General features: G+C 36.1%; 1 protein-coding gene across 1 annotated transcript; it reads left to right on the forward strand.

The window, feature by feature from the left end:
- Positions 1–1,420: 1,420 nt before the first annotated feature.
- LOC123310167 (tetraspanin-2A) lies at positions 1,421–108,190 on the forward strand. The gene is made up of 5 exons (XM_044893577.1): positions 1,421–1,600; positions 37,094–37,291; positions 79,446–79,622; positions 87,768–87,953; positions 108,039–108,190. Exons 1-5 carry the CDS (start codon positions 1,496–1,498, stop codon positions 108,105–108,107), a joined length of 735 nt encoding a protein of 244 aa, XP_044749512.1. The 5' UTR covers positions 1,421–1,495; the 3' UTR covers positions 108,108–108,190.
- Positions 108,191–136,254: the final 28,064 nt, after the last annotated feature.

Here is a 136,254-nt window from a genome sequence, read left to right on the forward strand (position 1 = left end):
CTGGGATCAACTAGTGTTAGGCAGATCACAGTGTCTTTGGACAACAGTTATAATGGAGACTCGATAAGAATACAGTAGCGGCCAGATATGGTTAGTGACTATCCATACCCGGAGAGTGGATTGTGGAAGGATCTGTAATTCACGGTCGGGTTGCTCTCTCTCTTTATCTCTCTCTCTCTCTCTTTCAGGCAACCCATTATGATGCTCGCCTCAAAAATAACATCAGCAACTTAAGAAGGTGTCGGCCATACTTTTCGTTGACTGAAAAATCCGTGGAACTACGTACGTCAAACTAATACGGAAACCTTGAGCACATATCTTTTGATGGTAGCTTCTGCAGCTTTCTTTCATTTGCGAGAATAAAACAGTATGAAATATTCTGAAAATGTTATTATTTCCACTACTTCCAATTGGCAATCAACAAATGTAACCCATATTCACACTATGAAGAGCATCAATAGTCAGAAAATAAAGTGGTGGAGCATGGTTCAAGGAAATCATAATGGCATTTATCCAATTTTTACGGATCACATTGAAATTAATTAACTCTCTCTCACTTGATGCATTCTCGATGAGCAAATCGATGTTGAACCTATTATTTTTGCACAAAAATTCAGGCTACTAGTCAGAAACATAATCCCAGATATATTTTGTAATTACTCTTTATTGAAAAAAGGATCTTTCTAATCTAGGCACGCAGTAGTTCATGAAATGGCTTATATTAAAATAATGGAAATTCTTTTCAATGAAACATCGCTAAAATCCGCACCTTCGTGCAAAATCTGGAACTTTAATGCTATTCAATTTTAATACTTATCTGATTGTTGGTTTTACGAAGCCTTCATCACGCGAGCTAATATGCATTTATAAATTCTCAGTAATTTCCATGTCAGGCAGTTATGCACATAGGCTGTATTATCTCAGAATAATTGCTCGATCAACTATCGATATAAATCTGACCAATTAGGACATTGCTTTATTTGCATCAAACTGAAATAATCCAACAATTAAATGTTGAATGGCTTTTTCATGGCGATGTAAACAGTAATTCGTTATGGTTATGCTTTTATGTGATTATGGTGGCTTATATTCCTGAATATACGTGGTCATTTACGGCACATAGATTCTGAAAACCTTATGAAAACTACGCAATTTTCGCAAAAAACACTCAACAGATCGTACAGAGGTTGTACACGGGGTACTCAAATGTTCCATACAATGATTCAAAGAAGCTCGTTCTACTAGGAATCTACATTTATCAATTCGTAATTTCAGGCATAGGTATAGGTATCTATACCCATTATGTATGTGCAATCAATGTTTGCTCAATATAAAAGTTCGCTCACATATTATACGTATTTCATCACGTAAGATAACTTTGTTATTATCAGGTAGATAAGATTTTGAGCGTGATAGCGTTTAAATAAGCCAGTCTCAGTTTGATCGTGTTTTGAGTCGAGTTACCGAATAAAAACGGAAAAATTCAAAATTAAAAATGACGGGTATCGGTGAAGGAAGTGGTGCTGCGGCTGTTCAAAAGTTCGAAAATCACATGAATATCATCAAGTACACCATGCTGTTCACTAATGCGTTTGAAGTGGTGAGTTGGACAGATTTATTGATCAGATAGCAGTTTTGGGAAATTCGAGGTAGTTACTAGAAACTAGTGAAGAATTATACTAAGCTACCCATATAGTATAACCTTCACGCACCTGAAGATGTTATTGTTATTCTGAAATACGTATGGTGGTAAAAACTTCCCCAGTGAAAAGGTTTTGGCATCATCCGGGAAATTCTGAACCATATATTTATTGGCGACGCATTTTTCTGGCAATAATAGGTTTTTATCAGTGCAGTGCATAGTGAAAGATTGTCTTGAAATATTTTTCCTTTTTTGAATTTCGCAATTCAGAAAAGAGAAACCAAGAGTGTGAATAGCTAATTGGACAATTTGGTCAAGTGAACGTGGTTGATACATACATGATACATATTATGAATACTCGAATAGACTGCGATTTCCACCATTTGAAATTTTTATGGTTTTCAGAATTATAATCTTTGAAAAGTACTTCGTTTTGATTATCTCCAACGATGACTATGTTTATTTGAATGTAGTAGTACTCCCAAGTAACGAGAGCGTTATCATTATACGTTCAACTGTCTGTGATTTTTGAGAGGTTTGAGCCTACAATAATCCCAATTGTCTAGATTTTCATTTGATCGAAGTCAATTCTGGCCGTTCCTGTACATAGGAGGATTTGAAATCTCCAACCATTTGGAGTATCTGCCTCAGAACTTCTCGATTGGTATCGATATTGGAGCAATATTAGCATCAGTGTACAGCTCATTTCATGTTGAATTTTGTAGCTGTATTCCATTTTTGTCCCACAAGAAGTGGCGCTACTTGAACAGTAGTATGAGTTGAGACACACATATAGTAAAAGAAACTAGCACCAGAGGTGTTTGTCTGAGTTAGCGTTTCTCGAAGCTTCAATTTTCAAAAGCGGTAGTTTTTGAGTAAATCGAAGCTGACAAAAAAACTCATTTTAAAAGTTGCATAGAATATCAGGGTCGACTTTGACCATTTTAAGGTTGAAGTATAACCTAATTAAATTTGGTTTTGACTGTTTCAATAAGATTATCATTTTCGCCAAATTTCGTTCCAATGCATGTCCAATGCATTCCAATCCAGTCCATGAGACAAACATCAAAATTGTCGCATTGTTCTATTCTTTGAAAGGGCCAATCTTGATTCTTGACAGGGAATGAGAATTCAAGAAAAAATTACATGGTGAACTATTTTTGTGTGGAGAATGCGTCCACAAAGTAAATATTCATGAACCATCGTTACATGTCGATATCATACCTGTATCTTTCACATTGCAACAAATTGATTTCACAAAATTATGAATGAACGACTGAGGGTGTATCATGAAGTTTTCAAAAGCTTTGAAATTATAAATATCTCCGGAACCTCATCAAATCCGAAATGAAACACAACCGAGGTGGGAAGTGAATGATGTGGCTTAATTTCGAAAAATATCTCCTTCCAAGAACTCATTAATCTTTTGTTAATCCCCTTTATAAATTCGGCGAGCCTCAGCTTGATTCACCTCTGCTTATGAATCATTCTCAGTTCGCCAGGGTCAATCTGGTTGTTTCGAGGACAGGTTAGCCCGCAGAATGCGCCACACTTTTAATTTTCAGCTCAGAAGATAACATGAAGATAGGCAAATAAAGCCTAAGCTACCCACATTTGCGTTGGTTGTATTGAATTATTTTCGGGAACAAAATTGCCTTTTCTACCATCATAACGTATTGCTCGGGATCTCTTTATTTATGGCATTTAATTAAACCGTCTGTACGCAATTCAGGACAGGGCGTTATCTTGCGCATTCCATAGATGTTGTGGCAACAGAACGAAATGGGATCAATGAGTAATATTTGAACAATGATAAGGAATTGACTAACAGGTACATCGTGCCCGTTATCATTTCCAGAAACGTATTTATCATCTTTACGATGAGCAGAATGATGTGGACTACCCTGCGATTTCGCCCACCTGAAAATAAACATGTTTTTGTGCTACAGATTCATTGAGAAATGAAGTCTGAAAAGATAGGTCCAACCATCTGACAGTGGTATTGAGAAATTAAAACACTTGCAGTGTAAATAATCTCAACTTACTGAAAATTATTATGATTTACCTGTAGTTTTTCATAGAATACGAATGTTCCTGGAGTACAGTTTTTCGCAGAAGATCCCACTCAGAGCCATTTCAGAACTGGCAGAAGAAAAGAAATTTTTTACTTCACATTCCTCTCATAATTGGAATCATGTTGAAATACTCAGTTCTGTTATCCAAAACTTCAAAAATTTCGGATTCAAAAATATTTGGCGCTAAATTCCACTTTACAGTCGTACTTTAGTTAAATTCCGATTTCAACTTCAGTGAGCAGTTGAATATCTTGCGAATGCCAGATTATACAGGGAGAGTCTTTGACTCGTACAAATATTAAACAGTAGATTCTTGGGGTCAAAAGAAACACTTTTTTCTTCTACCATTTTTTACGATTTGGCCCTGATAAAAAGATATAGTTATTTTTAGTTTTCTTGATGAGCTTTGCCACCCCTGGAAAAACAAAATTACCTTAAGACTAACTAGCTAAATCCGTGACACTACGCATCTGTGGATCTTTCAAACAGAGTTGTAATCAGCCAGTACCCAATTCTTCAAATTTCACCGATACTTGAACATCAAATGACTCGAAAATGGCGCATTATACGAGAATTATGAAGAATAATTATATTTTGAAAAAAAATTCAAATATTCATTAGATATCGTCCAACTTAGTTTCAAGAGTTGGAACCTTTGAATTTTGGTTTTTTTGTGGTACGTAATGGTCATAATCAGAAAACTGAAAGACGTGGGTGATATCATGTGTTCGAAAAAGATTCATTAAATAAATGAAAAACTATATTCCGGAATTCATTTAATTCGATGAAACAGTTTGTGAGATACAACTAAAAATAACAGTTTCCTATGGTTTTCAACAGACTAAATTTTTTTACCTAGCCGCTTCGGAAAAATTGGGGTGAAGAAAAAAGTATTTCTGTTGACCTCCAGAAAATACTTTTAAAATTTTTGTACGAGTCAGAGACTCACCCTGTATAGCAACCTATTCATCATTTCTCATGAACCTATTGTTTATTCTTTGAATAGAAATGATGGAAATGAGGAAAAAAAACTGAATTCGAAATAAAAAGAGTTCCTCCACAACGAAAAATCAATCATGATCTGAATTACTTGATCTAGATGGACTTTGATTCTTCATAACATCAAAAATGTAATCAAATTTGATTATATTTTTGTTACGATAATAGAATAACTGTCAATTATAGTGTCAAATTACTGAAATTAGTTACGAAAATGCGAATCAGCGGGAAAAGGTGAATCTATGAGCTTACTAGACAGTAACTGAAGAGGCTTTTGAATATTAGGTTGCTAGCAACATTTAAAAGAGAAAATATCACCAAGTGTAGAACCTCCAGCTGCTGAATTCCCTCCAGTCTAGCCAAAGAAGCAGATTACAATATCGTTTGAAAAAAAACAAAATGAGAACTGAATTTCCATAAACAGACAGGAGGAGCTGTCCCTCTTTAGGTTCAGAGATATCATGACCGGAATTTCTATCATGAGGTGAATGAACCAAACTTTCCGGTCCATTCACACCCACGAGGATTTCACCCTACTTCGATAACCATATATCCAAGGCGCGAGCTCCATCCTCGTCCTCACGATAATATTCCACCAAAAAATTGAAATATGATAATCATTCATCAAACATTATTAAATTCCTCAGAAACGTTTTGCGAGGACATTCTAAACATAGTGTTCCACCGTCTAAGGCTCTATCCTAGTCGATAAAATAGGAGTATACGCAAATCTGACCAGAGATATGAGTGATTTATGATAGCATTTTTTACCTGCTTCGGTGGGGGTCAACTAACACTCTCCAAATCCCTTCATATATCATGCCCCCTTTTTCATATCGTCTTTTACCCTCCCATGCCTCGGTATCCAACGCTATAAACGTCGTCTTCGAAGAAGGCAATATACCTTGTGCAATTTTAATACTCATTCCAGTGCGAGCCAGAAGCATCTTTCCTGCGTAAAAGAGCAGCTGTCATGTCTACAAGAGGATTTTGCCGAACCTAAATCATTTTTATTTCAGTCAGAAGGAGGCAGGTTGTTATGACCGAAAACTTCATAGTTATACAGTGGGTTTTTATGGGGGGGTGGAGTGGTGGAGATAGATGTGTTGTTGAATGTAGTGGTTTTGTCGGGAGAATATGAAACCAGTGATTTATCCCTACTTTTGGAATTGTTCGTGGAACGAGAGTCAGATTAAATGAATCGGATAAAATTCTTCTTCTTAATAGTCCCCCTTATCTTTAGTCGTCCGACTGCCTCAATTTATTTTTGTGCTCACTTTTAAAACCACGAAACTTGCAGAAATCATAAGCTCCCAGTAACTTTCTTCAGGATACCTATGTAGAGTTCAGAAAACGAATTGAAAATATTCTTTTTCTCGTCCATTCTTCAGGCTTCTTTTTTCCCCTTAAAACTGATTCAGGTAAAGGGATACACAAATCGTATATACAATTTAAAAATCTTCACATGCTTCTTATTCGTACGAGGCATAAATCTGAATAATTTTACCGAGAATTTTTTGTTTGTTCAACACATCGTCAGAAATTAACTCATAATATAACACTAATAAATACTCGAAAGTAGGCACAATTCTACAGCTAATGTTCAAAATTACCACCATCACACGTTTAAAATATTCGTCAATTTTTGAGATTTTTTTGTGCTGCTTTGTGCTAGGTTTGTGCTGTTGAAATTTTTCCTTCCATAGGTATGCTTATCAGGGAATTTCACAAAATCTCAAAGGTTGATATACAGGGTGAGTCTTTTACTACCTATATTTACACAGTAGATTCTTGAGGTCAAAAGAAACACATATTCGTTTACCATTTTTTCCGAATCGGTACGGTTTTAAAGACACAAACTGTTGAAAAATCATTCAAAAAATATTATTTTTAGTTCAATCTGACAACGGTTCTCTCGAATGGAATGAAATTCGAAATATAGTTTTTCATTTATTTGATAAATCTTTTTCGAATACAAGATATCACCCATGTCTTCCAGTTTTTTCATTATGACCATTACGTACCATAAAAATACCAAAAATTCAAAGAACCCAACTCTTTAAACTAAGTTTGATACTATCTGATGAATATTTGTACATTTTGTATAATAAGAGTATTCTTCATAGTTTCTTGTATAATTGTGCCTTTTTCCAGTCATATTTGATGTTCAAAAATTGAAAAGTATCTGCTAAATTTGTAAAATTGGGTATTTGGCTGAATACAACTTTGTTTGAAAGATCCACAGATGCGTAGTGTCACAGAGTTAGCTAGTTATTCTTAAGTAAATTTTGTTTTTCCAGAGGTGGCAAAGCTCATCAAGAAAGCTTAAAATGGCTATATCTTTTTATGAGAGTTTATGTATGAAATGTATGTGTGAAATTTGAAAAATTGGGTACTTTGGCTGAATGACACTCTGTTCAAAAGATGCACAGATGTGTAGTGTCACAGATTAACTGGTTATTCTGAAGGTGAGGTCTGATTTTCTAGGCGTGGCACAGCCCATTATGAAAACCTGAAATGGTCAAATCTTTTTATCAGGGCCGATTCGGAAAAAATGGTAGAAGAAGAAAGTGTTTCTTTTGATCTCAAGAATCTACTGTTTCGGGAAAATTGAATTTTTTTCCTCCCTAAACTGACTTAAATTTATAGGATTCCTTGAGAAATCTCGAAATTCAATGAAAAAACAGCTATTTCAGAAGGTATCTATTTTTTTGTGTGGAAAAAATATCCAAAGAATTGCACTATTCGAAAGCTCACTTGTAAAGTGAATATTATTATGACTCAAGGGATAGGTCATCAATAAAAATCAAAAATAGTTTGAGCGGCCATTGTTAACTGAACTTATAAAAAAAGAGTATTTTAATAACTCACAGATAATTCGTTTCCTATATCAACAATTAGGCTCGATTGAATCAGATACGACGATAAGAATGGATTGAAAATCGAGCTTCTTCTAACCCAACCTGAGACCATTAATCCCCGTTTCAATTCTTCTGAAGAATTTCCAGGATTACGATCCAAGGTATGGAATTTTCAATTCCACATTTCCGCCCAGAGTATTTATGCAACTTTTAATACCTTCGGAATAAAGTAATCCCTTTCATCCTTCCTTGAAAACCCGAAGATGCAACTCCGCCTTTTATCTACCCAACAGAAACTTTCCAGCGCCATATTTCAACCCGTGAATCTCCCTTCCACCGGCTAGAAAATAATCTAGCTGCATTTTACTACAATATAGCTGCCGCTTTATCAGAGTCGGTAGTTAACCGCCTTGAAACCGGTTTTTGCGCGATTTGCGCTGGGGAAACAGATTATTTTGCGCTCGTAATTAGAATTTTTAAATAACGACCCCCGGTATGGAAAATACACAATATAGTCCGCAGCCTCTGGGCGCGGGTAACGATCCGCACGTTGTGAAGGAAAATAATTATATCATCGCAGAATGCTGTGAAATTGCAGTTTCCAGGTGAAAAAATAACGAGGCTTGTATTTTTGGATCGTATCGCTATACGCGTTTGAATGCAATATACGCGCTTTTTTTCCATGAGCGAAATTCTATTGTGCTAATGTGGATGTTCGAGTTGCCATCCACTTTGTCCGTGATATTTTCATGTAGTTTTTTTTTGTTGCAGATAACGTTCGAATTTTTCAAAGGATCCAATTGGTCTGGAAATATGGCGAAACAAATATAAAAGTGACAGAATTCGAAACACTAATCGTTTCATAAAAGCTGACAACTAACTATTTTTTTCCTGGTGCATGCAATCACGCTGAACTCGAAACTTTATATAAAAAAATAATGAGGAAGAAGAAATTATTGGGAATATTGGACACTGTTTGTGACAATGCCGACGTTTCGAAACAAATTGGTTTCTTTTTCAAGACAAAAATACAAAAATATATTATAAAACATACAAAATGACATAACATGAAAATAAATTACTTAGTTAGGATAAACAATATTGTACGCTTCTTAAAAACATCTAGACATTTTAAGGAATCAATAATTTATAGAGCAGGTACACAATGCAAACATCTATCTTATCAGATATTATTTCCACATTTATGACAATGACACCAACAATTAACATAAGCTGACAAAATATTGATCACGAATGGCCCATAGTCTTTTGATGTAAAGTAAACGCCATTTTATTTCAATTTGCAATATTTTCACTGTCATATTTATGTTGTTTTATTCTATCACGTAAATAATGTATTCTTTGGCCAATATAACACTTGTTACAATTAGCACAGAGTATCTTGTATATCTCTCCTGACTATAACCGAGTTATTATAAGAAAATAATCAACGTTCGGTCTAAAAGGAATGTGAATTGAAATAAAAAGATAAATAATAAAAGAGAAAAAGGACATTGCTGTGATGAAACAATAGAAAGGAAAGAGCCAGAGGCAGCCATTCTTCTTCTAATGATTTTGGCACCGAATTTGAATGTAGTTTCGTCGAAAAATGGACAATGAAAGAAATTTCAATATTTTATTTTAGTTCGATTAATACCAGCAAAAACTAGAATAATGAAACCAACCACAGTTTCCTTTCTTCTCTAATGTCCATACAAATGGATGAATTCGTCAGCAGATAAGGATGTTATAACGAACAAAATCCAAGAATTTCCATTCGCACTGTTTACTCCGCTGAAGTTTATGACTCCATACAAAATATTCCCATTCACAATTGCTCCTATTCTTGAATTCCTTTCATACAATTGTACACGGTCCGCCTCAGAACTTTCTGAAATGTCAGCAATAAATTTTATTCGGGATAATAATGTCTCCTTACAAAAGCAAAACTCGGGTTATAAACATTAGGAAGTGATATATATTCCGCGCTTTCAGGATAGTTTAATATAAAACAACATTTGTCATAATCGTAAAATAAAATTAAAATGGGAGGAAAGTTCTTTCTCCGCACAATTCCAAGAAATGTGTTTTTGCAGTTTTCAGTGTGTCCCCTCGGCTTGAGTTTGTTGTTCCATTAGTTTTGCTGTCGGGGAAGTATTGATGAGTACATCAACCTTAAATCCGGTCACCCTGTAGATAATGATAGTATTTTTTGGATTTGTCAAGTTGCCAGCGTTCTTCTAATTGTATTAGGTACTGTTTTTTCGGAGTAAATGGTTTGAGTCAGATATTCCAAAAATTTAGTTAAGTTTCTTTCACTAGTATTTATAGTGGTGAAACTTGTTGAAATAGAAAATATTTTCAATTACAGAATTAATGCTGTAAACTTCAAGTTAAAACGACATTATTGGAATGTCTGTTTGAAGCAAAATTTTCAAGAAGCGAAATTCACACTGAATACGCGAATACATAAATTTTGGGATTTTTTTCATAATCAAATATTTTATGGAAAACAAAATGGAAATACAACTTCAAACGATCATACAACACTGAAGTGGACCCAAGAAATGAAAATATGTAATGAACTAAAAAACTCAAAACACTAAATGATAACGGCAATCATTATTCGTTTTCTCAAGTCCAGTCCTTTCTTTTGAATCTTGCAGGCCAGAGGCCAGTGTTACGCTACTCTGGTGGGCGCTCTCCCTCATTCAACGCCCCAACGGTACATAAAATACTGATACGATGCCAATATTTTATTGGCAATTCATTTCAAAGAGTGTTTGGTGTAAATTTCGAACACTGATTCAGACTACTTGAAATGTTCTGCATCCGTAAAGCCTGTACAATTATGTGTGTGATTGTATATTTTCACTACTGCATGAAAAATTCATATAAGAGTATTGCAATAATTCCAAATTGTGCAGATACGCTTGTCAGCGAGCGAGCGATTTAGTTCAGCGATATTTCAGGAAAGTCATTGTTTTGAAATCGATCCATCTTAGTGTTCATTTCAGAAGTGGAAGCAATTCATTTCGGCAAGTATTTTGGTACAGTTAAGATTCTATACGTCTCCAACGCCGTATCCCCTTCATCCATTTCATCGATATCGGACGAAATGTTAGGCTGAATTGGGATATAAATTGTTCGCCTGCCTTCTCTCCTGTCTCTTCTTCCAAAATACTCAAATTTATTGAATGCGCGGAATTATCCGAAAGGTCAGACAGAATCCCTACATCATTCCGGTGTTTGACCAAAAAGACCCTTTTCTGGGAAATATGGTGCTTTAAATGGAGGGAGGGAGTATTGAATAAGATAAAGGTCTAGGAAAATATTTCTCTTCCAGATCAGCGTAAGCGATTTCTCAAGTTATAAATATACAGATCAGCTTATAACATTCTGAGGATCTAAGGCGTCTTCGGATTCCTAATCTGCACTCGTTTCTATCCCCAGGTGATGAATCGGATACTGGATTAGTCGAAACTGCCTTGTCTTGCTGGTTGAGTCTTCGATATTTACATATTTTGGATGGTGGATTCTTTTAAGTGACGAAACCTTTATTTCTGAGTTAAATTTGCCCTTAGAAAGTACTCGAGAGCACAATGCTCAGACACTCACGGTCTTGTAGTACGAGTCAAGCCCAAACACAATGCCTTATCACAACTCTGGCCTCTGTGGCCAGAGCCCAAAAACCTCCTGAATGACCAATGATTCCTAATTTCCTCAACCGCATTTAGTAGCAAAACTGCGTCCCTCAAGTGAACCTACAAAAGTTATATATCACTCTTCATCTTAGTAGGTATATACTTCCCGCCTCGCTCTGCCAACCTACATCAATCACTTTGAAACCAGAATAACTGAAAAAATGAGACAAACCTAGACAACTAAAGCCTACGCATTCTCTGAGATTGCGAAACGTTAATTCGTAAATGATACACCTTCATTTCATCTGGCAGGCGACTCACTAAATGGATACAAGACGTCTATTTAATCAGCGCTTGTTTCACGACATTAATGGAGGATACGTTGGAATTGTGTCGTCTTTCTCTCTAGCTTTAGTTTCATATCTATCCCAGCCATCAACCCTCGCGCGAACCCATTATTTCGGACAGAAACTGTCTGATCTGAATTATATCAAAGGACAGTGGTAGTAATTCATCCTTATTTCATAAAAGAAGGTATTGTGCTGTGTGGACTCATTCGCCTAGGATGATGAACAGTTGTTATTGTTTGGCGGACTTCTCGCTGTTATATTGTTACCTGCAGGTTAAATTCGCTCATTTGTTATTGTCCGTGTTAACCTCAACATTATCAGAACAATGAGTCATAAATAGTTTTGACTCGAGTTAGCTCGATACTACTATTGATATGAATTACTTTGATAATGGAGAATTGGTAGTAGTATTTATTGAGCTATTTTCATCACTCTTTTATAGCTTTCCCAGCCTTCTTCAGGGAATCTCGTCGGAAGCAGGTTTTTTCAAATACAACTTCATGTACATAGAACATATACAGGAAATATAATTTAAGGACGTGCTGTATTCAAGACATGAAATACAATCAGAGCTCACCTTATTGAAGTTAAAGCTGAGAATCAAAATCAAAGAAACGAGTGTATAAAAAAAACTGGCAGCAGCTGGCATAATTGCTGTAGCTGTTGAATTGTGTTGAGCAGTGAACCAGTCGTACTCCCTCGTATGACAGGAATCCAAGAATGTATAGTACGGAGCAACAAACACTAAAGTTGTATTATCTAACCTGGTCTTGGTCTGAACTAGACCTTGTGAAGTAGAAGAAACTGATATGACGAGAGACATTTTATAGCTTTGAACAGATCCTAGCTTATTTGATGCTTTGGTAGCTACATTTTCCGAATACACCGAAGAATAGATAACATCGACAAGGAGATGATTAGAGTCTCTCAGTTAAAGCATTGGATCCTCCTCCTCATGAAATAGGTTTCTGATGAAGAAAGAAGTTCTTGTCTGAATCTTTGAAGATTTCAAGAGCACCGGATTCCAATGGTCCTATTCATGTGGAGACCTTGGTTCTAGGTATCGATTTGCTAGTGTATATGGTGGTGAAATTCAACGAAGCTCAAAGGCATCAACTTGCTGTCATTGGCTATGTGGTACTTGATTCTCGATACAGAATGCCATTCAATTTAGCACTTTATATAATGATTTGGCAACCCCATCTTAAATGCTGCTATTCTGACGTGGAGACAGAAGAATTTGCTCTCTTGAATTGTCTGGTTTAATTACCAGATCGGTAGATTTTTAAGGTGTTCAACTATCCGCACGTTGCTTGGTTTCTTTCACCGACCTACGTTTCAAACTCTATAGTGAACTCCCTACCGAACTATATCTACTATATCTGAATTCATCTGCAAAATGCTTAACAAGATGGAAATCTTTTTGTGTGGGGGTCTGGCGGATGGAACTCGTATCACAGGGTCAATAGATTAATCTATACACGAGGTATCTCTTCAATTGGAATCTCGATGGATCTCTACAGGTACATTTTATGAATAATTTTAATCTTGCGAACGTGTGGTGCATATTAGGCCTTCATTTCTAGCCTTTTATCAATTTTCTCCATTGCAATAGATGAGCTTCTGAATTGTGCTACTACAAGAAAGAAGCCTTCTTCTTCCTTCTCGATATAAGGCAAAATCACACGATCATTCTGCGTCCCTTTACCTAGCTTGCGCTCAGGTTATTGCTTCATGTTTTTCGAGGCCGAACCCAATTTCTGTGACCCAGAGTTGATTTGTCACATGGTATTCTAACACTTATTTTATCACTCATTCTGTGGGTGTGTAAGATCCATTGGTTCTTGCCCTTGTCTCTAGCAACCGTTTATTCTCTGCAGTATCAGGTCCTGTTTTCGAACAATATATTATATCATATTGGGTCTGATTGTCGTTTTGTGGGTTCTGGTTTTGGTGTTCTTATGTTTTGTTGAACCATATTGTTCAGTTGAAACACTCTGCTACCTCTGCTACTTTTGTGGTTTGTTCTGTTACTCCCTCCTCAACATCGCCATATCCCGAAAGTTCTATGTGAAGGTATCTTAATCACATTTTCTGTTGGATAATTTTTCCCTCAAGTTCGAATTTGCATCTTATAGGCGTTTTTCATAATGACATACATATGGTTTTGCCTTCAGGTATTTTCATGTCAAATGTTTTCACCATTCTAATAAACCGATTCAGGAGTCTATGTTGATAATCTTCCCTCTCAGCAATTGATACTGCTGAAATGAGTCTTAAATGAAATAATTGTCTAACTTTGCTCTTGATTTATGTCCAGGGATTCACAGGAATCAATCCTAGCTGATCTCAACTAAACGAAAACACAAGAAATTCAAATTTTCTTAAAAGAAAGAAACATAAAAGAGAAGGGTGTTGTATTAGACCGGACAGCAAAAATCTGCTCTTTTGGTATGGTTGATACGGGGAGCATATCTATATCACAACGGATAGCCAGGCCATTCTGAAGTCCCTAGAATCACGCTGCCAGGGATCTCTGGTGACATTGGAGTGTCGTAATACCATGAAGCAACTGGCCAGAGCCAATAGAGTATGGGTACCAGGGCATTGTGGTGTTGAAGGAATTGAAAAAGCCGATGCAACAAGAGCAGCAACATGAGCCTTTCTGGGGGCTTGAAAATATGAGGCTGCCGTCCAGCAATGGAAGTTGAGCAACAGAAATCCTCTGCAGAAACACTCCTGGACTTACTCAGTCGAAGAAATTCGTAATGATTTCACCGACCTACACCAGAAAACTGCTAAAGCTGTCAAGAGCTGAGCTTTTGGTGATGGAGGGACTGCTCACAGGGCATTGTCGGTACAAATGATATTTGTACCGAAATATCATTTGTATAGAGTCCGCAGATAAGATTTGTAGAAGCATAAATAGGTAATCATGGTAATCAAGTGTCCAGAGCTGGCTGGCCTAAGAACCATTCGTATGGGGAAACCGGTCCTGGATACTCACGAGGTAAAGGCCAAGGCCCCTAAGGATGTTGTAGGTTTCATCAACACCATTGACGACATCCTTGGGTTCCTATTAATGAGTAGGGTAGAGAACAAAAGATCTACATAGTCGCAGTTCCCGAAAGGCTAATCAAATAATAACAATAGTTATATGAGACTAGGCTTTTATATCGTTCCTATATTATATGTTGTGAAAGGGTATATCAGTCACCAGGAACCTCAGTTTTTATACAATTTATTCAATTAGCTACGTTTCGAGACTTTCAGTCTCTTCTTCAGGCTGAAAAATATGACAATTGATTTTAAACAATGTTTCAAAGGAAAAAGTCTATTTATCTAATATTCATAGGTGAGCTGGTTTAACTTATTTTTGAAATGTCTGAATATTTGTTTGTGATGAATTATTAGTATTAATTGTGGTGTTTAAGTATCAAGTAAATAAAAGTTAAATATACAAATATTTGTAAATGTTATACAGGTATTCATGTTGATTACTTTCTATCTAGAGGATTTTCATCGTGTTTATGTAACTGTCATATATTTCAGCCTGAAGAAGAGACTAAAAGTCTCGAAATGTAGCTAATTGAATAAATTGTATAAAAACTGAGGTTACGATATACCCTTTCACAATAATTATATGGTTGACATGACCAGCCAATGATCTGAGATGACAATGTTTGCCGAGTATCCGGAATATTTGTTGGAAGTTTAAGGGTTTATAGCAAACGAAATGTTCTGACCAAATGAATAAATTATCCATTATCTCAGAAACGTAGAGCCTTGTCCTATAATTGTTGTAGTCTGGCTCCCCTAGTACTATATAGTCATCATAAAACTATGTTAAGTTTTTCGTGAGACACTCTGTATATAAAGAATTGGTGAATTCCCATAAGGGCAGTTTATTTCGAGGCCCAGATATCTGGATCTTCCCAGCTCTACGAACATCCTTGAAAGTTGAGTTTTTCCGTCGATATTCCATCCAATTTCGGGAGTCATATCCAGCAAAAGTCCAACTGGAGCTTTATATACCTGCCTATCTAGTATAATTAACCTACATATCGAGTTTCCCTTTGAATCCGCCTCGAAAAATAACGAAACTCAATGTCAAGAAATACAATTTCACGTCGTGAACACAGCGATATGACTTTCTCTGTATCGTTGAAATTGCGAACTGGGAATTTTCCCTCTAATCGGGATTTGTCGTACACCCGGTCTGTTCGTAACTTGTTTTCGGTTCAGCTCACTCAATCATATAACCCCGCGGACAGTTGTGGACGAAAGCAGAATGAGTTGACGTTTTTCCGCATTAGCTCTAATGGCCGGGAAAGGAAGAATGGGGCTTTCACGAAAATATCATTCATGTCTGACGGAATATACACTGAAACTATCGGACTGTCCCTTGATTTGACCGATTGATTGAATCCACGTTTTGGGAACGGGCTCGTGGGCGAAATACCCTGTTCCGTGCGTGGGTGGATTCGAATAGAAAAATGGTATCGAGTATGATACAGATATGATACAGAAATGTATACTCCGTACAATGCTAATTGGGACTTTATGACGACATGTTAGAAGCCATTCATGCCTGCCTGATTTTTCAAAGGAGTGATCAATATGCATAGTTGCACGAGTTCATTTTTGCTTTGAAAAGGCCACTCGGAGTGTATGGGAAGGTGAAATGGTGCAAATTACACGCTTCAATCGCCCAAACGAAATGCAGCAGGAGGAGTTCAAACGGAAAGTGGATTGCGTTCCGAGCTAGTTCATTTTTTTCGGATCATTTTGCTACGAACTTGTACTTAAAATATGCGATGAACATCGAAAAGTGAAGCATTTTCCATTAGTCAGGATGGAGGAACGCATGAGCCAATAATTATCAGAAGGGTAATGAAAGAAGGGATCAAACTACATTTTATTCCTCGTAACACGAAAAATGAATGCAGATACAGAAATTAAGCAACATCATAGTGGATTTTGAAGATACAGAAAGTATTCTGCTTTTCATTCGTAAGTTACAAATATGTAGCGTACGATCCTGTAAGTTTCAGATTAACAGATTCGTAAATAATGCAATTCTGGAAATGTTTCTGTCACTATCTCATTGACAGTGTCACTTTTGAACTACTTATCGTAAATAGTTACGTATTCCTGTAAGCTACAGACCACTAAAAATCGTCCAGAATTGCAATTTTCCTGTAAGCTTATGAAAAGTTACGGAATGGCTTACAGATGAAAGCAGAATACCACCATAGATATTAGAAAGAAAAAAAGGTCCTATGATGTATACACTTTCAGCGGTGGAGAAAGCATCTTCAGGTCCTCAAAGATGTAAAAAAGAATCGTGAGGTGTACATTCTCGAGCGTATCAGATTAACAAACTGTATATGCGCTTCGTGTTTCTGATAATGAATTCTCGTTAATCTGACAGTTCGCGTGGTGGGGCTAGCCGTATGGAAGAGGTAAAAAAAATTTCGAGCGTGTCAGATTTTTGGAGGATATGTTAATTGGACGCGAAGGAAGCTATTTTTCAAAGAACTGACAGTTTGGACGTGACACAATATGATAAAAAGGAATTTGTTCAAAATATCTCCCTTCATGTACCTCTAATCGTTTCTCTATTCATAATGAAAGTTATAGATAATAAAATTTTATACAATTTTTGTCTGAAACAATTTTACATACTCTAAATCGTTTTCGAGTTAGAGGGCGATAAGGGAGAGGAGCTTAGCCACACATGCGTAAGCTCAAGGTCAATGTAGAAACCCAGTCTAATGCAACATTCATCGCCATATATCTCAAGAACGTTCAAACGTATAAAAAAATTCTTCGGCACAAATTTGTAGAAAATGGTATGCTCTACAACTTTTATAATGAATGCAAAAACAATTTGAAGCCCAGGAGAGGAGATAATTGAAGAAAACTGGTTTTGTGACCTTTATGGCCAATTTTTATTGTTTCGGTCTGCTGAAACTGTCAGATTTTATTTTTTCCGTTATTCTTGAATTATTAGCTTCAAATTAAGAAAAAGAACCACAGCGCTCTAGAATGTACACGTGAAGTTTTTTTGCAATGTGGGCCGTCCCATATATTTTCGTCACGCTTGAATTGCCAGATTAAGAGAATATATACTTTTCAACCTATAATTAACCACATATATCTTAATCTGACATGCTGGAGTATGTACAATGATCGTTTTTTTTACTATTCTGACAGGCTGTCCTAGACGATTCCCCCTATATACAGGTGTATAGAGAGGTACTCAACAGGGTTTAAAGTATCCCCCATTATATTAATTTGACACGCTTGAGTAACTCCCGAATTTCCCTTTTGGGTTCCCCAACTATATTATAGATTAGACATCAACAACGAATGACTTGAGGGGCTTGGAGGTGTTGTTTTCAATATTCAGGATAAGTATGAAATGAAGTCACTAAGGGTGGATCAGTCAACTTTGGAATTCACACAAAACCGAACAATTTCTTGAAGTTTGTGGTGTCAACACATTGTTTGGTTTTGGTCAAAAAGTTTTGTTCACTCCATAATTCTATAATCTTTGTGTTTGGTTGTTTTTTATTAATGTTTGTCTGTAATATTTAGATTTCATCAGTTTTTTACAAACAGTTTCAAAACTACCAAATTTTCATATAAAAACTTGCACCAGTTTCATCAACACAGGCTCCAAATTTATAAGAGACTAGAGACTCTTTCAATTGACAAACAAAGATAATTAATCAGTTAATCACCCTAGAATGTAATCAATGTCTTTGTCTTGTGATTGCAATTGTTGGAACTTTTTTTGAGTTGCTCATGACATGATTGAAGTTATTTTTTCTTGTCAAAGGTAATTTGTTTTTTATACTGACCACGCTATTAATGCTAATGGGCTCATTAAAGGACCAAAACTTGTATTTTGTTCCATTCGATGATCATCATCTTGAATTCTGAAGCAAGACTATAAGCAATACTATAATGTGATTATTTGCACCGCTGAGAATAGCAACGAGAATAAACAGAAGTGTTCAGAATATATCAAGGAAATCCTCATTGCTCAAATATATTCAAATAAATTTTTCATTTATTCCAAGAAATTTCATTTATTTTCTTGAATTATTAATTATTGAAAGTCTTCTTGAATTCATCAGTATTACTTTTCCGAAAACATTTTTCAAATTGTACTATCAAAAATCGAATTTTCGGAACGAATACACATAAAAGCACAATATCAGGAAATTAACGCTTGATATACACGGAAAACGTCAACCTATTTAATCGAATTAGGATTCGCATACGTCCTTTCTTCTCAATTTCTACTTTTTTAATATATTTGATTGTGCAATCAAAGGTTTGTGAAACCAATTTTGATTTCAGAATATTCTGATGGAAGAAAATGAAATACATGAATTGGAATTCATTATCAGTGATCGCAATTTTTCTTGATTCAGAAGATATTAGTTCGTAGTTTTCTATAAAGGACGCCGCTGTTTTTCGACTATGTCTTCAGTTGAAAGCTGCGACCAACCCTTCCTCTATTTTGTGGGGAAGCAAAAGTATTATCAGTTATCTGAAAGAGGGGGTGGAACCGAATCCTGCAGTTGATGTTATTTCCCTCAATTTATTGTCGAAAAAGGGGAGGAAAACAGGAAATGAAATATATTTGAAAATACGTCCTTAGCTGAGCCTTTCAGGTGAATAAGTCGGCACTAATGGCGGCGATGTCTTCCGATGTAATCCCGGTAGACAGGACCGAATCTAGACCTTCCGTTATTATTTTCCGGCCTTTAACGTAATTAATTCGTGAAAAAAGTAATCGAAATGGAAATGAGAAACTCTCATTAATGCTATTAAAAAGCGTGGGGTGAAATGGAGATTATTTTGGAAATGCTATATCTGAATGTTTTTTCATGATTTTCGAACGAGTCATCGGAAATTGAGTCTTTTATAGTCTCGATACATCTGGAATACAATATATACAGGATGTTTCTCATATTATCCGAGGGATTTTGAGGGAGTGCTTTCTAACAAAATTTTGTTATATCTGACTCTCGTAGAGGGCGCTAATTACAGGGTTTGTACCAAGTACCTAGTATAGAATATAACTTTTTCTGAAACTTCTCCTTAGTTAAAACTACATGTCAAATAAAAGCTACAATTCAGAAGATTTCCGGAAATTGATTTTCGTCCGATGGAGGAGTCTGATATAGACTCCTTTTCTTCTTCTTTCTCCTTTTTTTCAGTTCATTGCAACAATTTTTTTCTACTTGATGATTTTCTCCTGACAAATTAGAGCAAGAATTTACAAAGGAGCAAATCGTTTATTTCAATTTTTTAATTGATTTTTTTTCAGATATTGGTAGTGAAAACCCTAAAAAGTTTCAGAAAATGCAGAATCCTGCCAGATTGAATTTCAATCGATATTTGAATATAACGGCCGGTTGCATAATAATCAAACCTAAAGTCCCTTCAATTTTTAAGCTTCCTTTAACCCTACTAAAAATGACAGTAAAGGAAGCTAAGCTTAAAGTGACTTTAAATTTGATTATGAAACTGGACGTAACTGTTTTGAGGTTAGATTTATTAATCAAAATTTCAAGTGAACCAAAAAAAGACTCTTGATCAAACTGATCAATACTGTGTACTGTTTTCCGCATACTTTGATTTGAAAATTATGAAGTAATAACTGGTGGTTGTGTAAAGTAATTACCAAGTTATTTATGTATCATTGATTAGTATTCATTATGTGAATTAAAATTTATTTGTCGCGGGATTGAGGGCTGATTTCCGTGTATTTGACAAGGAATTTAGAGAAAATAATTCAAAAATATGAATAAAATCAAGATAATTGTGATATTAACAGGTGCAATGAGCTGAGAAATAAAAGCTTCATACACAATCATAAGCTATGAACATCCAAGGTCCCATTTTCGATATTGATACAATTAAAATCTGGGCTCCTGATTTCTCCTTGCCGAAGTAGTTGTGTGAAAAGCTACATCGAAAATGGATATTGAAGCCTCGATTTTCATATCGAAAATCAGTTAAAAAATCATTTACAACTCTGCCTGTGTTCGATATCTCTCTGGCGAATTTCCATTCGACTGACATCATAAGAGTATTATTTTATAATCTGCATAGGTTCAATTAATATCCAATATTTTCATTCTATTTCAAGCGTGATATTCCAACGAATGATTTATCGGAAAATCAATCAATATATACCGTGTTTTCCTATCCCATGTTTCGTTTCAGTTTATGTTACAATCAAATTCAATTTGGGTTAATGTTGCGTGATTGAATTTGTTCTGGATGAAAATGAAGAACATGTTCCAAATGGGTGATTTTTACATATTCGAGTTCAAAAACTAGGAATTTCAATACATTTTCTATTTCAATTATGGATTTTCGGATCCGGGCTTTTTTACAGAGAAGTGAATGAAAAAGATCTACGAAGTTAAGTGAATTTCTTGTGTTTTCAATTCAAACATTGACCTAAGACTTGATCCCGAAGACAGATACCAATAATCCACCTCCTTTGGTTACTTCGGAATTGTGTATGTTTCTATGACTTGTAAGCCAATCCTGTAAGAGTCAGATTACCATTGATACATTCTGCAAGTCAAATTTTTTTAATATCAAGCTTCTGTGCAAGAACAGCATCCTTGAAGTCACATTTTCTGAGTATGTCCTGTCCTCTCAATATACCTCAGCATATTTTGCATCATCCACATAATGGCCTAGAGCAAAAGGGTTGGCGGAATATTTTCAACTAGTAGTAAAGTGCATATCTTTGCCTACAGGCTTTAAAGACTGGTAGTGTCTTATCATCTACGCACTGTTCTTTATCTTCGTAAAAATGGCAAGAGATGTTCAATACTCCATATGATTGATATCAAGATGATACCAGCAATATAAAAGGCAAGGCCTCAGTTCAGGTGGAGAAAAAAAGAATCATAAATTATCGTTGGACAAAACTATCTATATCTGAAAAAACGGAAATTTTACTAGGATATTTTATGACGAATTATTGCTGTTTGACTTGAGAAAAGCAAACATATTTTTGGCTAGAGTTCCTGACCTGATATCTACGGATCCAGCCCTTGTGTCACAGGGTTCTTCCACTATATCTTAATTCCTTCCTTCATTCCTTCTCATTAAATGTTTTCCAGTGTCGAGCCCTTCAGTTCTACGAATTGCATCAAGACCTAAATACACAAACTCTAAACGCTCAACTGAATGACTCAGAAAAGAAGATCTGATAGAGGTTTACCCGTTGGCAAAGGAAACGCTTATTCAATTAACGGAATACCACAAAGTAATCAGTTTTATGTCAGCGCCTTCAAAAACAGTGCTTTCACTAAGAAGGAAAATTGGAATGTTTTTATGAAATACCACAATTATATTGGCTGGAAAAAATTGTTATTGCTATTGTGCTTTTCCGATTATTTGAAAAATTTTTTCCGTTTCGGCAAGCATTGGCCTACAGGGATTATATTGTACTTGTCCAATGAAATGATCTATTCAGATTCACTTCATTCGGAAAAATTAGTCAGTTTTAAGACTTTTACTCATTATAAGTGAACTTCGGATTTTTTTCAGCTCTGAAATGCTTTAGATTTCAATTCTTAATCTGACTCTTTCAATCTTGCTTTCAGTTCATCTATTTTCCATATACTTTTGCCAGTGTCCCATCAGAAATAACGTGGATTTCAGATAAAATTCGTTAGTAAGCTAAAAGAGAGTTTGAAATTATGGTATTTTTGCCTGAAATCTTGAAAATGCTTCTTATATAGAATGTATATACTCCATTCACTTCTATTTTAGTACTCCGTTGGACATGGAAATTTGACACATTTCACTCTGTATAGTACGAAAATGTGGGGTTATGAAGCTTGTCAAAACATTTTTGGGTTTCAAGTCAACGCTATGTTGCACGTTCTACGTAAAAGTTTCTGTTATAGCGTATTTTATCACAATGTCGAATCTCTTCGGGAAATATGTGACGAACATAATTGAAGTTTATACAAACTGATTGAAAGCATACCAAATCCTGTAATTTGAATGGAAAATAGAAGAGATCGGTATAATATCATAATCTTGAGGAGAGTTAATGTTCGTCATCTTCTTTGGCTAAAGTTTGAATACGTTACATCAGTTGTAGATTTCAAAAATATTAACCCGAAGATGAAATGCATATGATGCAGTGGTTGGGAATGGGTATCTCCCGAAGGAATTAATAGATAATTACAAAAATGTTAAATTTTTCAACAAAAATCATCTTGCATCAATATAAGCAAAAGGAATTGAAGGAAGTTTCGAATCAAGATGAACTTTACCTTTGAACAAAAATTTCACATGAATAAACAATTAACAGGACAACTGGCGCGTATTTGTGGCTGTTCATCTTAATACATTGATATAATAATAATAATAATTAGGTATTTATTGGTACCCCAAGACATTTACAATGTATAGGACAAGTCAAATGAAAAATAGAAAAATCAATTTTCGGGAACTTATTCTACGATGACATTCATCGAAAATCCTTTAGTACATAACTTTTCGCATTAATTCACTCGAACATAAAATTCTCGAATGCCATTACTTTTTCGGGTCTTCCAATAGAAGGAAATTCTTTGTAATCCTCTTGATTAACAATCTTTTTGATTGTGGAAATATTCAGCTGAAATATAAGTCGTTTAGATTCAGATGAAACATTATATGAATTCTCTTACATTGAATATATTCGCTACCGTCTGACGTATTGTGGATTTTAGAAAATTTCAAGTTATTACTTTCCATGAGTCATCATCAATAAGGGTGCGTATAGAATATATAAGCAATATTTTTTAATTCAATTCATTCAGTGTGAGGATGCTTCATCAGCACAAATTTTTGAATTATAATAATGATAATAAATTTTTTTTATTTGACCCTTCTACAATTTTTTCGCCACTTGCACAATAATTTCATACCAGATAATTAAAACAGGAGTTCCTTCATCCAATCATTCCTCGATGTCGAAAAAAAATTAGGAAAATCTCATCCCTTATTCAACCATTCTAAGTATAAAAGAATCTGTAGGTAGATTGAAACGTAATTATTGCAAATTACTCAAGTTTCATAAACGACTTAAAAGTATCCGTTACGAAGTTTTTGTTTGGTAGATTTCTTATCCATCACTTTTTCCAGGACAGTGGAACCACTAAAACTTCATCTATCTGGAGATATTCACTTCCATTCGGATCTCAAGTGTTTCACATTCTTATTCATGTCAGTTATACGTTAAATAAAGTGAATATGAATTATTGATCTTATTCGAGTTCGCATGAATATCCCATGAAGGTGCCATTCCCGAATCGAAAGGAAAAAAATTGCGAGTGAACGCAGTTGTTGGTTTAATGCGTTGTCAATCTTTTGTCACATTATTCTAGGAAATTGCATCATTTTTCACATTTCGCATATTCTATTCCCCCGCATTCATATCTGAACGAGGAAACTCACAACTAGAGATCAGAATGGTTTTGTCGATTTTGTCGCGTTTCCCTCTTTGAATAGACTATTATGTATACCTAACGCAGCACGAACATTCAGGCAAATATCATTGATGGGGAAATTCTTGGTTCGAGAATCAAATCGAGAGATATTTCCTCGTTCTGAACGTTTCTCAGAAATATTTCCACTTAAAGCTTTCCAAATAACTGCGGTTTCTTGGGAAATCAAGACAGCGAGGCTTATCAGGGAAAATTCGTTATTACACTTCTCTGAAAACTCACTGTTCTTCAAGAATACTATTTGTTCTGCGTTATGACCTCTTGAATTATTGTTTCTTCAGAAAAAAACTTTCATCAAATTAACACCTCATTACTTATTACTTAGTTAAAGGGTATGGTTGATTTTAGTTCTCTCACCTGGGGATGATGCTGTCATAGCGAAATAAGTGGTTGAATACCTTATCTCAGTTATAATCAGGAAATTCAGATTTATTTTGCAATTTATCGGATAACGTCAAGCTTCTCAACGAGAGCAAATTTTATTTTCTGCTTTAATTTCTCTCCAATTTTCAATGCGCATTTCATACTGGAGTTTTGTTACATATGAGCCACAGTTCTGTTTTTGATTTCTATTATTTCCATCGGTATGTTCTTTCAGTTGAGTTTTGAATTGTCAGGATGTTTGTGAAGTGTTTTGTTTCGGACAATGTATTTCATTCACTACATTCAATCTTTTCTGAAGCTAGAGAATATTATATTTAGGTACGAGTTCGTTGGAACACTTGTTGCATATTTAGTATCAACGTTAGTGACATGATTCTTGACGGTCCTAGTGATCTAGCACCTCAAATTGTTATAGCTCATCAAGTGTTTCTTGCTGTAATGGTCAAGGTTGTATGATTATGCACAGAAGTTTATTGAAATATGCATTATCTTGAAGTTATTGAATTAATCTACTCAAAAAATCTACTGGTTGTATTATGTGCCAAATTTTTTTTGAACATAAAGTTAACTACGTTTGTTCGTAAACTGATGAGTTGGACTTGTGGTATAATTTTGCGTTCATGATGCTATCTGGGTGGGATTCTATTTTGGTACTACATCATATTATGAGGAAACTACGAGGTTGCATTGATATCTAATTAGCCTAGACCAGTTCCATGCATAAAAAAAATATTGTGTAACCATAGCAACGAACAATTACTCATTAGAAGTGTCCGTATGAAGTTTGAGGTAAAAAAAGTGAACCAGAGTTACGCAATAAATTAAAAGAAGGAAGATGCCCACCGAAATTGTGAAATTTAAAAAATTGGAGTATCGAGCCATCATCAAGTAACTGTATTTAAAAGGGTTAAGAGGTAAGCAGATTTACGAAAATATGCTTAATACCCTTAGTGATATATGCCCTTCGTATGCGACCGTGAAAAATTGGACTGCAAGCTTCAAAAGAGGTAAATTTTCCATTGAAGATGATGATCGATCGGGAAGGCCAGTTTCTGTGTCAGTCCCCGAAAATATCGATGCAATTCATGACATGATTTTATCAGACCGTCGAATTGGGCTAAAACGGATATCTGAAGCACTGAATATTTCATATGAACGCGTTCATCATATAGTTCACGTCAATTTGGACATGGGAAAAATTGCTGCAAAATTGGTCCCCAAATGTTTGAATGTTGACCGAAAGCGTGCAAGGGTGGAAGCATCGCTTTCGATATGTGCTCGATTTGAAAACGATGTAGACTTCTCAAACCGAATTGTTACTATGGACAAGACTTGGGTACATTTCTACGATCAAGAAATGATGCAATAATCGATGGAATGGCGATACTCTGGTCTTCCAAGACCTAAGAAGTTTCGTGTCCAAAAATCTACTGGAATAGTTCTTGCCTCAGTTTTTTGGGATTGCCATGGAGTAATCATGATTGATTTTTTTGATAAGGGTAGAACAATAACCGGAGATTATTATTCGACATTACTGACCACTCTACGGGAAAAAATTAAAGAGAAAAGACGCGGAAAGCTATCCAAAGGTGTGATGTTTTTGCAGGACAACGCCCCTACACACATCTCCCATGTTGCCATGCAGAATATTCGTGATTAAGGATTTTAATTACTAGAACCAGACTTGGTTCCATCCGACTATCATCTCTTTCATCAACTGAGAAAAAGTTTAAAAGGTCGTAAATTTTCTCCCAACGAGGAGGTAATAAAAGCTGTGGAGGTCTGATTCGCAGAGCAAGAAGAAACATTTTTTTTTGAAAGGTCTAGAGCTGTAATGAATGTATCCAATAAGGAGGAGAATATGTTGAGTAATAAAATATTTGGACATTGAAATTTTGTTAGGTTCTGAGAATTTTTCAATATATCCTCGTATATGAATATGACGAAAGGATTCTATTGAGATGAAAAGCTTTAGCTATATCTACTATCAGAGACTCACCATAAGAGTGTATTACACTACTCCAAATATGTGTGAGACATATAAATAGGTTCATCGATGGTGACGAAATCATATAACCTTTCACTTATTTGTTTGTAGAGCTCGAGATAGAAATCAATTTTTAATTTCTTTCATTGAATAAGTCACAAAATCCAGGGACCCGATTATGTGACACCTAGGTATTCGAAATCATGAAAGCTCTCATCTTCATCTTTTGTCCTCGCTCAATACCGTCATACTCATTTCTCGGCCCATATTCCTCATCATCTCCATTCATATTTTAAAGAAACGGTCCATTGAGTTTCGGCATTTTCCCCATCGACCTCCACCGATAAATGAGTGACCATTATGGTGGGGCGAATAAAGCGCTGATTCCCCAATTTCGTTCTTGGCCTAGAAGGCCGAGGAACATTAATCGGTACAAGGAGTGTTTAATTTGAAAGCACAATCGATGAAAGTATCCATTCATCTTGAATTCCACGGGAACGGACCACTGATAAATCTAGTGGGCGTCGAGCGTTAGGGGCGCTATCAAGGTTCATTTACCCTCCTATTTACTCCGGCCCTATCTTTCCATGGTCACGGTCCTATAAAGTGTTCGGTAATTACATAAATAAACGTTTTCTTTCGAATAAAATAGAGGCAATTTAAGCCCAACCGAATCTAAATCAGCGTGGTGGAGAGACAGTCGTTTCACGTTTCGATGGTGACATTCTCTGCGGCTATTTCGATCTTCCGATACCTCGACTCTGCAGTATTTGGTTGGAAATGAGAGATGATAGAGATATTGCCCTCACATACAGAGTGTCGATTTCTCTTCTGATAACATAACAAAAAAGAGTTTTAAAGGAATCTTTCCTTTTTTTGAGTAGAGCATCTGCCAAAATTATACACTATACAAAGTGTTTCGTTTCTTCTGCACAGCTATCAACTTCGTTATTTTAAATGGAACACCCTATATATTTTCACATCTTTGAATTCCTTGTTGAATTTGAATATGAGTTTGATAACACAACAATTCCTGAATTCTCAACGGTTTTCGAGAAATTTGACTTTTTATTAATATTTCGACAGTTTGAGGTACTTTCATAAAGGACCATAGCTCCTTCCCTATTTTATGTAATTGATTCAAATTTGGACTGTGTCTAGTCAATAAATGAAACACAATTTTTTTTTTTAATTACCATATTATGTACAGAATCCACGAAAACGTTGATGCATTGTCGAAACAGAAATTCATCGAAATATTAATTTTTTTAAATGGCAACCCGTATTTTGAGACTTTCTGTTTTGATAATGGATCTACGTTTTCGTGGATCCTGTATATAATATGGTTATTTACAAAAAAAAATTTCAGTGTAGCATTTATTGACTAGACACAGTCCAAATTTGAATCAAATACATAGCATAGAGATAGAGCTATAGTCCTTTATGTAAGTACCTCAAACTATCAAAATAGTCAGTGGCGGATTTAACATAGAGGCTGAGTAGGCTACAGCCTAGGGCGGCAGATTTCAGGGGGCAGCAAATTTGGGGACAATTTTGTTTGCACTAATTATAGAAACTGAAATACTTGTATTTCGTAGATATTTTAATATCTATCTACATTTTATTTTCCCTAAATATAAAAAAACTGAACAGATATGGCATCATCACTATTTTACTGTATCCCTCTTATTTCTGCCGCATTGGACTCTATTCTGAAACTTCGCGTGGGTAAAAAATTCTGATAAAACCAGATAATGAATCGTTGAGATCTGTTTCTTCGGTTCCTACGAAAACACATTTCAAGAAATGTTTGTCCAGAAGTTCGTATCTATGGCTCTATGTACAGGGTTGTCAAAATTCGTTGTCTACTAAGGGGATCTCGAGAACTATAGCAACTAGAAGAAAACGGATGACATACTCTCGAGCTCTTTTATTTTATTAATAATCCAAATCTAAAAACAGAACTGACCTATCATTTCTAGATTTCGTGTTATAAACAAAAAATTGGGATTTTGACGATTTCGAAAAGTTCTCATAATTTTTTTGTGTTTGAAGTTACAGATCTGAGTTTTAACTTAACCTTCTCAGTCACTTTTATACGCAGATTCTACTGACAGAATCTTTTTTTCCAATTCAAAAATAACAAATTCAATGATTGCATTTAAAAAAAACGAAAGTCCGCCTAATGTTTCGAAATGAAAAAATATTTGGTGCTCATCAGTGGATTCTACGTGAAAAAGTGACTAAAAAGAGACCTTTTTTGTTAGAAATTGATCAATCTTTCATTATGAAATATGGATATGGAAAAAAGGTTCTTGCGGAACACTGTTTAGGGGTGGCTTTTTTCTAGTAAGTCCATGACAAAATTTTGTTTCATTCAGAAATAAACGTTCTATTTCTTGTGAAATCTCAACTTAATCGTTGCGTTGTAAAAATCATCTGGAAACTCGGGAACTGACACATCGGTTCCCTAGGTCACAATAATTATGAATAGTTATTAGGACCACAGTGTACAAATCTCAAAGCTACATTTTCACTGACACAAAAATAGTTCTTAATATTATGAACTGAATAGTTATGGTAAAGGCGGCAAAATTGGAATAGCCTACTGGCGGCAAATATGTAAATCCGCCACTGAAAATAGTAATGAAAAGTCACATTTCTCGACAACCGTTGAGAATTCATCAGACAAATTGACTTTCAAGACTCGCTGTCTGTGATAGTATCAAACTGATAACCACTCAATATGAGTTTATTAATAAGCTGTCATCTTCATCTTGAGATGCTATTACTATCTTGAGAAAGTATCAACTGAGACTCGTTCAGAGATCTGACTTGCGGGCCTAAATACTCGTAGCTTTGGGCAGTTACAAACTTGGTATCTCAGGAAGAAAATAGTATATAAGTTTTCGCAAATAAGAAGAAGATTAGATCATAATGCATAGCATCTAATCTTATTTATTTATAATAACAATAATAAAACTGGTTACTGGTTAATACATAGAGATCTCTATCTGCAGAAAACTTGCTGGTTTACAGAATATTCCAAATACAACAAATTTTGTATCGAATACTAGAGGACTCGATTCACATTTACAAGAACACTTAAAAGACACTTAAAAGAAGTCTTGAATGAGACCAAATGAGGACTATGCCTGGAGGAAGACGATTCTACTTAGCGTATACTCTGTGACTGCCAAGTGGCAGCTAAATACCAACCCTCATTTTATAAAAGCATGGGACTGGATGATAATGTTGAGCTAGTTTGTAGGCCACGAAAAACTGCATTGGTTGGAGAGGCAAGTCTAGCTGTTATACTCCGACAATATTCTTTTGGAAAACCTTCAAATATGAAGAAGAGGCTATGTTACATATTCTATTATGATTTAGATGGAATTCCTCTAGTATATCTTTGATTCTTCTTTATCCCAAATGGAGGCGAGTTATTAGGAAAAATGTTGTGATTCTGAGCAGACAAGACCATTGAATATGGTCTATTTGAAATCTCATCGGGTTCTGAGAGTAAGTTGTGCCGTACTTTCCATGATTCTACGACTCAAAACCATGTTCGTTTCGAGAATCATTCGAAGACACAACTCGAAGAAGAGATATAAAAGTTCATGAAGAATTCACTGAATTCCACTCAGGAACAAACTCACCTAATATTGAAATGAACATAATACTCTTATTATGAAAATAGATATTCCCGAACTGTGCATGCTGGTGTTTAGTTGAGTACACCTATCAATTCTCGAATTTGTTTCATGTAAACACATTAGTTGTTCAATTTCTCCATTAGTGTGAACGCTATAGAGGTTTAACGTTACTAATTGATAGGTACATGCTACCTGGGAATATTAATTTCAGTGAGCATCATTACAAATTTCACGTAGGATTTCATTTTATGACAAAAATTGTTGAAAGAATCAGTATAACCTCCAAAAAACGAGATGTAGCGTGTGTGAGTTAAAAGCTTCTATTTTTACCAACAGCGAGACCAACAGTCAATGAATTTGTAGGGATACCTAATACCATGTAAGGGACATATCCAGTGGATACAATTTTGTTTCTACCAATATTTAGGGTATACCTTAGCTTATAAGAGCCTGAAGAGAGGAAAAGATGAGTATTTCTCGTGAAAATGCATAATGAGAATAAATTTGTGTGTCATTTTTACATTCCACCATCAAGAAAATGCACTTCTATTATGTCTTTACAATGAGGGAGATGAGGAAGCTGTTCATTCGCAATGGGTGGAACTCTCATAACCACAGAAGATTAGTTTTCAACCCTTCCCCAAATATAATCTTAAGATTACCCGGAGAAATACTAGGTACAGTCCTTTTGACGTTCAAGCTCTTCCTTGAAGCCTTTCCTCTGAAATATCCTGAATTATCGGTAAATCCATGTTTGCATAGCCGAATATATGATCGACTATGTTTCATAACGGATGTTCGGGATGACGTACGAGCTGCCTAAGAAATTCCCGCCATCGCTCGAGGCCCGATATTATTTCCAGAATGTCAACAGGAGGAATCAGATCAGAATTCATTTCGGCCTTCCGTGCCATTGGAAATTGACCGGTTCCAGCTTAATATCCAGAAACTGGGAATGCAAATACCTGTCCTATATCTGGAGCATCGGAAATAAATCATACACAAGGGATTATGAGGGACGATGTGGCCGGCAAGTTTGCCGGTGTTAGGACACAATTCAAGTTGATCTTCGATATGTTCGGATTTTGCATAATGTTGGGGATTGCGTTCATGTCAAACGGTGCGAATTTATGTCCCTCGAACTCATCCCCATCAAGATTGGTTCGATTTAGGGTTATACAAAAATGGAATTGAATTGTTCTTGTTCTGTGCGGTGTTTGTTTTGTCTCAGTCATGTGATTTATGCATGGAACTGATGTTTTGTGTTGCTGGAGATTTCCTTGTAGAAAATATGCCAGGGATAGAACCTCGATTAGAATCTGAGAATCTGTTTCTACGCATGGATATACATAGAACATGGTTAACGTTGAAAATGACCAGAGTTGATAAGAAAGTTACCACACAAAATTCCGCAGCCTATATGACACATTATATTGTCCATTCAAAAAGGCATGGGTCGATAATATTTAATTTTCCCTTCATTAGGTTTTAGTTCCTGGTCAAGTCTGTTGGTCCCTTCATTTGCTTTTATTCCCAAGTGTTCCACCCAAACTGAACAGACTCTGCTACTCTAGCCTCTTTCGTTGAATTTTTTGGAACTCCTATACCATCTTAGAATCGATAATGTAAGAGCTCAGTGCTATGATCGCAGCCTGACTCCCAGAATGTATCTCACATATCTGATAAACGCTTCCTCGCCATATATAAATTTGGAGACATTTTAACCTCGAAGAGATTCAATCTGGTTGTAGATGCTGATATAGGAGGCAACATTAATGTCAGTGTTACCCCACTTTGTAAAATGAATGTTGTGGTTGTAGGGAAGCTTCAAATTTTGTATCCCATCTTTTCAATTTCGTCATACCTTTTTTTTTGAATTTCCAATCCATCCAATTTGAATCTTTGTAGACCCTCAAACGATGGGTTTGTCATTACCTGGTTATCTTTGACAACTATAAAACAGACTGATCAATTGGTTCTCTAAGGCAAGTTTGACGCTCTGAAAAACAATCATGTTCTATATTTATGGGGAATCTGTATATAATGAGAAAGAGTTCAATGAAGTTACCCAATACTACCCAGACAGTTTGGGGAAGTACACTCTATCTGTGGTAGACCTAGAAATATGAAAGAGGGTATAACGTTCTCGATTACCATATTGACACAACATTCTCAGGAATGTGAAACAAACATTACCATCATAATAACATATTTTTGAGGACAATCATGCTTCCCTTCTTATTGTGGACAGATTATAGTTATCCAGCAAAAGCATAGATATGAGCTTGTTAGAATCACCATAGGTCTCCACTCATTTGAAGCCCTTCAGAAAAGGATGTATGAGATGTAAAACAATTTTTACAGATTCCCGATAGGGGATGGTGAGATCACATAGAATATGCTTATCGAGTGCAAAGAATTGTTACAGAAGGAAAGCAAAGGAAAGAAAATTCCTGCCTTGGAAAGCCAAAGGAAGTATGGAACTGAACCTCTTATTTCTCACATCAAGTGGCTAGACATGAACGTTGAAGTAAAAAACTGATCAAATTTATGGAATGGCACACAAGACCTCGGCATCATGATATGAAGGAAGCTCTGTGATTTTTATCCAAATAAGTGAAAGCTCGTGGTGGACTCTGACTGTTCGATTGTAGATTTCTTTACTAATTTAACAGCAGATTTTTGGACACGAAACTTTTTAGGTCTTGGAGAACCAGAGTGTCGCCATTCCATCGATTATTGCTTTGTTTCTGGATCGTAGAAATATACCCAAGTCTCATCCACAGTAACAAGTCGATTTAAGAAGTCTACCTCGTTTTCAAATCGAGCACAGATCGCTATGCTTCTACCCTTGCACGCTTTTGGTCAACATTCAAACATTTGGGTATCCATTTTGCAGCAATTTTTCTCATGTCCAAATTGACGTGAACTATATGGTGAACGCATTCGTATGAAATATTCAGTGCCTCAAATATCCGTTTTAGCCCAATTGGATGGACTTATAAAATCATGTCATGAACTGCATCGATATTTTCGGGGTCTGACTCAAGAACTGGCCTTCCCGATCGGTCATCATCTTCAATGGAAAATTTACCTCTTTTGAGGCTTGCAGTCCAATTTTCACGGTCGCATACGAAAGACATTGATCATCAAGGGTATTGAGCATATCTGCGTAAATCTACTTACCTCTCAATTCTTTTAAATACAAGTACTTGATGTTGGCTCGATACTCGAATTTTTCGATTTTCACGATTTCGCTGGACATCTTCTTTGTTTTAATTTATTGCGTAACTCTGGTTTACTTTTTTGACCTCAAACTTAACACGGACACTTCTAATGAGTTATTGTTCATTGCTAGGGTAACGCAATATTTTTTTTATGAATGGAACTGGTCTAGGCTAACTAGATATCAATACGTCCTCGTATTATTCTGAAAGTGGTAATACATTTAAGGAAACTAATTACATTTCGTAAAATCAACCAGAGTATAATAGTTGACCACGTCTGTCGTGTTTCGTCTATCCTAGCTGTATGGGAAAACGTTGCTCGACTTTGGATCCAGACGCATATTCGAGGAATAAATTTCGCTGCAGCATTCTCAACAGATCAGGCTGATAACTTTCAGTAAGGATATTTGCATCAGTTAGCGGAATATTCCAATTATTCAACAGAGACAAACAAGTCATCTATCCCAGGCCGCAAAGCCCAGCCTCCCCACAATGTTGTAGTTGGCATTTAGTTTTGCAGGGAATTGCAAGAATTTAATTACATCGTTTTGCGGTTTGCGGCCCTTCCGGGAATCTGTGCAAACAGGAAATTTTCAATTTCCGGCACGTTTTGTTTGTCAATTCAGCATGGCAAGTTAATTTCGTGTATTCTAGAAGTACAGGAATATTTTAAATCCGCGCAATTATATTCCGATTCGATTCCTTGCTGCTGCGGCGCCTTCTACTTTCATTCTGGTCACGGAAAAAATGGCGGATCGCGAATTGAATCTAGGTGTCCTCATCAATTCGCTTGAATTTGAATGGGGAGGACTAATCTTGTTTTTCTGCGCTCATTTCCATCCGGTGCAGGTTTCAAATGAGCATATGTACTGTGCGGGATCAGGAGTGTACAGTATAGGTTCCTTTGTTTTCTGTTTATGATAGCAAGATCAGATCTCTGAATGAAGAAGATTATTTGTCGCCCTATCCACCTGCTTTTGAGTCGGTGGATTTCATCCACCAAATTCGCTATTCTATTTGTAACAACTTCCGCAAACGTTTTCACAAATAGGTATATTATTATGTTCTATAATGGAGAGTGATATCGCCTTTACGGCACTGAATAAATCAATGAGGATAAATTCAGATGCATACCACCCGACGATATGAATATCGAAAAGTGTTACGATCTGAATTGAGCTAGCCAATTTGCCATCGTCATTGATTTATTCAGTGCCGTAAAGGCGATATCACTCTCCATTATTGTACCGCTGGCATCGTACTCTGCCGCGACCTGAGCGCGTCTCAGACTTCCCAATTCATCATGCGTCCGACGTTCGCAAAGGCGAATCGGCGTACTGAATTAGGGAAAATATGGGACATATGCTATTGTCTTCGTCTTGGTTTCTATCTGGAGGGGATTCAATCGGATACCGTTTGGATGGCGCTCTGGGTAAATAATACCCGGTAGAACATGACAACATTGAATAAAGTTCCATCAATTCCAAACCTTCTCCACCGTGGAAAAATGCTATGTTGCTCTGATGAGGCCAAATGAGGCCGAATCCATGGTCAGCATCTGCTTTTCTTCGGTGGAACGTACTTCATTTGGGGCCTTGACGATGGCAAATTGGCTAGCTCAATTCAGATCGTAACACTTGTCGATATTCATATCGTCGGGTGGTATGCATCTGAATTTATCCTCATTGATTATGTTCTATGTTCAAGAATAATTTTACAGTATGTCGCTGCAGTTATTTGTTCTACATTTTCCACAGGGTTCATTTAAATTCTTTACTATGGTTGTACGTTATTCATTAATTATCAATAATTTTGTTTCAAAAGGTGAAAAATATTCAATAGATTACTAAATATTGAATAGATGTGGCTAATAATAATAAGTAAAAGTACATAGTTTTGAAAGAACTGAATTACTGTACCTTTTTCGATTTCAAATTTTTAGGTTTGTCTTACACGGTTGTTCTTTTTTATTCAACCATAAAAATACTCTATAGGACAATTCACCAAGAGTTGTAATTTATTTTACTGGTACAGAATAATTTTCTTCGATGTTTTTTCATTATTATTTCATTTTATCCCCTAAGTTGATTATTTCTGACGTACAAGATTTTTCTTCGTTAACCACTTTATCTAATGTTTCATTTTGATCTTGAATATTTATTTTAATTTTATTCATATAGACATTCAACTGTTCTAATACTTTTCTTCGAATATTATTTTCCGTAAAATCTAATTCTTCTTGTGTTCGTCTCCCTGATGTTTTCCACTCGATCTTGTATCTTTCTCCTATTTTTATTTTCATTTTCTCTGCACATTCTTCAATTTCTCTTTTAGTTCCATAGGATTTTGATCAAATTACTTGAATTTTTCAGCTAATTTCTCAGATAGTTCGTCTAATTTCTTGTTTATATCTTCTTTCATCATCAAAACAATATCCAATATATTCGTCTGGTTATTTTATTGTGCACTTGTTTCTTTTCTAGCTAGAGCCTTGCCTCAGGATTCCAAATTTGATTGTTACTATAGCTCAAAATACTCCACGTTGGGCGCCAATTTGTTATATTCCCTTGCAACTTAATTTCATTTTATACATAAACTTGTATTTCAATAAAGAAAATCGCAACTTTTAACTCCGAAGCAATTCATTGAATACAAGGAGTGATTTTTTCAATTTGATATTAACACAATACAAATATCTCGTTATTTCTCTACTGATTAAACAATCTAACTAAAATTCATTGGGGAAACATTGACCATAACAGTATATTTAGCATGGGTTCTGTTTGATAATTTTTATATTTAGTGATATTCTGTTTCCTATTCATACTTCACAAATGCTAGGGCTAACCTGGACACGGAAATACACGACCGTATCAATTCGGACATTCACGGGCATTCTAGAAGCTAAGGGACAGAGTGTTTCAAAATCACCATCTGAAGACTAAGACAGCTGTTTACAAAGCAGCGGTCCTCCCTACGCTTTTTACGGAACCGAAAGATGGACGACATATCTACAGGCTACATATTAAACAGCTTGAACAAACGCAACAACTTCATCTAAGACAAATAATGCACATCAGATGGTTTCACAAAGTTTCAAATGCAGAAGTCTTGTAGCGCGCGAGTTGTATAACAATTGAAACTCAACGAGGGCCCGACTCAGATGGAGAGGCCACATTCTGAGGATGCAAGACACAGAACTCCCCAAAAAAGCTCTGTATGGCGAATTCACAGAGGGAGCTCGGAAACCACTAGGCCAGTATGAGCGGCTTAAGGATATACTGCATCAATCCCTAAAATCAGTTAATACCAATCATAACTGAAAACAACTAGTACAAGACAGATCACAGTGAAGGTTTACGGTTCACAGTTATATTGGATATCGAGAAGAATACAGCGGCGGCCAGATCTAGTTGGTGACTATCCATGCCCGGAGTGTGGAAGGATCTGTAGGTCACGGTTGGGTCTCTTCAGTCACAGGAGGGCACACAGTCGCAAGTAGCCCTAAGAAATTATAAGTTTGATCGCACCGATAGTTTTGTTTTTCTGTCTATTTGTAGATTTATTCTCGGTAACAGGATACAGCAATGAATAAATGTTGTATATAAGATATTTTGTTAATTTTGTGATAGTTTGTAGGATACATGAGCAGCCTTTTCAACGCACTTTGGAATGATTTTTATATAGCATAACAGACTATGTTTTTTTTTGCAGATTCTGGGAGTCTGCATTCTAATTGTGTGCTTCTGGTTGAGATTTGAAGACGGAGTATACGAATGGTTGGACAAATTAAATGCATTATCCTTCTATGTTGGAGTATATATTCTGATATTCGCTGCATTAGTCATCATTGGAGTAGCAATATTTGGTTGTATAACAGCAATGGCCGAAAACCAATTCTTCCTTCTATTGGTAAGTGTATGAAATAAATGTAGATACTAGTTTAGCAGGAAAAAGATCTATATACAACTTTGATGGTTGTAGGTGAGTAACGGATTCAAAACCTGAAGTTCCTCTATCAAAATGTTGTATCTCATTCCATTTCCCATTCAATTTAACGAATGTTAGACTTTTCACCAGACCAATCTATTTCAAACGACTGACTATGTCATAACGTTTAGGTCCCCCATCCTTTTCACTTTTTCAGGAGCGAAATATAAGCAACGCCCGGTTGAAAAATGAAACGGGAGTAAAGTTTTCACGTCAACCGAGATCTGTGGAAACTCATGTCAGAGGGGTCACACATTGTTGATGAGTACAAAAGATGAGGGTATATTCCTTTCACTCTCGGACGCTGAATCGTCGGAACATTCATTTAGTGATTAATGGCCAGAAACGAAATTTCTCCGTTTCTGCTGAGTGGAATGAAGATATGGATGTATTCTTTACGCAGAATTCATAGGAAGGCAGGGACCTCATACCGCAATTATTTAGAGATTCTTCAAGTGAAGATGGCATAAAATATATTTTTTCTACTTGTGCATAAATCTCAATGGAATGAATATACTTATAATTATTGTAAGACGAAAGTTTAATGTCGCTAATGAATATACAGAGGTTTTTTCAGAGAAAGGTGTTCTTATAATATCACAAATTGCCCAGAGTTGTCAAAGATATGAGAAAACAAAAACAAAATAATGGTTAAGTACCAAATGTCACGAAACATAAATTTAGTGTACAGATAAGATAATATTTCGTAGTAGAAAAATGTGCACAATACTTTGTGCATAAATATCAAGATGAACATGTATTGTGAAGAAAAAACACATAAGAATGACAGAAATGAAATCAGGTCCTCCAATGTGAAATGAATAAGTCATCTGCATAAAAGATATTGCAGACCAATAGGTCCTTCATTTGTTTCTGAAATTTTTGATTTTGACATGTTTCTACGTATAAGGGATAGTCTATTGTAGGTACAGTGTTTTGTAATGTGGAAAGGAAAAACATTCAAAGAAAACAATTTCCAATGACCAACGATTGTCTATGTCAAGGTTTCAATCATCAGATGTATCACCGTATGAAATACATATTTTCTATTTCGGAGTCACTCTCAGTTATATCTGAGATGTTTTCTATTTTTTTGAACCTCGTGTATTTTTCTATATTTATTTCTATTATTCAATTTTCTGTTCTTGAATCAAAATATTATCTAAGCTCACTGCGGGAACCTATTGGACCACTGATTATATCTCCCGACCATTTGCATGGATCAAGTCTACGGCACTCCCTATTCAACATATATTTTCTTGAAGATTTTACAACTATTATTAAAAAGGCTCATCGCTTGTAAAACAATATTAATCAATGAAAGCAATAAAAACAAATAACACCACGCACTTATTTAACTTTCCAGACAGTGTAACAAACAAAAATTATTCAATTTTTTCCTTCCTAACAACAATATCACGATCAACCCTCTGACTCCCGAACTGTTCTGATGGCGGCCAAAATGTAGCTGCCACTAGTTGTGCCTTGTTACGAGTATGTCGCAAGCTAATTTCGATACCGGTAATGCGAATTTGAATTGAAATATTCGAGGTGGTTCAAGTCTACCTGAGCAAGTCTCCCGCACTCCCCCTAAGTATTTCCACTTTCTGGCAAACTCGTTTGCAATAGTCTGCAATAAGAAGGTACCTATGACAGAATTCTCAAGGCAAATATATTTTTAGTCAGAGCCAATGTCAGCTCATCCTCATGAGAATGCCTGTAAAAGGAAATCCAGAAATTTCACTATGCTTGTGTCATCCCTAATAGTTCGAGAGCTGGTAACGAAAATCAGCAAGAGTTTTGTAATGGCTCATATTTAAATATTAGTTAGTTTTGGTGGTGTACATGAGTCAGCACCCACTCTCAAGGTCAGGTAGTGGAACACCTAGCGGCGACGCGCTTTGATGTTGGTATATAAACATACTCTACGAGTACCTATTTTGTAATGATTGAAAATAGTCACACAGCTAGTTTGAAGAACAGAAAACTTGAGAAAGTGGTCAGACTTTATTTTAGTGAAACGCAGTGGGTCAGTACCCCAAAGAAGTTGCTGCCTTAACGATCTCGTTTCAAGCGATTTGTAATGCCTGAAAATGCAGTTATTGCTCAAATATCATATATAATTGGAGAATATAATAGTCAGACCACATATTAATTGAATAGAGGCAGTCAGCTGCCACTCAAAGTACGGATATTGTAATTTTACATAAATCAAAGAGCGTCGCCGCCAGTTGATCCACTACCTGACCTTGAGAGTGGGTGCTGACTCATGTACACCACCAAAACTAACTAATATTTAAATATGAGCCATATTACAAAACTCTTGCTGATTTTCGTCGCCAGCTCTCGGACTATAAGGTACCCCAATGTCAGATTACCAATCGTGATTTGCTTTTATTCATGCTGAGACCATTAACTATGAACCACTCAAAAGCCCCCGGAAGAGCAAGTCCCTCCATGATAATCTGTACTGACCCAATTTCAACAGTTGTGTCATCGACAAACACCCTGTCTCGTAAAAAGGGTATCCACCCTTTCAGTTTGTTAAATCTCCTCTTGGACACCCGGTATAATGGGTTATTTAGCGAATATTTTTTCTACTCCTTATAAATCGGAACGTCACTCATCTATGTGAAGGAATTGCTGCAAATCAGATGTACGAAAACAAAAGATTCGAGCACGAAAACCATCGAATGAAAATACGTCACGTTTGAGAGGCTGCTGATCCGTGTAGATAAAAAATTGCAAATTGTTCCACGCTCCATCTTCAACTCCGAACGGGCGAAGTTGAGGGTGGAAAACAACGTAGAGAAGTTTTGTCTGATAGGGCAAATAAGACAAACGTCCTGGTTGGCGTCGGTTGACTGCACTCTTTATGTGAGACGGGATGTGTTCTGACCCCAAGGATGAGATATTTCATAAGGTAATCTAAAGGAATAGCGCAGAGTATTAGTTCGTATCTTGCCCGGATAAACATTTATGTTTGGATATAGAACGGGCATGCAATCTCAATATTAATACGGATTTTTATATCCAATCTTTCTTCCTAGGGTATTTGCAGTACGTTTTTCCGTAGGAGACCATTAGTTTTGAGTTATGGTGAGTTCGTTTCTTGTTTTCGAACTGAACAGGAGGAATGTATGAGTCGGTTAATGTCGGCTGAGAACATTGCCGGATTTCTAATCATCATAAATTCGGACTGAAGGATTTTTATGATATTTACGTTTCTTTTCTGTTTGGAGTTTCTCGTAAATATAAACATTCGTTGTCATTGGAATAAAAAAAGTTCTTCGGCTTCGATTCACTTTACTATTACTGGATGAATCAGAGGAGTGCTCGGCATCACTCATTCGCCAGAAATCAACATAATAATAAAGTTCCTGATTAATAGGTGCATGGTGTTACTAATACTGGATCCAGACGTGGAAAGATGGTGTTGTTTGTTATTGTGGACGGAATAAATATGAAGAATATACAAAGGTTCAAAAAAGTAAAAAACATCTCGGAAATAAGTAACTCTGAAATGGAAAATATGTATTTCATACGCTGATACATCTAGTGATGAAAACCTTGACGCAGATAATCGTTGGTCATTGGAAATTGTTTTCTTTCAATGTTTTCTCTGATAAACAAACTTATGGTCAAGTTTCTTTCGCCCCCTGTTCAACACTCCCATGGGCAAGGGAGACATGAGCCTATTTTCGGTTCTCAAAAAAAGAATTGCTGTACTCAAAATGTACATCGCACCATCACTATCTATCGTTACCTATTTGGGCATGATATCTTCATACAAAAAAATTAGTTGCTAACATTTACAGATACAACTAACGTGGCTTCAGAGGGAAAAGGGGTTCAACTCTCTCGGAATTCTCCTTAATTTGTAATCACAGCATATGCAAGTTTAAACTGAATAATTATGGGTTTCATTCATGAATTTTCAAAATGCACCGCGGAAACTATTAAAATCATTCTTTAAATATGAGGTTTTAAAATTTAAATCACATGGTTTCTAGTTTACGATTTGGCAACATCGCCTACTAGAAAATAAAAAGAACAATGGCTTGTTTACAGAATAGCAGCTGATGATTTACAGCCATCATAAGGCGCCTACTCACTGGCGAGCCTCAACATCAACCGGCCATAAAAATCCCATAAAATTTTACGACCTTCCTCGTTCGTCGCAGACTTCATGGACAGCCATCTTTGTCTATCTCATCAAGATAGTGTATTTGTTGTATTTTATTATCAACGCATATTTTGGTCGATGTTGCCAACTTGTGCAATTGAAACGAAACTTTGAATACCCATTTTTTTCATTTTTAAGAACTTAAAAAAATGTTGAAATGGTAGTTCCAAAATGTAACGTTTCACAGATATTTCATAAAAAATACAGCATTTTCGGCAGAAGGAGTATTCCCTATTCCCGGTTAGTTCTCTGGGTTCCTGAAAAAGAATCCTTTGACATTTTACAGATACTCTCATTAATCTGAAACTCTATACAGTGTGTTAGCCATATCGTACAAAACCAATGATTATATCTACAAATATGGATGCATAAAATGAACTGACACAATTTTACAATCTGAAAAAGCTCTGATCTCTATTTAAATGAACATTGAATCAAAGATGCACGTACAAAATACGCCACCTAAGTTGAATTGAAATGAATATCATTCGGAATCATTCCCAGCCAAAGTTCTCTGAATTTACAACCAAGGCGCGCAGATATATGATATCAAAGTACCTCTAGATGCAGTGTTCCTCCTATTGAATTCACTCCAGGCAGAAATAACTTCCACGTATAAACAGACCGAAATACAATTATCATCATGTACTTGATTCCGTTATAATTTATGAAGATGTCTCCTTATTTCCGGGTAGAGCGGAACTCGTAGATGTAATTGAATTTGGGAACTTACTGTTATGATTCTCCCGTACACGCGCCATAACGAAATATAGAATGATAATTTGAACACGAGGTGATAAATTTATACTGCAGGTTCCAGTTGGGTATTGGACAATGCTTCGGTGGGGATATTTTGTGGTTTCCATACGTTGCCAAAATAAGGCCATGAATTAAAGGGATTATTTTCCACTGACGGGGTTATTCTGACTAAAGGAAACGGCTCAATAATTTATTGAACATAGCCGCATAAAATATGTATATGCCAGATGAAAGTTTTTCGACCAAAATTGAAAATTCTTCAATTAACACTCTATCCAAAGAATTGTAAAATTTCGAATGGTTATCCGTCATTTGAATTAAGCGTTTTTGTGCGAGAGCTTCGGTAAATCAGAGGAAAAATTACAGAAAAATATCTAGTTAGGTAAAGAGGTAAGCACATTTCTACGATCCATAAAAAATCAATAGTCGATGGAATGGCGACACTCTGGTTCTCCAAGACCTAAGAAGTTTCGTGTCCAAAAATCTGCAGGAAAAGTTCTTGCTTCAGTTTTTAGTGATTGCCCTGGAGTAATCATGCTTGAGTTTTTGGATAAGGGTAGAACAATAACCGGAGATTACTATTCGACATTACTGACCACTCTACGGGAAAAAATTAAACAGAAAAGACGCGGAAAGCTATCCAAAGATGTTTTGTTTTTGCAGGACAACGCCCCTGCTCACAAATCTCATGCTGCCATGCAAAAAATTCGTGATTTAGGGTTTGAATTACTAGAACACCCCCATATTCATCAGATTTGACTTCATCCGACTATCATCTCTTTCTTCAACTGAAAAAAAGTTTAAAAGGTGGTAAATTTTCTTCCAACGAAGAGGTAATAAAAGCTGTGGAGGTCTGGTTTGCTGAGCAAGAAGAAACATTTTTTTTTGAAAGGTCTAGAGACGTTGCAGGTTCGCTGTAATAAATATATAAAATTAAGAGGAGAATATGTTGAGTAATAAAATATTTTGACATGGACATTTTGTTTGGTTCTATAGTTTGCTAAGAATTTTTTAAAATATCCTCATATATGAAGCAGAAAAACAAAGTCACGAAAGCTATTGCAAATATAATTCTACCCTTCGTAAGTAATATTTTTTTGATAAAAATATATTCAGAGAAAAGAATGTAATACTTAGGTATTCAAATTAAATGAAAATGATACGCAATTCGCTGTCTACTTCTCCGGCGGATTTTATGTTTGAAAGTTTCAGATATCCTACAGGAAACTTGGGCATTTTCAATGGACGACATGAATTGGTTCTTCAGAAACATTTCCTTATCCCGTAATGCTACAAATCATTGTTGAACTTTCGAAAATCCCGATCTAGTCCAGTTTGTTGTTTACTAAACTTGCATTCGGATTCAGCAGACCAAACTTTCCGAGAGATGTTTTCAAGTTCTATAAATCGATAAACGGGGTCTCCAGTCCTCTCGTGGGGTAATTCATTTCAGCCCTGGCGCTATTGAAAACAGGAGAAGAAAATTTTTTTTTATAACTTACAGCAGATTATATTTCTCTGATTATGGTTTTGTCACCTCGTAAAGGAATAAAATACGAACGAAAACTTTCTGATTATGATCAACATGCAACATTTCGTATAGATTTGAAATTGTGGTAAATTTTTTTTTGTTCAGATTTGTTTTTCTCTTCGTAAGTTTTTGTTTTGTTTTTTGAGTATTTCTCAGACAAGTATGTGAAATATTGTGTGTAGGAAAAATAAGGAAATTCAATTTAATCATTAATTAATTTTATCTTAAATATCATTACAGACAAATTTGAACCATGGTTGTTCCAACATGAATTTGGGTGGGGTATGATTCGAAATAATAAAATATAGTTTCTTTCTGATTGCCTGTGCATGGAGAAGACTCAAAATTTTTACGTAGAAATATCAGTAATTAAGTTATCCTGAATTCGATAAATTTGAATATATAGTAGTTTAGACTACACTATACCTCGCCTTTTAACAAATCAGAACAATAGTTTCTTTCTGTCTCAATGAATAGAGATCTTCTGCAGATATTCCGTGCATTTTTCTGATATTTTATTATATTTTTTTTGTGAAGTCGACTAATATATAGGTCACCGAAACATGCAACACTTCAAATTAGTGAGCTAAGCAGAAACTTCTGGGACCCTTTTCATGAATGTCAAAAAGTTAAGTATGATGGATAATCTCGTACAATATTTGAGATTGAGTAAACAGCGGAAGATGGATAAATGTATGCCTGTTGAAGTGCGGCATGATTAATGGGGATTACGTATAGTGCATAGGCTCAGGAAGTTGTTGTTGAATTCTTCCTTTTCTGCTCAAATCAGGCATTCCGTAAATTTATGGTTCTATTGAACGTACATCTGAGTACCTATTGTAACAATACTTGATTGTTTTAAATAAAAATCAAGCCTTGTTTTCCTTGTTTTAAATGTCCGTTTCCCTGAATTTTTTAGTTGAAGCAATGCAACACCGTCTGATGGAGATTTCAGTTTTAATATAGATATTCCGTTTCATTTTAGATATATTTTTCAGAATCCTGATCGATAAATTCAAATTCCGTAAAATTGAAATTTCCATCAGTAATCAGCCGTTATAATCCAAAACAAAGAAAAAGTGTCTTTCTGCATTCGGCGTTGTTTTTCCGTCTACAAAAACACACCGAATTCAAGATAAAACAACGTGGATTGCAGATCACGACAGATTCTTTTACCGCCACCGAGAATATTTCTTCTGGAGAGAATATTCGAGAATACCGAATTTTTGGATGCAATTTTGGTCACATGACCGTCCACATGTTGGAAAATTTATAAATAGGGGCGCACCACCAGACGAACATTCATTGTTCGGCAATTATTCATGATTCAGCGATTGTCTTCATCTTTGTTCGACAGATTATACATTGTTCAGCTCTTGATTTCGGCATTTCTTATTCAGCTCTTAATTCTCGATTATTAAAATTCATATTCAGGATCCTTGCAGCTCGATTTTTTTTTTCTTGTTTCTTTCGATTTAGTGGTGCGACCGTACCGGAGCAAACCGTTAGTCTTTTCTTGATACCGCATACTTAGTGATTCAAAGTTGCATTCTTTTATTTGTTTAATTGTCTTAATTCTTACTGTTAATCTCCCTGTTTAACGCAGACTTCTGTCGTCTGGCACTCTGGTGAACCAAGACCAACCGACGGAAGTCTAGAAGTCGTTCCGCTGGTAATGCTTGGTGTGTACACACAAGGGTGCCACGGAAAGACCACGATAAACTACCCCGTTATCCTGTAAATTGTTGCATTGTGTTTCACCTGAATCAACCCCGTCCCGTTTATTGAATGGTTTCAATTCTGATTGGCTTGTACACTGAAAATCACTTAAAGTGCTCGGGATAAAACCCATCGCTAAATTAATCGATTACAGGGACTAGGATCTTTCTGAGACAACCGGTTACTGTAAATTTTTTGTAAACCCCGTACATTCCTTATTATCTCAGCAGGAATCAAAGTGACCACTATTGATTACTTTCTTTCTTTGATATCTGATATTTTGACTGAATATAATTAATTTGAATATTGTTTAATTCATTAATTTCACTGTGTTGATTTTGAATTTCTGACCAACGTGACAGATTAATTGTTGCATTTCTGTTTTCCTCAGTTTGAACTGGGTCATCAGCAGTATATATTTCTTGACTTGGAAATCATTGTATGGTTCACTGTTATTTTGATTATTGTAATTAATTCGGTTTCAAAGAACTTGTTATCGCTACTACCTTAGATAACCCCGAACTCTGTCTCCGACTAGTAGGTACCTGGGTGGGTTTGCTATTTCTCCCTTATTAAAAGAATAGCTGGGGCTCGAGATTAAACCTTTGAAAACTTAACACGTTACACTATTCATATAAGAAATTCAAGATCTAAGTGGAAATTGATTCATGAAAAAAAATTCCTCATATAAGAAGACTAATCAATATTTTAAACAATTCAAAGTATTAAATATCTTATGGTTCTTTAAAGGAGCAAAAACAAAGTTTTTGGTTGGTACAAGTAGTACAAGATTATCTATTCTTTTCAGGATGAAATGATACTGAATTCAATGAACCTAAAAATGAAATCGACAGGTTGATATTAACAAATAATGATATCGTAGGTCATGTTTTTTTCAAAAATGACCTTGTTGTTTTCATCCCTCTATGAGGAAGTCAGTGGGTTGAAAATATTATGTGAAGAAAATCGCATAATGCTTCAAATGAAAAAGAATTGATGTTTTTTAGAATCTTAAAAAAATTTAAAATCGTTAACATCTTCAAGGGCTGTATATTGAAAAGATGGGCGATTCAGAAAACAATTTATATTTACTCCTTTTCGTTTTCATCAAGGGCTCAAGTCCATAGCATTCATTCACAGACACCTACGTTATCTTATATTGATTATCATAATATTTTATTTCTATGAAAATTGGTTAAGATTGATAATTTGTGGTACCTTATCTGGATATGCATAAGTTACTTTGTCATGTAAGTACCATAATTTCAGATTCAGCATCCAAAATGGAGGAAGTGGATGGAATCCTCCGTAAAAGGTTCATTATAAAATACAACGAGGATGAACCTTGGACAATAGATATTTCCAGTTAATTTCATCCGAACGTCTTCGAGTATTGGATTAAGGAATAAGCTTGGTACAGAATAAAATGAAAACCGTGCTGCAGGAAATAAGACGCTCATGTGGAGGATTTGCCTGAGATAATTCTCGCTACGTTTCTGCAAATTCCTAATGGGAATTTAATCGTACCTGAGGAGAAAATGCTTCATCTCCCCTTGAGAATTTGGTATTTCTCGGGATAAGGGTATGGCGTCTGCTGCTTGAATATTTGAATACGTTATAGTATAAAGTCAAAAACGATGTCAACGAATGCTATAAAGGCGGGTGTTTCTGAGATTTTCGAGGCATCGATTACCTATAGGATTTTCATCGACAATAATAATAATAGCTGACTATCGAAATCAGATTTTGATTGAAAACATTCCTATCGTGTTGATGTAGTTTTAAGGTATAACATGTGAACCTAATAAATATTTCTTCGCGCCCTAGAAAATTTTTGATAGTTTGGCTTAATTATTAGGAAAAAATTCAAATTTCATGATTCGAATATGCTGGAATATTTCTGGAAAAGTCTCGCCATTCACTACAATTCGAAACCTTCTGATATTGAAAAAAGAAGTTCGTGAAGTTCTGCCATCTTTCCGATGAAAGTGGAAACTATTGTAATATTTGTAACTTCTACTGAACATTCGAGTGTTCTGGCAACACCACACATTTTGAAAGTCTTTCCCCCTTTACGGCTTATTCGGATGGCGAGAAAGTCTCGTGGTATAAACTCCTATTAACTTTTGTACCAGAAATCAGTAACCTGAGTAACCTTTTGTTAGGGGATGTTTCATCATTAATAGTTTTTGATTTATTTCATCGTCTCTTTCTTTATTTTACTGACGTACTGACGAAATTACTATAAGGGGAGTCCGGGAGACTTGCTCAGGTAGGAGACTTGAACCACCTCAAATATTTCAATTCAGATTTCGCGCTACCGTTATCGTAAATAGCTTGCGACATACTCGTAACAAGGCACTACAAGTGGCGGCTCCATTTTGGCCGCCATCAAAACAGTTCGGGAGTAAGGGGGTTGAACATGATTTTGTTGTTAGGAAGTAAGAAATTGAATTAATATTGTTTGTTACACTGTCTGAAAATTTCAATAGGTGCGTGGTGTTATTTAGTTTCCTTGCTTTCATTTATTAATATTGTTTTACAAACGATGAGCCTTTTGAATAATAGTTGTGAAGGTTTTAAGAAAATAATTGTTGAATACACTAAAAGGGAGTGCGGGAGAATTGACCATGGTCAAGAGATAAAATGCGTGTTCCAAGTTTCCCGCACTGAGCTTGCTTCAAAAAAAAAATTGAATGATAGAAATAAATATTAGAAATGAACAAAGGTTCAAACGGTAGAAAACATCTCAAAAATAAGGGAAAGTGACTCTGAAATAAAAAATATGTATTTCATACGCTGATACATCTGATGATGAAAAACTTGACAAAGACAATCGTTGGTCATTGAAAATTGTTTTCTTCCAATGTTTTTCCTGAAAACAAAGTTTTGATCAATTTTCTCTCGACACCTGTTCAACTCTTAAATTAGTAAGGAAGACATAAGCCAATTTTCCGTTCCTACAAAAAGAATTGCTGTACTCAAAATGTTCATCTCCCCATCACTCTACTATTATCTATCGTTACCTATTTGGGCATGATATCTTCACGCAAAAAAAGGAGTTGCTACTATTCACAGATACAACTCAAGTGTCTTCAGAGTAAAAAGTGGTTCAACTCTCCCGGACTCCCCATACTTATTCTGCCGTCCTTACACGAAAGGTCCTGCAAAATTTAGGTTTCGAGAAAATCCGATTTTTGTTTCTTTTCATTGTATAACGCAATAGTATTTTAACAAACTCTTCATGTTTCATATTTGAAATGAATTTTAATTCTTATTTCATTTATTTACCGTTGTATGACCCATATACTAGGAGTTATCTTAGAATGTGTGGAATCTCCATATGTGTCAAATATCCAAGGCGAACCGACTGATTCAATGAAAGTGAATGGACTATACTCGCATATCTAGTTTACCTTCGAATGTGTGCATATATGGGTGATGATAGGCTAGTCCCTGGTGAGTTAAATACATAGTGAATTTTGAATGGAAAACTCATAATACGGGCTTTCAAATAATTACTCATGAATCCTCTTACCCAACTGGAAGATACACTCAATGTGTTCTGCAACAACAATAGAAAAAATTCCCCAGGAGTAGAAATTGCGCGAAATCTGTTACCTGCGTATTCGAACGAGAATTTTTAATTCGATTCAGTTTCCCCCTCCTTTCACACGGAATTATTTGTAGCAATCTCCGCCCTAAGCCGTTCCTCCAAAATGAGAGATTAAAACTTCGGAAATTTCGAACAATTTGAATAATTAACAACTGAAAGCTGAATTCATCGCGGAGAACGGCGCGGGGGACAATATTAATCAACTTTCCCCGAAGAAATGTTCCTGAAGTGCCAGCCAGAACTGGAAAGATTTAGAAAGGGTCTTGTTTCAAAACTTGTCGACAAAAGTGTTTTGTTCTGTACTCGGTTGTGGAGTTTCCTAATACACCATTATTCACTCGGCTCATGCTCGCACTTCATAAGCCACTGCGAAATCGAGATTATTCCGGTGTTGAAAGTTTAATTGCAAGAGAAGAAGTACACAGCGGCAGATGGGGATATTCGGGATATAAATAATGGAGGGGACATCTCATGCCAACCCTCACCAGTCCGGAAAATGAATTATAAAAATGTTTCGATTCCGGGAAACGACCATTTTAGGACGACACCTAAATTCATAAATTTTAGCTGAAATATGTAGAAAATTGACACCATGAATTCGACCGTTTCATTTGGAAAATACTGGGAACAGAGAAATATCAAGGGCATATATACCTTATGAAAAAACGAGTGAATAAATAACAGGCATATTCAAAATATTTCTTATATTATTCTGATAGGTACAGAGTAGGTCGGTAGCAACAGACCAAAACCTAAGAGTTTCAAATTCACATTTGAAAAAAAGTACAGAATGAAGTTAACTAGACTACACAGTACTCCGCCGACAAGTGCCACTGGCACCATGGAAATATCAAAAATGGAGACGACAATAGAATTGTGGTTCAATTAATGCGAGCTAGTCATGCATCAGCGAAGGAATTATCAGAGAGGCTGAAACATCTAAACACAAACTGTAGCACAATTTCGGGATAATTGTTCCTCATCAGTACAGTGTAGTGATGAATATGTGAACCAGAGGATGGGATCTTTAAGCGAAACCGGGGCGTCGCTGTGTGGAATATTTTCAATTCTCATCACGATGTGCCACCTGTTCCTCCAAAACTGAACCAAGCCTCACTTACTCTGTAGAATCCTATACCAATTCATGACTCTCAGATATAACACTACCGTTGGTCAACGAAAGTACAACTAGCAGAATTGAAAAATGTTCCTCACAGCGACGCAACGATTTCGCTTGAAGAGCCCAATCCGGTTGAAATGTTTATCGCTGCACTGTACTGATGAGGGACAATAATCCCGAAACCCTTATACAGTTTGTGATCAGATGTTTCAGACTCTCTGGGAAATTCCTTGAACTGTCGTCTCTATTATTGAGAACAGAATGAAATATTGGGAGTTAAAATAGAGTTTGCAACGACATGAGACAAGGAGTAATAGCTCTTGTTACTTTTGTTGTTACTTTGTTCTCAATTTTGAAAATTGTTTGCCTAAATTGTATTGAAGTGTGTTGAAAATTAGCAATTTCAGATCAATAAATGTCCCTATGTGTTAGTATTTATGCAAAAAATTCTAACCATAGTAAGCATCGGCTGATAAAACACAGTAATATTTTTCAACTACAAACCTCTTAGCTCTTTTCAAGATCATAATAGAAGGATATTAATTATATGAGAGCCAAAACTATGATATCTTGTCTTCTCCATTATCTAACATTACAATGGCCAGAATTGGAACATTGATGTAAAGGAGACTTGTCCGAGTTGAAGTGGAAATTAGAAATGATTTTCTAATTTGAGTTTGTGTGAATGTTGTCGAAATTCATATATGTATATCAACTTACTAGGTGAAAAAAGTCATCTCTGAGGAAAACAGATTGGTTTTTTGTGCAAATCCTTTCATATAGAGGTTATATATCCAGGTTAGCTAATTCACCTTCTTTTCTTCGTAACTAATTTGAAATGTACAAAAGCTTCACCATGCTATAAGGACTATATACATATATCCTTGAACATTGATCTAAATTATGATGACTTAACTAAGCTTTCCCCATTACCAAGATATGGATGAAAATATTTCAAACATATTAAGATATAATTTTCATTGTCCTAGATGTAAACAAACGAAAGTCTAACTAACTTATTATTTACAAAAATTAACACCAAACGTCGCATGGAATTCTCAATTCCAGTAATCTTGTCATTTCTTCAAAAAAAAAAAAAAAACAGTATCGACCCAAAAGAAGTCGGTCAAAATCATAAAAACGGTTTCCGCAAGAATTGGTCATTTGCGGCCTACTAGAGAAAGTCTATGTTTCTCCTGATGGTGGCAGGAATGTAGCAGGTTTCTTTTTTGACCTATAAAGAGCATTTGGTTCACTCGACTTTGTACTTTCACAAAAACAGTATTTTTCAGATTGGCTGTCTGATTTTATCTACTGCTCAGAGAAATCGAAGTAAAAATAGTAGTTGTTTCCACAGATTCTCTTGGCATTGATATCGCTGTACTACATGCGTTAGGTCGGTTGTTGTTTCTTTTATTTTTCAATGCTGCTAATTGGTTGGATGACAGAATTGCTTCGAGCACTAGGTACTATCTACTTCTAGCTTTTTTTTACAGTGTTCGGCACAGCTCTGATTTCTGAGGTACCGAAATTTTTGAACTGACTTTTTTTCATATCTCTAGTAATAAAATTTCAAAAAAATTTTGCACAAAGTGGAATACTCCAAGAAACAATCAATGTAATAGTTGAAGCATTTAATCTGTTTCTGTTTCTTCATTCAATAGAAATTGATGAACCCTCTACTGGAAGCCCGTAGTCTGCAGATATATCGAACCCAACTACATATTTAATTAGCCCTAGTCAGAAAGCCATCTAATGCTCATTACGGAACTGAGCTCTTCCTTACAATAAGTTGAAATACGAAATATAATCAAATCAGGGTTGGCTTTCTCATCTGGAGTGGAAACTCACGCCAAGTAATGAGTTTTCAGAGGATATTATTTCAACAATTCCTTATTCCGCCTCCATCAGTAGAGCATATAGACGAAAGCTAACAACACCCAAATACGGCTATTTTCTGCAGTTTATGCCTTTAAATCTTCTTATTCGGCGGAGAGTTCAGCAAAACATAACGTTTAACTGCCACCATCCTGCCCCAGATGCAAATAATGAAACAGATGTGTGGAATAATTCAATGCAAGTCGACACACACATTGAAAATGACAGTTGGCTAGAAATGTGGTGGCTTGGGGTTGAAGTAAACATATAAATTCTTGTTGCGTAATATACATGACAACAAGAGATGGAATTTCACGCGTGAAAAGGAGGAAATTCTGGTTAGGAAAACCACTCGACTCTAAATCAATACGGACTTTGGTTGGTCGGGGTAAATGGAGCCATTTTTCATCTTTCATGTTAGTATTAGACACACGGAGTGTTTGCTAGCACGTTCAACCACCTCAAACAGGATGGGGTTGGGGAAATCTGTCATTGAAACTTTTGTAACATATGTAGGTAATACTTCTCGAGTTTCAGTTTTACGACATCCAACTTTTTTCTCAAACTGAAAAAAATTCCGCAAAGTTAAGAAAAAAATTGTGTTAATGTGGACCAAATTTATACATAGTGAGTCTTTGACATATATTTGAACAGTATACAGTCTAAAGGTCAAAAGAAACACTTTTTTCCTTCTCTGTTTTTTCTAGAATAGATGAATTGGTAGGATAGATATTTTGAGTTTATAAAATCAGCTATGCCAATGAAATCCATGACACTACACACCTGTGGATCTTTCAGAGTTGTATTATAATACATTATAAAATTTATTTTATTTAATCACCCACTTTTGATGGTTGGGTTCTTTGAATTTCTGGTATTTTTATGGTATATAATTGTCATGCTGGAAAACCTGGAAGACATTGGTGGAAGTTTTTGGTCGAAGAAAATTCAGCCCATCAATGGAAACTATTAATTGTAAAGAGATTTCATTCTTTTCATAAAGATGCACTCTCATTTTAAAATAATTCATCTCTTTGTTTTCTCATTTTGATTTTCATTAGCATTTTTTTTTTATTTCAATTCAGAATCCCAACATCGCTGGAAACTATCAACATTCCAGACCATCATTATTCTTTTTCAGTTCTAAAAAAAATTTAGCACCGTGAAAAACTGAATTGGGGGAGAGACAACCGAGTTTTTATTCGCTAGTAGTCAAGGACGGATCCAGGATTTTTTTCTGGGGGGGGGGGCACAACGGGCAGACAAGCAAAAAAATCAACAGTAACTGTGAGAAATGAACTTCAAGTTTATTTTTAAGAGTTCAAGTATGCATAGAAAGATCCGCCCGTCTGGGGGAGGGGCACGTACCCCCGTGCCCCCCCCTAAATCCGCCTTGCTAGTAGTGCTACAGTACCGATAAGCAGAAGTCAAGACATATTCACCGACGCGAATTTTACCGATTTTCGGCATCTGCGAGGCATAGTACGATTCTCTGCTGGTGTGAAATCCCGGGAGAAACAGGACGCACTCAGTGGTGAACCACCGTTACTTTCTTTCCAAACTTGCCAGTGTCCACCTCTACTGTTAGTACGAATCTCTGCTGGTGAACCTGGGGGAAACAGAAAGCTCAAACTCTATCGCTGCTGAGTTCCGACATCATTGCCCTTTAAGTGGGAGTCGTGGTTTTGGCTGGCGAATGAATCCGTAACACCCGTGGCGCGTTAGTCAGTGCGGGGAATAGCACCTCATAAGCACAGAAGAGAGACCGACATTTATTCCCGCTTTGCTCGGCACAACACTATCTTTATTGAACCCGCTTTGCTCAGTGTATATTATATCATAAATAAATTCTTCGAAAACCACCTTTGACTTCTTCCTAGCATCGTTGAGAAAATTTCATAATTATCACACATATGTGTTTTAAAACAAACATCTTAACAAGGCTAATTTTGCCGATATCTTCAACCATTCAGTACATTCCTGACAGTTCTGAAGACTTGAAAGAAAGGTATTGAAAATATATCATCACTGATATTTGTATTGACTCAAATTCAAATAACTACCGGAATCAGGTGAGTGGTTTGGTTATCACAATAAGACTTAATTATGGAATTATACTATTTGGCGGCAGATAACATCGCAAAGATCAGAGGTCATCGTGAGAAAAAATAAAGTATTCCTGACTCGTCTCTACTATTCATACCTGAGCAAGTGTCAGGTACGGTCGGATAACCCTGTATAAACGCACACAGAATTCAGTAACGAATGAGAAAATCCTTCCATCTTGAGGATATCTTCTCTTATAGAACTTTTTCTCGGAAACGACTGATCCTAGGTGCCTAGATAAAATCAGTAAATCTACAAACATTCATTCTCTAACCGGTAGAGGATTCTGAGAAATTCATCCATTGATAACTTTCCTAGAAGCGCAAACCGCTCATTCCAGATTTTCTAGAAATCACATTTTCATACTGCATTTATTAGTAATACTTCCTTCGAAGTATAATTTCAAAATCCCTGTAAATTCAGCAGACCCCGACAGCAACTGAAACATCATTTCGAAGCCGAATGCTGTTTTAAATTTGAGCTGAAAATGGGTGGAAGAGACAATATCGAAAAATGAACGAAGATGATGCGACCATTTTTCATCTATCACCTCCAATGTGTCAATGGCATGTGGTGCTCGTCAGAAAATAAATCGCTGACATTGAGAGTCGGGTATCCCATCTCTCCGCAATATTTTTCCGGTTCTTTTCTCCGAGACAGAGGAAGAAGCTACTAATGAGGTAGTGTATCGGCTTATTCTTTTCCCCTTTTCAATTTATCGTACAGTTCTGAGCGGATATCGAGTTATGATATATTTTCTATGACAATTATTGCGGAATTGGAATTCTTATTTGTGAGGATTCAATTCAATAGGAACAATTTATTTTTATTTCTCATGAAGCAATGGAATCAAGAAACAATAGCTGGCTCGGGCCATGTGAAAAATGAATGGGAATATAGAGATTCATACAATTTCCTGGACAGAAATAAAAGTCTTTGAATCCTTCGAGACTACAAGGGAGTATAGACATGCAAAGATAATATTTCTAGAATAATGTCACTTTTGGGTTGATTATTCGATAAATTTAGTAGTATTACTAGCAACATCTTGGAATAATGGTTATTTGCGTAACTCTTACAAAAATTTTTCCTTCGCGATGGTATTGTTCTAGTTTCCGATCCATTAGAACCACAAGAATTATTACACAAGGCAAGTATTTGGCATGTCCGCATATTTTAACAGTGGATTCTTGAAGTCCAAAGGAACAATTTTTTTCTTTTCCAATTTTTCCGATTCGACCAAGATAGAAAGATACAGCCATTTTAAGTTTTCACAATGAACAATGCCACAAAATTCCCTTCATAATAACAAGCTTGATCTGTGACAATACACATCTGTGTATTCTGTGGATTTTTGATCAGAGTTGTTTTCAGTCAAAGTATTTTGATTATCAAATTACTCGAATCCGTATTGTTAACTCGAAACCTCAGCTTCAACCAACCCAGTCTTGACCCTTCACTCCCTATTGAAACCTGAAGCGCCTCAGAGCAAAAACCCGTACAAAGTTTATCACGGAACTTCAATATGCAGACGACTGCGCACTTGTCGCTAGCAGCTCAGCAGAGGATCTACAGATAAAGCTAAAGGTAAAGTATTTCAAAATCACGACGTCAATCTAAAGAGCAAGACAGCTGTTTACAAAGCAGTGGTCCTCCCAACGCTTCTTAACGGAAGCGAAAGCTGGACGCCCTACAGGCGACATATTGAACAGCTTGAACAAACACAACAACGTCATCTAAGACATATAAATGCACATCAGACGGTTCCATAAAGTTTCGAATGAAGAAGTCTTGCAACTCGCGAGTTGTACAACAATTGAGACTCAAGTAATGAGGGCCCGACTCTCAGATGTGGAGCGGCCACATTCTGAGGATGCAAGACACAAGACTCCCCAAGATAGCTCTGTATGGCGAATTCACAGAGGGAGCCCGGAAACCAGGAGGCCAGTAGAAGCGATTTAAGGATATACTACATCAATCCCTAAAATCAGTTAATGCCAATCATAACTGGAAACAACTAGCGTTAGACAGGTAACAGTGGAGGTCTTTAGTACACAGTTATAATGGAGACTCGAGAAGGACACAGCGGCGGCCAGATCTGGTTGGTGACTATCCATGCCCGGAGTGAAGAAGGATCTTTAGGTCACGGTTGGGTCTCTTCACTCACAGGAGGGCACACAGTCGCAATTGTAAGTCTGTTCGCACCGTTTTTCTGTCTCCTTCTAGATTTATTCCCGGCAACGGGATACAGCAATGAATGAATGAATGAATGAATATTGGAATCAGTGTTAGCTGGTGCGAAAGCCCGTGACCCACTGAAAGCAAGAATGGAAGGACACCCCGTCGTTGTCCGAGTTCTGCCTCTGCTGTGAGTACGATTTTTGGCTGGTGCGAAAGCCCGTTGAGGGCAGAAAACCTCCTCTCGCCGCTGTGCCTTGTTCTTCGACCAACAAAGCCGTTACTTTCGAGTTCCGTGCTCATTGTACGCTGAGTGAAAGTCTTGGTTCAGGCTGACGAACGAATCGGTAACATCCAGGGCTTGTTCGACATCGGATCCTCGTAGAACCTTTTGCTATCTGTATATCATACCTAGAAAATTTGAATCGGTAAATTTGTGAAATAGGATTTTGACTTTCAATAGTTATCAGATAAAAAAAAACCTTGTCTTCCACTCGAATCCTCCATAGCAGGTTTGCTATGTCTCCTCTAAAGAATAGCCCCGCTCGGACATCTAATAAAACGCCGTTACATACCTCTTGTTGATACTCTGATGAAAGCTTGGTACTAGGTCATCTTTTGTCCAGCTACATACCTGCATTTCCCTCCTATCTTCGAAATGAAACTGCGTTCACAAAGTAAAACCTGCATATTTCATTGTGCATCAAAGAAAGGCTTCCGAAGAATCCCGAAATTTCTGTTGGCTCGATATGGCTCACCTATCTCCAATATCGTGCAGAAGAGATGAATTTCACGACCTCATGAAATATTCCTTTATGGGGTCCTATTCATAACCGAATCGAATTGGATGAAATCCCATATTCGTCGCAAAGTGGCATCGTCGAATAAGCAATTCCTCATATGCCATATTTGTCAATATTTGTTTCGCATTCCACGATATTTGGTTTCCGAAAGCAAACATTCCTGTCCCTCTCTCTTCCTAACGGAATATCTGAATGGTATCTGGGCTCTCAGAGACAAACACAGACAACCCTTCTCCTTCCAAAATTCAATTTCAGGCAGAATAGGCAGTCTAATTCTCCCCGAAACGGGTTGCACGAAAGAACAATTCTGGAAACTGTTTGGAGTTTGCCTCTGTGCGAGATTCAACATACTTCACGTGTAGCTGACAACTCAAGTGTCTGCGTATGCAGGAATCAGTGATAATCTCGTGCCTTGAATTATTTAACTAGAACTCCGTATTGCTTTGAGGATTATCTGTGAAGATGAATTCTTCTCAATACATATTTTGCGTGGAGTGTTTATCTTTAAAACTATCTTATCTAAAACTGTATAAGTTATGATGAAATAGTGTCTGCTTTGACTATTTCGGATGGAAAACATCTATCGCTGGGGCCAGGGATAGTTGATAGTTTTACGATACTTTCTTAATAGAGCATACATGTAAACAGGGTGGTGACAAATTCGATGCTCACCACAAGTATCGTCCATACTACACCAGATCGAAATTCCGTGTTCTAACAAAAATGTCTGCCCTTACAAGTCCTCCAACACGACGTCCATCAAATCTCAATATCTTCTTATGTTCTAGATTTATAATGAGGACTCAGAAATATATGATATTCGAAAATTGCTCAAATCTTCTTCATTTCACAAATGGTTACCATAAAATACCCTGTATGACCTATGTATCGCGCTTTCCTACCGCGATCGACGATACAGGGTAACAATTTGAAAACTTGCCAGACAAATTATGTTACGAAAAGGATAATTTCATAGAAAATGCCGGTCCACTTCTATTCGTAATGGGACATATTTTGAGCAGAATTGTAAGCCGAAATCTCCTCAACCCTAAGTGTAGGAGCTATCACCCCTAAATTCTCAATAGGGAATAGGGGGTGAGCTATACCTCAATTAAAAGATCACTTGACCCTCTACTATGGTTTGAAAATTTTTATTGAGGCCTTGAAGTAGTTACAGGAGCTAACAATTTGAAAACTTGCCAGGCCAATTATGTCTCGACAAGGATGTTTTCATAGAAAATGCCGGAGAAGGTCAATTTTTATTCGGAGGGGTACAGGTTTCTAGCAGAATTGTGAGCCAAAATCTCCTCAATCTTAAGTATAGTGGTTGTCACCTCTAAATTCTTAATATGGAATAGAGGATATGCTACTCCTCAATTGGAAGACAATAGTATGTATTATGTTGAGGAACATATTGTCTTCCAATTGAGGTTTAGCTGACCCTTTATTCCTAATGAAAAATTTAGGGATGACAGCCCCTACACCTAGGTTTGAGGAGATTTCGGCTTACAATTTTGCTCAAGATATGTCCATCTTTAAAAATTGACCTATTCCTGCTTTTTCTTTGAAAACATCCTTGTGGAGACATAATTGGCCTGGCAAGTTTTCAAATTGTCACCTCCTGCAACTACTTCAAGGAATCAATAAAAATTTGCAAACCATAGTATTCATGCACAGGCACAATTGATCTTTCAATTGAGGTGAATCTCACACCCTATTTCATAATAAGAATTTAGGGGTGATAGCCCCTACACCTTGGGTTGAGGAGATTTCGGCTTACAATTCTGCTCAAAATATGCCCACTTCCGAATAAAAATTAACCTGTTTCGGCATTTCCTATTAAAACATCCTTGTCGCGACATAATTGGCCTGGCAAATTAGTCACCCTGTATAATAGATTCTTTCGAAAAAAAATGGCTTTGACAGTGTCTTAAAGTGTCAGCTAGTTTTGGTGGGTTCAGAGAGATGAGGTTAGATTAGGTTTGGTGGTTTCAAACAAAAAGATATAGCATATATAAGTAGATGCAATTCAGATCAAAGCGGATTGGAAGGTTGATGACGTAGGAGGTGGCAAAGCTAAGCTCACTGACAGAATTCGGTTCGTTAGCAGTGGCGTATCAATTGACGGCCATACACAAACGTTATTTTGCTCGGAAAGCCGTGGCCTGTTGGCGTTTGGCACTTGTGATTCCTTTCCATTCTTAAGTTGGCATGCTGCAGTGCACACTTACATGATTCGCAAAATGATTTTGTAGATGACACTATAACCGCTGCGAAAGAACGTGTGTGTATGGCCGGCCAATGGTTAATGTTAAAAAATGGATATTTCAAAATGCGGAAATACTTGTTGTAATATCATAGATTTCCTATTGTAAATCTTCACCGGTGCTTACAAGTTTACAATTGTTTTTTGATGAAACGCATGAGCAACTTGTAGGAAATTTGCCAGTAAACTTGTAACTTGTTATTTTATGAAACAGACCCCAGGTTCAACCCTTGCCGGATCTAACATTTGGGTCTGATTTGACAACTGCATCTTCGAGTGAGAATGCTGAGGAATTCTATTCTGGTCTCGAGGAAATACAATAAAACAAAAAGAAAGAAAATGCACCAGCGGCAAATCTCCCATCATCATGATCGCAATAATTAATAATCATCCCTTAGGATGCCGTGCTATAGCTGATCCTCCAGGATTAGAACTCATAATTAACGGAACAGGATGATTGTGAAGAAAATGTCGCGGTTATATATTCGAACCGTGAGCAAGATGCAATTTATCACCTGGCCGAGTTTCGCATCGCTGTTTCGCCCATAGAGTTCAACGATAATTTCTGCCCTAATGCATCGGGGTGAGCTGGTTGTTCCACACCAGAGGGTACGGGCTTTCAGCTCCGCACCTGCTCCAAAGTAGCGCAGTCGGTAATCTCCCATAGTAACTGCGATAGACGTAAGCGAAACGTCTTCATTAGAAAGCAAATGATTATATCTTCCCTAATTCAGGGATGTATTCAATGGAGAACGCTCAAGGCTGGCATCGCATCCGTTATTTAGCCTCACACTAATACCGACACTTCATTAATTTCCTCCAAGAGCGCTGCGAAGCTAGGCTCACATTTCTCTACGCCCTTGGATTTTGATGATTTTTATGGGATCAGTTCGCGTCGAATGACTGGTGACAAAGGAGCGTGATAAGGTCGTTAAAACTGGGAATGTGGGTGCAATTAACGTCTTCAACATGTCACGTTCTAGACTGATAATTGTGGTTGAAATGACAACAGGTTTTGATGCTATTTGTTATACTTACATGTTTTTGAGGTTGAATAGACTAACAACTTAAAGCAGCACACTCAGAATGAGGAATCATCCAAGAAATATTAATACAAGAATTATTGATTTTGAGATATAGCAACGGGCAACGCTGATGTGAGTACCTTGCTAACAACTAATAGAGATCACCTATGAATTTCTCTCCATTTTTCGTGGCTTCTGTTGTGTTTTCTGGAACATCCACTGTATATGTGTCCTTTCGTATGAAAGGTTCAGTTATGCCAAGAAGGCGTTTGGCTATAGGGTAATTTTCCAAGGAGACTCGCTGATCCCCCTGTGGTTCTGCATGGACTTGACTCTCTTGTCATCCTAGATTGAATTCTACGCACTACGGATTTGCCCTCAAGTGCGGCAGTAGAACTATGATGAAGCTGAATCATCTCCTTTACATGGATGATTTGAAACTTTTTGCATTCACTAAAAACAAAATGGAACGGATGCTGAAAATAATAGCAGAATTCTCTGAAGGAATAAAAATGAAGTTTGAACTGGAAAAATGTTGTCTTCTCAATATAAGGAGAGGAAAAATAACAGACGGTATCTCAAAACTCAGGAAAGGTGCAGAAATCGAAGCATTGAAAAAGGCAGACAAGTATAAGGCTCGGCGCAAATAGAAACGCAGATTAGTGAGGTGACGCAGAGTGAGTTTTTGTAAACCATAGAATGGTCTTTTCTATGTTTTACAAAAACTCACGCTGCGTCACCTCACTAATCTGCGTTTCTAATTGCGCCGGGCCTAAGTATCTAGTGATCAAACAGGCTTGAAGGATCAATCAGAGCCAGAAGAAAGAATTAGCTGAAGAGCTCAATAGAAGACTAAGAAGGATAATGAAGACTGTTTTAAACAGCAAGAGTTTGATAAAGCGATCAATAAATATGCTAGCTCAGTACTGAACTACTCATTCTGTATCGTTACTTGTCTCTTGTTCCATTTCTTTACACCCGCTTCATTGTTATTTTCAGATTGTAAAAGTTTGTAACACTCTTTTTCAAAAGAATATATATATATATATATATATATATATATATATACTTGGATCACCACCGATTTAGCAGATCTACAGAGAAAAATAAAAACAATGCTGACGAAACATCAAAAACATCATCCTTAAAGTTCAGTAGAACGAACACAGCTACCACGACATCTTGGGGATCAAGGAATTATTGACTTGTCAAACCGTATATCCCAGAAAATTGAAGGACTTCGAGAATGTTTCCTGAACAAGGCTGCTTCATCAAGAATTCATCAAGCAGTTTGTTATGCCGATTATTCTATCCCATTAAAGCTGCAACAGAATCACAAGAAATCGTCGAACACTCTGCAGAAAGCAAAATGCAGAAACTGATTGGCAAACCTTTGAGTGGAAAACACCAGGACGAGGTAAACCATCAATATGTCGACATATCTGTTTCGAACTACTGGTTGTTTTCTGAGACAGAGGGACTCATCATTGCCATCCAAGATCAAGTGATTTCAACAAGGACCTATATGAAATGTATCGCCAAGGATGCTTCAGTGGCGGACGATAGCTGTCGTTATGGCACTGCGACACTTGAAACCATCCATCATATGGATGGATGATATCAGTAGTTCTCAGGCACGGAGTAAAAGAATAGACATGATGCTATTGACAAGATTTTACACCAAGAATTGGCTATAAGATTTGGATTACCATCCAAATGCTGTAATGGAGAATGATCTTCACAGGATCATCACGCAATGGGCCTGATCTCATATTACTGAATAAAGATGAGAATAGAGGACTGTTCATCGACGTCGGGATTCCAACTACACAAGTTGGAACAATGGAAGTTGAAAGATATCAAGATCATTCCTATTGTCATTTCATCAACAGGCCTGATACCGAAGGAACTGACAGAGAATCTGAAGGAATTTGGACGAAACCATCTATAAAGTCATGCAGAATTCTGCTGGGGATGGCGAGAACGGTACGCAATTCCTGGGAAATGCAGAACATGAAAGAGAACACTATCCACTTTGACAAGAGATGTGGAGAGAACAGGAACTCAACGAACACCAGGGTCAAGGAGAGGATCGACATCAGGAGACCATGGAGTGGTCCGGATATCTGAGATCGTCGGTGAGTGAATGTTCCTCTGGGGAGGAGTGTGAAAACCGCAAGGCTAAAGTCATAATGGACCCAACAATTATCTACGAAACCTCAGTTCAATGGAGATAACAGATGGATTGAAAAAATAGGTATATTCAATGCCTTTGTACTTTGAGGTACGTTAAGAAAGCTTTACCCTTTTCCCTGATAAGTTCGGTCATGGAAATACCAGACCTACTTCAATCTCATTCGCTATCTTACATTTATATTCCAATGTGAATGGTGGTGAATTTTTCTAGATTGAAAGTTGAAGTGTTATTTTTCAAATTGTAAGAATTCCTTATAAACACCAGATTTCGAAGCACATACATATTTATTCTACTCTCCCGAGCATGGAAATCCCAGAACAGCGCAGCGGAAATGTTCGAGAGCCTACGAGGGTGTGCAAAAACGGAGTAAATGGTAATACTTTCCTCACTCCCCCCTGGGAATTTTGTGAGTGTGCCCTGATATGCGCTCGTTACACTCGAAGAGCGGGGCTCTACTCGAAGAAAACGTGACATCGCCACTATACTGGATTTTATCTTGGCTTTATTTTTCGCAGTCATAAACAGCGCTTTTTATAAGTTTCCCTCCTCTCTCAAAGTAAAATTTGGAAGTTATAGGCTGAGAGATGTTCAGTTTCCGGGAGTAAGTTCAGCTGAACGGAATTTATTTCATGTAGATCAGGGAGACTAGAAAGTTTTACCTGATGGAGAAAATTTATTGAAGAAGTTGAAATTGTTTTCGTCGATGTTAACAGAATGAGGTTTCAGAATGGCGTTATTATTTCGTGATACGTCATGTGTGAAACACCATGCGAAGGAAACGAAAAGCCTCGCACATTATGAGAACTACGAGGATTCTGTATTACTAATTTTTTCTTCTCGGCCTATCGATCTGGAAACGGAACTAAGATAATAGCTTTCAACAAATACACAAAGGAAAGAGAAATAGTTTTCGATAAATATACTGTGAAATAAAGACACAATTAGGAGAAATTTAACGGAAAATATTAACCGTGAACACGTGTTGCGGTCTCTTGTTCCTCATCGGTACGGTGAAAAGTTCAAAGGTGTACAATACTTGGTGGCAAATCATATTCCTCCTATTTTTTTCAAACTGTTTTCTTTTCTTCTTCTTAGTTCCAAAAAAACACAAATATCTGATTATTCTTCACGCTTCCGTTTCTAAATTTTCTAGTACAAAAACTATGTCAAATGAAACCGAGCCAAATGAAACTTCACCAATTAGACAGGCGAATCGTAACCAAAATCAGAATCAACCGAATGTTGGGTGTAAAACGAGCATTACACCACGGTGAAGCGTAGCAGAGAGTAAACACACCTAAAATTATAAAGCAGAAGTTCGGCAGAAATTTGGTGTATCTTCTCAACTTTCAGACCATCTTTATTTGTCCATATTAGAAAGTTGGCTCCATTAAACTTTGAGATACTCTACGAATTTGCAAGTTAATTAGGAAATATAACTCGAAACCTATATGTACAATATGTCTTGTGGATTCTTCCAGATATTCAGACTACCTGAGATGCGTTTGAGTTTTTATCTGATGATTCCTACAAATCATTAGGTTTTTTATATACAGATAAAAACAGTAGTTCAACAATTTTGACTGGATGATGGACGACCATTTATACTACTATTGTTTTGAAAGAACTATTAATAGTGGCAATTACTATTGAGCTAGAAATCTTATCCAGGTTGTTTGTATATATCGAATAGTAATATCAGAGCTCTAATAGCTCCATGGTAGAGCGACTTCCAATTAACCGAGTTATGCTGGAAACAACATACTGTTCAGAAATACATATCCGAATTCTGAAGCACAGTATATACTAATCAATAGTCTGAGTCATTAAGCATATCTGAACTTCTTTTTCAGATAAAAATAGGTCACCGTTTTGAAAATATGAGCTGTCGACTTCAACAATCGTCCCAAGTCACTCGAATCTACGGTACATACATTAAAAAGTGTCTGTAGAATGTCACATTAGTTTTCCGATATTGCTGAACTGTATAGAATAGGAGCCCAAACTCTAAGAGCCGAAAAATGAGTTTTCACTTATCTTGAATATCTTGAAATGGAAGGAAGATAGGGGGATGTGGTATTGGCCAGCATCTCTTTGGAAAATATAGATCGAAAACGTAGCAGCATCTATTTTTCCTTAGTTCTTATAGTTACAGAGCTGCAATTCAATCCCATCGAATTTTGCACACCCTGTACATTTTCCTATATCTCAGCAAGATTTCTATCCTCCTTTCTCTATCATTTCGTTTGACACTCGAAACACTAGGAAGCCAGACTGAACAGACCATGTTTTTCCTTTCCTATCCTATCCTATGTTTTTCCTTTCCTATCATTTCGTTTGACACTCGAAAAACTAGGAAGCCAGACTGAACAGACCATGTTTTTCTTGCCTATAACGTCAAGTTTTCTCCGATATATAAGCTAATAGACAACCAACAAGTTCAAAATATGGACCTGATGAGTTTCACTGATACCCTAGAGATACCTTCTTCCATTCCAGTAAACTGAAATCGATACAGGGAAAGTTCGACCTTACTTCTATATGAATTCCAGCGAAACAATCAGAGCTTGATACAATTATAGCGAAAGCACTCAGCTATTAGTTATAACTCTCTGGAAACGTTCGATTCCAATGATCGATGACCAGAGCGCTCATTTATCTCAGAGGCGCAATTAATATGGGTATTGTCAGACAGCTAGCGGGGGAAGCTACCACCCGCTTCTCCCGCAAAATGCGGCGGTCGGACACGATAAATGTTTACCCTAATTTATTTCTAAATTGGCAAATTGTATAGACCCTGACTCCCGTAATTAGTGTCAATCGACGGAAACTCGTAAGTCTGCTTCTGGTCCGCATCACAGAACGCCTGGTTATCGACGATTCCTCTGACGTGCATACGGCTGCTCGTGATGCAATCAATCTCTGTCTGGTTTACAGTATGCGCGACCACTATCTGCATCGATCACAATAAGATGATATCGTAATGGCACCTGCGGTTGTTCGTCAAATCCGATATGGCGTTTAGAGTTGGCAATCAATATTGTATTTGGTTTACCGACGCAGAAGAGTCTAAGTGCAGAAGGTTGCCTTTACCTACATTTGCTTTTCAGCCCTGGTTAAGTATTTGTTCGTTTTGTCTGTCTTTTACCTGGCGATTTGAGCTGAGGCTTTTCTGGATCAGCGCTCTTGTATTTATGTAGTCATCCGGTACATGTACTCAAGCATGATATTGTATTGATAAGCTGATTCGACTTATTTACACTGCGCAAAAAAATTAACGCACATTCTGAAAATCTCAACTTTAATGAAAGTTAACTCTACATTGACTTTATAACTTATTTTTTATGTTCTCTCGGGAAGGTTTTGAACGAAACAAGACACATTAAATGGAAGAAAAATTCAGGATTTCACCGAATCTTTTGTGAAAGAAGAGAAATGAACAATTTTCAAAATACTGAAATGCTGATAAGTGATTTAATACTTGGTATTTCCACCCCTTGCGTTAATTAGAGCTCGGCAACGACGGTTCATACTCAAAATGAGTGATCTCGAAATGTTCTTATCTAATCCTTCCCAAATTTCTCCAAGTTGGATTCCTAAGTCATAAAGAGTAGCTGGATGATTTTCTGAACTTCTCAGCCTTCTATTGAGGTTGTCCCAAACCTGCTGGCATTATCGTCCATAAAAATGAAATTTTCACCAATGTATGGGGCAAATGGCAATACATGCTTTTCAAGAATGTTCCTTATATACTCATCGGCATTCATAGCTCCATTATCAACGACCACTAGTTCTGAGCGAGCAGTTAAAGATATTCCACCCCATACCATAATCGATCCTCCCCCGAAACCAGTAGTATTCAGGAAATTGCACTGAGCATATCTTTCATGTGAACGTCTGTATACAAGGGAACGTCGATCACAATGGTAGAGGCAGAATCTAGACTCATCTGTGAAGAGAACTCTTTCCCAATCGGCCTCTTTCCAATAGATATGCTCTCTCGCAAAATCCAAACGCGCCCTTCGATGGGCTGGGGTAAGAGCTGGGCCTCTTGCCGCGACACGAGGCCTTGAAACATATTCTCTGAGGTGATTTCTTATTGTCTGAGTGCTAATTTGCACCTCATGAGTTTGCTCAAGCTGAATTTGAAGGAGGCGAGCGGTTGCAAACTGTTGTCTCAACGAAGAAACTCTCGAGTAACATTCTTGAATGGCAGTTGTAACCCGTGGTCTACCCTGTCCTGGTCTTTGGACATTCATACCTGTCTCCCCGAATCGCTGCAATATTCTGGACACACTTGTATGGGAAACTCCAAACCTTTCTGCAATTCTTGTGTATGTCCACCCTTCTTCTCGCAAAACTACCGCTTGGGCACATTCCTCTTGGGTCAAATTGCGTGTTTCGCGTTGCATAGCTTTCGAGTGTAGAAAATCAAACGAAAGAAAAACTATTGATCACTAGAATTGATCGAGAACGACAGATTTTAGAATGGAGCCAATACATTCAAAATCTGATAATATCCTATTTTTTTATTCCTGCTGGGAAAAAACATGTGTATTGAAGAAAACCGTTAAAAGTGGATAACATATGCATGCATAATTCTGATGGAAATAATTATCATTGAGAACATCTTCAGTTGTAGAATACATTTGAGATTTCCATAATGTGCGTTAATTTTTTTGCGCAGTGTATATTGTATGAATTGATTTTCTTAGCAACAAATCTTCAGAAATGTAGAATTATCGTTTCAATAATGGGAGCTAGTCATGAACGATCGTAGGAAAACCCAGAGAAGTTGAAACATCTAAGCACAACTCTAGATCGGTTTCGAGATCATTGTCCACCCATCAGTGTATTGTTTAAATATTTCAACCGAAGGATGGGGTGAAACCTGGGCGTCGCTTTGAGATATAGAGAATTAGAGTAGAATTGAAAATATTTCTCAAAGCGACGCCTTGGTTTCACTTGAGTCCACATCCTCCGGTTGAACAGATAAGTAGGCAATCATGCCGAAACCGGTCTACAGGTATGCTTAGATGTTTCGGCGTCTCTGGGATTTCCCTACTCTTGTTCATGACTATAGCTCGCATTATTGGAACTATTCTACATTCCTGTATCCAAGATTTGTTCTTGAGAAAATCAATTCATTTCATATGGATTAGACGAGTCAATAAAGTGACTGAAGTTTTCTAACGAAGAGAATAATCCTTCACCTAAACCAACAGAAGATTTTTGACGCAGAGATGATATTCTTCTTACTGCAATTGGAGAACAAATTAACTACCTATATGGTCTTAGGATCAGATCGATGAAGGCTGCACTGTTTACTTTTCTTTCTCGTTTTATGCTCTTGTTTCTTGTTTCAGGTATATAATTTCGAGATGGAGAGGAAATTTTATGTCAATGGAAGAAAACCCCTTCACTATTAAAAGCTCATTCTGCAAACAAATTTGTCATTACTAAACTCTCGGTTTTTTTACTGAGGTTTTTCCCTAAGATCTTTTGTCATACGCCGAATTGTATGGTACCTCGTTACATTTTTCTCTGCTAGAAATCATAAATATGCTACATTGTTTGATAACTAAAAATGTATTGCTGATATTCAAAACAATATACAGGGTGAGTCTTTGACCCTTACAGATATTTTAACAGTAGGTTCTTGAGGTCGAAAGAAACACTTTTTGCCTATACCATTTTTCCGATTCTGCCCTGATAAAACGATATAGCCATTTTGAATTCTCTTAATGAGCTGTGCCACCCCTGGAAAAGCAAAATTATCTTCAGAATAATTAGCTGAATCGGTGACACTACAAATCTGTGGATCTTTTAAACAGAGTTGTATTCAGCTAAAGATAACTGGACAACGTGGGTGATATCTTTTTTTCGAAAAAGATCAATCAAATAAATGAAAAAGTTTATTCCAAAATTCATTTCATTGGATAGAATCAATTGTGAGATAGAACTAAACATAAAAATCTTTTATCGTCTTTCAACAGCCTGTATCTTTGAAACCAATCCGATTCAGAAAAAATGGTTAAAGAGAAAAGTGTTTCTTTTGAACTCAAGAATCTCCTGATAAAATATTAAATATTTGTTCGAGTCAAAGACTCAACCTGTGTATTATTGGAACGAAAATTCTGATGAATCTTATTTCAAAAATTCTTGGGTTATTTTTTACATTACCTGAAGAAAAACTATTAATTATAAAATTATTAATTTTTGTAAATTCTGCGATCATTCGTGAAACAATCGGTATAAATTGACCAAAGTTTACACCATCGAAACGTTATCGATGTTTCGTTCAATTATTTTCTACATGGATCCAAAATTGTGGTATTCCACTTCTGATCATCTCATTATTCATTACTGCTTAGAATATTTCTTTGATACTTCCCTGCATGAAATACGGGAACGCAAATCTTAGGCAAGGAATGTTTCATTCGATTTTCGAAATGAATACAAGTATTTGTTTGAAAAATTTTTCGCAATAATTGGTCCATTTTTCACATTATATTGATAACATAACAGCATCTGTTCATGTTTTCATTATAATAAAGAGAACGAATATTATCCTTTCAAACATTTCAACAGTATGATGATAAAAAATTGATGATATGATGATGAAATATTGTTAGCGACTCGAGGTTGAAAAAGGAATCGTAGTAATTTTCACTAAAACATGCATCGTAATAGAACAAAGGTTTGTTCAAACAAACCAACCCCCCCTCTTATATCAACTGAAGTCTCCACAATTCCATCTCAGCTCCTAATTCCTTGACCCTGCAATGCGGATACATTTCCACACAAAATATTCATACGGAAGGGTGCGAAAAAAATTTTGAATCCTCCGAGGAAATGTGGAAAAACCCTTATTGCAAGAACACGCAACTCCAAATTCCCATATCTTTCGCGAAACAACTGGCGCTGTATTAAACGGGGAATGAGATCGTTTTTCATATCCTGGCAACGACATTTCACCCACAACAAGGGTGGAAGAATATCGTAATATTTTGTGACTCAACAAAAGAATAGGGCCCTTTGAACGTTCTTATCTATGCACTGAGAATTCGTTGATGGAACGAAAATTGATGCCGATGGATCTTGATCAGTATTAATCATTTGGCGTCAGTAAGTGGAATAATTTATTCGAGAAGAATTATTCCATAGAAAATAGCCTAGTTGAGACCATAGAACTATAAAGATAGAATTATGTGAATGAGACAATGAAACAACTACTGCTATCTTGCATATTTGTATCAAAAACATAGAGTTGATTCAGTCATCATAAGATGAGGTACGAGGATATACTGAAAAATACTTAGCCTACTCAATTTAATTTCAATTTTCAATTTATTCATCATCAACATTTTTAACATAAAATAAGATAATAACAATGAAAAAGTAGGCAGAGATATGATGTCTGAGCAAGCTTGTATACTAGCATATCTTGCATTATATTTAATTATATTATACTATAGAACCAAACAAAATTTCAATGTCAAAATATTTTATTACTCAACATATTATCCTCTTAATTGGATACATTTTTTACAGCGAACCTGCAACGTCTCTGGACCTTTCAAAAAAAATATTTCTTCTTGCTCTGCAAATCAGACCTGCACAGCTTTTATTACCTCCTCGTTGGAAGAAAATTGCCAACCTTCTAAACTTTTTTCAGTTGAGGAAAGAAATGATAGTCGGATCCAAATCTGGTGAATAGTGAATGGGGGTGTTCTGGTAATTCAATCCCTAAATCACGAATTTTTTGCATGGCAACATGAGATTTGTGTTCAGTGGCGTTGTCCTGCAAAAACAAAACATCTTTGTATGGCTTTCCACGTCATTTATCTTCAGTTTTTTCCCGTAGAGTGGTCAGTAATGTCGAAGAGTAATCTCCGGTTATTGTTCTACCCTTATCGAAAAAATCAATCATGAGTACTCCATGGCAATCCCAAAAAACTCAAGCAAGAATTTTTCCAGAAAATTTTTGGACACGCAATGTCTTAGGTCTTGGACAACTAGAGTGTCGCCATTCCATCGATTGTTGCTTAGTTTCTGGATCGTAGAAATATACCCAAGTCTCATCCATAGTAACAATTCGGTTTAAGAAGTCTACATCGTTTTCAAATCGAGCACAGATCGAACGTGATACTTCTACCCTTGCACGCTTTTGGTCAATATTCGAACATTTGGGTATCCATTTTGTAGCAATTTTTGTCAGGTTCAAATTGACGTGAACTATATGATGAACGCGTTCGTATGAAATATTCAGTGATTGAGATATCCGTTTTATCTCAATTCAACGGTCTGATAAAATCATGTTATAAACTGCATCGATATTTTCAGAGACTGACGCAGAAACTGGCCTTCTCGATCGGTCATCTTCTTCAATGGAAAATTTGCCTGTTTTGAAGCTTGCAGTCCAATTTTTCACTGTCGCATACGAAGGACATTGATCACCAAGGGTATTGAGCATATCTTCGTAAATCTGCATACCTCTTAACCCTTTTAAATACAGGTACTTGATGATGGCTCGATACTCCAATTTTTCGATTTTCACAATTTCGGTGGATATCTTCTTTCTTTCAATTTATTGCGTAACTCTGGTTTACTTTTTTGACCTCAAACTCCACCCTGACTCTTCTAATGAGTTATTGTTCGTTGCTATGGTAACGCAATATTTTTTTAGGCATGGAACTGGTCTAGGCTAACTAGATATCAATACATCCTCGTTCATTTGGTGAAATATTGATCTATAACTACACTGCCCTTGAAAGGTAATGGAAAGCAATCAGAAGTTTGGGGTTCAGCGCAGAAAACCATATAAAATTAAACAAATGGTCGTGTTTTATATCCCAACGGCTGTGGCATTCGCTATTCGGCGCAGAGATAGCGAAAAAATTTTATTCGTTCATTAAGAGCACAATACGCAGTAACCTCATTTAAAGGCACATCGCAAGAATGGAAGGTTACACGGAAGACCCATTTCCCTAATTACCTCTGATGGTCAGTCCATCGCGCTGAAGGGAAGGGACGGTTTTTAATTCATCTCCAAGGAATACGATTGGCAGTACAAAGACTTTCGGTTGAATTTGGGATTTTTATCCCAGCCGACGTTCTACGAGAGATACGAGAATTTTCATTTACGTTGCGACAGTTCCCATTTGAGATATAAATCTGGCCTTTGGGAGATGCTGGATGCGTCTTTATTATATTGGAGCGGGAATGGAAAATGTGGTACGGCGACTAAAGTTAACTTTTGAATTTTCATTTCAGCATAAAAGGTAGCAAGCCACAATGGAGGCGAATAATAAAGTTTCGTAATATTGCTGGCAAGTCCAAGGATATGAGGATCATCGGGTATTAACGAATGAAACTCGGTGGCACAAAGTAAGGTTTTACTGAATTCGATTCGGAATAGTCAGATTCTAGAAAGATTAGATGATAAATTGAGAACTTTTTGTGAAATTTCTAAATGAGTCACAGTTAAATTGGTCAACTCCATTCATTGTTTATCTTCGAAATGGTGTCATGTGGTCACTAAACTTTCCAGGCGTATTTTCAATTGGTAACTACTCAATCACGAAGTAGTTGAATATTAAAATCATAAGATAACCCAACAACTCTTGGATTGTGTATCCAGCCAATTTGAGTCAAAGACAAATCTCTCTTTCATCAGGATTTCTGATTCGCTTATGGCTGTACCTGTTGGAAACTCTTCTTCAGTAGCCTGCAATCCTTCCACTGTTTCGGAAGGTATCCTTTTGAGGATGAACCATTCGGAGTGTACCTGACCAACCTACTACTACATACTTCATCAAGCATAATAAAGCAATACAAAGAATCACATCTAGTAAATAATATCTAGTGGGATTAACAAATCTTTGATTGATCAACAGGTTCGACAGTTGTTTCTTTCCAACATACAATTGCTGCAACCTTTTAAATCCTGAATATACCGATGAACTGGATATTGCAAATAAGAATATTGAGAACCATCTAATGAATTTACGTACGAGGATATATTGAAAAATTCTTAGCCTACTATAGAACCAAACAAAATTTCAATGTATAAATATTTTATTACTCAACATATTATCCTCTTAATTGGATACATTTATTACAGCGAACCTGCAACGTCTCTAGACCTTTCAAAAAAAAAAATGTTTCTTCTTGCTTTGCAAACCAGACATCCACAGCCTTTATAACCTCCTCGTTGGTAGAAAATTTACGACCTTTTAAACTTTTTTTCAGCTAAGGAAAGAGATGATAGTCGGATGAAGCCAAATCTGGTGAATAAGGGGGGAGTTCTAGTAATTCAAACCCTAAATCACCAATTTTTTGCATGTCACCATGAGATTTGTGTGCAGGGACGTTGTCCTGCAAAAACAAAACACCTTTGGATAGCTTTCCGCGTCTTTTCTCTTTAATTTTTTCCGTACAGTGGTCAGTAATTTCGAATAGCAATCTCCGGTTATTGTTCTACCCTTATCCAAAAAATCAATCTTGATTACTCCAAGGCAATTCCAAAAAACTGAATCAAGAACTTTTCCAGAGCACGAAACTTCTTAGGTCTTGGAGAACCACGGCGTCGCCATTCCATCGATTGTTGCTTTGTTTCTGGATCGTAGAAGTGTACCCATGTCTCATCCATAGTAACAATTCGGTTTAAGAAGTCTCCCTTTTAAAAGCGAGCACAGATCGAACGCGATGCTTCCACCCTTGCACGCTTTTGGACAACATTCAAACATTTGGAGATCCATTTTGCAGCAATTTTTCGCATGTCCAAATTGACGTCAACTATATGATGAACGCGTTCGTATAAAATATTCAGTTCTTCAGATATCCGTTTTAGCCCAATTCGACGGTCTGATAAAATTTTCCTGAAATATTGAAAAATATTCGAATGATGATTCCAAAGAACAGATGTTCTCATGAAAGTGATGAATATATCTAATAATTCAAAATGGAAACTGAAAAAATTCCATCAGACGCAATACTTTGAGTACATATATGATTTTATTAGGATATACTATCAAAATATTTGGACCAAATTCGAGTTCTAGCAGAACAGTTTTCATGTGATTGTTGAATTTAACCAAAAGTTTTCGACCATAAGTCTGGAAGAAGTTTCGAAACGTGAACTGTGAAAATTTCTGATATGTTCAATGTTTGGGTTCTTCTGAACTTTTAGCAAACAGTGATAGTTAAGGCTCAACCTGTGCATCAATGTTATTTATTTCACTTTCTTGTTATCCTCATATATCGTGATTATACAGAATTGGAACTAATGGGTCCTTTCATCCGATTCCATTAAGCGTATTTCATAACCCCAGCTACACATTCTATGGGATTACAATTCCCCGCCATAATAAAACCTTTATTCAATATGTATTACTGGACATTGCAGTCGCTAAAATTCCGATTCCACCGTTTTCCAATATTTGCGATTTGTTTGTTTGGAAATGTTTCACAATCCTGTAAAAAATATGGAACATAATGAAAATAGGTTTAGTCAATACGCAAAATGCGACTGGATGAGGATATTCCCATTCCAATTTTTGACCGACCAATTCGAAGCCATATTTGTAATTAATAACTCCTGGTTGTTTAATTTTTCGTTTGTGCGTTTTTGATGCATATAAAGGCGGCATTCAGATGTGAAAATCCGACATCGAATATTTTTATACTTCGTGTTGTGGTAACAGAATTGGAATAACATGTACGTGAATGGTCTCTCTCGATGAGTTTCGACTATTTTTTATGTTCGAGTCGTTCGTTATCGAAGATAAATAAATCAAAACCTACGCTACAAATATTACATGTTTTCAAAAATCAGTTTTTTTCAAAGGAAATATAACCATCCAAAATAAACCTAATCCGCCATTGGTTGTTCCATTTAAAATAACGAAATGGAGAGATTTGCACAAGAAACGAAACACTTTATATAGTTCTGAATAATTTCACGAGATGCTTTACTTAAGAGGAGGAAAACTTTATTACTCTTTTTTCAAAGTTAATAGACTGGGAAGTAATCGACCGCTGCTTCATGGCGCGGACACCCTGTATGTGTAGTCAAGTAAACTCACGAATCATTGAAGATTCAATGTTTGAAACTCGGTTTGAAATAATAAAAATTTACTCGAATGTACTGAGTACTGCATGAGTATTTGATAATAAAACGTTCTTATCAAGATAACATCGACGAATCAACATAATTCTTAACATATCCACAATTGGAAATATTCACCGTTCACTACTCCCAAACTGAGTCAATAAAATCATGCGTGCGCATTCTACAGGGTGATTCCGGAGGAGACCGTCAGATTTTAGGTGAAGTATACACTAGTTAAGGCAGTTTCGAAACAATGATTGGTTTATGGTTGGGGGCCTTCATTGAGAGTCTACAGGGTGATTTGTCCGATTCGACCGATTTTTCTTTTATTCATAACTTTGGTATGGCTTGATCAATCATGATGAAATTTTCAGTGTAGAACAATATGATTATCTTCTTTCAATAATTCCAACACTTGTTCAAAAATACAGGGTGGGAATTATGATAAGTTCAGATTAAGTTTGCAGGTTGAAAAAACACCCTGTACATTCCGTTTTCAGAAATTTTCTACTTGTTTCAGATTCTACCATAAGTTTACATTACTGGAGCGTTTTCATTTTATTTGGCACACGTCCATTTTTCCTAGAAAAATTTTTCAAAGATGAACAATATCGTTTTTTCGCTCCAAGGCATTGAGAATATTCTGAACTAGATGGTAAAGCTGTATCGTCCAATAATACAAAGCTCTTCCTGAGTCCTAAAATAAATTTTCCAAATTCGAAATTCATTTTTGATCGCTCATATTCAGATGTATAAAATCATTTAATTCAAAAAATTTCTTTATACGTACGTCAAATTAGTACCGAATTAGGAATTTCGCAGAGCAAAGTGAGCAAGACTTTGAAGAAAGAACAATTCCACCCATACCACTACCAATGTTCACTATGTTCACTAAGAATGGAATTTTTAATATCCACAATTCCCACGAATGGGCAAGAGACAACCCGCATTTGAAGAAGAGTCATAATACACAACACAGATTTTCTGCCAATATTTGGCTTGGAACAATAGACGGAACATTAGTTGGCCCTCACATTTTTGCGGAAAGATTAAATGGTGAAATTTACCTAGATTTTTTGGAAAATATTTTACCAAATTTATTGGAAAATGTACATATCCGCTCTATGTACTTTCAGCATAACGGAGCACCACCTCACTTTGCATTGAATGTGAGGAATCACCTGGATGTAAATTATCCGAACAGATGGATTGGTCGTGGAGGCCCTATTGCTTGGCCACAAAGATCGCCTGATTTGAACCCTTTAGACTATTTTGTGTGGGGATATCTGAAAACAACAGTTTATAAGGTTGAAATTAGAAGTAGAGAACACCTAGTTAAAAGGATTTCCGAGGAATGTAATATCTTGAAGCAAAATCAATCCCTCATTAGAAGGTCAATTGGAAATTTAATAAAAAGGTCTCGAATATGTATTCAAAAAAGGGGAAATCATTTCGAACATTCTATGTAAATTTTGTGTTATTCCTTAGTTTTGCCGTTCATGATGTGTTTCGAATGTTTATTCTGTATAAGTTGTAGATTTTTTGGTATAAGTAGGTAGGTATACAGATATTTTCTGGATTAAATGATTTTATACATCAGAATATGAGTGATTAAATATGAATTTCGAATTTGAAAGAACTATTTTAGAAATCAGGAAGAGCTTTGTATCATTGGACGACACCGGTTTACATTCTAGTTCAGAATATTCTCAATGCCTTGGAGCGAAATAACGATATTGTTCATCCTTGAAAAATTTTTCTAGGAAAACTGGATGTGTGCCAAAAAAATTAAAAACGCTCCAGTAATGTAAACTTATGATAGAATCTGAAGCATGTAGAAAATTTTTGAAAACGGAATGTACAGGGTGTTTTTTCAACCTGCAAACTTAATCTGAACTTATCATAATTCCCACCCTGTATTTTTGGGAAAGTGTTGGAATTATTGAAAGAAGACAATCATATTGTTCTACACTGAAAATTTCATCAAGATTGATCAAGCCACACCAAAGTTATGAATAAAAGAAAAATCGGTCGAATCGGACAAATCACCCTGTAGACTCTCATTAAAGGCCCCCAATCATAAACCAAACATTGTTTCGAAACTGCCTTAACTAGTGTATACTTCACCTAAAATCTGACGGTCTCCTCCGGAATCACCCTGTATAAAAATTTTCACAAAACAAAGATTCATAGACCTTTTCACCCAAAAAGTCAAAAATAGTGAAATTTTCGAAACGAACACAAAATCATTATAAATTATCCATAAATTGAAATAAAATGAATATTTCAAATTATTCACCTTCACTAAATGGTCAGCAATGACTTCGAAAATATTTGTCTGTACCAATACAGTTGAAATTGCCTATTCTAAAATCGAATTTTAAGGTTGAAACCCAAATAAGGTCAACATTTCTTTTACCACCTGTAGTGTCGAGCACACTTAAGCTCTTATCAAATAAATCACCCCATTTTAAGATCATGTAATTTCCTCACGTACGATGTGATGGCAAAAAATCGGTTCGAATTGCTATCCGTAGAAAATTGAATCGTGGCCATGAACAGGAACTGAATTTCTAGACAATATCAATAGAAATATCTGCGGAGATGATATTACAAACTGGGAATTGTAGCTATCGAGTAAGCACGTACACTGAATAACAATATTATGAGGTAATTGTTCTTATTACCTCTGCCCTTTGAGCCAGAGGTGTATCTTGTTGAAGAAATACTAAAAAATCACAAATACAACGATTGGCTTCAAAAGGAAGTGGTCTTTCTTCTTTCGATATCGTAATATCCAAAGCATTCAATTATATGATTTTCATTGTTAGCATATTAGACGAGATTCTTGTTAATCTGAAAGTTTGCGGGGGGCTGGCCGTGAGGGAGAGATGAAAATGGTAAAAAAAAAATTTCAAAGGTGTCAGCACTGTCAGATTTTCATAAGATATGTTGAATGGACCCAAAGGAAGCTATTTCTCATGAGACTGACAATTCTCACTTATGAGGCAAGTTCACAGCGGTCCTATGAAATTGCGAAAAAAATCGTTACTTGTATATACTCGAGTTCATTAGATTTTCATACACATGGTTAATCACGGTGTTGTAGACGTGTTGACCCATTAACCGGGAATTCCCCTCAATTTGGGTTATCACAGCATATGCAAATTTAAATTGAATAATTATGAGTTTCAGTCATTGATTTTTCAGATGTACCGCGGAAACTATTCAAAATCATTCTTCAAATATGTGGTTTTAAAATTTAAATCGCTTCGTTTCTAGTTCAGACTTGGCAACAGCCCCTACCAGAAAATAAAAAGAACAATGGCTTGTTCATAAAATAACAGAGGTTGATTTACAGCCATCATAAGTCGCGTATCAACTGGCGAGCCTCAACAGCAACCGACCATAAAAATCCCATAAAATTTTACGACCTTCCTTGTTCGTCGCAGACTTCATAGATAGCCATCTTTGTCTATCTCGTCGAGATGGTGTATTTGTTTTCCTTTATTTCCAATGCATATTTCAGTCGATGTTGCCAACTTGAGCAATATAAACGAAACGCTTTGAAATTTAAATACCCATTTTTATTTCTTCTTTTTAAGTACCTAAAAAAATTTTTTTTTGGGAAACGGTTGAAATAGTTATTTCAAAATGTGACGTTTCAAATATATTCCATAAAAAATACATCATTTTTGTCAGAACTAGTATTCCCTATCGAAGATGATAACAATGAATTTTTTAAATACCTCTCCTTCTGTACGTCTACTCGTTTTTTATTCATAATGAAAGTTGTAGATAATAAAATTCCAGTTTTGGCTGAAGCAATGTTACATACTCTCAACCGTTTTCGAGCTAGAGGGTGATGAGGGCGAGGAGCTTAGCCATACATGCGAAAAGGCAAATGTACATTCATCGCCATATATCTCAAAAGCGTTTGCAGGTAAAAAAAGTTTCGGACGAAATTTGTAGGAAATTTTATGATCTACAACTTTTATAATGAATGCGAAAACCATTTGAAGCCCAGCAAAGGACATAATTCAAAAAAACTTATTTTGTTGACCTATATGGGCAAATTTCAATTTGTTTCGGCTTGCTGAAACTGTCAGATTAAATTCTGTCCGATATTGTTGAATCATTAGCTTCAAAATAAGAAAAAAAGCCACCACACTCGAGAATATACTATTGACGTTTTATTTTGCAAATTTGTACAATGATCGTTTTTTTTTTTTACTATTCTGACAGGCTGTCCTATATAGAGGTCTAATTTTTGGTAGAGGTACTCTACAGGATCCAAGGTATCTTCCCTTATATTAAAAGCTATGTATATGGAATTTTTTTTCCATTTCACTGACAAACACAACTTTCTCACAAGGGCAACGAAAACAGAAGATAATTCGGAATCAGAGTATTGTATATAAATTTACTCTACCGTCTATATAGAACAGTTTGAGGAACACTGCTGTGTCGTATATTTCATTATTTTCCCCATTTTCAATTCTACAATCGCTCCTGAGAAATAATAACTGCTCATCATCGTACAAAACTCGTATAGCTAATTCATTTTTTCCTTCCAGTACATCGCTATTCAGATATTGGCATTCCTGGTTGGTCTTATTGGAGCGACAGTTCTGTTGGGAAACAGCGCGAGGGATTCGAATTTCCAGCCTATGGTTAGAGAGAGCATGAGGAATTTAATTATGCATGCAAACTATGAACCTGCAAGACAGAGTTTGCAGATCATACAGGAAACGGTGAGTTTCGTCAATATGCACCTCACAATCTCATTTCACTGTGGTGCTCTGATTGCTAACCTTGAGCTATCCGAGTTATTACCCCAGATATCCTAGGTATATTATGGACATAGGTGATAAAGTTCTCATGCCTGTGTGATTTCTTGTCGAAATCTACCACTGAATTTGGAATTGGTTTAGGCGATACTTATTGAAAATAATAGGTACGACTTTCATTTACGATAAGCTTATTGCCACTAAACGTTTTGACCATCACAAGAGCTTTTTCAGGTTGACTGTGATAATATTAATACTTTATTCATTCCTCTGAAGAAGCTATAGCTATTGTAATGCCGGTTTCATAATCAAACCTGAAGTCGCTTTAATTTTAAAGCTTCCTTTAACCCTACTAAGTTTCATAATCGAATTTAACGTCACTAAGCTTAAAGCTTCCTTTACTCTCATTGTTAGTAGGGTTAAAGGAAGCATTATAATTACAGCGACTTTAAGTTTGATTAGGAAACCGGCCGTTTAAATGACACTAAAGAAAGCTTCAAGCTTAAAGTGACTTTAAATTTTATTATGAAACTGGACGTAAGCAGCATATGAAGTGAGACACCTAAAAATAGATTTTCAGCTATAGGTGCACTCCATCCTTTTTCTGGGCGTAACGGACACTGGGTATTTTTTCTTCATTGCCTACTTGTTGTACAGGATGAGAATGTAAGGCTACAAAAAATTTTTTTGGCGAAGAATTTGGAAATAGTGGGGGAAGTTACAGAGTCTTTCTTGATGTTGGGTGGATTCTTAGGCAATACCTCTAGACTTTTTCGCCATTTTTTCTATATTATTGAGTTCCTATGGAAATATCACCAAATCATTGAATTTCGTTTTTCTCTTGAAAATAGCATCTTTTGATCGAATGCTATGAGTATATACGTCCTTATATACGACTACCTTGTAAGGAACGAAAAAAAACACCAGTGGCGTGCAGAAAGGGATATATGACTTGTAGTAAAAATGTAACCTCGATTTAATTTGAAAATTTGTTTCATCATTTGCCTTCAAATAATGAGCGATTCTTCAATAATCAATATAACAGCACGGCGCAAAATATGGGACTTTCGAAAACATAACGCCATTCCGAAATTGCTGAAAATATGCTGAAAATCTCGAATTTTAATCTTCAGTCAGCGACTATTTGTTGATAGATTTCTGACAGGACAATTATATAAAGCGCCTACTGTCCTATATCATATAAATTTGTAGTACTGGGTAATTTGGCTTTGAGAATTCAACCAAAGAAACAAAATTACTTTGTAACATTATTAGTTTGAAGTGGAAATTGATGCCTTTCTGTACGCACTGAGACACTTCTAGGTACATATGTACAACTACGCATTTCTGAATCCGTAAATATTGAACTCATCACACATTACAGATGAAGCACCTATCGAATTGTAACGCACAAATAAACTCAATTTTTTTACGCCACCGGATTCAATGAAACAATAATAAGTTCAATAAATTGTAGTATCTTATCCGCTGTAACGCTCTACAAAACTGTTGAATAAATTTTTCAAATAAAATTGAGGTTTCATTCATGTCATACGTGCCTTCTGCACGTCACTGCAACACGCAAATTTTCATAACAAAGGTTTTCCTTGGGGTATTTAATACCGCATATGTTTATTGTTTCATCAGATAATCCTACTTTCGAGAGAAACCAGAATTTGATGAGATGGTGATATTTCCATAGCAACGGAATGTATGGAAAAAATGGCGAAAACGTCCAGAGGTATTGACCCAGCAATTCACCAAAAATTAAAAAAAAACTCCGAAAAAGCCTCTATATCTTAAAATTCTTCGCGTGGTAAGAAAAACATTTCTTTTTTATATCCACACCCCGTACCATGAGAATAGTTGTTGTAGTTTCAGTTACGTCTAGACGAAGGATAGTGCTTCACACCGGTAGCGGAAAATCCAACATAGGTGGAGAAACGTGAAAGCTATAGCTGAAATTTCAGGGAAAAACCAGACTCTACTGAAATAGTTATATTTCCATAGCAAAGCAATATATCAGAAAAATGGCAAAAATGTCCCGAGGTATTGATGTAATAATCCACTCAACATCAGAAAACACTCTGTAATTTCCCCCACTATTTCCGAATTTTTCGCCAAAGAGAGAAAATTTTTGTTGCCTTACATTCACACCCTGTACAACAAGTAGGTAATGCAGAAAACCTACCCTGTGCTAAGGACGTGCAGAAAAATGATATAGCTTTGAAGTTTTGCACCTCTGCCTAAAAATCCTAAATGGGCGAAGTAATAGCGAACTTGGGCAATTTTTCAGGTGTCCCAATTCATTTGCTGCTTAGTTCATTTCACATTCACTTCACCAGAACGAGGACATTTTCAATTCTTCACGAATACGATTACTCATGAATCAATATAGAGCTCTTTATCTAGAGTATTCTGTACCCTTTCCATTACCAAAATAGGTGTCCATATAGCATATTCTCTTCGGTTCGAGGACACTGAATAATAGGTCCTTTCGTTTGCATAAAAAGTGCAGCACTTTCCTACACTCGATTTGATTTACACCAGTGTAGAGGAAGTGTAGTTTATCTACACATAGTCAAAAGGAGTTGTAGATAAACTACACCTCCTCTACACTAGTATAAATTCAATCAGCGAACGAATGCTTAAATCGAGTGTAGAAAAGTGCTACACTTTTCATGCAAACGAAAGGACCTAATATGATTCTCACTAATAATGATAAAAATTTGAAGATGCACTGTGTACCTATAAGTTTTCTCCAGAGGTGTGATCCTTTTTTGAAATTATTGGAAGGAAATCTAGATATTTCTCCATCAGATGTCACATCTGTTTTTTGAATACTCAGATGTTCTTTCTGGCGTTGAAGTAAAGTTCCTCATTTTGGTTATAATAATCGATTTGAGTACAGAAGACGGCAAATATGCCAGGAACCGGTCTGCCAGCTACTTTTTGGTTCGATGGCAGCACGTTTCCTACAGTCCACTTCCCAATTTAGATGTCCACTAGTCCATTATCGTTGTTATAAATATTTATTTGTCTAATAATAAATGAGTGAAATGTGATAAATTGAAGATTGTTTTTTCATTACTATAGTAGGACTAGAGAAATGAAGTGAGTTCATTATTTTACTAGAACATAAATTGGTACTTCATACGGTTCATGAGATAGTGCATGTAGATGAAACTATACGAAACGATTGCGGATGAGATATCATGCCACTCATAAATCGTGTAATTTAATATTATATCTAAAAACTTGTCTTGTTTTGGACGAATTTGGCTGGAAATTGTATTACGGGTAAAGTTGGCAGTTCAACAGTTATCACGAACAACCCAATCAAAAAACTAGAAAAATAAAAAGACCCAGAGATAATATAACAATTTTCTCGATATCATCTCACACACAAGTGAGCAATTCTCCCGTCTACCTTATGTGATTTCGGTGTTCATAAATATTGAGCTGAACCCCGATTGAAAAATTAATCACTTCGCGAATTGCCGTGGCTTACTTCCTGAATTACGTATGAGCCCGATGAAGATGGGAAAATTACGTTTTGGTTCCTCTCGTTCCGCGCACGGTAAACAGCTCAAGCAGCAATGCATAAACTCGTTAACAAATCAGGATTACTCCATCCAAATGCATGTGGTTTTAGAAACCTGGAATTGGAAGAGCCTAAGTGAAGCTTGGGTTTGATAGCGGGGGAATTGCTACCTGGTTTTCCCAGCAGTAAATAATGGCTGTTACCGCCAAGGACAATAAATTGGAATGGATATACGGGAGAATCTAAAAACCATATGAGGGATGAGGTTTCAACTGATATTTAAACAGTCTATTCCTCTCTCCACTGAAAACGGTTCTTTTACTGCTTTTGCGCGATTGTTCCTTGGAATGGTTTTCCCAAGCGACTTGAAATTTAGAGGTGGGTTGAGTTCGGTAAGCAGCAAATGAAGGTTTCGATTTTTTCCAAAATTATAGATCGCATATATTTTTTATCTATAATTCAGTAATTGAAAAATTACCGATCTGATTGAATGCATGCGGCTTTTTCAATCACTAGCTTCAAACTGAAAGGATAAAAAATGTTACCCTCGTATAAAAGCATTCAAGGCACATTATTTTCGATATCAACAAGAATATGATAACCACCCTTCGGTTATCAGATTTGACATTTTGAAATTAAAGTAACGACTCGAGATCACTTTCTTTCATTATTTACTTGATTTTATTACTGTTTTTGGGTTTTCTAGTCCTAAAATATGCTTGAATTGTATATGGAAAACGAGAGAATCTCTTTTAATTCTGGATGACAGCTTTCGATATCAAATTGAAGAACGATGGTCCTGAGTTTACGTCAGTTTTCAATAATTTCTTGTAATTCGAAGCACCTACAAGATTTCTATAATTTTCAGAATGCTTGCTGCAGGTGGGCAAATGAATCCTGCATAAGTAATTCAAAATTTGAGCACAGTTCTGGTGTCATTTCAAAATAGAGTAGCTAGTGAAACGTAAAGATTAAAACAAGAACAAAAAGAAAGAACAGATTGCTAAATAATAAATTCCAGAAGAGAAAACATCTCAAAAAAACGTTTAATATGTTCTTTACTGTCTCCTAAAATGAGATGCCGAGAAAATTGATCTCAAAGTTTTTTTCACAGTCTTTATGTTGTTTTCTTTAATTATATAATTTTTTTACTATGCTATTTTTTCTCTCTCTTTCTTAATGTTTCATTTTTGGATTGAGTTCAATTGAGTTCTTTTTCTTTTATTCATTATATATATGATGTGATACCTCAATTCAAATAGTCCGTTGTATTCCTTATTTCTAATGAATAATTAAATGAATAAATAAATAAAATATTTTATGCTTCGGCTATCCAGAAGGATTCTTTCTAAGTAAACAGATTAATTAACCTGTCCGGAATCCAATACGACAAAAATTATAAAAGATTCATTTTTGAACGTATTACGGCATCTCTTTTTAGGACGCATGGGCCTCAATCAATATCTTTTTTTTAATCGTCGTTTGATGTCCAATCTCTATTTTGGTATAACTCCAGGATGAAAAATGAAATCAAAAAGTAGCAGCTAATCAGCAAAAGAGACACAAGTACATACCCTTAATTTTTTTGAAAGGACTAAAGTTTTTTTTTTGATCAACAGTGACAGAATAATTTTGAAAAATATACGAAATTGCAATATTCGAAGTTCATTAAATCATCGCTTTGCACAATATATCACATTTTTCATCTGACCTATGGTTTCTCCAACAACAAAAAGTTTCGTGAATATGTAATATAGTCAGTCTATCTCCTCCACCCTGTATTATTGTTTTCATAATAGACCGGAGGTTTTGCCGTTCGACCGACAAAATATTTCCATCATTTGCATCATTTAATTAAAAACTGAATGCGAAGTATCAAATATGAAAGTCCTAACCCTGCATAAATCTTGTCGTACTTAAAGCAGAGCATTTCGTTGAAAACAACGTCGAGTTTTTCATAAGAGGAATTTTATTCGGTTAGATCTCGAGAAGCTTTTGTTTCGTAGCACGGCCGTAAACCATAAATGGTAGCAATTAGATTTGGTTGCTAAATTGCAGCCATTGTTCAGCTGGCTGCAGATGCACATTGTTAAATCGGACCATTGTCTGATGAGAGGATGAACTTTGGTCGTGACATCATGATCATGATGAAGATGAAATTGGAATATGGAAAAGAAGGTGGACCTTTTCTAATGGATTTCCTTCAACAGGAGTTACGAATCGAACTAGCCAATTTATCATCGTTATGACAACGAAAGGGAGAATGTTCCATCGAAGGACAGTAGATGATGACCATAGTTTCGGTCTCATTTGACCTCGGCAGAGCAACTTAACTCTTTTTCCGATGGAAAACGCTTGGTATCGTATCGTCATATATCTATTATACATATAATTATAGATTTAAATTACGGGTGTTTCGACTATTTTACAGGGCAAAATTCCAATGAGAGTCAAATTGTATTAAAGCTCTATATATTTCGTCAACTATCGTTGACTTCTTCAGGAGCAACTGGAAAATACAAAGATCTCATAACTAGTATTCTATAACTTCAATCATATAATTATATCTATTATATCTATCTATTATATGTATCTATTATATCTATTATACATATAATAGATATATGCGTATCGTATCCTAAGTCTCTCTGGTTTCGCGGGACGAAGTAGTCTTCTTATTTCCACTGTCTTGTATTTTCTCCCTTTCTTTGTTTCGCTGTACTTCTGTTTATTCCATTATTTTTCTAATCAGTGGATTATTGTGTATTTTCATTTTTTCTTCCAGTTTTTCGTTAACTTTTTGTAGGTGCTCTTTGATATATATATATATATTCTATATCTTTGTGGAGTTGTTCATTCATATGATACCACGGTGCGTTTAGTGCTTGCCTTATCGATATGTTTTGATCTCTCTGAAGTCTTCTTCTCATGTTACTTTTTGTTGTGTTCTTCCAGCTTGTGGCTGCGTATGTCATTATCGGTCTTATTATTGTATTGTATATCTTCATTTTGTTTCTGTTATCTAGTTTGCTCTTCCTGTTCAGTGCATGAAACCTTTGATTCTTATTGCTTTAACTTCGACGTTCCAATTTTTCGTCTAGGGTTATTCCTAGGTAGTTCATGCTTCTTGTCCATGGAATTGGTACATTGTTCATTGTTACGTTATTCAATTATTCGAGGGTCCTTTACCTGTCTTCTTGTAGTAGAAAATAATTCCATTAATCCTCTCCGGATTTGCTCTGATTTTCCATTTGTTCATCCATTCTTCTATCCTGTGGCAATGTTTCTGCAGTTCCTTCTCTATTTTAGAGGTTACTCTTGAGCTTGTTAATACAGCCGTGTCATCTGATATGATGCAATGATTGTGTTCTCTGTTTTGGGTATGTCCGATGTGTATATAAGATACAATATGGGTCCTAGTATGGATCCTTTGGGTACTCCTGCTTCTGTTTCGGGTTCTTCGGACTCTTCCTGTTTAGTAGGTAAGATGTTAACAATTTTATCATTCTCTTTGAAATTTTTTCATCTAACATCTTGTGTATCAGCCCCTCGTGCCATACTTTGTCGAAGGCTCTTTAAATATTTAGGAATATTTCTCCTGTCTTCTTTCCTTTTTTACGTCCTTTTTCGATGTAGTTAATTACTCTCTTCATTGGTGTGTCGTTGAGTGCTCTGATCTGAACCCAAATTGTTCGTCGGGGATGATTTTTAGCTCATTTGTTTCCTCTTTCATTCTTTTGTAAATTATGCTCTCTGCTATCTTGCTCAGAGGATAATTCACAAAAGACTGAAAGAGGAAACAAAATTATTCTCTCTGCTATCTTGCTCAGACCATAATTTACAAAAGACTGAAAGAGGAAACAAAAGAGCTAAAAAACGCTTGAAATTCACGGATCCTAATTAAATACTAGTAATAGCCTCTGATGCGTAATCTAAAGTACTCGAGCGCCATCTAGTATGCAACGAGATCCAATTCAAGCTCCCCAGATTGAAAGCCAGTCGTTTGGGTTGCTCTGAGTAGGCCAAAGATACCGATACCACGGTCACCATCTAGTCTGCTACGATGGAAGGTTCAACTTTTCGTTGTTTTGACGATGACAAATTGGCAAGTTCGATTCGAATGGTAACACTAGTTGATATTCATATCAGCAGATGGAAAATAATTCTTAGTACGGATTAAGTTGAAGTCTGCATCCAATAAATATCCAGTGTTGCTACAATTTCATCAATGGTTTTCTTAATCACGCTATTAGACACTCCAAATGAGGGAGTAGAAAAAATTAATATTCTGTATAAAATATAAAGTTTTTGGTGATTTTATCTATTCAATATATCCAATATTCCTGCTTCAAAGGATTTACCATAACCGAAGTCCACCACATCGAAACCTCCACTCCTCTTGTACCAGGACTCTTCCAGAAATAACACGATCTCCCCTCGAAGAGCTTTCCTTCCGCTGGCTTATCCCAAACATAAAAACACTGAGTTGTGATGTCTGCACCATATCCTTTCAATTTTGTTATTAGAGAGAGGCCGTGAAATCGAATCGAATAATATGTTTCCAGATTGGTTGCTGCGGAGCAGATGGTGCCCGGGATTATTTGAACCTACAGCAGCCACTGCCAAACGAATGCAGGGACACAGTGACTGGAAATCCTTTCTTCCATGGATGCGTCGCAGAACTGACGTGGTTCTTCGAGAGCAAATGCAATTGGGCCGCTGGAATTGTTCTGACAGTTTGCCTGTTTCATGTAAGTATAGAAATCGCGTCCGATGGTTTTCGTTCGATTGCGTTCGGTCTTGAGAACTCTTCGTTTCAGAGCGCTCAGCGGAATTTTCAGAGTGTAAGTTATCTAATATCAAATGTGGAAAACGGATGAGCAAAAGTATATTCGATCTGATTAAGGCTGCGTATACAGAGTATACTACTCAAAACTCAAGGATATCAAGGCAGTTCTTAGAGCTCTACGGATCATGCTCAAAAAATTCAAGCAGATCTGGAAATTCCGAGGAAACGCCTCAGTCCTTGGAAGTAACAAAAACTCTTGCGTGAAAGCCAGGACACAGGGCAGCTAACCTTGCTAAAGAAGGCTCAGAACTTGTGTACTGGTCCAGAAACGTTATTTGGGAAAACCAAAACCACAGCCAATGTTGAGATAGTAGAGTGGACCGGGATAGAATACCAAAATTATTTTTTGAATTAAACCTTAGGTTTGAGACATAGTGAAGTGCTACTGGGGAAGAACACATGCCCCCCAACTGAAAATTACTCACTGGAGTGAATAGGTTACTGTTGTAATAGAAAAAACGTACGCACGATGGGTATCCTTAAGGGTGAACCATCCTGCAAAATGTGTAATATGATGGAAGGGACCCCCCTCACACCATTTTCATGTGCTATCTCGTAAGAGGCATAATAAGCCCCACATAATCACACGAGAAAAAAACCCTAAATGGGGTTAGGCCTCCTAGATCTAGCTAAGACCATGGATCTCCCACAGAAAGATCATGGGGATAGCACAAAAGGTTTTGTATTCTGCAGTATTTGCCAGAAACCAACATCTCCTTTACTTTCGTCCTGACAATATACAATTTACAATCGGTCCCCAAGTCTATGTTACTTTCGAAGGAAAAGATCAGAAATTTTTTTCTGTATAGTTTAAGCATGCAGATGCAGTAACTATCTAAGAAAATAAGTTCTATTGTTTTTACTCAAAATTAGCAAAATATACAGGATAATAATGGAATGATCACGCCTAAATAGGAAGGCAATGAATACAATAATAAGGATAAATTCAGATGAATACCGCCCGCCGATATGAATATGAACAAGTCTTACGATCTGAATTGAACTAGCCAATTTGCCATCGTCAAGGCCCCAAATGGAGTTCGCTCCATCGAAGAAAAGCAGATGCTGACCATGGTTTCGGTCTCATTTGACCTCATCAGAGCAACATAGCATTTTTCTTAGATGGAGAACGTTTGGAATTGATGGAACCTTATTCAATATTGGCACGCGCTACTGGGTACTATACATTTACCCAGAGCGCCACCCAATATGAAACGGTGTCCGATTCAATCCCCTCCAGATAGAAACCAAGACGAAGACAATAGCATATGTCCCATATTTCCTCTAATTCAGTACGCCAATTCGCTTTGCGAACCACAGACGTGTGACGAATTGAGAAGTCCGGGAACACGTTCAGATCACGGCAGAAATGATGCCAGCGGTACAATAATAATAGAATGATCACGCCTAAACAGGGAGGCAATGAATACAATAATAAGGATAAATGTATAGTACCCAGTAGCGCGTGCCAATATTGAATAAGGTTCCATCAATTCCAAACGTTCTCCATCGGAGAAAAATGCTATGTTGCTCTGATGAAGTCAAATGAGACCAAAACCATGGTCAGCATCTGCTTTTCTTCGATGGAGCGTACTCCATTTGGACCCTTGACGATGGCAAATTGGCTAGTTCAATTCAGATCGTAACACTTGTTGATGTTCATATCGGCTGGTGGTATGCATCTGAATTTATCCTTATTAATATACAGGATGTTTTCAAATATGGGGCTTTTTATGACAGAGGGTAGAAACCATTTCATCAAAAATTGTCTATATAAAATATTCAAGATGGCTGAGCTACAACCCTTAGAATTTCGACAGAACTTTTTTGAATCTCAAGTACGGGACTGTGGAAGGTGACTTCGGCATGGGAAAAACGAAAAAAAAAACGTAAACGTATAGCTGAATAATGAGTGGTTCAGTACATCAGAGTCTACGTGATTAGTCACTTGAAAAAAAATTTTGGTTCGTGCGATTTGGGGTGAAAACAAAGTAGAAAATTGAAAGTGCTTATGTGTGCTATTATTGTTACCCTATTTCATCTCATTTTCACGACAGTTGATGGAGGATTCGAAAAAGAAGAAGATTTTGATGGCCATTGTGGAAAAATTTTCGTGGTGAGATTTCGAAATAATATTCTATTTATTTTGCCAGTTGGTTAAAATCGTTTAAGTAATTGACTAATGAGAAACATTCGCCAATCTAAGGTTTCCATTTTCATTCTCACGTGAAAATTGAACAGCCAATATCCTGGACGAAACCATATGATTGAGTCAGTCATTATGAGATCATTTTTCCCATTGCTGCAGATAACAAAAGATCTCTTTGAGTAATCATTTTTGTTTTTTTTTCAACTTTGTCGTTTTGAAAGTACATATTGTACGGGTAATTTTTAGTGAAACGCCCTATTTTCATCAGTTGTACCTTTTTTGGAAAGCCTTACCTTTAAATACACCATATTTAGTTCGTGGAACTAAGCAGCGATGAGAGGGGTCATTACTTGGATGGGTGATCAATCTGATTATGACTTTCAACAAATCCACTTTTTCCTTTTTTTCTCATTTATTTATCGAATTTTATAATCCCTCAAATAATAGGTAGATGTTCATTCTCATATTATAATACATATGTATCTTCCACTAAACTTGCTTCAATAATGCGAAATAATCATTGCATAAGACAAACTGAATTGGAGCGGTGAAGGACTAATGAAATGAGTTTGGCACTTTTCTATCAATTAAAAACTTGATTCTTCTCAACGTGATAAAATGGTGTGTTCCATTACAAAGTAGCAAGAAGGGATTCCATCCCATCATTTATTCACTGAGCCTCAGCTAGCTTTCATCACAGAAACTGACACGATAGTGTATTAACGCCTATGAATGCGTAATAAGTGGAACCAAACTTAGCATCAAGAACATATTGAAGTTTGAATAATTAAAGAGAAGAGGGGCTATTGAAAGGAGTCCCACTAATTGTAGGTCTCCTTGGAATCTTTTGAAGGGAAACATTTTATCAGGTATTGAAGACTAACAAGCTTCATCTTCATATACCATGATTACTGTAACAAGAAGACATAAAACTTTTTCAGTAACATTTTCCGACTGTGGTATCGAAGTTCTGCGAATGATCGAAAACGTGACAGAAATCCAACTTATTATACTGCATCTTTTTCATCAAACCTGCGTAGGAGGTCGATTTGCTGGTGTGCTGAGTTTGCCACAGCTTCAATGCTAATTTTTCCAGGCATAGGTATATGAGAAGATCGATTCACGTCAGATTATCAACGCCTGATAGGAGTACAACAGAATAATTTATGGAGCACATGTCCATAGCAGATGGAGACTTCTATTGTATCGGCGACTACGAGTATATCGATCATAATGATGGCTTTGGATAAGGAAATACATTATGATTCCAACAATACCAATATCCATTTTATGCGATATATTCTTTCTTATATAGACAGGTAATATTCCACGTTTCCGGAGTTTTCGACATAGCTGCTTCTAGTGGCACTTTTATATAGTGATAAACACCCTATTACCAAAAGCAGCAATAGATTGGATGAGAGATGTCTCAAATTTAGACACACCCCACATTTCATTTAGATTTACTGAATTCATTTTTTCTTTGGATCCATTTTGTTTGGAGGAGGATGTTTTTTGAAGGTAATTTCATTTTTCCAATAACGTCATTCTCATAATATGCAAAACTACCCCTTTCAGTTTTCCACCGGTTAACTATATGAGATATTATTTCCAAGGAGTATCAATCTTCGAAGATAAGAAACAAGAAAATAGTAAATTTTCTGAGTATAAACAAATATGTATTCAAAATTCTGAATTCCAATATACACAAAGTGTACCAACTCAAACGCCGGCACACTTTGTAACTTTCGAAAGAGTAGAGAGCTTTGAGTATAATTTCTGCTTAATGAGCTTGTGATACTTGGCTGAAAATTCGAACCTACAGTCTTTAATAAACTGCTGTTAGTGGAAGCAGCCTCTGAATAAATGATTCTTTCATGCTGTGATTTAACTCTGGCTACTTTTATATCAAATTTTCCCTCCAATTCAGTCACTGCAGTTGGTTGTAAAGTGCTTTCAGGAAAAAATGGAATTTTAAAGGTCATATTCTGAGCTCGAACGTAATGCTTGGCTTCTCCTATAACACTTTGTGGTTATCTTTCAAATAAGCTAGAATTCGCTAGAAGAAGATGATAGTTCTTATATCGAAAATTATACTGGGAGATAAAATCATTAAAACGTTTTACACTCTGCCAATAATGTATAGGCTTGATTTTGTCTGTTTCTGATACGTTTAGACTAGATAGGTAAAAACCGCTTCACGATATCTTCATTTGTCTTGAAGATATAACAGAATTTTGATATTTTGTCCATTTTGAAAATGTGCCATATCTTTTTCATTCTCGAAAATATCTGAAAACGATAATCACTTTCTACAGGTACATTTTCACTGGAAATACGACACTATATTCAAATTTTTTTTCAACTTTTGTGCTTATGATGGAAAAACACTATTTTTTTTCAAATATGTACGGTATTGTACTTGCTTTTTTCAAAAGTCAATTGCTTTCCACAGTTTACATTTTCGATTGAATTGCAAATCCATTTTCGCCACTGATGTATTGGGAATCAAGGCACAATTGGCAATGCAGTGACTATCCTCAAATCATGTCCTTAAATTTCGTGATGAATCAACTTATGAGATTTTTAGTTTTTCGTACAATCACCGCCTGAGAATCAGAAGGGGAGGAATAATGTTATGGATTCACACCCTGAAAGTTGCAGCGAATATGTAAATAACTGCGAAGTTATCAGACTCACGAAACGAGCGGCGATATAAGAACTCGACAAGAAAAATCACAGATTATTTTCCGCGAAATGCCGAGATGAGGAAATCAAACCTGGCGAAATTGCGACCATAAAATATTCACGTTTGAAATTTGTTTGACGGAAACAAGCAATTATTTTGACATCATCTCAGCCTCCCTTCACCAATCTCTCCCTAATGGAAAGCTGTCCAGCGTTTTTCTGAAACGAGGCCTTTTCTACGTTCTCAACAATGTTAATTTGTTCTCTTGGTTTTTTGCTGACGCGATCATTTGTCAGACTTTTCGTTACATTTGTTCTTCAGTTTTTGCGTTACATTATCTCAGAGAACAAACAACGGCGAAGAAACGCGTGTTATCTATTTAGTATTCGCCTATATTTCAAAAAGTATGATTAATAAACGATAATATGAATGAATTATATTGGGATGATAACAATTAATACTTCTTAATTCGTAGGTGAAGAGCTTTATTCTTCGTTGAGTCACAACCTTTTCATGATTAGTAGTAAGTTGAGCTCACCACAGATAAATTCGTAAGTGCTTGGTTGTAGTTACGGTGGGTTTCGCGTGACCCGCCTTGTTTGGACATCAATACACCTACGACTCACGTGATTATGCGTGAAACGAGAGTGAGGTAGGCGTGAGTGAGTCGTGAGTTTGCTAGATTGCGTTCGTGGGGTAGGGATTAAGGTGTATCTTCACTTGTAACGTTGTTATCCGATCACCATCTTCATTATGGCGTCTCGTATGTGGTTCGTTCTCCCATTCCAAACTCTGTAATGTGTGAAGGTAGAGGTGTTGAGACTTCGGGTGAGTTCTTCAATTACGTTCTGATGAATAATTTATTACGGAGTTAGAAGATGATTGAATCGGAAGAATCTAACGAAAAGATGTCAATTAAAAGTCTGATGAAACACTGTGCAAATTTTATCTGCAAGACAAGGGGAAAAGCAATATAAGAGTGAATTTTATTTAAATATGTTCAATGGTACAACTGAAGATTTCGCTCAGTGTATAAATCTTTTAAAGGCATCAATGTACATATCTGGTAAAATTAATCTTAAAAACAACTGAAATATGTAGGGAGCTATAAAAATACAACATTCTGGGAAACAAATACTTTTACTTGAGTCTTTGCCTTGATTCGGCCACTTTATTGATTTCATACTATTTGGAATGTGCAATATTTATTGATTCACTGATTCAAACAATGACCCCGCGTTTCATAAAACTTGATCGGGGAATCAACTCTTGATTGACGAATACATGTCAATTTGTTTTCAATGGATAATTAAGTCATGATTATTCAGAATATCATTCTCACATCAAATTATGACGTTCATATATCCATTCGATTATTCTCAATTGCTTCTTCTTCAATACACTCACAAATGTAAAGATTTCAGTGATTTCGTTTTAGAAATCGAGTGAATGACAAATCGTTGATCGGACATTGCAGAGTTTTATGAAACCCGCTGTTAATCTTGTTATTCACGTTCAACAAGCTTTGAATCACTTGACTCCTTTTGATTGAATTTCGTGAGTGAGTGTGAACAAGGCAAGATGTATCGTGAGTGGGTGTGATCGGGCTTGTGACAACACTCACAATTATGACAGTTATGACAGATAACCACTATTTATTTGTTTTGATGTTCAGTTTCAAATTGTTTTTGGTGATTTCATTAATTGCATCCTGAGAGAGTTAAAGTTGACTGTATTAAAAAAAGTATACAAATTGAAGGGCACAGAAAATAACGGGTAAAATTACCATGGAAGATAATAAGAAATGTATGAATACATTGAAAGAATATGTATTAAAGAAATGGTCATGCAAGCATGCTGCAGTTTTTCTCGATTTCTGGAAATATGAACGAATTGAATGCTACCCAATAAGTTTCTATTCTGCATTTCGAGTACCTAATAGAGAACAGTATACGTCACAAACAATATTGGTAGAGGTAATTTATTTTTCTACAAGCGTGCGCGTTCAACCTTTTTCCCGCACGCATTCCAAGTTGCAAAGTGTCACTTTCCCAAAGAGTGCGGGAAAAATGCCTGCTATTTCTTTCCCGCACGCATTTGCGTGCGGGAATGGATTAGCAGGGGTTTTTCCCGCACGCAAATATTATAGAGTAAATTAAATTCTATCATCTTTCTATGGACAGAACGTCAACGATGTGAAACCCTTAGTAACGAAATGCAGAATAACGTCTGTCATTATATATGAATTAATCAAATGAGATATGATCTGTTTCGTAAAATGGATACATTTATATATTTCAAGCGCTTGTAGAAAAAATATTGTTCCTAACTCTTGCGGAAAGTGTCTTGCCCGCACTCAACTGCTTACCCGAACTCTGCTTCGCATCGTTCGGGCAACGGCAGTTTCGTGCGGGCAAGTATCACTTTCCGCACTTGATAGGAAAATAACTATTTTATGCACCAAATTATTATAGGAAAATCGAGTTTTCATGGTTCAGCTGAGAAACATTCCGATAATGTTAAGAAAGCTGAACAGACTCTGACAAATAATCGATAGTCACTGAACCAAGTGGCCTAAGGGTAGGAGAATATTGGTTTTCATCATCGGAATTTAACAATTTATCACCTGAACTGCAATTTCCGCATAGACGCCGTTCCATTTTTCATAACTTTATTTATTCATGCAATTCGCATTTGGCTTTTCCACTGAATCGTCAATGGGTTAATACGTTGATGGGTATTCTGTTTGAATTTTGTATGGGGTTTCTTATCTAATTGACGTAAAATTTCAATCCTTGTGATTGCACGTCGCGTCATAATTTATTCATCTACAATTCCAATGCTTTTATCGTCATGATTTATTCTGTACATTCGGTACACAGAAAATATAAGCAGTACCGACTTTTCATATTAAAGAAAAATATATCCTGATGTATGGAATTAATGTAGTGCGCAAACTGAAATTTCTACTACGGAAATTTTTACATGAGTCATTGGAAAAACAGAGGTCCTGTTTGGAGAAAAGATCATATAAGGTTATAATCTATCGAAAATAAAAAATAGGTAAAGCATTCAAAATTGTTAATAGAGAAATATATTTATAGTAGGTACATGAAGTCCTGTATAACAAAAACTGGCAGTCCAAAATATGCAGGTATAAGCATCTGCTGGTTTCATTAGACGCCAAATTTGATGCTTTAAAACCCCTTCTCCACTGAGGAAGAAAACCTAGGAGCAATAAATTTCTTGGTTGCAATTTCTTCATAATTGGTCGACGTTAGAGTCTAACACCACTAGGCAATGCGCAAACTCTATCATATTGAAAAATGTGATTGGAAGTGCCAAATAAATATATTTATATATTTTGTGTGTTCAAAAACGAATAAACAATATTTTTGATTCAGATCGAGAGGTTAAATTTCAAAACATTTGAAATTCTTTTCGCCCCTATTGAATGGGGAAATCTCCTCAATTTGGATCATCACTGCATATGCAAGTTTAAACTGAATAATTATGAGTTTCATTCATAATTTTTTCAAATTCATCGCGGAAACTATTCAAAGTCATCCTTCAAATATGGGGTTTCAAAATTTAAATCGCTTCGTGCGGAGTTAACGATTTGGCAACAGCGCATACAAGACAATGAAAAGAACAATGTCCCATTAGCTTTTTTATAAAATATCAGCTGTTGAACTACAGGCGCGTACTTACTGGCGAGCTTCAACTGCAACCGGCCATAAAAATTCCATAAAATTTTACGACCTTCCTCCTTCGTCGCAGACTCCATAGACAGCCATCTTTATCTATCTCATCAAAATAATGTATTTGTTGTCCTTTATTATCAAGGCATATTTCAGTCGATATTGCCAGCTTGTACAATTCTCACAAAACGTTTTAAACTTTAAATACCCATTTTTATTTTTTATTTTTAAGTGCTTAAAATAATTTTTTTTTGGGAAACGGTTGAAATGGTTATTTCAGAATTTGATGTTTCAACGATAGTGCATAAAAATACATCATTTTCGTCAGAAGGAGTATTCCCTATTTATTTTTTACCTAAGTCAGAGAATAAAATCGTAGAGACGTATAAAGATTTCGCACTAAATCCCATCAAATAATTCAAGGTGTATCAGGCGATTTCCTGAAATTGAAAAAGATCCGATACTAATGAATTAAGAAAGTTGAACCTACTTACTTACAGCTCTCAGGACCTGGCTAATTCAATTTTTGGATGCATTAAATCCCATCTGGCGAATGAATTAACTTCTCATCAAGCTCTCACAGTTTCTTGGACTAATTAATTCAGCCAGTTTGACGTTCATCTGAATAATAATCTGGAGGAAGTGGGGAAAAAATTGCACGGTACACATTTCGAAATATGCAGATAGAAACATCCCATTAAAATTCAAGCCGGTGTAGAGGGCCCTATCCTTCGAGCTCGCACAAATCGGGTGGCATACAAAAAAAAGCATCTGTAAACCACCGCGCATATTTTATTTCTGAGACGCTCTCGCTTCCCTTCTTTTATTTCCAGCTGCCAAACAGGGTAAAGAAATAATTCAATTACCCTCTTCTCTAAATATTAAATTTTCTTGTTTAATATATTATTTCTTTCGGTGGTTTCTTCGGATGAACAAACAGTGGCGTGGATGACAGATAAAGCAACGAAGGTAGTTGAATGGAATTTCTTCAAGCTTATATTGATTCTAGATAGACTTCTTCATCAAGCTACTACAAAATATTTCTGTACCTATGATGGATTTAAAGTTGGTTTTTTCTATAAATCTGTTGCATAGTGATGGACATCCATAAATTCCTTATTATATATAATTAATCCGATTTTTTTTTTTAATTTTGCCCACCCTGTACAATCTCTGAGAATGTAACAATTATAGCTATGTGTAAATTAGTTTTCAAATTGAAACAGATATATTCTCGTATGTTCATGAAAATTTATTGAAAAATCATCACTCCAATATGGTAGTCTACGTGGGAAAGTGAGGGACTGCAACACATTCTGAGTAAAAATATTTCACGCGCATCTTGAATTGGATTCATGCCAAAATGTGGATTTATTGAATTGAAATCGAATCAGTAATGAAAAACGTACGAAGAGTTCGACTGTGCAATATAAGAAATATTGTTTCATTAGAAGGGGCTAAAATTGAATTTTTTTTTTATTAAAGTAGTGTATTGAACTATTGAATGAAAAATAGGCTGGGTGTTTCATTTACGGTTCAATATGCAAAAGTTCAAAGATAGTTGCTTTTAGAAATAACGTATGTGACAAAACACATCTAACTACTACTAGGAATGGGAGAATGATTTACAAGTGTAGAAGTATATTTTTCTCCCAAATACAAAGCATACTGGACAGCATATTGTGTTAACTGTGGTTTAACCCGATCATAAAATTCCTTTGAACAATTTCTCAACAAAGTTATAGGGTACATTATGTTTCCAAATTCTCAAACAAAATGAAGAGTTGAGAGCCCTAATGGCCTAGCCAGGTATAAAAACTCCGGAAGAGAAATGACAAATTCGATAAATTGAATATTGACTTATCAATCGAGGTATATGGTCAGAGTTAATAAGCACAAGAAGTTGATGTTCAAATAAGTTCAAAGCGGATCTATCAGGTAAAAATTGAACCTCCAAAAGACCTTAACATTTATGGACGGAATATTTTTTTTATCGACGACAAAGTAACCAAGAGTTGGCACAAGTCAAGTCAAGTCAAGCTTTCGACTCAAAACGGAATCTTCTTAAAATATTCTTTACCAGTGCCTAATTCAAGAATAAGAATGCAATTCGATTGTTGAATTTGTTTTTATATGGCTGTTTGTATTCTTTAAACATAGATAGAACCTTGATGTGTCAAAAAATCTTCTGAGAAATGAACCTTTTTCCAAGGAACAAATCTTATTTTTAAGAAAAGAATAGGGTTCTCGAAAAACTATGGTGGTCCGAGACTTTTGAGGCTGTATTCAATATGCCCAGAGACATTGCCTTCTAGTTATTTATCCATTTGGATATTTGAAGCTGCTTTAATGAATTTTGACAGAACAGGTCTAGTAGCTATTGGGTGGTAGTTTGATGGAAAACATTTCCTCACTCTCCTTGGTACGGGCTGTGATGTTGAAGTGCTCCTTTTCAAGAACCTGAAAAAACTACCTCTTTTACATGTTGAATATTTTTTAGGGATCAAGAGTTAGATATTTTCAATTTTAAATGTACCCAGGTGTAATATGGTTTCAAAAACCTTTCGAATGGAAGGTTTTTGCAGTTGCTGTGAAATGAGGCGGACGCCCCTGTCGTCCAGAAAAAAAAGATTACTCTGGAGAACCTCGGGTGAAATTGATGTTAGTTGAAATTAGTTGTGATCCGCTCGTCTGAGGATGGGTATTGTGAACGGTTCATTATTCCCTACCCGAAGTCGAATCTTCCTTCATTTCTATCGGAAGAGGTGGGATTTTTAATATCCTCTTTCTCGCAATTCCGTCCTCATTTCAGGTCGAATATCTCTGGGTGCTCTTTGATTCGTTTCTGTGGAATATCCAAATTACCATTCCATTTTATGTGGGGCCGAAACGAATATTTCAAATTCAGTTTTGCGAGTTCGCAGAAGGAAATTGAATATTGAGCTGGGGTGCGTGATAATTGATGAAAATCCATAATTAGTGAGCTAAAATAGACTGATAGAATTCACGTTTTGTATTTTACTGAATGAATGCAACAATATCATCATTATGGAGAAAATAGAACCTCATTAACATTGGCACTAATCATGCAGATTAATGAGAAGGTATTTATAAGTGACCTCAATTGTTTGATACCAAAGGGGTCATGATATTTTTATAACAAAGAGAATTTGTCCGTAGCGTTAGTTCATTCTACAAGTATTATATATTACTTGTAGAATTTAGAATTTTTTTCTTATTCGAAAGTCCAATGCTCTATAACAAGTTATAGGGTTAGTCATAACCCCTGCTTCTATATTTTGACACATTTTGAATTATTATTTCCTTTTTGTCGGCTATCAAAGTGTTTGTAAATAATATGAAAACCAAAGGTATACTGCAAAGACTGAAAATATGATAAGTCTAAAGCAGTCTAGTCCAGTAGAATTGAATTGAATTAAAATTAAAATAAAGTAGAATTAACTAGGAAAAAACAAATAATGAAAACTATATAACGATTTCAAACAGAACAAAATGAAACAAAAAACAAAATAAGAACCATCCTAAAATATCGAGAATAAATTGAAGATGAAAATGTAAGGTTTCATATTTCAGAGAGATAAATGCCGCTTTCTATCTGCAATTAATTATATCTACAGTGTACCTACAGGTCTTTGACCCGTACAAATATTTCAACAGTAGATTCTCAAGGTCAAAAGAAACACTTTTTTTTCCGATTCAGCACTGATAAAAAGATATAGCCATTTTACGTTCTCATAATGAGCTGTGCCACCCCTAGACAAACAAAATTACCTTCTGAATAACTAGCTGAATCTGTGACACTACACATCTGTGGATCTTTTAAACAGAGTTGTATTCAGCCAAAGTACTCAATTTTTCAAATGTCACAGATATTTTTCAATTTTTGAACATCAAATTACTCAAAAACAGAGCCTAATACGAGAAAATATTCATTAGATAGCGTCCAACTTAAGTTCAAGTGTTGAGTTCTCTGAATTTTTGGTATTTTTATGGTACGTAATGGTCATAATGAGAAAACTGGAAAACCTGGGTGATATCTTGTGTTCGAAAAAGATTCATCAAATGAATGAGTAACCATATTCCGAACTTCATTTCATTCTATGGAACCGTTTATGAGATAAAACTAAAAAAAATTTCTCTTCTGGTTTTTCAACAGCTTGTATCTCTTAAAACGAGCCGATTCGGAAAAAATTGTATAAAAAAAGTGTTTCTCTTGACCTCAAGAATCTACTGTTCAGATATTTGTACGAGTCAAAGAAGCACCCTGTATATGGGTATCAATAAATAGTGAACTTTCAAATATGTAACCGACAAATGAGTCCTGTAACCTATCGTGACATTGGCGGCAATGTTTTGGACTCAAAACCTACATAATGTCGGATACTTAATAAAATTAACCGATGTTTTTTCGAAATACAAGATATATAACACCCCACGATTGATAAGGATCACTGAATTTCGTTAAGAATATCTTCGATCTCTTTCACTCCAGGAATGCATGCACCGGAGTTGAATGAACGAAATCTACACTCAAATAATATATACTGGCTTCAATCTTCAAGTGTCAAATGACGGTGATCCTCGGCCCACTTCCAAGTAAGAACTTTATGAATTTGAAGAGGGGTATGATGAGAAAAACTTAAAATATCCCAATTTTTCCTAAAAGAACACATTTTCCAGATAACTCATTAAATCCCCGAAGAATCAGGAGAAATTTATATGTTTTTCCTACCAACAGTTGAGCAGTGTATCTTTGATACTCGGTAGGTCAAAATTGTCCTACGATTTTTGTATTTTTAGGGATATCTTTGTCGAGTATGTCGAAATCCACAACATACCGAAAATTGGGGAAATTTAACCGCTACTTTGCATTCAAACGGTGTGGGATTTTTTATGGAGGTTCCTGCTCTGATGGAGCTTTTCATTTACCTATCCTCTATAGAGATATTTCATCGCAGAAATCTGTATATGGTACAAAAAATGAAGGGGTATTGAGCATTTCTCCCTTGGTGTTCAGGCTGAGATTGAGTAAAGATTTTCATACGAATAAAGACAATCGTATCGCTGCATCATTAAGGAAAGCTTCCTGCTTTCCCCAACTGATGAATAATAGCACACTGTTTTATAATTCACACACAGTATTCCATCTAATTCAGAAGATCTTAATTGAATAATATTCCCGAAATGTGTCTTAACGGATTACTTTGTTCTGATGTACATTAATGAAATGAGCAGAGCTCCAGAAGTTTGCACTGAAAAGCATCCGGAGGAGAAATAAGGGGAAATGGGAAAACTCATTATAAGATAGGTTCAAGTAATTCGATTAAGTTCCAATTCACACGGTGTACAGAAACTTGAATTGGACTATAATCGCGAACTGCAATTTCCCTAATTATAGAATGAGCTCCAAATTTATGAACGTTCTATTCTCCGAATGGTCCCGATTGGGAGGAAGCTGATAAACTTAACTGATACGGAACTCAAATTGTACTTGGATCAATTTCGGTTCAGTTTTACGAAAACGTTTCGGAAACTTCCTTCAATTCGATTAGGGACAAGTTGCATGTTTCCCAGTTGAATATTGGTATTGGGTTTTGTAATATAGCTGTGATAATTGTACAGACTCCAAAGAACTATCTCGTTCTTAGCCAGGGAACATGTACATACGTACCACTAATAAAATCCCCTCAGAACCTAAGCGTTTTTTTCTGGAATGTCGTTTTCTGATTAATTTCAAACCCTGCCAGACAAAAATAATCTTCAATCGAAAACAGCCTTATAATAATTCTACGGAATCTTTCCAAACTAATCACAGAATACACCGAAATTGTTTAAAATAGTCATTACTGATTTTTTATACGGAGGGTCTTTCAATATGAAAATAAAGGAACCTTAATCTCATTCAAATTCATAGTTAGGACTACAATAATGCAAACATTATCCAGAGGTGCATCCTTGCACGTTTCGGAGCAGAGGGCTCAGATGTGCAGGGATAAGAAGATTTTACGTTATCCCCATGTTTATTGTCGTCGAAATCCTCGTCAGATTTGTATATCCAATTCTCTTCCAGAATATCAAATTCTTCGTTACCTGAAACCTCTTGGTCTTCGAAAATATGAACATATCGCTGAGCATTTAAATGGCAGCTTCCTTGGAGGAACACGCTGCTGAACTACCTTTCAATATTGGATCAAGAATGAAATGAAGATGATCAACCTACAAGTATGCCCTTAGGGGGTACTTTTCTGCAGCTGCTTCTTGGGTGGCATACTTGCCAGGTGGAAGCTTTGGATAGGGCCTTCGCAAACAGCCGAATGTTGTTCGATCTTTTGTTGGGGTCCCTGAGTAGACAGCACCAATGCATTATCAGCTTTGGCGTTGGGGTCCATGAAAATAGAAAGAGTGTTCTGGAGGTCAAGGATTTTGTCAAATGACCTCATGTACTTCATTCTTCCCTGCCTGAAGAAGGCTGACATGCTTTCGTATCCACTGAAGGCGTGAATCAATAATATATGTTTTCTTACTCTTATGAGATTCATTCATTCATTGCTGTATCCCGTGACCAGGAATAAATCTACAAAAAGACATAAAAAAGAACAGACTTATAATTTCTTAGGGCTAATTGCGACTGTGCGCCCTCCTGTGACTGAAGAGACCCAACCGTGACCTACAGATCCTTCCACACTCCGGGCATGGATAGTCACCAACCAGATCTGGCCGCCGCTGTATTCTTCTCGAGTCTCCATTATAACTGTGCACTATAGACCTCCACTGTGACCTGTCTAACGCTAGTTGTTCACAGTTATGATTTGCATTAACTGAGTTTAGGGATTGATGTAGTGAATTCTTAACCGGTTATACTGGCCTCCTGGTTTCCGGGCTCTCACTGTCAATTCGCCATCCAGAGATATTTTGGGGAGTCTTGTGTATTGCAAACCTCCGAATGTGGCCGCTCCATCTGAGTCAGGCTCTCGTTACTTGACTCTCAATTGTTATACAACTCGCGCGTTGCAAGACTTCTGCATTCGAAACTTTGTGGAACCATCTGATGTGCATTATATTAGATGACGTTGTTGCTTTTGTTCAAGCTGTTTAATATGTCGCCTGTAGGGCGTCCAGCTTTCGCTTCCGTAAAGAAGCGTTGGGAGGACGACTGTTTTGTAAACAGCTGATTTTGAAACACTCTGACCTTTAGCTTCCAGAATGCCCGTATTGATACGGTTGTGTATTTCCGTGTCTAGGTTAGCCCTAGTATTTATGAAGCTTCCCAAGTATTCGAACTGCTCGACCTGTTCTACAGTTTCATTCACCAGGCTGATATGTGTTTGAAGGCTTTCTCTCTCTTCTTCTTACCAGGATTTTGATATGACAACTAACAGTCGTTCGGACTGTAAAATGAAGTATTCTGCTTTCTTTTTTCTGGCTTATTTTTTAGAATTTTGCAATTCATTTTGAATCAGAATTGGCTATAGAATTTCCGCAGTAAAAAAAATGTTTTTTCATCGATTAAAACAAATGATATGGGCACGACAAGCCAATTTTTCGTCCTCGAAAATAATTACTAAATTTTGGCGCTGAATTGTGGCTGCACCACGTATATGATTCAAACGATTTTGATGTCATTTTGAAGGTTTCTATTTCCACACAAGAAGTATGTACAAATTTTTTTCGATTGCATGGCTCTCGACAGTAAATTATGCGAAAAATCAAAAAAAGTGCGAAAATTCAGAGGATTCTTGGTCCCCAAAAGTTATATCATGTCAGAAAACTGTCGCAAACTTCACCGTTTCCATATTTTAGATGCCTTTCGTCTGTTGAAACCAGATTGTTAATAATTTTTGGCTCTCTTTCCACCTAATTTGTCTAGCTGTCTAGGCTAATAGCATTTATAACTGATACCTTATATTATGGTATTTTGAAATCCAACTCCACAAACGTATTGAAAGCTTCATAACACCCGCAGACGCATATTATCATCTCTAATAATACTGGAACAGGAATTAGGGTCCTATGAATATTCACAGCTTGTGTGCATCAATTACTAACAGTTGTTTTTCTCTTTCAAAGAGGAATCGATTAAATAATGTGTTTGCATGGAACAAATTTGAGAACTGATAGGTGTTTCAAACAAAATAACAGATTATAGTAGAAAATATAACATATATCATAAACGTTGTCCATTATGTATATTATTGTATATCCAAATCCCAATCCGGTGATGTGCATGTCAATTACACTATTTTTCGCGTATACTTCACAGGCTTTGAGAGCGATTTTTTCAGTAGGTTCCAACACTTTGATGAACTTTGATTAAATTCCAACAATGGTTCCAAATTCGGGAAAATAAATTACATCCATATGATTTATTGATTATTAAATTTTCTCTAGTGAATTTCATCAACTGAGAGGAAATTTTCATGGTAATGTAGTTGGTGATGATAAGCATGGCTAAGTGAAAGCAAGATATATGACAGCCCTACAAAAGTTAACTATGCTCAGAAATTTGTTTATAGTTTCAAACGTTGCCGATTCTTGTCAACCAAATGTTCAAATACAATTCATGCGAAACTTTGTTTACTTATTTATATAAGAATATTTTGTGCACATTGAGATCACTTTTAGTGTCAAGCGTTTCGAAGAATTTTGGATCAGTTCTTGTTTTACATTCTCACAATACTCTTTGATTCTAAATATGAAAATTTCCTCGAAGTAAATTTGCGGATGAAGCCAATAGGGTTATTGGTATGATCGAGACGTTATATTGAACAACTACTTTTCAAGTGGCGATTGAGACAAGCCTCCAGTAATATATTCCATCGGTAATCGGAATACTGTTCTGCTAAAAATGAAACGAGGTAATAACAACTGGAATGTCTCATTCCGCTAACTATCTACTTAAAAGCGGATCAAAGTTTCATTGCTGAATTCCTCATGAGTATAATAGTCAAGCTCTTCAAAACTATCCTAGTCGTGCACGTTTTCTTATAATTGGAAGTTAAATTGGCGCAATTAGATAGCTTGAGCTTCGTTTTCGAGTTGGGCAATCTCGAGTAACTGAAAGGAAATCGGCGACTCGATGGTACAACTAGTCGTTGCGACATTTGAAGAAATAGGTAGGGTATTTTATTTCACGGTTATTTTCGAATTCAGATGTGCAGAAAGCGAAGCGTACCTACTGTTCGAGTAGGAAATAACTTGAGAACCAAAACAACCTAGTCTCAATGCAAAGAAACATCGTTAAGTTTTATATTTTGCCATACGATCAATAAAATAAATCATTAAGTTCTTTTGGTGGCGAAGTGAGAGGTGGAAAGTATAGATTTCATTTCTTATGATGAGATTCAGTGAGTTTATCTTCGCCATGTATATTGGCAGGAGCTTGATAAACATAATAAGCAAAATGTGCCATTGACATTTGAATACCACTACTGCCAAAACGATTGACTTGGTGTTTTGAATATGTGAGGTTTTACCTAAGCTATGAGAAAAAAACAAGGAAATTCAAACCATCTTTGAATGTTTCTGTCAAAAAATTACTGAAAAGCATGTTTGCAATCGGCAAGATTTGAGTCACAATATACCTACATAAACTCTTTTTAAATCCCTACAAGAATTCAACAGAAATCGTTAACAGGTACATATGTCCATATTTATGGATGCAAAAGGCTACCGACTTCAAGGGATAATTTTTCTGGATTAATTAACTAAAATAGATATGAACCGAAGTGAAATTCTTTTCCTCCTCTTGCAGTAAATGTCCAACAGCGAACGAACAATATATGAGCTTAAATTTATTCTCAAAACAACATAATATGTAGATTTCGATTGTTGAGATTAGTCATAGGTACATATATTTCTTTCGTTGTGTAGGACATTTTCTATAGAGAATAAAAAAAGAAATATTTTAACTTCAGTTTATAGATATTTATAGCTTTGATAGTTGAAAATATTCCATTGTGGCCCTGAAGAAGTTGAGATATAATTGCGAAACATTGGCACTAGTTGAGATAAGTTTTTGCAATCCACATACCTAGAATGTAGAATCAAATTGTAATATTTTTTGACAGCTTCCATTTTATTTGCGCTGTATATGTGACGATGTTCCTCCAAAATTTGTGAAACCATTTACAATCACTTGCTGTGCCATCCTAATTATATTAAATGTTTTATAGAACAGTGAATCGGATGACAATGCAATGTAATGATGTCGTTGATAGAAAGATATAATAACTGAAAAGATCTACCAGATTCATTCGGGGCAACTGTGCGCACTTTTGCCTTTCAAGCCATACCCTGTTTCAAATGTTGAAGCTAGGAAAATTAAAACATATTCATAAGATAGAGAATTTTCTAATCTATAAGAAAACATCAAAAAGCAAACAAACAAAAACGTTTTCTTTCCGCAAAAAAGAATTTAATAGAGAAAGTCGGAGTGCGTTCACATGCCCCGTATTGCGGGTAAGTGTGCGCACCCTCACGGGGTAAGTGAACGCAGTGCTTAGTGAACCACACAATCAAAACAAATTACAAAATGATGTCATCAAAATGTTACAATATTAGAGAAATGCTGTTTATTGTCAATACAGAAGCGCCTTTTTACAAGCACTGCATTATTGTTCGTGCCAGCATTCCTGGTGAACACAACACTTGATACATTCCCCTGTTGGTGGCTCTTCATATTTTTCTGAACAAATAGGACAATATTGATCGAGTCTTAACCAAGAAAATCAGCAATGTCATAATTTATTCCTCACTGAAGCCCATATAATGAATCTATGCGCACACTTACCCGCGCACACTTTCCCCAGTAAGCCAAAACTTGAATTGACATTTTTATAGAGTTGAGCAGCTAAGAAAACCTGAAATTTTTTATTATATATTTAGATGATCGAATAAAATATTGTTTAACACTGTCGGACTCGGAACTTTGACCTGGCAGAATGTGCAGAGATGCTAAAAATCAACAAGAGAACTAGTGAATTTGATTGATTGCAAATAAAAAGTTAAAGAAACGTGGCACGGCGTACTCCTTTGAAAAACTAATATGGCGATTCTGCGCCCTTGCTTCACCCAAATGAACCCATCTTTCATACATTGCATAGTCGAAATATATGCACACTTACCCACTGCGCTCAGTTACCCCGAATGACTTTATATCTACAATACATAGTTCAAGAATGGAAAGAGAAACTCAGTTTTTTTTTAAACCATTTTGAATTATTGAATTCACTTATTATCATAACACTTGGATATTTCCAATACTTGTTTTTTTTTTCAGTCATAAATTCTGAAAATGGAAGCTTCGTTTTGAGTTCTTTATATTTGAGTTTATCATATTCTCAATTGGGTCTCTTTTATAGAAATAAAATTATAACTCTTATTGAAATTCAATTGATAATCATGAGCTAATGATGTTTTTTTTTCCAGGTGATAAATATCGTATTCTCCATAATATTCATCCAAGGCATGAAGAAAGAACAAAGGTCTTATTATTAGAAATATACCAACCAATAATTTAAGTAAACTTTTATATGATTTTTAATACCATATCGATTTCGAATAAATACTGAAAATTAAAAGCGTAATTTTCTTGAGATCCCTCCATTATTCATAACGTGGCTATCAGATTTGTATTCATTATAATAAATCAATGTTATCTAGCTTTTTAGCTAGGCTTCGCATGTTTCAGAAATCTTTCCTTTGTTTCTTTCGATACATTTAGTTCATTCTGCATTAAGAAAATACACTTTACACAAATCAATAGTGAGAGGATTTTTTTAAATTTATTCAAGGAGGAACTTGTTAATGTTTCACAGGAACTTATACATATTAGGTGAGTCTCAATACACAAGTACTCCAAAGGCATTGTCAACACAAATTCACAGACAAAAATAATAAAAAACTTACATGTTACGAATGTCATTCAAAATCCGGTTGCCTAAGAATCATCTTAGGTTTTACATACGTAATGTAAAATTGCATGTCTATTTCAAATAATAGTTATTCGTTGAAATTTTTGGACAATAATATTTTGGTCACTTTTAAGAAAATATTGTTCTATAGTCCTAAAAAGACGTACGTCTTGGAATATTTCTAATGAACTTAATGGACATTAAGTTGGTAAGAAAAATAAATTCTAATGTTATAATTCAGAATGATTATAAGAAAATCAAGTATAGTTTGCATTATATTTGACTTAAAGTTAATGAGACCTACACTGTACTGTACAGTTCAGTTCCGCTGAAATCCACAGCTCTTGAGAGCAAAGATTGTAAGAAAATGACTCCCATTCATTTTTACTTTGACAATAATGAACCTACACCTGTTGGAATTCAATGTAAATAAAAAACGGAATGTCTTCCTATTCTGAACGTTAATACAGAATCTAGTGAGTACCTCGAAATGAGATCCTCTTATCTTAATTGTAATTAACAGGAGAATATTATTTCCTGAGTGGTAGGGCAAACTGAATTCTAATTCAATTAGCGGCATCTTCTCCGCTTTCAGCGGAGTTTTCTTGCACGGCTGCGATAAAAACAGATTTGATGAGAATATCGAAAAGTATCTATTTCAATTCGTTGAATTCACTTTTATCATTTTTATGGATAAAAATCTTCTCAAAATATTCGAAAGTTTATCCCATATATTCCAACTTCTCAAGAGGCAAACTTGATTGTTATGAGTAGAACAAGAAATAATAGTTTTTTGATATGATTTACAACCCCTAGATAACAATTCTTCAAGTTCCCAGATATTCTCTTTCTTCATCGTCGTGAGATAGCCTGTATATCTTGCCTTTTAAATTTCATCAATGAAAACTTGAGAATAAAAAGTTCCCATTTCTGATAACTCACATCTCAAAAGAGGCCCATATTCGGTACAATTTTTTTTCATGAACAGTGAATGTTTTCGAGCTAGAAATCAACTCTTTCATTTTTGCCGTCCTTAAGTAAACAACCTTTATAATATGGCGTTCAGCCAACCGAACATAATCAAGAATGCTTTTCACGAGGAAACAACAGATCAGCTTGAATGATTCGATGAAACACCCCTGAAATTCGTCTGAATAAATCTCTTAGCCTCAAAGCTCCTCCTGCATTATAATAGGTAGCATGCTCACCGAAAAGCAGGCGTGAATCGAGCATAATATTCAGATCTTTGATCACGTCAACCCTTTGCAGAGCGAATCCACAAAGGGAATATTCAAGCTACGTGCTATCTTAATTCTCTGAAAAAGCTGATGACGTTAAATCTACAAAAATTCAATCCCTCTCTTTAGTTCATACCACGATATCTATCCTGTCAGTGAACGTTATGGCAAGTTATAAATGCCGATATCTGCATGCCACTGGAAGTAAAAGTCTTGTCTCTTATATTTTATTGATTAATTTCAAACGTGTTCACAAGGACAATATGTAGAAAATCTGAATGTTTGTACAATTCAATAAAATATTCCTTTTATACCAACTAGAATTTGCGAAACCCTATTAGTGCAAGTTGGACGGCTTTTAAACGCATTAGTGTCATAAGGACCATACTTTATGTGTGTTGGAGTGTTGGTAATACGCAACCCTACGCCTCTCCACAGTCTTCACATGGTATGAACAGTAATCTGTAAATTGATTGAAGTGCAAAAAGTGAGTTGTATCTCAAATATCCACTTCAAGTTTTTCACAGTTAATTTCACAGATTATGGAAAATTGGAAACTCACCTTTTAGGATTCTACTTTTATACCAATGCTCTTCGAATTATGTGTGAAAATGCTAAATATCACCTTATAAATTTCACGCTCAGTAAATGTGTGCCTACGAGGATATATTGAAAAATTCTTAGCCTACTATAGAACCAAACAAAATTTTCATGTCAAAATATTTTAATTCTCAACATATTCCCCTCTTAATTGGATACATTCATTACAGCGAACCTGCAACGTCTTTAGACCTTTCAAAAAAATGTTTCTTCTTGCTCTGCAGACCAGACTTCCACAGCTTTCATTACCTCCTCGTTGGAAGAAAATTTACGACCTTTTAAACTTTTTTTCAGTTGAGGAAAGAGATGATAGTCGGATGGAGCCAAATCTGGTTAATAAGGGGGGTGTTCTACTAATTCAAACCATAAATCACGAATTTTTTGTATGACAACATGAGATTTATGGGCAGTGGCGTTGTTCTGCAAAAACAAAACACCTTTGGATAGCTTTCCTTTTCTTTTATCTTTTCCGGTAGAGTGGTCAGTAATGTCGAATAGTAATCTCCGGTTATTGTTCTACCCTCATCCAAAAAATCAATCATGATTACTCCATGGCAATCCCAAAAAACTGAAGCAAGAACTTTTTCAGCAGATTTTTTAACACGAAACTTAGGTCTTGGAGAACCAGTGTGTCGCCATTCCATCGATTGTTGCTTTGTTTCTGGATCGTCGAAATGTAACCAAGTCTCATTCATAGTAACAATTCGGTTTAAGAACTCTACATCGTTTTCAAATCGAGCAAAAATCGAAGGCGATGCTTCTACCCTTGCACGCTTTTGGTCAACATTCAAACATTTGGAGATCCTCATTTTGCTGCAATTTTTCTCATGTCCAAATCGACGTGAACTATAAGATGAACGCGTTCGTATGAAATATTCACTGCTTCAGATATCCGTTTTAGCCCAATTCAACGGTCTGATAAAATCATGTCATGAACTGCATCGATATTTTCGGGGACTGACACAGAAACTTGCCTTTCCGATCGGTCATCATCTTCAATTGAAAATTCACGTCTACTGAAGCTTGCAGTCCAATTTTTAACGGTCGTATACGAAGGACATTGATCACAAATGGTATTAAGCATATCTTAACCCTTTTAAATACTAGTACTTGATGATGGCTCGATACCCCAATTTTTCGATTTTCACAATTTCGGTGGACATCTTCTTTTTTAAAATTTATTGCGTAACTCTGGTTCACTTTTTTGACCTCAAATTTCACACTGACATTTCTGATGAGTCATTGTTCGTTGCTATGGTAACGCAATATTTTTTTATGCATGGAACTGGTCTAGGCTAACTAGATAACAACACATCCTCGTATGTGAATAGGCAATAACTTATAGGTTCTAATTTTTACTCTCCGAATTCAACCTCTCAGCCTTTCGTTTCAAAATAAAAGCTAGTATCACCGTTTTCACCGTTTTTTTTTTCCTAGTCCACTACTTCATTTAACTGTTTCAACTATATTAACTAAAATATTGTATCGGATGTTAATTCCCAAAACATGGGCATTTTGGAACACCCCATTCCATTTTAGAGGCCCACATATTTTCCCCAAGAGGCATGACAGGGTGAATTACAATGTGCAATTTAATTTAAATGTTTCTTTCGTGAGGAATAATCTTATCTCGTGTAAAGTGTAAAAAGTTCGTTAGATAGCTATCCGGTGAATTTATGTGAATACGTATTGAAGCAATTCATTTCCGACCGCCCTATTTATAGTTTAGCTTTGTGTGAAAAAGGAGTGTTCAGACGTGCCTAAACATATCAACCATCCCCTTGCGTGACGTAAAGATATCAACCCAAAGGCAGCCGTGAGCATACATCGTTTGGTTACTTGAAGCCCATTAGTCTATGGGAAATTTTGTCGAGGTAATTAATGCGAGGGGTTTAGGGCTTGACGACCTACCTACTTGTGCTTTGATCTTGATGGGTGTCATTCTGATAAAAAGCAGAATGATTATATTCGAATAAGCTTCGATTTGCCAGCGTTTATGTGCTGATGGTGCACAGGAAAAAATGTAAGACTCTATAACCCAGAATTATAATTAATATTACAATCCTAGAATGCGTTTTCTGTTGGCTTCCAATATTTTCATTGGTTTTCGAAAGTCATAATTGAAATTATGGTAGAAGAATTTTGGTGAAGATTTGGATAAAATGGCTTAAGAGTAGTTTATACTACGGGACTTTCTCGCCATCCGTATAAGGCATAAAGGGGGAAACGCTATCGATTGAAATTCAATCTGGGAATATTCTGCGTTTTCTGAAACTTTTTAGGATTTTCACTCCCAATCTCTGGAACAAAATCAATCAAAAAATTTAAATAAACGATTTGCTCCTGCGTTTATTCTTTCACTAATTTGTCAGGAGGAAAGACTACCACAATGTGGGGTGTTGCCAGAACACTTGAACGATAAGTAGAAGTTACAAATATAACAATATAGTTTCCACTTTCGTCGAAAACATTGCAGAACTCAACGAACATCTTTTTTCAATTTCACCAGGATACGAACTGTAGCCAATGGAGAGACTTTTCGAGAAACATTTTCATGTGGAAATTTATGAGAGAGATAATTTCACCTCGGAAAGTTAATCACGCGAATGAATATTGGTCCTTCAATGAAAAAAAAATTTCTTCCGTGTGACAAATAAAAAATTTCTGACTTTCCGAGATGACGAACTGATCGAATTGAATTATAATGGAAACCCCATATAAATTAGTGGTTTCTGACGTAAGATATTCATTTTCTCTTTTTGAACTGACCACTATAACGGTGTAGGCGACTTGATACCAAATAATTCACACCTGATGTGTGAAATCATCATAGAGCTTGATAGAATCAGAAAAATTCATAACATATAATTCAGAAATCATTCGAGTCGGTCAATTCCTGTTCGAACAGGCCACCTTGCAGCACTCAGTATAACGCGACATGTTCTTCATTTTATGTGATCCATCATCTTTTTCTCGTTCTGGGTCAAATTGTTCCCTGTGGAAATTTAATTTTCCCGCGTTCATATTGCCATGTAGCATTTTATGTCGTTCTTCGCTATGAACGCCCGAAGCTATTCAATATCATTTTTCCCTTCTTATTACATGAGGAGGTCTGTTATTCTTTCATCTTCACATATCAAGGACACAGTTGTGCGAAAACCTGTGATGAAGGTAACAATACAAGAGAGTAGTCAAAGACTTCCATTAAAAAAAGAAGATAAAAGTTCGTTTTTACTCGTGGTTATTGCTTCGATGGAGTTGAATGCGAAAAAATTTTTTCTGGCAGTTATCCATCCTTTTGAATGGAGCGATATATTATACACTTATTTTTTTTTATTGAACGAATATTGATTTGGAAGGTACTGCCGTAGGAATGCCGATATTATTTCGTATTAAAGACACATCAACACTCTGGGAGATTACAATTTTTGAATATGTGTAAGTCAAGGGGTTCCCAAACTTTTTCAGTTCATTTAGTTTGAATACGTCTTACTCAGTTTAAAATCTTTGATCTTCCGAGTAAAACTTTTTCAATTTGTTCAAAAAATGCTTAGTTATGCATTAAGACGGACTGAGTTCGATTCTGGACACCCTACAGGAGATATATTAAAATATATTAATATATTAAAATAATGCACATCAGATGGTTTCACAAAGTTTCAAATGCAGAAGTCTCGCAGCGCGCGAGTTGTACAACAATTGAGACTCAAGTAACGAGAGCCCGACTCAGATGGAGCGGCCACATTCTGAGGATGCAAGACACAAGACTTCCCAAAATAGTTCTTTATGACGAATTCACAGAGGGAGCTCGGAAACCAGCAGGCCAGTATAAGCTGTTTAAGGATATACTGCATCAATCCCTAAAATCAGTTGATGCCAATCATAACTGGAAACAACTAGCGTTAGATAGATCACAATGGAGGTCGTTAGTCCACAGTTATTAAGGAGACTCGAGAAGAATACGGCGGCTGCCAGATTGTTGGTGACTATCCATACCCGGAGTGTCGAAGGATCTGTAGTTTACGGCTGGGTCTCTTCAGTCACAAGAGGGCACACAGTCGAAAGTAGCCCTAGGAAATTAGGGTTTGATAGCACCGATTTTTTTTTCAATCTTTTTGTAGGTTTATTCTGGGTAACGGGATACAGCAATGAATGAATGAATGAATGAATATAAACAATGCGCTAGACAAGAAAGAGCGGAGGCTCTACGAACACTTCTGATAGAGGAAGTTAGATGGATTGGTGGATGCACAAGTATCGTTAGATATAAAGGTCAATTTCAGAGTTTGTGTTAATGGAAGGCAAATGCCAGAGTACCCCAAGTTTCAGTTTTGTCATCCACCCTCATCTTGATCCTTATGAGGTCAACTGAAGACAACATCATCATCTTTACATGTCTACCTTCACCAGTGTTACACTTTTTAGTACCAACGAATCTTTCCTTTATAGATCTAAGAAAGTCTATTCCTTGGAAGGAGATCTCAAGAAGATTGAAAACATTTCTTTATATTTCCTGATGTAGAATAAGTGCTTCCGCAAAGGGAGTCCAAGCTTTTCCCTGGGTTTAGAAAACTGTGTAGAATATTGTGAAATATGCTCCAAATAGGCTAGAAACGCTAGGAAATATTTCTCTTCGGACCAGGTTCTACTACTTCCCTAGGTTCTGTTCAGACCAGGACTTGAATATCCTTCTCATGTGTTGAGCTCAGCGACCAAACTTCAGAATCGAAGAAAACGAAGAGGACAAAAATGTCACGAAAGCCACCTACTGATCGAAAACCGGTCTATGGTATAGATGAGATTCCGGGTAAAGAGGAAACCAAAAAACCAAGGGATTCATCATTTTGAATTTTAAAACAGCAAGATATTTTATGGTATTTGAATCTCAGAAAACAAGTTGAACCTCCTCAATGGCTTTCTCAAAGGACACTGTCGCTTCGTAAAACATCTAATGAGAATAAGTTTGTCAGAAACGCACGAGTGTAGATGGTGGAGAAGAGAAGAAACTCACATACTCTTGGTTATAGAATGCCTCACTATTTCAAGCTAACACGCTAGCAGAAAGAATTCTTTGGACAAGAAACTTGAAGCAGGTCATATCCTTCTGAGATCTTTAGTCACACGACATCGCACTCACTCAGATCTCATTTACACAGACTCAGCATCTTCAATGAAACACTTTTTTCTAGAGACGAAACCATTCTCTATGAATACCCGACAGCTGACAGAGGCAGAACTGGAACTTTAGGTACTCTCAAGCTGGATCTAGAGGAGCTCATGAAAAACCCCTCTGATATCATTTCTTTTCTTAGGAAGATGACATTGGAGGGTAAAGCTTGTTTGTTTGTCACATTGGACAGCATTGATCGAGGTGGCAAGTCTGGTCCAACCGACATGCCCAACCACCTGTAATCTGTAACCCCCTTGAAAGCCTAAATACTGAAACAAAGAGTTGGTACTCCTTGATGGAAAGGCGTTGACGGCGAAGTGGTGGAAACAGCTCTGATGAGAGACCAAATAGACCTCAAGGGCACTGCGCACTCTAACTCCTTTAGGCCTGCCGCAGACATGCAACTTTTCAGTTGCGCAACAGTTTGATTGCAAGCGGTTCGAAGGCGCACACATACGCAATCGTTTAGTTTGTGTCTAGGATGAAACTATTCGATCGCAAAACTTTTCAGTTGCAGTCTGCGCGGCCCCATATAAATGCATTGTACTCACTTCTGCAACTAAACAGTTGCAAAACTAAAAATTTCATGTCTGCGGCAGGCCTTATAGCTAAAAACCCATAGGAAAATGCCCGTGGTAAATATGAACCCATATACTCCAAGATCTCTGCTTCGACGTGATCTGCTCAGCCCCATAATATCCGTCAGCCCTTACGGTCGAACGGTCCCGTAGCCACGACACCTAAAAATTCCGCGCCGAATTTAAATTTTTAATTCTGGCAGATATACGTAGCGAAAATATATTCATTGTTGAAAGAGCACGGGTTTTACGACGTAACTGAGAATGGATGGGGGGTAGCAATTAAACGAGGTAACACTTGTGCTTCCTATTTGCTCCGTTATTTATAGCCGCAACATAATTAGGAAATTTATATCCCGATCATGTAACTTTAGAAATAGGCCCGAACAAATTGTTCAGAATTTGATATGCGCCCGGCTACAGGCCCGGCAGCACATAATGGCTGAACCGGCAAACTTTATAATTAAATCTGCAAACATGACTATTAGTTTACTTGAATAGAGCGGGAAATAAGGCATAGATTTCCGGATTCGTTGTTTTTGATAATGATCTATCGGCGGAGTCGGTCCCGATCCGCCAAACTCGATTGTTCTTATCCGAATTCGTCCTAAAGTTCGAGTGGATAGATTGTTCGGGTTATTCCAAATGGAGCCATATTTTATACCGCAAAGTTTCGTTTTGTTCCAGATATCGGCGGGGAGACAATAGGAATCGCAAACTACGCACTTACCTGATCGGCTACGAAATCAGTTCGAACGGCGGCCAATAATGAGTTTGTGAATTTTATGGGAATACTTATCTCAAAGATTCATTGGAAATTTAAGGAAACTGTGCTTTGTCATTGGACCAATGACAATGAACAAGACGCAGCAAGGAAAGAAGTACAAGGGTGTGTGGACAACTTACTGATAGATAATAGCATATATGTCATGATATATGATATTACAACCACGATCTACATACATCATGGCTAGCATATGGCACATTGGTGCACAGCTTGATCATACAGCTACTAGAAATCCTGAAAATTCACCCTAATTTCGTTCATGTGATGAAAAGTATTATGGCACTATGGAGATTCGATCAAATGGCCACTGTTACAGGTTAAGGCCTTTTTAAAGATGGTTTTCTAAGCCCACTGTTGTTCTGCGTAATACTTTCAGAATTACCAATATAAGCTCGAAAGAGTAGAAATGGGTACAAGGCCGGCTCGTATCATGATCGTCATCTTGTCGTGGTATACGACTGCTGTAGAAGTTGTGAGGGATCTCAAGACTTGTTCTTGAGAGGAGCAACGAAACCAAGAATGACTAAGAACAAGAAGTAACTATGACTCTCTTGGCCCCTCGAGTCTAGGAACTCTGGGCAGATCCAAAGAGTAATATAAGTACTTAGCGTAAAGCCTAAACTGGGTGGGATGTAAGGGGGAGTCCGGGAGACTTGCCAAGGTAGGAGACTTGAACCACCTCAAATATTTCAATTCAAATTTCGCGCTTCCGGTATCATGAATAGCTTGCGACATACTCGTAACAAGGCACAACTAGTAGAGGCTCCATTTTGGCTGCCATCAGAACAGTTCGGGAGTGAGAGGGTTGAACGTGATTTTGTTGTTTGGAAGTAATTTTTATTTGTTACACTGTCTGAAAAGTTTAATAGGTGCGTGGTGTTATTTAGTTCAATTGCTTTCATTGATTAATATTGTTTTACGAACGATGAGCCTTTTTAATAATAGTTGTAAAAGTTTTAAGCAAATATCTATTGAATAGACTAAAAGGAAGTGCGGGAGACTTGACCCATGCTATGGTGGGAAGACATACCTAATCAGTTGTCCAAGTTTCCCGCACTGCGCTTAGATAATTATTGGCTTCAAAAAGAGAAAATTCAATATAAGATATGAATATAAAAGAATATACAAAGGTTCAAAAAAGTGAAAAACATCTCGAAAATAAGGGACAGTGACTCTGAAATAGAAAATATGTATTTCACACGCTGATACATCTGATGATGAAAACCTTGACATAGACACTCGTTGGTCATTGGAAATTGTTTCCATTCAATGTTTTTCCTGATAAACAAACTTATGGTCAAGTCTCTCTCGCCCCCTGTTCAACACTCCCATGGGTTAGGGAGACATGAGCCAATTTTCGGTTCGTAAAAAAATAATTGATGTACTCAAGATGTTCATCTCACCATCACTCTACTATTATCTATCGTTAACTATTTGGGCTTGATATCTTCATGCAAAAGAATTAGTTGCTACCATTTACAGATACAACTTTAGTGGCTTCAGGGTGAAAAGGGGTTCAACTCTCCCGGACCCATATATCAGACATATGTTGGTTGAAGGACATCCTCAAACATCCTAAGACATTGGGGAATTCTCCTCAATATGGGTTATCACAGCATATGCAAGTTTGAACTGAATAATAATGAGTTTCATTAATGAATTTTTAAAATGCAACGCGAAAATTATTTAAAAGCATTCTCCAAATATGAGGTTACCGTTACCTATTTGGGCATGATATCTTCACGCAAAAAACTGAGTTGCTATCATTCACAGATAGATACAACTTAAGTGGCTTCAAAGTGAAAAGCTTCTCGAATCTACGGATTCTGGACAGACCCAAGGAGTATTGTCAGTGCTTCATTCAAAACCGAAGCTGAGTGGAGAGTAACTATTACTCACTTGACCCAAGAAGTAACGTCAGTACCTACTTCGCACGAAGCTGAAGCTGAGTGAGGAGTAACTTACTTGGCTCCTCGAGTCTACGGACTTGGGCCAGATCCAAGGAGTAATTTTAGTACTCCGCATCACAATATCTCGAACTGAATTCCTTCCGAATCCAAGGGCTCGTGTCTAAGCGTGTGCTTAGATTGTGACATCTTTGCGGCCCAACCTAGGGTGAAATGACCTGAAGGGGCTGTAGACAGAGCAAGTATGAGGAAGTGACATGGTTAACTATAGCTGCCCTGGCCTCCCAGCACCACTTATCAGTCCCCGCATACTCTTTTTGAGAATATAAACTGTGAGATCCTTAAGACGGGGTCCTATCTGCTCCAACATCAGAGGGTGATATACCCACACGAATCGCAGCATGTAGGAACCTACAAATTCCATGAAATGAGACAGGAAGGAACTCTGCAAAATCCAAAGTAAAGGATGCCCCAACTCTCAATTGTCTTGTGAAAACAAAGTTCATGCTATGAAGAGCTTGGCAGTACTGATAGATACACGTACAGGTACACGTACACTTTCGGGGTAGTAAACTGGACGGTGAATGAGATCCCCCAGCTCGACAGAACCACAAGAAAAGAGGAGAAAGTCAGTCGTAGCAGAAAGGAAGGTATTTGCAATGTTTGGGATACAAACTCCATCAAAAAACGAAAAGAGTTTATGCATAAAAAATTGTAGCAAATTTAAAGCTTCACTTCTTTTAAAACAAACATTTTGATCGAATATCCCTTATTTTACGAGTTACAAGTGAACAACCGAAAAAATTGCGAAAATATTAGGCTTTTCGATCATCCTTAATTTAACACAGGGTTCTCGAGTTAGAAAAAATGACCGAGACATCTCGCAGCATCTTCCAACAAACTGTGTCATTGAAAAAAGTTTTTTCAATTTTCTCCAGAAAAGCCCACTTTTTGTGCTTTGTCTACTGGTCTATATAGGCATTCTGAATTCCAATAGAATATTACCACCGTTATCATCCAATTTCTGAGAAAGAATCCGATAACAAATGAATGATCGGTAAAACGATCTTTTTAATTTTCTGACAATTTTAATACAACAACAATCAAAAACACTGAGAAATCAGTTTGAATACGGTAAGGAAAAGCTAGGAATCACGTTTATACATAGAATATCAACCTTCAAACTGCCATAGCCTACTAGACGTCACGTTTGCGCATTCGCCATTTCGCAACAAGAGGACGTTTGCCTTATTGAGGAAACTCGGTGAATTCTCACACTTCTCGTCATAATTTCCGGAATGGAAACCATGCGAAAGCAAACAGTTCTTCCGCTCTACCCGATAATTACTGTCATTTCGCTCTCTGCTGACGAGTAACCGAGTCCAGCGGAGTAATTTTCGGTCTTCCATTTATCTTGGCGTTCAGAGGAAAGTGAAGCAAGCGTATCATTTCTGTTTGTGTGAAGTTTTATTAGCAGAACCAATCTACCGTTCTCCGAACTCTCCTCTCCTTTTATATCTGCCGATGCTTCCGACGTTTCCCCATTGAAAATGGAAGATACAGAAACTGATGTACGAATGTATATCTTTTTCGAATCCAATCCCTAGTCATCTTCAGGGCGTCCAATTAATTTCTTGTAACTCCGTCGCATCTTGTTCTGACACTTCGATACGATATCGACTCAGATTGGATAGATATTAGGTCTTATCCATCGCTCCGAATTGGGACGGCTTTTATTGGTACGTATGGTGAATTAATTTCAACTGAAGCGGCTAAATCGAACTCAATACGACGAACGGTATGACATGTGGGATGGTATCAATTGACGTAAACGAAAACTGGGTCAAAGCTTTAGTTTGAAATTGCTTTACTTCCACCAATTATTTTTCTGTGGGTGTAATGTATTGAATGTTTTTCACCAGTCAGCTTTTGAAAGACCACAGGTATGTTCGAAACTGATAAGTTGGTTCTTTTGTTGGTTGGTTATTTTATAATTCATAAGAGCGGCGTGATCTGGTGAATCCGATAGGAAGTTCGAAAGTTGATTTTATGATTATCACTTATAGGACAATATTCAGCACATGATATCTAAGATATCATTCAGGATTAATGCTGAATATTTTTTTAAATAATTTGTCAGGAATTACTCACAATTGAGTTATTTTTCATAAAAAGACAGGAAACTTTTTGGGTTTGTGCATTATATTTATGGTTTCATCCATAATAATTTATTTATTATTGGACTATGGTTTCATCACAGAACACATCATAGTAGTTGAGGCTATGGAGAGTAGAGAGAAGGAGAACGATCGCTGCTTTGAGACCATAGATTTTTTGTAGCCTAAAATATGTACCAATATGGTAGTTCATGTTTTTGCCAACAGGCGCACTGGCCATCACTTGATGGCGAAATTTTGATTCAAAATAGTTGAAGTTGGCTGAGTTTTCCTGGTGACAGGTGATAGGAATATTATTATTTTCGATTTTTGATAAAAGAACAACATATGACCATGGTGAAATGTTGAAGCGTGCGCTAGTGTATTAGTGTTTTGGCATCGAAAAGAAAAGGAGAAGAGATAAAATTTCCGAGAGCATTTTTGAGAGAAAATTGGAAAAAACCTTGCCTCAAGAATCGACTCCGAATCAATTTTTGTGTCAAGAGCACTTTTGCGATGAAGATATCGAAAAGATGATGGATTCATTATAAATGAAATCGAAATTGTCATCCCTTGTGAGAAGTGAACTCTTCTGAATAAGAATATCTAACCAATAAAACTACATGGCTCAGAAGTGGGTATTCTTGAAGAATTTTGTTGGCATAACATAATATATCGTTTATATCGGTTCTCAGCTGAGTATTGGAAACAGAATCTACTCTAATACCTAAGTGATAAATCTGTGATTGCTACCTTTTGTTGTCTTGATGTGTACTACTCCTCACTGTGAATTTATATAATTTTGAAGATTACGGTAAACCAACTAACATACCTGTTTTCAATAAACAATGATGAACAAAAGTAGGTAAAATTTTTCTGATCAGTGATTTCTTTTGAATTTCATTGATTTCGTCATTTATTATTAATGAAAGCTGAAAACATAGTCCCCTTTATAATATGACTTGTATTTTATTGCATATAATTCAGAGAACTCATATTTAATATAGATTTGAAGAAAGATATTCGAAAAATCATCAGAAAAACCACGATGACACATAACCTAAAATAAAATGAAGGCTGTTCATTTCAAATTGACGCTTGAAGCCCCACCCCTTATCTATAAACGTAGCGATCTCAGCGACTCCTATCCTACGTTCCCCATTTTCGGGGACACATTTTTAGTACGGCGATTGTTCTACTTCTCTCTACTCTCCATAGTTGAGGCGTTCTGTGATGGAACCATAGTCTAATAATAAATGAATTATTTATCTACGGATCGAACCAATAATATAATAGACGAAACACGAAAAAAACGCCTGAATAATGTCAAAACTCACCTTTAAAATTCAATACATCAATTTTCTTTTATATCATTGGATTTTAGAGCTGGGGACATTCCAAGGATTGTAAAAGGCATAAATATAATTTTAAAAAAATACGTTTTCATTGAAAGAGTTATTTCTATTATTTACAAGGTTGACAAACTTTCCTGAACGCGTCCATTCAATTCCACCTCATATTGTTAATTTGATAATCAGCTAAAAATCCGAAGAATGCCACTGAAAGAAGAATTATTAAATTTGTGTGGAATTATTGCTGTATTGTTCCATATTGTTGATATTAATCATGTTGCATCATTATAATAGTGATTTGTCATGACATGCTCGCTTTATATTGAACCTGCTATTGCACAGCCTCTAATGAAAGTCGACTATTATTGGACTTCAACACAAAGCCACTATTTATACAAAATTAAAAACGTTAAATACATTTTTTTAATTTTGGTTGAATGTCCGGTTTCTCTTGTCCTTCTCGCTTTCGTTGATTAAAGGAAGTAAGAAAAAATTACTTTTCCATATTTAAGTAGTTGAATATTTCCACTACATATCCATAATTGGAGAGTTTGTACCAGCTTCCTGTAATTAAATCTAGCTCCAGCCATATTTAGCCTGGAAACCTGGAAGAATTTTGCATAGTTTCCCACATAACGATCTCAAACGTGAACTTCAGTTAGAAACTGCTTTCTCGTAGACAAAGTTACGAATGTTTTTTAATCTACTAACGAGAGCACTGAGTCGTTCACCTTGTTAAATAGTATGCTTATCCTGCAGGAGCGTAATTAATCTGTTTCTGAAGGGAGTGAATTTTCCTTTGTACGCCCTTTGGAAGAACATTTTCTGATATTAAATTCTTTTGAAGGTAAACAGTTCCAACAGATTTCCTACGGTTTTTCCACTTTTAAGGATATGAGAAACGAAAGTCAGTGAACTCAAGTTTACTTTCACGTCCTTCACCCACCTAGCCTAAAGGCTATTGTGATATCGAAAAACGTCTAATAATGGCTGCTGATTATCTGACTAATAACCCTACACCTGCAAAGATGAAGACTGTTGATTGGTAGCTATAAAAATAAGGGCGAGATGAATCAACCCCTTGAACTCTGTGATGTTCTTGTACTATGTTTCGATGATGATTCATTCTTCTCAATTTTATATGATTGTTTTTATGCCCTGAGTACATTTCTTGTGTAGCTATTCAACAAATAAATAATCTTTTAAATTTTCACTCAGAATTTTTACTTCGCCCGCTGCACTGAAAAAAACTCAAAATTTAATATTTCACAGTTTCAGAAATGTTTCCAATTTAACTATTGGAGTTGAACTTTGACGATAGGCACCGTATAGGATAGAACCCTGAGAGATATTGAATCTGAACAAAACATAATATTTTATATGTTATCAGTAGAAATGCAGAGAAACTCATTATATCCACTTAGTCATGTTGGAAAATGAAAAATACGGGCATTTCAATTAGGCAGTACGTGAGTTCATATTATGTACAATGAAAATATTGACCCTAGCTGTATGATTTGATATATTTGCTATATCTACCAAGCTAACTGAGAGTAATTGAGAGAATGTGGTCACGTAACGGAAGTTCCAGATAACGAACAAAGGCTTCATAGGAAATTCATTTTCGGACTCGATTACATTCAAATTAACCCTAATAATCTATATAACTTTATGTACCTACCACAGGGTAATTTCGAAGGTTCTTTCTGACAGAAAGAACGTATCAGAATGAATTGATTAACTTGAAACGCTCCTGGAACATAGAATACGGTGTAATTTTTTTTTTGTTGACTTTCCTGAATCTGTTGAATGATGCATGCAGATATTGAACTTGACATGATTTTGGTGGGTGAAAGCAAAATGGGACTGTTCTTGGAAGAATCGTAGGGATCACAAGTCGAAGACATATAGAATGAAAAAAAAAAATGGAAATTGTCGAGGATATCCCATACAAAATACAAAATTTATAGAAATAGTAGTAAATGTTAGCCAAACTATGGCCTGAGACGACACTGAGGCAGAAACAATTTTACCATTGTTAAAACGTAACAACATCATCATTTCTCCCAGAAAATATTTTTTCCGATTATTTCTTTGTTTTTATCGATATTTTTGACGACAAGCCTACCCCTGTGAGATGTAACCTTGACATCGAAAATACCTCAAGAAAACTGACCTGACCAAAGTGGCAAATCAATACACCACATGGATACGAATCATAGAGATGGTAAAAGAAATGGCTGCAGGCCTGAGCCACAGGGCCGCAGTCCCCAGCCACGGCAGAGGCTGAAGGAGCGAAAAGGCGAATCAGCTCAAAAATGCGAATCAGCCCTGACAGGCGAATCAGTGGGCTTACTAGTAATTTACTGTCACAATATCGGAACCATAAACAACTTCCAAACATTAAGTGGCTTGACTCTCATTTTCGCCTTTATCGAAGAAAAACTGTAAAATATAGCGAATTTTCTAATTGTTGAATTTCATATCCAACACCCTTCAACTTACAAATTAATGGACCAAACAAAAATAGCAGGAGATTAGTTTACCTGAAAAATACTGGATTTCTTCCTGCCCAAATTAGCGGTCATTCGAAAAACATGGTGCATGTATTGTCGATTGAGTTCAACAGTATATTCGTATTATAATAGAATAATTGAGACACGGTATTGAAAGTGTTTGTGAAATGGTGCGTGGTCTAATTGTTCCGAGGTATTGACCTAGTCCTCCCAACATTAAAAAAGACTCTGACTCCTTCTGACGACAATGATGTATTTTTTATGAAATATCTTTGAAACGTCTCATTTTGAAATAACCATTTCAACCGTTTCCCAAAAAAAATTATTTTAAGCACTTAAAAATGGGTATTTAAAATTTAAAGCGTTTCATTTCAATTGCACATGTTGGCAACATCGACTGAAATATGCCTTGATAATAAAGGACAACAAATGCATAATCTTGATGAGATAGACAAAGATGGCTGTCTATGAAGTCTGCGACGAACGAGGAAGGTCGTAAAATTTTATGGAATCTTTATGGCCGGTTGCAATTGAGGCTCGCCAGTAAGTACGCGCCTGTAAATCAAAAGCTGTTATTTTATAAACAAGCTGATCGGACATTGTTCTTTTTATTTTGTAGTAGACGCTGTTGTCAAATCGTAAACTTGAAACTAAGGGATTTAAATTTTAAAACCTCATATTTGAAGAATGATTTTGAATAGTTTCCGCGGTGCATTTGAAAAAATCATGAATGAAGCTCATAATTATTCAGTTTAAACTTTCATATGCAGTGATAACCCAAATTGAGGGGAATGCCCCATTCGCTCCAATACAGCCTGTACAACAAGTAGGCTATGAAGAAAAAATTCTCTGTGCCAGTGACGACTAGAAAAAGGATAGAGCTTTGTACTTCTGGCGGAAAATCTAAAATTAGCGAAGTAATATCGAAGTTATAGCTGGTCAAACTAAGGCAATTTTTTAGGTGTCCTACTTCATGTGCTGCTGCATAGTTTATTTTGATGATTATGTTTACGAAGCTATAACGTACCTACGATTGCCAGTGAAATAAAAATCGATTCTGAAGCAACTACATCGTGAAAGTTTGCCTCTATACACGAAAATGATTTGGATGGAATAGCAGCAGGTAACATTATTTCGGCCAAAGTGAAGCGTAATTTCAATCTTCCAAAAAAATATTTATTTCTAGGAACTCAATTACAACCGTGAAGAACACAGTCGGACTGCAAACTAGATCGTTAAAAAGAAATAAAACCAAGGATACGTACCTCAATGCATTATCGGAATTAAAATGGAAGTAATTGGAACAAGTTATTCCCGATATAAAATCAATAAACTACATTCAGGAAATTCCCGCCATTTATCAAACGACTGCGTTGTACGGCATAGCTGAACGCGAATGAGTTATAGGAAGCCGGAAAAAGAACAGCAATATAAATTAAGCTGATATCGGGTATACAGCATGACTTACGTACGCCGGGTAATGAATTTCGGGGGCCAAATTACGCGTCTTTGAATCGAATATATATTTCATCTGTGCATGCCAGTTTCCATGATCGCAGGAAGAGCGAACGCCAAAACGATTACCACGCCGTTAAAACCAACGGATTTGGGCGGCTTTCGAATTTACTGCGCGTAATAAAGTACGTGGAAAAACAATACGATATAACACAGCGGCGGTTTTTTCTTGATGAATTATCTCAATTATCTTATTATAAACTCAGAGACATAAGAAGGGTTAGAATAGAAGTATTTGTGCTTTTTTCTGCCACCTACAGAAAACATTTTCATAATCTTGGTAGCCAAGGTATAAAGGCACTGTAAATAAAAAGTCAGAGTTAGCGTTTGGTTTTATTTTGATTATATTTATGAATTTCAACCACAAACATTAATATTTTCAAATTATAACATTTATGATGGTGTGAAATGTCCCTATTGCTTAGATTTTCAGTCATTTCTGTTGTAGTATGACAGTGTTATCCTCAAGATGGACCAACAAAAATCGGCAAGCATAGAGGGTTCCCATTTGCCTCATAGCGTTTTTCGAAAAACGCTATATCTTGATGACCTAGAAAACGTTTCTCCACATCAACAAGGAACCACCAGGCGTCTTTTTCAATATCGTTTGCTGGTATATATTTTGAGTCTTTCATCATTTTCTTCGCGTCGAATCCAACAAATATACTTTATTTTGGCATCGCTAATATCGCAGATTTGGGTGACTTCGGACGATTGTTTAATTCAACTTGTCATATTATCAATTATTAATTTGAGTACTGAAGGCATTTCTAACGACGAGGGTGATCCTCCACCAAGATCAGCAGAAGATTTTTGACGCAGAGATGATATTCCTCCCAATGCAATTGAAAAACAAGTTATGTACCTATGATTATTTATTTTTTTCTTCAGTCATCATCAAGTCTTGAAATAAGTTTGGATGAAGGCATTATTATTCGCCTTTTTTTTCGTTTTCTGCTCTGTTTCTTTGTTTCAGATATTATTTCGAAATGGAAAGAGAATAAAGAAATTTTTATGTCAATGGAAAGGAAGCCCTTCAGTATTTAAAGCTTATTCTGTAAACAAATTTGTCATCACTACACTTCACACGGGGAGACAGGGTTTTTTTTACTGAGGTTTTTCCCTAAGCTCTTGTATCATACTCTAAATTGTATGGTACCCCGTTACACTAACCTTTACTAAAACTCATACATATGCTATATTGTTTGATAACTAAAAATGTATTGCTGACATTCAAAAGAATATATATATATATATATAAATTTCAAAACGGTGAACTATTTTTATCTGAAAAAGAGGTTTAATATGCTGACTCAGACTATTAATTAGGATATATAGCATGCTTCAGAATTTGGATACAAATTTCGAAAAAAATAAAATATACTTGCCCCAAGTCACCCACCGATTTGGGAGGCTTAAGACACAATTTAAAATCCATTGATTTCTCAACTCTTAAATGGAAAAGTGACTTGGGACGGTGTATAGTTTCGAAAAATTAGAATTTGTGATTATATAGTTGAAATTCGGTAAGGCAATCAAATGATGAACCCCTATTACAGCGAAAGTAAATATATTGAAACTCAAATGTAAAGAAACTGAACAAAACAAGGCAACTTTGATTATTCTTTGTGGTATAACGTAAATAATAATATCCTGCTAAAAATCGGCATATTTCCTGCTGCCAATGCGCCGCTGCTGACAATGCCAAATAGATAATTTGGCATTGTCCAAGTCACCCTATGAAACAACAAAATAAATTAATGAGATCCGTGTTGCGTTTGATTTGTAAACAACCTTGTTTCATGACATATCTAAACCCAATATCCTACGTATCCAGAAAAAAAATACACATGAACAAAGTGAAACACATGTACGGGACACTAGAAAGTATAAGGGCCCTAAACATTCGTTAATTTTTCCTGCCAATTCAAACGCTCTGGTCACGGCAAACTCAACAGGAATTAATTGTTAAACTAGCCGAAAAGACGCTACACAATCTTATAAGTTTGTCCCTTCACTCATAAATGGTAAGAAACAAAGAAATCTGCAAGGAGGGTAATTGTCCCAAGTTGCAGGACTGTCCCAAGTCACCCGAATCTACCGGTATCTGAAAATTTTTTCCAACTATTGAGACTTAGGACTATTTTATCCATCATAGTCTTAACGGAATCAGTCCTAGCTTTATATGTAACAACAATTTGTTGATTAGACCATTCGGCTAGGTTTTTGTAGCGAGTTATACAGGGTGGGGAAAATTGCGGTGATACCTGAACTACAACTTTTTCAACCCAACGATATAGAGGAAAATGCATGGTACAATACGGTCGTCTTTTTAAGAGAAACTAATTATGCCAAAAAAGAAGATAGAGGAATGCAGTTGATGGCATTATTAGTTTGTCGAAAAATGACGAAATGATTGGCACATTCATTTTTTTCTATCTCGTTGGTTTGAAAAGTTGTAGTTCAGGTATCACCAATTTTGCCTACCTTGTACACCAAACATGTGGCATTTATCTAAATTGGCAACTTTAATTTCGAAAAAGTTCAAATAACACTCCTTAATACAAGGAGAAAAAATTTTTTTGGCCTCTTGTTAACTTTTCACATACGAAACAAAATTGATCGAGAGAATTCATGAAGCTGCATGTCTCTTTTGTACCTCAATGTTCAAAAACGACTGAATTGTTCTGACGTAACATGGGACGTGCATTCCCAAGTCACGTCAGACCAATTTGAATGCTCCTGAGCTAAATCATATATTAGTTTTTTGAATCATGCGCATTATAACGTGGTTCCATGTCACGTCAGAGTAATCTGTAGTCACCTTAAGGAAGCCCCGTGTCAATTGAAATGGCAGAAATGATTAAGGAAGAAACAAATTCGCGAAATTATCGGATATGAATCTGCAACTAGTACAAGATCCATTCCAAGTTGAAGTGAATTGAACTAATTAAAGTATGCAATAATACTGTACAAGTTTCTAACTTGAAATGAATTATGTAATTGAAAGAGTTTTTGAATGGCTTTCCATTTGATGTAAGAAAATGTTATATAGTGTTTCCTGAATTGAAGATATGATGGTAATTTTTTTAAATGGCAATCCTAAATTTTTATCGACCGTTCATGGATTTATGTAGAGTTATCGGGTTTTCAGCCCAAAAAGTTTGATATTCTAGATAACTGCCTTATTGTTATCGCCTAGCTAGCTCGGTTTATAACCATAAGGTTCGAGTAAAACGAAATTTTCCAGTTTTAACGAACTATCGAAGGTTGAAGAATATAACAATTCTGACATCAAACAGAGTCGAAACAAGAGTGAGATTTTATCTGACGGATGTTTTCAATTCTGGAGAACTCCTATTGCCCTTAGGGCCTCTAGCGTAAAAATATGTGAAGGAGCATGGCATGCTGATCTCACCACGGGAGAAACTGCCCCCTGGGGGCGAAATGAATTGACCCACTTGTGAGATCGTGAACTAACTTCGAGTTGGATGATATGGAAGTTCGTTTGATTCTATCTTTCTCATCATCTCTCGAGTTCAGAAACGAATCTGAATGGAACGATGAAAACAATAAAATATGCAGCCATTCGAATACGTATTCGATTATTGTGATGAAGATTTATAACCAATGAAGCGTTTGTATTAAAAGAAATACGTATGTTCAATGAAACTATTTCCACTGAATTCTGTATGACAAACAAATTTAGAGAACTAAGAAGAGGTAATGCATCGGAGTCCCAAGGAAGTAAAAAATTTTTAAACATGATGATGTATTTTCTCTCTGTATACTACTGTATACTGATTGTTCTTTTTTTTACTCTATAGCACCCGATTTTGTAACTAGGGTTAAGTGCTAGAACAGCTTTGGCTGAACTTCCTCTTGGTATTTCTATTGGAAATAAATACCTTTTCATTATTATTATTTCTTTCACAAAATGATGTAACTGAAAAAAAATGTTGTCAGAATCCGTATGTACTAGAATTAATCTGTGCAGGAAAAATTAATTCATTTCTATTATGCCTGTTTGCTCTGATTGATTGGGGGCGTTAATTTATTTCTCTGATTTCTAAAGCATTGTTCATCCTCAAGCGACTCACATCTTGAGATATGCCTGAATTAGTAGACCGGAGACTCCCACCATATGACTAGTTTTTAAGTACTACGTTACCTCGTTGTTGTCCTTCAGTCCCTGAGTTTATAACAGAGAGAAAAAATATGTTCAACAGTTTTTTCAAATAAGAGAATGGTTACATTATAAAAATTTTATTCCACTTTGCGACTTACACACAAATCGAATGTCATAAAAACTTTTTCTTGAGGAAGATTTAACATATAAAAAATACTGCAAATGGAATGGGATTGGCAGAAATTCGTGTATAGAGATATAAGCGATCTGTTGAGTAGTCATCTGTGAGAAAGCTGGAAGATATTTCGATACATCTGCTTGCGTTCAACATGGATGGATCTCTGCTACATCCGATCATCATCGTTGTTTGAGGTATGCGGTACTGATGAGATCAAATAAAAGTAGAACCTGTCTATCTTTTCGTATGCTTCTATTCGAATGTATATTTCTGTGATTTAATTTTTTTTCCTTTATTTTCCTTATTCCCATTCATCTTTTACAGGACGATGGCATGCAGTTATGATGATGGTTTATATTGATGAAGTGATATGCCAGAGTTTTAGGAAGCCACCAACTACATAATGTTTGAGCTATCGCTGTAACTTATCATACTTTTATAAATTATGCTACGCTAGACAAAGAATCCACTCAGGTTGATTTCACGTATAGATGTGGAAAAATTGCAGTCGGATATCTCTGGAATGCCAGCCACGGACGAAAAGTGGAAAAGTTAATCTTTCCGTTTCAATCCCCGCAACGCATTCGGAAATAGTGAAATCAGGTTGAGAGAAATAGCGAGTAAGTGTGCTCGAGTCAGAGCGGGCACGGACGAAAGGTACTTTTCAACCGCCTAAAATGAGATTTACGAAAGAAAAACGCTAGTCAGACATCGGAAAATGTTAGCGGCCTGTCGCTAGAGCACTCGCTCCGCATGCTATGATGGATTTTAAACACATTTCCGAAAATCCCATAGTCGGGGATTTTTCCGCCGAATCTATTCTGCATAAGTACATGTAACTTCAGCCACTTCTTGAGGTATTCAAGTTATCCGACCAACGAACTTTTTTGTTAAGGGGATTAGATAATTCGGTATTCCGCCTTAATCTATCACATATATACTCCATTCACTTTCATAAAAGCACTCGGTTGGCCATGGAAGTTTGACACATTCCACATTACCTATACAGGGTCATTCATAACTATTGGGACATAGGCTAACGGCAGATTGTTTGGATAGAAATATGGCGATAGGACAAAATATATCTCAATGAAATATTGCTGTGGAAAAAGATAGAGGGCGTTAATGTTGAATTTTTTTTTCTTTTTTTGCTAATAATTTCACTGCATATTTCTTCATCCGTTATTAAGAAAAACACAATTGAACCCGTTCAGAACATCGGAAGGGGATTTGAAGTAACGATTTATTTATTTTATTTATTTATTTCGACGATAAAGCATAATTGAAAACAATGTAACATAAAAAGAATTAACTTAAATTAAATGTTCTACGTGGCCTCCTCCAACTTCTATACCTTTTCTAATTCTTTCAATAAATGACTTTCCAATTTCGAAGAAAATATTATTCTGTCTCCCCATAAAAAATTGAATTTTAACGCCTTCTATCTTTTTCCACACCAATATTTTATTGAGGTATATTTGGTCCTATCGCCATATTTTGGTCCAAACAATCTGCACTCAGCCTATGTCCCAATAGTTAAGAATCAGCCTGTATAGTATGAAAATGTTTGTCAAAACATTTTTGGCTTTTTCATCAGTGCTATGTTGTTCGTTTTACGTGAAAGTCTCAGTAATTACGCATTTTTCGCATTGTGAATTCAAATTAGAAAGTAAATGAATTCGAGTATCTGTGATGAACGTAAATAATGTTTTAACAAACTGATTGAAATAATGCCTATTACAGTTATTTCCATAGAAAAGACAAGAGTTCAGTTTTTGAGTATATGTATTCATTTTTGACATGGAAGAAAGTAGGGAATACTCCTTCTGACGAAAATGATGTATTTTTTATGAAATATTTTTGAAACGTCACATTTTGAAATAACCATTTGAACCGTTTCCCGAAAAAAAATATTTTAGCACTTTTAGGTACTTAAAAATGAAAATTAAAAATGGGTATTTGAAGTTCGAAGCGTTTCGTTTCTATTGCACAAGTTGGCAACATCGACTGAAATATGCGTTGACAATAAATGACAACAAATACACTATCTTCATGATATAGACAAAGATGGCAGTCTATGAAGTCTGGGACGAACGAGGAAGGTTGTAAAATTTTATGGGATTTTTATGGCTGGTTGTTGCTGAGGCTCGCCAGTGAGTACGCGCCTTATGATGGTTGAATCAACAGCTGTTATTTTATAAACAAGCCATTGTTCTTTTTATTTTCTAGTAGGCGCTATTGCCAAATCGTAAACTAGAAACGAAGCGATTTAAATTTCAAAACCTCATATTTGAAGAATAATGATTTTGAATAGTTTTCGCGGTGCATTTGAAAAATTCATGAATGAAACTCATAATTATTCAGTTTATGTTGGTTATTTTGTTTTCCTGAAAGTTGAGGACATTTTTGAATTAAGAAAATCAACCGCAAAATGAAATGCATACGATGCAGTCGTAGGGAATAGAAAAGGTTTTGTAAAAAACTTCATTTTTCCAAACTATCATGAAATATTCTACGCTGAACGTAATAATATGATGTAACATTTATCCTAATCGAATGACATGAAATTAGTATTGCTTGTCTAGCTGATGAAGCGAAATAAATAGTTTATTTTGTTTTGTTTGTTCTGATCTAAATACCAAACTAATGGTTTTCATTGGATAACTATCATCAACGAAGCTCCATTTATTCCTATCATTATTAAAATCGTTTTCATGAGAAATATTCATTCGGAGTTTATGGCGCATTATGACCTGACCCAAAGTTCACTATGTACCTTCATAAATTGGGATGACAACTGAGAATAATTTCGATTTTACTATTCATTCCATGCTAATTCATTTCCGGTTGGCTCACTCGACTGTATCACTAATAATAGCAGTAATAATGTAACAAAACGACGCTACGATGTTATGAATTGAAATTTTCAAAATAATTCATCGACTAAATGAGGTGAGCGAGTGAAACAATGAAAATTTCAAGAAAGAACAATTAAATGTTTCCTAAAATTAACCGGTGTTCTTGAATTTGTGTAGAAGTAGAGGTCAGCTGTTACTTCAACTATTTATACACTCATTTATTGAACGATATTGATTCCTTACTTCCTTTTTTATAGAGATTATATGTTTAAGAGCGTTATCTTCGTTTAGTGGAACGGTGGACATCTGGAATAGAAATGGGTGTGATATTTATGGTTCAAGACCTCTTTTCAATTGTGGAGAATTCCGAAATTTCATTGCTGCCTCGATAGAAAATTTAATAGAAATAGAAAAAGCACTGAAATACGAAAGATCATCACAATGCTTGGAACCCTTCAAGAAAGACAATGCTATTTTCTGCAGAATTCACCCTTTCATAATTTATTTTGAATCCCGAAGTATTTGTAATACCTACTAACCATAAGAAACACGAATTGCAAATAACATAATTAGTCTTTTCGTCTATTTATTAGTGTATTGTAATCTACACTACACTTTGAATCAGCTGATTTTCAGTGTAAAGGAATGAAAAAACACTGACTTTAGGTTGTCACTCTCATAGACTAATTATTTTGATTCATTATATTTCTCAGAAGATTTGCTACTTTTTCTTCCTCTCGTAAAGTGATGAACTTATTGCAAATTTTAAATTCAATCGTATCCATTTTGAAATACATTACTCTGACGTCCGTGACATTAGCATAAAATTTTGCATTTCACACCAGAGAACACTAATATTACACCTCAATTTGACTAGGTGTAGATAAACTACACCTCCTCTACACTGGTATAAATCCAATCAGCAAACGAATACTAAAATCGAGTGTAAATTAGGTACACCGATTGTAGAAAAGTGCTACACTTCCTCTGCAAATTATAGGACCTTATTACCAATACCAAATACGTATTCTCTTACAAGTTATTCAAAAACTGCCCAACCTTTCCAACACACTGAATTAATGAATTCATTCGGAAATGAGAAGCACATATAATTTTGAACGGCATAACGATAATGACTACAATAAAACCAATGTATTTAAAAAAATTTCTCTTCTTGTATTTTACCTACCTGCATTCATGCAATCAGGCGAATCCGTTTTAATCATTCTCTTACACTAATTTCCATGTACATTCACAGTTATAGCTTGTTTCTAGAATTACTCGCTAACAGTCCATCGAACAAATGGACCCTTGGAAAGAGCAATCAACTTTTATTTCGTTGTAATTGAATGGAAAACATTTTTTTGGGGCAGTATAAAACAAACAAGCCCTCAATCATACCCATTCGAGTGAATTACCTGTTGACCGAAATACAGGAAGTAGGTAATATAGAACCTTACGATGCCTTATCAACATTTTACTCAACTCTTTGTTATTTTTAATAATACCTGAATGAAGGAAAAAGGAAACTATTGTGGATTAAACAGGCATAATAGGTGTACTTGCATATAACGTGGGACTGGGAGCATGCTTGGCGATTACATTTCAGAATAATATCCTCATTCTCTAGATCGTGATATTAGGCATGATTTCGTTATGAAACATTGCGCTTCATGAATTTTACGTTGAGCAGTTTTTTGATTGGAGTCATTTTATATAATTTTTCAACAATATGTTTTGAATGAAATACAAAGTTAATCTGTTTCAACTTGATTTTGACCAGATATCGATTGAAATTCAATCTGGGAGGACTCTGCATCTTCTGAAACACTCCCAGTCTCTGAAGCATAATCAATAAAAGAATTGAAATAATCGATTGTAAGTACACCGAAACAATTGATTCCATAGATAACCTAATTGATTCATTCAATCTTGAAATTAACGGATATCAGTTCTTTCCTCAGTAAATCAATCCGAGTACGATCTATTCCTACTGAACAATGGGGAATTATACTCTATTTGGGTTATCACATCATACGCAAGTTTGATCTGAATAATCATGAGTTTCATTCATGAATTTTTCAAATGCACCGCGGAAACTATTCAAAATCATTCTTCAAATATGAGGTTTTAAAATTTAAATAGCTTCGTCTCTAGTTTACGATTTGGCAACAGCGCCTACTAGAAGAAGAAAAGAACAATCGCTTGTTTATAAAATAACAGCTGTTGATTCACTGCCATCATAAGGCGCGTACTCACTGACGAACCTCAACAGCAACCGGCCATAAAAATCCCATAAAATTTTACGACCTTCCTCGTTCGTCCCAGACTTCATAGACAGCCATCTTTGTCTATCTCATCAAGATAGTGTATTTGTGTATTTCAGTCGATGTTGCCAACTTGTGCAATTGAAACAAAACGCTTTAAATTTTAAATAACAATTTTTATTTTTCATTTTTACGTACTTAAAATAATTTTTTTTTGGAAAACGGTTGAAATGTTCATTTCAAAATGTGACGTTTCGAAGATATTTCATAAAAAATACATCATTTTCGTCAGAAAGAGTATTGCCTATTTTATATTTTGATTCAACAAAATCCACTTGGACTCTTTAGTTTTTCGTTTATAATGATCAGGCTCTGTCATCAAAATTTTATTGCTATTCCAATCCATCATGTTGTCTCCTGTATCAGAACAATCTTTGATGTATTGATATCTTTATTTAATGTTATTTTTATGTTCGCGTT

This window comes from Coccinella septempunctata, chromosome 3 (genome assembly GCF_907165205.1).
Source record: "Coccinella septempunctata chromosome 3, icCocSept1.1, whole genome shotgun sequence".
Lineage (NCBI taxonomy): Eukaryota > Metazoa > Arthropoda > Insecta > Coleoptera > Coccinellidae > Coccinella > Coccinella septempunctata.

Excerpts from the sequence above, each read along its gene's own strand:
- LOC123310167 (XM_044893577.1), top strand. The coding sequence starts at position 1,496 with ATGACGGGTATCGGTGAAGGAAGTGGTGCTGCGGCTGTTCAAAAGTTC. Across the intron at positions 1,601-37,093 it reads TCACTAATGCGTTTGAAGTG|ATTCTGGGAGTCTGCATTCT; the intron begins GTGAGTTGGACA and ends TTTTTTTTGCAG. Across the intron at positions 37,292-79,445 it reads ACCAATTCTTCCTTCTATTG|TACATCGCTATTCAGATATT; the intron begins GTAAGTGTATGA and ends TTTTCCTTCCAG.